General features: G+C 45.3%; 1 protein-coding gene and 3 long non-coding RNA genes across 4 annotated transcripts; 2 read left to right on the forward strand and 2 right to left on the reverse strand.

The window, feature by feature from the left end:
* Window positions 1-4,060: 4,060 nt before the first annotated feature.
* LOC143696638 (uncharacterized) lies at window positions 4,061-8,344 on the reverse strand. Its single transcript, XR_013186030.1, has 3 exons — window positions 8,067-8,344; window positions 6,901-7,098; window positions 4,061-4,157 (listed from the first exon to the last, which is right to left on the reverse strand). It is a non-coding gene; the product is annotated as an uncharacterized LOC143696638 (long non-coding RNA).
* A 39,874-nt stretch (window positions 8,345-48,218) lies between these two features.
* Window positions 48,219-58,763, forward strand: LOC129122244 (SWI/SNF-related matrix-associated actin-dependent regulator of chromatin subfamily A member 5-like). The gene is made up of 12 exons (XM_077193131.1): window positions 48,219-48,346; window positions 49,177-49,403; window positions 50,648-50,967; window positions 51,056-51,208; window positions 52,456-52,592; window positions 53,051-53,195; window positions 53,581-53,700; window positions 53,934-54,044; window positions 54,583-54,696; window positions 55,315-55,437; window positions 56,711-56,843; window positions 57,803-58,763. Exons 1-12 carry the CDS (start codon window positions 48,219-48,221, stop codon window positions 57,976-57,978), a joined length of 1,887 nt encoding a protein of 628 aa, XP_077049246.1. The 3' UTR covers window positions 57,979-58,763.
* Window positions 58,764-59,388: 625 nt separating this feature from the next.
* On the forward strand, window positions 59,389-68,270 carry LOC143696586 (uncharacterized). The gene is made up of 2 exons (XR_013185985.1): window positions 59,389-59,792; window positions 63,029-68,270. It is a non-coding gene; the product is annotated as an uncharacterized LOC143696586 (long non-coding RNA).
* Window positions 68,271-87,134: 18,864 nt separating this feature from the next.
* Window positions 87,135-90,171, reverse strand: LOC129121642 (uncharacterized). The gene is made up of 3 exons (XR_013185988.1): window positions 90,050-90,171; window positions 88,956-89,153; window positions 87,135-87,388 (listed from the first exon to the last, which is right to left on the reverse strand). It is a non-coding gene; the product is annotated as an uncharacterized LOC129121642 (long non-coding RNA).
* Between the last annotated feature and the right edge of the window lie 54,008 nt (window positions 90,172-144,179).

The following is a 144,179-nucleotide window of genomic DNA, read 5'->3' on the forward strand; positions in this document are numbered from 1 at the left end:
CACTTAACTAAGAAGCAATGAAAAAAGCAATGAAAAATCACGATCCCAGAAGCATGTTGTGGGGAGGAGGTTAAAGAAAAGACAAGATAGGTAAGACCCAAAGACCCAGCCCAAAACTAACAAACAAATATTAACTTCTGGAATTCCAAAACAATAGATCAGAGAGAGCCATGACAGACTTCACATCTGCTTGCTTTGCCACAGAGGGACCCTCATGTATGGAAAATACCCCAAAGAACCCTGGGACTATTTTTTGCTCAAGTAACTAATTTCTCCACCTCTATTCATTAACTGCATTCCTCCAGTTCTCCACCATCAGAAACAGCACGAGATTCACAAAAGGTCTGCAGACAAACCACCCGACTAGCAAGAAATGAAGCAATTAATTTCACTACAGAAATATACTACACAAAAGTAGTGCGCCACACTCAGTCTAACTATAAATGCAATTTTCCTCCTGGGTCACCTGATGTAAAGTCCTGATATAGCATTTAGTTGGAACAAGACCCAATCCCTTAAAGAGCTTTTACCTTCTAATAAATTTTCCTCTTACCCACTTAAGAGGGCCATTATATCCTAGTGAACACAAATTCATCTGCAAGCACAAAGTCTTTGTGACACACAGAATTACTCTAAGTCAAAGCCTGGGCTTGCATTCCCAGGACTCTGATGATGACTTAGTCTGGGACCTGAGGCAAATCACGGAGTATTTGTTAGGGCATCCCTAAAAGTGGCACAAATAACTTCTTGTAACAGATATTCCAGAGCTTTATCAAGCATGTAGGCTGCTTTAAAAGACAAAAGAATTGCTACAGGGTTGCTTTTGATAGAAAATCTTCTTCTGACTTCAGTAGGAATTGGAAGAGGCCTTTAAGAAGCCTACTGCAAACCAGACATGAACCATGCAAAGCAGAACCTGGCTGAATGAATGCAACTGATGGCAGAGGATTTGTAGGGTCTTCCATGGCCACAAGAACTGCTTGTGCAGGCCCAAGCCAGAAGCTGAGCCCAAATGACACTGAGAAACACCAGCCTTACACTCACATTCTTTTAAGGCAGTTACCAACACAGTTCCTGCTTGGGCACATGGATGAAAATGTGATTCCAATCTGCCCTCCAAATGCAACCTGGTAATTTAAAAGCACACTTAAGTCCATTCAATTGGGAATGATTGAACAAAAAAGAAGCACCACTCATTCTAACTTGAGTTTATAAATATGATGCTTCTTGACAGTAAATGAATCTTTCTAAACCCCAGTTAAAATGATTGAACTGCTCAAAGAGGATTCTATTAAGTCTTGCATCAACCAGCCTGCCTTTTTTTGTCTTATGAGGCAAATAAACAGATTTACAAGAAAACATTTGGTTGAAGAGTAAAGAGTTTCTTCTAAGAATCAAATCCATTCATGTTTTGAACTCATCTGCCAGCTTCTAGCTCAAGGCAAAAGATTTCTATTAATATTTATTTAATAATACATGTTTAGAATTTTACAAATGCTGTTGCAAATCCATAGACAAGGGTAAAAATCTTAGAAGTTAAAACAGTATTCCAAATCAGAGACCAACAGAGCTGAGTAGCAGCTCTGAAGCAAATTCAGAATCAAGAGAACAATCCTCCAAAGTCCTGCTCTCTGTGGCTTGTAATGGTTTGCCAGCAATGGATCCTTCAAATACAGTTTCCAATAGTTGGTGATTTTCTTGCACTCCTATAACATAAATAACTAGATATTTGTGCAGATGATGAGGTGACAAACATAACTCCTGGGTGAGGATAGTGGGAAAAGTCTCCATTTGTCAGGGTCTAATTCCTCACAGAAGTTTTACATCCTCTGGAACAAAATCAGTGATAGATGGACATGGGACCATGTTCTACCCACTGTGTTTCAGATAAACAGGTAGCTCAAATGATTCTAACATGTGCTATTTCTGCAGTCAAAAATAAACTCTCCAGTTCTTCCTCTAGATGTTTGCTCTTACAAGCTTTTGCATAAAATTTCCCTAGCAGGCCATTTTGGACAGACAGTGTCTGCTTGTCCATTATCCTGAATGAGAATGCTTTTCACACAGCAGAATACTAAAAAAATCTAGATACTTCTTTAAAAAAAGGAAAACGACAATGAAAGAGGAGGTGCAGTGAGCCTACATAGTCACAGATTGGAGAGCAGCATTTTAAAAGGGAAACATTATTTATTGCACTAATACTGTAATTACAATGTCGTTTTTGTAGAACAATGACTATTTTGATTAAGGCACTCATCAGCAGCCCCACAGCTGAAAGCACCACAAGTAATGTAGAGATGTTCCAGTGCCCAACCACCCCTGTGAGTGAAAAACCTTTTCCTGATATCCAACCTAAACCTTCTGTGACACAGCTGGAGGCCATTCCCTTGGGTCCTGCCCCTGGCCACGCGAGTGAAGAGATCAGTGCCTGCACCTCCACCTCCCCTGGTGAGGATATTGAAGACCACACTGAGGTCTCCCCTCACTGAGTCTCACCCTTGGATGATCTCAGACACACTGAGGATTGTCAGAAGAGCATTAATAAACTGTTAAACAATCTGTAATTTATTACAGCTCTGGAATTTGTTTTCATACAGGCAGATCCAAGCCAGCATAAATTCAGATAAGGAAGCACGTATTATGTTACCTTGCACACTACACTCTGTTACAGATGAGAGTATTTTATGTAGGTCAGGCACTGCTTCCCTGGAGCCAGAGAAAAAGCCATAAGGAAATCAGAGCAGTGTCAGGCCTTATTTCAGTGATCCAGCATACTCCAAAATTTCAATTATGCAGAGATTGTGTCTCTCTGGCCTTGTCTACCAACATACCAACATCAACTCCTCCAAGGCTAAGTGCTGCAGCCCAGACAGGAGACATCTCATGATGCAAACCCAGAGACAACTCCTTGCACTCATGAGGAAACAATAATGTTTTGTCAGTTGGAAAAAGAACAGAAAAATCAAAGTGATGGTAATTTTCAACTCATTGCAACACTGAGCTGCAAAATAAGTTTTTGGGAGCAGAAGGCAGCTCTCTGGCCCTTACAGTGAGAAGAACAATGTTATTAAAAGAAGCAGCCTTGCATTTCTCTCTCCCTTTCCTTGAAAAAGTGAAAGAGGGAGAGAGAAAGCTGAAAGAGGGTCTGTGCTTCACTCTGGCTGAAAAACCTCTTTATCTCTAACAGGCAGAAGAAAAAGAATTTCAAGAAGCCAGAAATAAAAATGAGTATTTTGTGTTCTATCTTGCTGTCTCAGGAGATAATTATATATTCTTACAGTAAGTTCCCCTTTTTTTGCTATTGTACAACGGTATGCTGATATTCTGGCAGCTAAAAGGCTCAAAACACAATGTTACCTCTCCCTTACCTTTCCTAGCAGGGCTCACAATTTATTTTTATAACACACCACCCCATTTTTCACTACCATTATCTACCTAGGAATTCCACCCTTATCAAAAACCTGAGAGATTCTCAAAGAGAACAGAAAGGTGTTAAACTGTGAAGAGATACAGAAAGAAGTACACAAATCACACACAATACTGCATTATAGTAAACAGGTGAAGAGTGTACAATGGAAAAAGAAAATATATGCACTCACAATATATTCACATTATGAATACCTTAATTCCCTTCTGTCTGGAAGGCAGCATAAATGCCCCTATATTCTACTTTGCTCCACAGTGATTTTCCTAATTTAAATAAACCAAGTAATCTAGAAAGGTTTTTCTCATCACACCTGTGAGAAACTGTTCTTACTGAGTCTGGGACCACAGGTAAGCAGGGAAATTTAGCTATCAACTCTGCAAAACTCTGTTGAAAGAACAATCCCAAATTCTACACATCTACCCTTGTCCCAGATTAAGTTCTGTGAAGAGAGCTATTGCTCTTTTTTCCCTCCTCTCTCCTCAAATAAATGTACATGTCTGCAGAGCTGTGGATCTCCTCATCCATGGTTTGGACTGCTTTCCCCCTCTGCAATAAGAAGTAAGCTATATTTTAAATGTAAGCCACCAGTATGGGCTAATTGTTTGCCTTCCTTACCCTGATTCCAAGCTCCACATTCTCTCCTCCATATACTTCCATGCCTTCATCCAGCAATCCAATCTCTTGGAAGTATTCTCTGTCCACTATGAAGCATCCAAGCAGTGCAGGACTTCTGGAAGAATAAATCATCAGCAACCAAAATTAGCAGATAAATTATGAAGAATTTTATTTTTCAGGCACAGATTGTATTTATCATTGCTAGGTAAAATGATGCAGCAAAACAGATTCTTAAGAAAGTATTTCTCAAAGAGCTTTATTGAGCCTTGCCTTCTGACATTCCTAATTCTAAAGTGAAATGAGCACCATTGAAGGAAATTAGAGTCAAATTATTGGACATAAATATTCACCAGAGCAGTAAGGATTTCAGTGCTAGTAGTGTGAGATCCAGGTGCCCCAGTTTTGTTTCTGGGGCACCAGCCAGTGTAGCCTCTGTCCTTGCTAAGTCCTCAAGGCTCTTGCCTGTGACAATTGCAAATGATGTGCAGTTCTGTGTGTTTAGCCAGAAGCCAGGTTCAGCTAGAGCTAAAAACTTGTGTCTGTAAGCTTACCTAAAGAAAGAGATTATTTCTTGAATAGGACCATCCAGATACATTTTTTTAATACAGAATCAAGCAAAGCCTGCCTTTACCAGCATAACATTAGTCCATTATCCTGAGCCAAACCTAAACAAATCACATAGCTTTACTGGATCAGTAAACTCTACCTATGTCATGGTGGGAACCAACCAATTTTTACTATACAGAGCAAATTTTAGTCAGGTAAGAGTTCAGCCACAGAGGGTACAATTTCACCTTATGAGTAGAGAAGGATACAGAGTCATTTAGCCTTTTCATTTTTCTCCTACCTTATAATCCACATTTGCAAGAAATAAATATGTCTTTTCAGATTATTATGCTGGCACTCTGGTAATGACAAGATATTAATTAGCAGTACAGGAGAAATCACCCTGCTTTTATGGAGAACACTCAAGCTACAGCTAGTGGACACATCTGCTTTCAAACAGATCATAGGCTGTCTTAATCACAAATTGTACAGTTCTACAGAAATCTATGTATTAATGCCTCCAAGTGCTATAGTACCCGTTTTATAACAATGAAAGACCATCTTTGATGTATTTATTAATGAAGAAAATAGCAGTTAACATCAATACAAAACTTATGCTTCATTTATGATAAGGTCCTTTTGCCTTTGTTGTTGTTTTTAAGTGTTTCTCAGTGCACCTGCTTCCCTTTGCTATAATTCTAAAAGAATAATGGAGGCAGATAGAAACCATCCATCAAGACACATGGCTTTGTTTGTTGGTGTGCTTGTTTTAATTATCCAACACACACATGCAGCATATTGCACTGAATTAAAAAATGTGCCAGGGAAAGAGTTAGGGGACAAACCTGAAATTCATAAAGTACATGCACTGCCCAGTCCTCATGTGGAACAGAGTTTGGGGGTAAAATGGAAAAGTCATTACTTTGTGTTTCACTACTTTTAATTTTAAAAATCATAATGGTTACTCTGTATAATTAATCACAGGATCATAGAATGGCTTGGGCTGGAAAGGACTTGAAAGATCATCTCATTCCAAACCCCAGCCATGAGCAGGTACATCTTCAAACAGATGAGGTTGCTCAGAGCCCCACATTCAGCCTGGCTTTGAACACCTCCATGAATGGACATCCATAACCTCCCTGGCAACCTGTTCCAGTGCCTCACCACACTCACAGAGAGAATTTCATCTCAATACCTAACATAACCCTGCCTTCTGTCAGTTTAGAGCTGTTCCCTCTTGCCCTATCACTACCTACTTCTGTCCCTTACCAGTTTTCTTGGAATCACCATTTAGGTACTGGAAGGTGCTGTAAACCTCCCTGGAGCCTTTTCTTCTCCAGGCTGGACAACCCAAACTCTCTCAACCTGTCTTCACAGGAACATTTTTATAGTGTCAACAGAGTTCATTAACAGCAATAACTATTTCTAATGCTGTGGAAATTAACCCCTTTTCACGTTTGTCTTTGGCAAACCTGTTAATTTTTATCTCCTGCTTTCCAATTCTAGGTTCTGTTCATAGGTCAGTGCAGTTCAGAGGGTGTTAAACTGACAGAACCTGAGAAAAGTGCCTGCCTGCCAAGATAGCTGCTGGATGAAAAACAGCTGCCAGTGCTGTTTGAGGTTCTGCTTTCAGGAGGTAAGAACAGCATTCACACTTCCTTTCTGCAGGGAGCTGGAGCACAGGTACCAGTGCCCTCCTTGGAATGAATGTGTGTCTACAAGCAAGGCCTGTACTCTCAGCAGAGCTGCTCAGTGGGTTCAGAGGGTACTACTCCCCTCCCTGAGACAAAGGGATTGTTCTGTACCAGTCTGACAACACTCTGGACATGGGAACAAAGTGCAGACCCAGACTGTCCCAAAGCAAGGACCCAATGCAGCCTTTGCTCACAGTGTCACTGACCAGACATTAACTCCTGGGACACAGCACAGCTGTGCACCTATGTGACAACACTATAAAGAACACAGCTGTCAGGTCAGCTCTGCTTATGCAACGTAACTGCAAAGAAAATTCCATTTCTGGCCCGTAAGCACTAAATTAGCAGGCAAGACATTTGGAGAACAGAGTGCTGCTGAGCAGCCCTGCCTACCACTCCACTTGGGCAGGAAACCTGTTTAAAAAGATCTACTGAAAACAAAAGTTTCCTTTAAAAACATCTACTGAAAACAGGAGTTTTCTTGATGACTGTGTAGGCATCAAGGACATTTAAGTATTTGAAGTTTACAGTCAGTAAAACCTATCACACAGCTGAGCCCACTTGCCCCCTGTCACACCCAGGAGAGCTTTTAGACACTGTAATTTAGTTATTTATTACCTTATTGGAGCAGTTGTGTTCTCCAGTTTCCACCAGGACTTAGGAGGGTTCAGATACCTGCACCACAGCTCCCAGTCAAAGCCTTGTGCTGAGAGGGGATACTCCTCTATTTCAAAATTATCATACTTAATGTTATCGAATGATGGAGAAATTACTCTTTTCCTGTTTTCTTTTATCCTGGTGAGCACTGGTTCAGCCCTAAAAAAAAAAGAAATACACTGTTAAGATTACACCACTGCAAGCATAGCACTGATGGAAATCATGGAGTAGTTTGGTTTGGAAGGAGCCCTTAAAGAGTATTTAGTCCACCACCAAATAAACAATACAGCAGCTAATGCTGTATTTTTCAGAAGGAGCAAAGTCTAAAGCTGTTACCCATTCAGAGCCCTTTCTGCCCCAAAATAATACACTGCAACATATTCTCTAGTAGGCTCTGTTGTTAACCTTGATTTGAGCTGGTGGATGGAAGAAATGAGTATCTGCATATCATAGAGCATTTATACCCTTGCTACCCAGTAATGACAACTTCAGGCTCGCAACACTATCAAGGACATCAGGAGCAGAGTTAATAATAGATCTATCCTAGAGACAGAAGCTCTTGCCATTTTACCTCACTTTTACTTAAGGAGCAAGGGAGATATTAAATCCAGACTGAACACGGTAAAACACATTATTTTAGTTATGTTTACTTTTGCAGAGTGGCCAAAATAACCAAAATAACGCTTCTTGGTTTACACTGTAAAATGTAAAAGAAACATAATATTTTTTAATGAAGATACATTCACCCTCATGGGCAAAGGGCTACATTACTGGAGGAGATTTTTAATGTGCAGTTCTCTAATATGATTTAACTACCTTGTAATTAGATCAGCAGATTACTCAAACCATAAAAATGTATCTAGATCATCTTACACAGCACAAACACATTTTTCCTGCTTGTTATTAAGTATATGAGATAAGTGAAACAATTATCCCTCACACATCAGGTTCACAAGCAGGGTTAACCCTCACCTCCCTGAAAGTGCTCAGCAGAGTATTTTTGCCAGCCTCGGAGACTGACAAGCATAAATGTATGTACACATGTACAGCATATACAGATATATATACAAGTACTTGAAAAATAATAGGCATATATATAAAACCACAAGCAGAAAGGAAAGTATTACCTCACACCTCACCCCGCGCCACAGCCAAAAGCAAAGGAGCCGCAAGGGGAAGCAGCACGGGCGGGCCGTAAACACCCCCTCAGAGACGTTCTCCTCTTAAAACACGAAACATAACTTTCCTGAGAAACAGGACGGAAGAAGCACCTGCCAGCCGCACGCGTTCCCAGCGAACAAAGACCCACCAAGCTGCCGGAGCCCGCCAGCACCTTCCGGCAGGCGTGAGGAACGGGGCCCCAGCCACACCCTCACAGTCGAGCAGCACTGAGCAAAGGAGCTAAAAAGCCTCTAAAAGGGACGGAACACCGCCCGCTCACAGCTGCCGCCCACCCCCGCAGAAGTCCTCAAAAGACCGAGGAACAGCTGCGCCGCACAGCTCCCCACCCTGCTGAGGATTTCTGAGGGCGGGCACCCGTGAGGGGAGGGCTCTTCCCGCCCTCAGAGGCCTGAAATCGGGCGGGAAGCCGTGAGGGGGCAGCGTTTCCGCCCTCAGCCTCGCCTCCGGGTCGGCGAACAGATGGACACGGACCGGCGGAGACTTCCGGGTGTCTGCGCATGGCAAGTTAATTTTTTTTGCTATCTTTTTGTGCGGTTTTTTTTTTTCTGTGTGTTTGGATTTTTGTTTTGGTTTGTTTTTGAGTTTGGCCCCCAAAGCCTCCTCAGAGCCCTGCGGGGGGAGCCGGGTCCGTCCTGACGGAGGTGAGGGTGAACCAACCCTTCCGTGGGGTGCCTCCCTCAGACCCCAAACCAAAATAAAACACCCTCAGAAAGCCTTGTTAAACACAACGAACAGAACGGCCTTTCAGGTGTTCTTAGAATATTTCAGGAGAATCTTTTCCAATATTTCTCAAATATAAGAACTGTTCCTCAAATGGTAGAAGGCCAATCAGCACAAAAAAGTGGTTTAAAACCAAGTTGGCATCACTAGATTCTCAGTCTAAGTAAGCTCTGAGAAAATATAAAGAGAGTGATAACAATGATTTGCATTGCTTGTGCAAAGTCTGCTAGAACAAGTGTGAATGGGTTTCTTTGTTGTAGAAAACTGTTGAAATGGAACAGAGAAATACCATGGCAGCATTGGTGTGGAACTTAAGAAAGAAATGGGTTGATTTATAGAATGTGTGCAGGTGTTTATTCTGTGGGGTGTTTCGTAAAGCAAGTTATATTTATAAAGCATGAATTTTATTTTAAAAACTTGAAGAACTGGGGAAAAGCAGAAACTGACAATCCGCTTTAAATCTAACTTAGCATCTCCAACACCAAATGCTATCTTATGCAATGTTTGCTTTCCTAAGTAATTTAACCAATACATTTTGACACGTGCTGTCTATTATCCATCTCCTGCACGTTTAATGACTGCTCTATAGTTAGAAGTCTGGAGGATTCTAGGAAATTTCTTCTACATGGTTTACGAATCATCTTACTTAAACCCCAATTGTCCCCATTTTCAGTCTGAACCTGCAGCAGTCTGTGGCAGTTTCATGGCAGAGTTGCTTTGTTGCAGTCTCACAGGCTCTCATCTTTAGTAAAAGACAAGGAATTGGTTTGCATGTCCCATTTTTCTCTGATGGTGTTGCAAGCAAATCCTTTTTACTTCAGTCTGGCTGCTTTTCACATATTTAAAAATGTGCTCTTGCTTTTGATTGCTTCTCAAACATCTCTGTTAGTGTTTTACCCATTATATTCTGCATTTGTGATTTTTCTCCATTCAGACCCAGCTAACTTTACTTTTTAAAGGGGTAGTTTTATTCATGATGATTCCCAGCCAGATGTCATTTCCTGACCTAAGCATTCCCCAGCACCTCTTAGATTTCCCAGATATTAATGAAAGTACTATCTTGGTATATAAAACTGGCACTTGTTTCTAGCAGCTGAGGTATTAATGATAGATGGAGTAGGTTGTTTTACCCCAAGGCGTTGCTCTAATTCCAAATAAATGTGTGCTTTTCTTTTTTGTGCTGTCTCTTCACTTTTGCCCTGAGCTCCTGGTCCAGGTTCAGGAGAATGAGCTGCAGTGCTACACTGATAGATCGTTGTGTCTAACAGCAGATACAAGGAAGCTTTTAGTAACTCTAAAGCTTCCCTGTCGTTCAAGGCATCGTTTTCCTTGTATGTGTCCCAAACATGGGAAACACAGCTGGAAATACCAGTGTAGGAACATGGGAAGCTTCTGCCCAGCCGTTTAACCAGTTCAGTTTAGCTCTGTGCTGATGGAACTGTGAGATGTGTTTTCTTTGCATTCCTAATGAGCACAGAACAGAGGGGAAGGCTGCTAGTTTAAAGCAAAAAGCTTATTTTTAAAAGTCTGTGGTAATTCCTCACTCTTAAAGAAGTTTACTGTGGTCTATGAGTGTGTGTGGAAAGAAGGTTTGGGTTGTTTGGGTTGTTTGTTTGTTTGTTTTTCTTTGCTTGCATGTTGCTGACCTAACATTCTACATAATTCCAGTGTGTTTTCAAAAGTTCTTGCTAGATTTGAAAAGTTTCCAGAGAAGAAATTGTCTGGTCTAGAGTATGAGTTTCATCTAACTGTAGAGGAAAGATCTTATGAAATTTGTAATACTCTCTCAGGTTCTGAAAAACCTTTAGATCAATTTTATACTGATAACTGGGTTTAATACTCTGCTTTTCATTCACAAAAAACAAAAACTTGGGTTAAAATTCATGTGTTGCAAAGTAGGTCTACCTCGGTTTATTGGTTCTGTCAAAAACCTTACTGTGTACTAACAGATATGTAATGTCCTTTTGAAACCCTGTCCATGAATTCCATGTTGGAATCCCCTAGTTCAGGAAAGCCTTTTTGGAGAGTCTTGGTGAGACAATTTTGTGTGAAAGCTTAACGTGTAACCATTTCATCCCTCCAGTGTTACCTGTGCAGATTGGCAGTGGCATTGCACTCTAGGTCTGCTGAATCCATTTCCTGTGCACAGAAACCACAACAGTCACTTGTAGGTGGAGTAGGTCAGGAGTGTGGACATGGGAAGTGCAGGGGGTGGTGCCAAAAGGAGGAGAAGAAGAGAAATGAGGAATGTAAGGAACAGCTCTCTGGCTTTAGCTGTGGGTGTCCCTGAAGGCTGCTCGAGCAGTGCAGCCACACGTGAGGGAAAGGCTTTCCCTGCAGCCACAGCACCCAGGCCATCGTCACACAGGAAACTTCGAAGCACTGCTGAACTTGGTTGTGTCAATGCCAAACTGCTGGATCGATTGATGGGCCAGAAGTGGCAGCTTGGGGAAATATTTGGCCATCCTCTAAAGGAGAAAAGTGAGGGCATAAAACTGGCGGTGAGAGGGTGATTGTTCATTAGAGACTGTGTGATGTAAGAGGTTTAAAAATGGCTTGTTCCTGAGTCAGTGGAGCTTCTCTGAGGCAATCTTCTCACGCATGTTCTCTGGTGCTTTTTGGTATAAATGCCATTATTCTCCAATGCAGCATTCAGTTGGGCTGCAGGTTTTAGTATTGCTTAGGTAATCAGAGCTTTGAGAATGTATTTCTGGACTGGAGTAGATCTGCTGGTGTTGACATCTTTGAAAAGGTTGGCTGCTTGAAATTCAGTTTTGCCTGGGTGATCCTGCCATTTTCTAGGGAAAAGGAAAGTGTGATATTAGCCATTTTTAACATTTTGTTACAGAGTATTTATTATGAAATTGTGACCGTGTTCACAGGGGTTCTTGGATGAGGGAAAAGACGAGGATGTGACTCCATGTTTCAGAAGGCTTGATTTATTGTTTTATGATATATATTACATTAAAACTGTACTTAAAGAATAGAAGATAAGGTTTCATCAGAAGGCTGGCTAAGAATAGAAAGGAATGATAACAAAGGCTTCTGTCTTGGACAGAGAGTCTGAGCCAGCTGACTGTGATTGGCCATTAATTAGAAACAACCACATGAGACCACCCACAGATTTACCTGTTGCATTCCACAGCAGCAGAGAATCATTGTTTACATTTTGCTCCTGAGGCCTCTCAGCTTCTCAGGAGGAAAAATCCTAAAGAAAGGGCTTTGCATAAAAGATGACACCTTGAGTATTCTGTATTTCAACCAATTATTACTTGGGATGCATTTTGCTTTTGAATTCACGGGATGATGTTTAATTTAATATTCAGTCAGAAGTACTCGGTGCTGTTTACCATGACAACCAAAAACAATGAATAATATATTTATGTCATCCATTAATAACCATCCAGCCATTTAAAAGTTTCATCCTAATGCATTCTGGAAATGTGCAAATTAATTATGGAAAACCCTGAATGAATATAAAATTGAAATGCTGAAGAATTTAAATGATGCAATTAAATGCTATTGCATGTAACTCAAAGTTATTTTCTTCTAATACTTACTCATCAGTCTTAATTTCAATACCAGCGTTTAGCAACAGAATCAGCTCTTATATCATCTCGAAACACTGGAATTTCAAGTCAAGATTGTGTTCTTTTTCCTTTGGTTGCATTATTTCCAGGCACAAATTGAAAGCCTTTATTTAAACAAAAGTGGTCTTTTTAAAGACAGATTACAATGCTCATCAAATTAAGGAGGTTGAGGTCAGAGGTGTCAATTCTTGTTGTTTAAAAAACCCCAATGAACCCAGTCATGGGAACTGGTCTCCAATCACAGCTACCTAAAAATCCTGATTAAACTCTGTGGTGCTGGCAAATCCATACATAGCTAGTACTAATAAGTAAGATTTGCTGACCAGGCTGCCTGAGAAGTTCATATGTACATAAATATCTTTATCCTTATCACAGTTAATGACCTGACAATAGCCATTGAAGAATAGTTTGTGCCAAAACTAACTTAGACTGTAAAATCCTGAATGAACAAGAGGTCATGCAAACTGTATCCCAGTTAAAAACCAGCACAGTGGTGCAGAAAATCAAAGCTGTTGGGTGTGTACATCGGGTGTGCAGTGAAATCTTCAGGCAGGTCAATTGCTTTGAAAATGAAAAAAAATTGTGATTTGAGGGAAGGGCCAATTTTAACAGCAAGAGAGAGAGGGTATAGGATCCCAAGGAAAAATAGCTTGAAGCATCAGGAAATCTTTTATTTGCTTATTTCTGTTTGTTTCACTGATATCAATGCTTTTGTATAAGCTCAATCATTTTGACCAAGGCCAAATGACTGTGCTTAGGTAGTTCTGTTTTAGGTACTATAAAATCTGAGAAATAAAAGACTTTGCAGGAATGTATTTTTTATCAGAAGTTCCACTTTGTGTATCCCTTTAAATCAGCAATTAAGGGGAGTGAGACAGTTTAAAATCTCTTCATAGTCTGGACTGGAAGGCAGCCCAGGAAACTGAACAATGTCACCTCACTGAGTCACCCTCACTGCTGACAAATCAGCCTGGAAATCCAGGTTCTGAGCCAAAACAAGGAGAACAGAAAATAAAAGCCCAGGTGAAGACAAACAGTAGAGTAGGCAGGGCTGAAATGTTTTTTACTAGGCAATCTTGAAAATAATTTTGTTTAAATAATCTGATTTAAACTCTAGAGAGAATGTTTTCTTGAGGGTAAATTCATTGAAACAAACATTTTGAAAAACAAGTCATGAAGGGTATCCATCTTATAGAAAACAGATTTTTTTTTCTGTATTGTTTTCCTTCTCTTTTCATGAACAACAGTACAATACATGTATTACATGTAAATGATCAGATTTGGCCGTTTCAAGCCAAATTTAATCCAACTAAATATGTGGGGGAAAAAGTAATAACAAAGTGAAGCAGGTTTTTTAAATTATGTGGTTTTCATCAAATAATGCTTATTTTGACATTCCATTATCTGGTCGCGTATTTTGGGACAAAAACCATTAATTATTTCTCATATATCCTTAAATAAAACCAGCCCAAGTCTCTCAGTACAAACACTCCTGCTTTAAATTCTGAGACCCTGAGTGTTTCATGCAGTTTTGCAGTAATACAGGTTTTTTGGAATATCTGATTATGTCCTTACATTGTTTTATATGTATCAGAGGAAATCTAACATTTGATCAAGGTGCTGACTGTGATTTTTTCATTTGATAGCTGTCATAAAATTTCTGTATGACATTATTTGGCCTGGGGTTTTCATTGATTAGTTTTGATTAGATTTTGGGGGTTCCTTTTGTTTTTTAAATTTAGTAAAAAAAATCTGCTTTTATTCTAATTCTCCTATCATTTTGAGAGCAGAGCAGTGAGTCGGGCAGTACTCCAAGCTTACAGAGCTGTGTTGTTGCTGATAACAAGGGGAGGTTTTCTCTTTCTCTTTCAGTGCACGAGAGGGGAGTGCTGGAACCCTTGGCAGGAGGAAGCCCTTCCCTGACACACGGACGTTGGCCGAGCGCTGTGGAACAGCCCCGGGCTCTGCTGGAAAGGTAATCCACGTCTGGGCTCAGTCCCAGCAGAGCTGTGCAACCCCATCAGGAGCACGGGGATCAATATTCACCTTCCTTCCCTGATCCCCCACCACCGAGGCTTTCTGCATGCAGGGCCTTAGCCTTTGCACCAGTGTATGATCTGTCCATGTAGGATCTAGCTTGCCTCAGGGGCACTACGAATACAACATTGCACAAGTCCTGCCGTATCAATATTCATTTGTTTTTATTGATTAGTTGGCACTTGTAAATTCTGGGTACTGAATTAATGGGTGCTGAATAACTACTTCGATTAATGAAGCTAAAATTGGCTTTAGCATCCTACACTAACTACAGACATTTTTTTCTATTACAAAGCTAATTATTTCTTTTTTTATGATCTGCAGCTAATTTACTTATTTGCTGATCCTTGGCACCTCACTGGAAGCCACAGAGTAATGAAAGAGAAGCTATTTATAAAGGTTCCTAATTTACAGTATTACACAAGAGCATCCTTACTCTAACTCCATATTTAAACATTAGAATTAATAAGTGAATTTCACCAAATGACTGCATTTCAGAGGGTAAAATTTTAGAAGATTAATTTGAGGTGCTGCCTCTTTTACCACTGTTTTGGCACATTTTGTATGTGTCTTATTCATGCACGTAGTTATTAGTGGAGACACAGCATAAGGTAGGTGAACACATTCTTGAATGTGTGCTCTGACACACAGTCCACGTGTCATGGTGGTGTTGTCTTTGCTATTTCCTTTTTGCACAGAAGTTCTTTGTCTGATTTTTATTGAACCATATCTTTTGGAAAAGATATATTTTCCTTTCTTCCTTGGTAAGTATAATGGGGCCCATTTTTTCTTTTTTTGGAGCCTTCTCTACACAATAAAAACCCCAGTGGAGGCGGACAGTGCTCATCCTCCATAGCTGGTCTGGGGCCTAAGCAGCAGCATTATGAGAGTCACTAGCAATGTGTGTAAGAAACAACTCACCACAAGGGAAAATGAGACACAGGCACAGAAATCCCAGATCTGTTTAGCAAGCTACTTTTTTAGAGCTGCTTGGAGAATGTGACACGCAGTGGTGACGTCCTTGTGTCAGGTAATGCAGGTGACCAGCGCAGACACAGCAGGAGATGAGGACTCCAGACTGTCAAGCACTCGCACTGTGGGGGTATAAAAACCCAGGGGTTCCTTTGTTTGGGGCTCCTCATTGCAGGCACCAGACTGGAGCTGCTCTTTTTCTTATTGCACCATGAATAAAGTATTTTAAGGGTCGTGATGTCTGAGGCTCTCCTGTGGGGATCCCGGGATGGAGCCGGTGAAGAGACCTGGTCTGGCTGTGAGTGTGGAGGGCACAGGTGAGAAGGGGCCTCAGTCCCAGTGCAGGAGTGACTCCAGGATGTCCAGACAGGCATGGTGCCTTAGCAACTGCAGTTCACACCTCTCAAGGTTTTCATTAACTTTCATGGGAGAAGTAGCCCAGGTAAGGGCTAACAATCTATGGATGAGGGCTCTGTTAGTTAAGTGAAAAGGGAGATGTGCTGTGCAAAACTTCTTTGTTTATTGCTTTTGCTGACTGGCTGGAAGTGGGGTCACAGTAAGCTCGGAGGGCTTGATATAAATGAAATAATTTAACCAGAAAATACATTGTAGGGAGATAGAATATAAGAAAATAAAGGTAGTATAGAAAGTAATCTTAGCCCTTAAGGAGTTGCAGCTGAGCCAATTATTAGAGATTGGCAACAGGCCTGACTTTACCAGGCCAGAGCTGTAGCCAATAATAAGAAGAGTGTTATAAAAGAGTGGATTGGTTGGTTGAGGGGAACTGTAGTCAGTTGGCTGCTGTGAGAAGAAGGAAGAGTCAGTGCTTAGAGGAGCTGCCTACGAGAAACATCAAGGAGGTACAAAACTTTAGCAATACGGAACTTTTGTAATATAATGACAACAAAGCATCTTAAGGAAGGTGACTCTGCAAAATGCCATCCTTAACCAATCTCACATTTGTGCCTTTAATAGTTGTTATTAAAGTGTGATTTTACGTAAATGAAGATGTATATGGTTTCCGGATTGATGGAACTCAAGCATGGGATTACTGTAATTTTGCACAAAAATGCACCAAGGTATTCTCAGCCAGCATCAGAATTAATGAATGAAAGCAAATAATTTCAGTTCTTGGGGCCATCACAACTTCAGTGATATTGGGAAATCTCCCAGTGGCACAGGGCCATGAGATGGTGGCAGCATTCCCTTAGTGCTGCTGGCACCACGAGGGGTGGCTGCACAGCCGTGTGTCCTTTGTGCTGGCTCACTGATTGCTGTGGCTGGGGGTGCCTTGACATGAGCAAGAGCAACAGTCTCTTTTAGGAAGTTCAGGAGCCGTAGGTTATCAAATATGGTTTATATTGGCTAATTTAACTGTTGAATAAAATGTAGGTGATATCTGCAATTCCTGTGCCAGGAAGCGGGTGTAGAAGTGCAAAAACGCTTGGATTTTAGCGTATGGCGTTATACATCCCAGTACAGTGTGTGTAGGAAGGTGGATGCCAGTTCACACACATTTTCAAAAGCAGGGATGACTAACTGTCAGGCTGGAGAGCAGAAGTCAAAGTTTGCTTCTGTAATGGGCTGTGCAGAGTAGCAATATTTTTGTTCAGGTCTCTAGTAACCTGTGCATTAGGAATAAAAATTACAACTTAGCTGTTTAGGAGTCAACAAAGAACACCTGCTGTCCTGTTTCTCTGTGAGCAAGGGCTGAGCTGGTGAGTAATGACTTCTGGATCAATGCTGATTTTTATTTGCTATTTCCTGATGCTAAGCATGAGTCTCCTTCACTTTCACTGCTTGAAGTACGTATGCCTTCACTGCTCTGTTTTTCATGATTTCTGCCTTCCCACTGAAGCTTGATCCTTTTAACAAGACCTGTATGGGGTAGTTTGCAGTAAAAAGTATGGATTGTTTTTGGGAATCTACTTGTTTCTGACTTGCACCTATTGCACTGAGCCATGTTTGTAAATGTGAAGCTGAAACGTTAGCAATATTGCAATACTGTACATTTTTACTTGTTATTCAGAAGTACTATTAATAGTGTCCTGTTTATGGATGACTAAGCAAAAAAATTGAAATGCAAGTGAAAAAAAATTTGGCTAAGAAAGAGCAAAGTCTTGCCCACATATGCTTTAAAATAACAGTGTTCTGAGTGGTGGCCCCAGGCAAATAGTTCGACGTGGAGTGATGGGAGCAGACTACTGGAAGTAATTATAAAAAATTGATGAGTTGATAACATAATGCTATAAAGCACCAGCTTCATCTGTAGCTTTTTAGAGTACAGGAAACTTTGACCCAAAAAGGTTTAGAATGGCTGGAAGGCATTTGATTGAAAAAAGGGGAGCTATAAAGCTTAAAATAAGAGGCAGATTCAAGTGCTGGTAAAGTTATCATTTTAACTGAGCTGACTTTTAGTAGACTGAATTCCTGTAAACCATCTAGTGCATAAAAATAAAGCAAAATGGTAACTGAAACTATATTTTGTAGCACAACATCTTTTATTTCAGTATAAGTAAAGGACAGTTTGAACAGTAGAAGTGGAATTTTTAGAGGAAGGGTTTTGCTTTAATGCAAGTTTGGAGACTAGAATGTCAGTGGTGAACATTTTGAGAAAAGCGAACATCTTTGATTTGAAGCTATCAGGATTTTTTGTTCCTCCTTGTAGAGAAGAAAATAACCAGAATCAGTCACTAAGGTTCCTTTGAAGTGCTCTAGCAAGTTATGAACTGCACATGTTGGTAACTGTCTGCGTAGCAAAAGTGCTTTCCTTTTAGGAAGTGGGTGAGAGAAATAATTTGAAATTTTCATTTGCAAGATGATGTTCATGGTAGAAATGGCTATAAGTTGTCCTGATCTTTCTAAAAAATATTTCATTGACAGACCTTGTCCAGATCAGGAAAAAGAGTCACTAACAATCTCAATTCACAAAAATATGTTTAAAAGACCATTAGTACTTTAAACCAAGTTTAGAGGTATTCACTTTCAACCTACCGTTGCTCTTGTTCCTTTTTGCAATAATAATAACTTCAATAATAATAATTTCTGTTCCATATTCCTGTTTATTGCTGTATATATGGTATATATATATATATACCATAGCTATGCTTCTTTATTTATTGCTGTAACAAACACCCGGGAAAATTGTGCAGTACCTTATTCTAAATGATATAGTAACCTGGCCAAAAAAAGAAATTAATTCACACTGTGCATACAGTCTGAGTGAAAAGAGCACAGCTCTCATTTTGGTAGGTAATGCAGATTGGTACAAGGTTAAGAAACAGGTTACCTTTACAACCTTACAATTTTTGTGAAAGTGTTAGCACTTAAAAAAATTTTTTCTGCTTGGTTTTTTAAGATGTAGTGAGACTGCAGGAGTTGGAGGCATGCCAACTTGTCTTGTGCAGGAACAGGTGAAAATGATTTTAAAAGCAATATTTGTGTTTTACTTCATTAGCTTTCTCTTACTTACTGGTATTCAGACTTGGTTCCTACTCATGCTTACCTGCACACCACCACCAAAAATCCCCCACACATTCCCTAGCCCTGTGAGCTCCCAGGAAAGCGCTGCAGGAATTCATCAATGGAATGAACAGCTGTCTGAAGGCTGCCCACACCTGCACAGGGAACTGGGGTTTAGCTCTTATCCCACCATGCTTACTGTCTCCTGCTTGGCACAGATCCTTGCCTTTGTTCTGGCTGTCAGAGCTGCAGGAGGAAGGTTGGTTCCAGAGGGAAGTTTGTGCTTCCTGGGTTCTTTGCACCAGGCAGAGAATTCTGTCATTGCTGGGAGCTTGGCCATCAGCAGAGCAGAGGGACTGATCTCCTGGGGCTGGGGTCAGCGTGATCCAGGGACAGGGATACCAGCAGTCAAAATAGAATCCCAGATGTGTTGTTTGGTAATGTGGGAATCCCAGCAATGAACATCTGAAAGGTGCTTTTCAGAGAAGGATTCTCTTTTACCAGAGTTTCCATTCAGAGGTTTATAAGGCCTGGTGCTTGTTTTGGAGTTTGCTAATCTTCGATTTTCTCTGGCAATTAAAATGTGCACAGTCAGTGATGGAAATAGAACAATTAAGGTTGTGTAAAGACCTGGCCTACTGAGATTTTTCTTGGAGAGAAAAGAGGTGTGGGAGGGGAATTAGCTAAAGAAGGCAGTACTTCTGTCACCTACAGCCTACATGAAAACTCTTGCTTATTTAAAGAAATAAGCTGTCACTGTAACTTTGGTGGATGGGGCCCAAAAGGAGGATGAAATTCAGGCACTTTTTCATACACTTGTGGCATAATGAGTGGCTGTACTTCTGGCAGGGTATCACAGTACATGAAGTAAGTTCAGGTTACCTGTAATCTTGATATCACAAATGATCTAGTATGGGTCATAAATCCTGTAAATTTGAGGTTGCCTAAAATAGAGAGCAAAATGATCAGTCATTCTCATGAGCTGACCTAGCCTGGGTAATCACAAGGAAGAGTTGTGACAGGAACTAAAGGAAAATGCGGTTCATTGAATCTTTTATAAATTGATAAACTCTTGCAGCTTTAAAGGAATGACCCTTTCAAAGCAAAATAATGAAATCCATCTCTTGTCAGTTTGGGGAGATTTATAATTGTAAGCTGATGAATTTTAGCAATGCTGTCAGTCTGCTTTTCAGATCAATGCCAATGAAATATTTTGTTTACAATTTAGCCTCCAGCTCCCCTGAAATTTGTGAGTTTTAATACCAGAAGTAGTTATGTCTAACTCTATCGATCCACTGGTAAATTAAATGGTAAACAAAAGCAACCTTATTATTTTGTCAAAATGCTCTCAATAGGAAGCAAAACTCTTTATTAAAACAGGATATGTTACACTGAAATGAAAAGGAAGTTTCATTTCAAGAACCATCTTCTAAAAAACAGAGCAAGACCTTCACACAGCTAGATTTATTTGATGGGAATAGTACAAAGGTAATAAAACTGAAATTGTATATTGAATTTCTTTTCCCTGGAATAAAGACAAAGGACCTAAAAAAAGATCTAAGACCTACCTAAAATGCACATATGATAAATTTGCTCCAGCAATGTATTTTCTTTTTTTTCCTTCAAGTAGCTAATGAATAACTTTTCTTTTTGAAATTTTAGGGCTTATGTATTTCTATTTCATGTCGAATCCCCTACTGATCTCTGAAATATGTTGTGCAAACATACATTGTATGTAGGTTATATATTCACAGTGACATTACTGTGGTACAGGAGCACAATGAACGCAATCTTTAGGGGGGCATTTCCAGTGCTGAGTAAGTTAATATTTCAGCCACGTTCCAGCCCATGGAATCATTTACTTTTGAAAAGAGCTTTAAGATTATCAGTTTAAAGTTATCAAGTGTGCTGACCCTGCACTGCCAGGCCCACCACTAAACCATGTCCCCAAGTGCCACATCTAGGTGGCTTTTGAGTAATTCAGTAGGAGAGTAACTCCTAGCTAAGGACAGCCACATAAATGTTTTTTCTTATGTGGCATGATAATTCCATAAAAGAACCAAGTTAACAAAATAACAATATATTTTTAAAAAATCCAAACCTGCACGTAATGCTAAACCATGATTTTAAGTTTTTTTCTTGATCACACCAATCTGAAGTGCTTGCATCACTACCGGCCTCTTAACAAATTTCTAGAGATTGAGATTTGTGCAGCTTACAAATGCCAGTGGTTCTATAGTTTATCCATCTCTAAATACCTCCTTGAGATGGTATTGGCTATTTAGGCTTGAGGCAACATGAAAAAATTGCTATTTTTATGATTAAAATCTACCTGCTACAAATAGGACATGAGAATTCCTTTGCAAGGCATTCATCTGCCTTTGGGATGCTCCCATCTGTCTCTGGGAGCACTATTATTCTCCAATAAGTAAAAGAACCCTAACAAAATTAACTTGTTTATAAATCCTACATTTTAGACTCTTTTAACCTTTGACATGATGGTTTTCAAAGCAGTTTTTTTTAATGTTTCCTCAAGTGCTTTGCTGTGCTGAAGCCCTGGCTGGAAGTGAGGCTACATGTCCATGCGGGATTAGATGGGCTCTGACTGAGGAGCTTTTCCCCGCTGCTCCAGGTGATAGTGCAGGTTTTGTGCTGCCCCAGTGGCAAAGCCTTGTCTCCCCAGCCTGGGAGAAGTGTCAGTGCTCTAGGAATTTTCAACCATTCCATCACCTGGAAATAGAGGATGAGAATGCTATGGTAATATTATTTAAATTGAAGCTATTCAGCATTTCAGCATTCTGGGAGCAGAATTTGAAATGTCTCTTTGAGGAGACATTTCTGAAGTAAGCCATACACCTTGTGGTGATCTGGTGGAAAATCTGTGTACGTTGGGTAAGTTGCAAAGGCTCTCAGGCGAAATAGTGTCTGCATGGTAGCACTTACTGGTAATATTCTCCTTATGCCAATACTCATTCAGAGAGCAGGGTTCCATTGATCCAGAGGAATGGCAAATTAAGTTTCCCAATCTACTGTACAGGCGTGTGTGGGATGTAATCTGTAATAGCAGTGTGTAATAATTGCAGGAGTCTCTCCTGCAATCTTTCCCTTAGAGGCTTTGTGAATGTTATCTTTATATTTATCAACTACTTGTACTAATTAATAGCAAAAGCTAAGCATAATATGATTCAAAACAAGCAAACAATTTGTTTGCCCTGTAAATATGACCTATTACAGAAACATTTATGCAAAGACCTCAAATTTCAGGAGTAGGTATAGCTTAGTGTGTTCTTTGCTTTTGCTTTTCAATGTGATTTCCTGTTGACACTGGTAAACTCTGTTCTGTTCAGCATGGGGACAAGAACATGACATGGCAACTTGCAACTCTACCCAGCCCTATGACAGGATGATATGGAAATTTTTTCTTGCTGTTTCCACCGATCTTATTGATCTGAAAAATAAAGCCAATGGAAGGAACAGGATTACTGTTTCACAGCAAACTTAGATTTCTACTCCTTTCAATTTTGGTCTAGATCTGCTCAAAGTTGCCATTTCAATTTTCCCTATTGACTGAGAGCAGGTAGAGTTCTGTTTCCAAACCACAAAAACACAAAAACACATAATGAAGCAGCCCCTGCTGTTTCGTTGCCATTCTTGTCAGAGCTACCGCTGCTATTAGCAGAGAAGCTGACAAGAGCACCAGTGCCACTGAGCAGGTGGGTTGTCCCCAGAATGTATAATTCTGGGCAGTTTATTCCAAAATGACCGCAGTCTAATCCACACTCTTTTATTTGAAGCCACCATCTCGAAGGTCTATGAACTTTTCACTTCCTTTTTGGAGGAAGGGAACTGTGCTTTGAGAAACACCAGCATTCAGATGGATTGGCTGGATAGAATATATTATACTGTCCCCTTGTCACAGAGCTCAAATTTCTGCCATTACCAAGTGTTAATGCCCCTCAGCGTTTCAGCAAGGTCTTTTACAGCTCTTCCTGACACGGGCAGATGTTATTAGTGTCACTGATGGAATGAATTGCCTCTGCCTAGGGCTGCCATGGCCTCTGAAGTCTGAGATAGAAATTTTCTGTCATCATAATGTAAAATATACAAGCACTGCTGAGAGAATCTGGAGATTTCTGTATCAGAACATGCAAATTTTCATTTATTTTCACCCTCTGCAGTGAACCCTTTGTCTCCAGCGAGAGAAAGGGCAAAGGTGTTACAGAGTGGCACCTGCAAATAGCCAGCAGCCTGTTGCTGTCATTTGCTCTTAGCCGTGCTCCAGCTCTGCCTGAGCCTACAGAGGACACCTCACCTGGCTGTGTTTTTCTCCTGGGCTGCCTGTGCCTGATGAGCCATTCCCTGTAGGACAGATCATGGACACTCCTTAGTAACTCTGATAAACTGTGGAGAGCAGCTGAAAGGAGCCTTTGCAAGGGGATGCTGGGATAGCAATAATGGCACAAACACAGCTGCACTGGGGGAACACCCAGAGTAAATATTCTGGAAGTTACTGGGGTGAGACAGTCCCATTTCACCGGTGACCCTGTGAGGCTGAGCTAAGGTTTACTTGGCTTTCTTCATTCACTGTAAATGTTCGTCCTCTCTAGGTTGTGATTGCTCATGGTCATTACGGGCATGTATCTGTCTGCTGAATTAGATTTCAGAGGTAAGCTCAAGACCTGTAACAAAATCTCATTTAGTCTTTTTGTGATTAAAATAATCTCCCTACCTCTTTCTTTCCCTTCAGAAACAAATTGATTGCTGTAGAAGTGTAGGTAGAATCTTTTTTAAGAAGATGCCTGCTACTGGAATAAGATTGAAGTTGACATTTTGACTGTAGGTCCTTCTAGCTGAGGAACAGATTATTAAAATACTTCTAATTATAGAAATTGCTTAGGTGTCTTACACTATGAAAAAGAGTATTTTACAGGGGGTTGGGCAGTGTCTCCTCAACAGGAGAGTTCACACAGATTGTTCCGCCCGTTGGGATGCCAGTGAGCCAAATTGATTCTCAGCAAGTTCTGATGTGCTTAGCACTGAATCTGACTCAACTTGACAGTTCTCTAAGTCAAGTGGGATTGATAGCCTTACAGCAGCTCCACTTGTTTTTCTTTCTCCTTTATTTAATTGAATAAGAGTTAGTGAAATTCTATTGTCTGTCTCTGCTGTGCAGACCCACAGTGTAAGTATAAAGCTGTCTTTGATGTGCTATGACCTCATGATTTTAATCTAGCCAGATGAATTATATATTTCATGACAGTCACAGTAGCTGGGCTACAGGAGTTGCTTGAGAGGCATAAATTAGCCATATGCCCAGGTATTTAATTAACAAACATCCTATTCTGGATCTTGCTGAATCTGGCATCTCAACTGTAAAAACAATGAGTTGTTCTGTTATGCTTAGATGTGCACTTTGATTTTCAGCAGATAGAGTTATTGAGTCTTTGACAAATAAATTAGGTAAATAAGCAGCTAAGTATGTTAAGAAGCAGCTCCTGTCTGCTGTAAATTAGTCTGGATTTGCTGACTTTGAGAGAGGAGGCTCCTGCCATCCCTGCCCATGCACGTTGGCGTGCAAACAGCCCTATCAACTTAGCTCACACGGTGGAACCCAGTGCTCTGCCCTGTATGGTAGCAGCCAGTTGAAAATATTTGTATACAGACAGGGCTTAAAGGAGCTGTAGAGCAGTCTGATGGTGCTCAGGTAAGGTTCTGTGATTTGGGAACACAATCAGAGACAATTCAGAGCAGCAGTACACTTGTGTTTTCCAGACTTCTGCAGTGGCAGGACTATAGAAATTATCCCTGTGTTAGCTAAGAGCTGACCTGCTGTTCTTATGCCACTAATACTGACATAGACACAGATAGACGTATTTGATCCTTAAATGCAAGACTGAAATTTTCAAAAATAAAGCTACAACATCTAAAAATAAATAGGATGCTGCGTAACTCAACATCTGTCTGTTGAAATCAGAGCTGCAGAAGTTTATAGTATGAAATAGTTATGTGTAATATTTAAAAAGGGCAATTTTATAACTGATAATCAACACTTGAGGTTATGTAAACTGAAGTAAGGAGCATGCTCTCATTTTCAAGAGTAAAAGCTACTTGCTTATGAAAGGCATGGGAGCAAGAAGAAATTTCTTCACTACTCACATCACAGTTTGCTTGGAGGTAGATGATGAGCTTCCATCAGGGAAACCATCATCCTTCTTCCTTTTTGCCCTATGTAGGCCCTAACCGTGGATCACAGGATTTAGCAGGGCCATTTACAGCACCGCAAGATAGATAGAAGGAAAGGTGTAGCAGTTATTGTAGACAGCACTGGATGATCCATCACTTGGATAAGTGAGCAGCCTGTTCTTCCTTTCTGTTCTCTCCAATAAGGACTTGACAGACAAGAAATTGTCCTCTGTGGTACCTAAACTATAAAAAGTGTGCTGGAACTATTGCTGGAGTGATTGAGCCTTGCTTTGTGCTGTTTCCTGCTGTGTGTCATGGTCTGCATGTTCCAGTTCTCTTCCCCTGATATTAGCCCTTGCCAAGAGGACCATCAGTTGTGAGAAGGTTCAGCTGTCTGTCACACATTAATGAATTCACCTTTTCTTCTAAAACTCAAAAGACAATAAGGCATAGATTAGTGTTTAAAAAGTTAGATAGTGTACTAACATGGTAACTTTCAGGTAGACAGATATTCTCAAGCTATGTTATAATGATCCCTGAATCAATTCTTTAGTGAATTTATTGAAGTTAACCCTCACCTTAATTAAGGTCATGGAAAACTAAGTTTGATATCAAAATTTATTTATCTCTTAAGTCTTTCTCAAGATGTCACATCTGAGATAGGAATCAATAAATTAATTCACAATGCTGATATATTGCAACCACTTGGCTTTAAGAAAAGAACATTTAAATATTTCCTTATCTAAGTATGCACACACTCACCTGAGTTTATTTTCAATGTTACTCATTAAAAAAAAATCTCTTGCCAGTGTTCAGTGCTCATGAACAGTTATGGTTTTCTGAGGAATCAGTACTTATTCCAGCACAAGTGTCTGGGTTTGGAATGGGATCATTTCATTTCTTGAAATCAGAATATGAAATCAGGGAGTTGCAAAACAGTATTTGCCACTTAATGGAATCTGTTTCTGCTTTCCAGTGTGTTAAGGTTTTAGATCTGAATTTTCATCTTGATAACTTTTCTTTGATTCCTTACTGAGGTTTATTGTCCAGAGAATGTGTTGTGTCATCAATCTAAGCACGTGCATTATTCTTTTCATTATTTTGCAATAATAGAAAAAAGTCTAAGTAATAGTCAGTCTAAAAATCTTTCTAATCTCATCTTGCTTATTCTGTTTTAATTTTATCTTGCTTATTCTGATAGAATTCCAAAAATCAAAACTCACTTGTGTATTAAGGTATTCTCAAAATTGCAGAAGAAGCTACTAAAGGTTTGGAGAAATTTTCCAATCCTTTTAATTCCATTAAATTCTTTTAATTCCATTTACAGAGAATGATTTTGTAAGGCTATACATATTTCCATTATTTCTGAAGTTGATAGAATGAATTATATTCTAGAGTTGTTAATCTGTTTTTGTGGATGAGTAGAAATTATCAAAATATTTTTAGATATCTTTCACATCCAGTGATGGTCCACGTTCATCGCGTTACCTGGGTAGTTAGCTGGAAGCAAATAGGCAATTTTGCATTAATTTGTGAACAAGCAGTGTTAGCATTGCAAATGATGCAGATGATGCAAATACAGAAAATGGTCTCTATAAAATTAAAATCACTGACAGTATACCAATATTGCATTTTGAAATATTCCTAATGCAGCTCTACTGGTGTCTTGAAAATCATCTAATAAAGATTATTGCTCTTTGAACTGTAATAACAGACTAACCATTTGAAACATCTGCTATTTCCCCGAATCATTTCTTACAAGCTGTGGAAGACCTATGGGTGAATTTGAAAGGAAAAACCCAAACCTGTTGGGTTTTATGTCACTCTCATCTAATTAACATAAGCAGGTGTCTATTTTTTTCTGTAGATGTTATTGTGTCACTTTACAGAAGTGCATGCATTTTATACATACAAAAATGTTTTAAGAAATCTGTTTTTCATGTTATGCTGGAATTGGTTCTATATTCTCCATTTGTCTTGTGTTTTACACCTGGAAGGCCAGGATGAGCAGTTGAGAAACTCATTTTGCGTGGACTTGACTTTTAATGGCAGGTAAATCACTTTGTTGAGATTCTATTTAAATAATTAATATTGTGTGAAACTGAGGCCACTACAAGATGTTGTAGCCAAAAAGTGACTTTGAAGAAAGATTCCTAAAATGTAGTCATGCAGAAATGTCACAGAGGCTTGAAAAATCAGAATATTATTGGCAGATGGTTTTAGGTCTTCATTTCCTTCTGGACAGTTTTTCAGTCTTGAGATGGTATTCTCAGTAGAAAAAGGACTTTCAAGGATTCAGGTCTCTGAAGCTCTTGATCTTCCTTCCAGTTCCATTGAGCAGTTCTGATATTCTGTAGCTCAGTATCAGAGTATCAGTAGCTCAGTCTGAGTAGAACTCCCTCCAGATCATAAGTTACTTAGGTGGGCAAAAGTATTCCGAGAACTTGAATGATACCTTTTCTTGGATGTTTCCAGGTTTTGAGCAGGGAAACCATTTTCCCAATGCCTGTGATACTTTATCCTCCCCAGAGCAGCCAGTGAGACATTGGAGAATGGTAACATGCATAGGTGGTAAGCAGTTGTAGTTGATGAAATCCAATTAAACTGGGTAGCAATTTTCTTCCATACCTTTGCTTCTCCTCCCCAGCTCTGGAAGTACAAAACCGGAGGCTGGGCTGGTATCCAAGGAGGAACAAATTCAGCCGGGCTTCATCCTCCTGGAGTCAAGATTCAAGTAATGGGTTTGTGTTTCATTAGTAGTTTGTCTTTATAAACCGAGTTTCTTCAGGCTGAATTTCATCCTGAAAACAAGGGTTAAGTCAACACTATCTTGGTTGGTGTTGCTTTGAGAAAGATTGATTCTTTCATTTATTCCTTTGCTCCTATACCGGCTGAAATGCATTATTTGCCCTAAAATGATGGGTGTGTGATAACTCTAATGGGCAAAGCCAGGTAGGTCCATTTTTGCTCCTCACTGAAAGAGTAGGAAAAAAAGGAAGGAACAAAAGAAATAAACTTCAATGTGTGCTTCATGTTGGTTTTGGAGCACTGGGAAAAACCCATTTAATTTTTTTTCCTCTTCATTTTAGGTTCTGAAGGAAATGCTCACCTTTTTAGCCAGCAGATGGTCAATAAATATTCTTTTAGAGTAGAGGAAGCAGTGTAGATCTATAACAGCAGTTGTCTCCATCTGTTGCCTTTCCCTCACTTTGCATTGTAATTTTCCTTTAGTATGGAGTTGCTGTCCTTCTTCCCCTTCTGACCACCCTCCTTTATTCTGGATAGCATCCTGGACAGGAAGACAAATATGGCTTGTGATGGGGAGAAAATGCTGTCTGTGCTTCTTTTTTGAGCCCTGAGAGCAATTTCTGGAAATTTATTAATTTTTTTAATGCCAGTTTTTAAATAGCCTAAGTTGGAAACGAACTAGGGGAAAAAAATAAAATTCAGTGTTGTAGTATGGAATGTTAAGAAAACCAAATTGAGGCTATGGAGCCTTACCAAACTAATAAAGTGATTCTCATTTACCACAGTAGGGATTTTTAATAACCTTTTCTATACACATGATTAGATCCTTAGCAGAAATAAGAAGGTGCTATGGCCTCCCAGAAATACCCAGGGTTGTTTCAATGGTGGTCTGAGGCTCACTGAGTACACCAAAGACAGAAAAAGCTCATGGGGTATTGCTGAGATGGTTAAACTGCAAGTTTTCCCTTTATTCCTGAGGTTACCAAGTGAATACTTGTTACAGATTTCTGTGTCATGTGAACAGTGCTGACAGACTTGATGTATCAAATCTGACATGTCAGTGAGTGATTTACCGGGGAATGTGTGGTAAGCAAAAGTAAAATCAAGGGAAAGTAGTAAGTAATATTTTCTAGGAGACCCATGATTTCTGGGATTCTCAGGAGAAGTGTGATTTTAAATTCTTGTCTGTGGGAAATCCCTCCTTTGTGTGTTGTGATTGACCTTGATATTTTCTCAGATGGGTTCTTGTTACTGGCAAATGCTGATCAGGATGAACTTAGGTCCTAAAAACCCAAAAATGCTAGTACTTTTAAGTGATTTTACTTGTAGAAATATGAAAGTAGAAACCTTCCTGCATCACACATCAGATTAGGGATAACGGCACCAAATAACTCCACAGCCCTTCAAAGTTCAATTCCTGAGTGTTCCTTTCAATCAAAAGGTACTTTTCTGTATTCTCAGTAAAGCTGCCCAGAAATTATATCAATGCAGATGTAAATAAATATTATCAATGCTTTAATCCTCTAATAGAACTCAACTTCCATAATCTGCTGAGGGAGAGCACCGCAGGGAAAAAAGCAAGTTTGAGTTATGACTGGAAGTGTAAGCTTTGGAATAAGAGATTGTTAGAAGGTACACTGAGCTTCATAGGTAATGTACTCAGTGCCAGGAAGCTGCCAGCTGAGATTTCAGTGAAATATGAGGAGAAAATAATATCAAACAGTATGATCTCTATATACTTTTACAGGCCAAGCACAAATAAAAATATCACTCTCTGTTATGACAGTGTGAAATAGAAAATGTAAAGCTGAACACAATATTCTGGCAAGTAAACAGAGGAGACAATCTTAGCTGAAGTGAGTGTATCAGGAGGTTCATGCGGTGTTTCAAGCCTGTAGTATTCGAGGGGATCAAAGTTCTCCAGACCTTTGTTCTCTTGTTCTTTCCTACATTGCCAAAAGCTAACAGAGAAACGACAGCAACTAACATTTAAAAGTATTTAAACAGCTCTGTATTCAAGTAGGTCTGTGTTAATGATTGAGAATGACAGAAACACTTGAAGGAGAAATATTCAGGGTGCCAAAGATACATCCTGTTCAACTCTTCAACTTTTCTCACTACCTAAAAAGTGGAGTTTGGGAGCCAACAGTTTTAATTTAAAGAATGCTGCAGATGTGCTCTGTACTTGTCCAGTAACTCCAGGAGAGGTAAGCAAAACTCTTATTCCCCAACCTGCAGACAGGGCTGGGGAGTGACAGATGAGCTCTGCTTGCTGACAGTGTCATTACCAGAGGCCAGAGCAGGGACTCTCTGGGACTCTAATTATCAGCATAAACTGATAATTATTCATGTACAGCGTTGCATGGGTGATTGGATGGGTTACGCTCTCTGTCAAGGCAAATGTTCAAACTGCTTGAAGGTGGGGAATATCGTCATGGATACACTTTTTCTCCTTAAGGGACTCATTCAAAACTGGTTCAAGTGAGTGACTGATGAATTTCAGTGTTTTTGAGTTTAGTATTAAGATCTGGAAAGTGCAGGGTGCCTGAGTTTATCTTTGTTTTGTTGCAAGGAGTGCAGAGTACACTCTAAGTGGTTTATCTCAGCTAAAGCCTTCACCTTAGGGGGCTGTGTGTTTGCTCTACCATTCCCTTGTTTGTTTAAATTACTCCTACACATTTCCACGTGTTCTACATGTGTTAATGGGCTTATTATTTCACAGATGAAACACTGTCTTCCCTCTGAGGATTGCCATTTGCAGAGAATCATTCTTTTCAGTGTATTTCTCTTCTATTTCCTCAAGTACCACCCTGACGTGCCATGTTGGACCAAGACCACAGCCTCACATCAGAAAGGTAAATTAATGGATTGAAAAGGCTCCTGGAAGGACTCCTGGCTTAGCTCCTGTAAGTACCGTTTTCAATGAGAGTGGAGGGAGAGGGGAAACTGGAAGGATGACAAGACAAACTATTTATAGGCATTGAAGTTATAAATTGTAGTCTCTGTGCGCAGCACATCAGAGAACAGCGTTTTCTTGTAGTTGGAACACCAAAATCCAATTGCAAGTGTAGAAAAGGAAAGTATTTGAATTCTTTTTGCTTGCCTCAACTGAAAGGTCTTAGTTCTTGATGGTCTGAGCATTTTTACAGTTCAGATTTGGTCACTAATATTAGGAGATGGAGTTCTGCCATCTGACATGTTCTGAAAAATTGGCCTGTATAGCAGCATAGTGCAGATCCTCAAACCTTCTCAGCATAAAGAAGTGACAGACACCACCTCTTCCCTCTGTCTAAAGCTAAACATCTTATGTGAGAAACAGAGAACTTGGCCTGTGTTAGTCTCTAACAGCAGCTGCTTAAGTGCCTTGGCTGCATAAACACTTGGTGTAAGTAAAAATGGATTCAGATCTGACCCCCTGTTCCTTTGGATCTACTTTCCATGTGTCTGCTGTTTTAATGGTTCAGTTCTTGAACAGAATTTTTGTAAGAAACCGAACTTATACAAAGCAGTTCAATTTTTTTCCTTTTTCTTCCTCCTGGCAAGAAGTATTCTTAAATTAGAGCCATTAACATCTATTGTATTGCAGAGAGTGCACATGCCAGACATTTTTTCCCTCACTAATGTGGAGTGGGAGAAACAGAAGTTTGACTCCATTAATGGATTGTGGGGAGTACACTCGGCTACCCACCAGCTTACAAGGCAAAATGTAGCAGCATACAGAACTATAACAAAAGGAACTGAGCTGCAGGAGGCTGTAATAAAAGGATGGTAAATGAAATCTAGCTGCATATCACCATGACAAGTAATTCCTAATGGAATTCACTGATCAAAATTCTGCTGGCCTGTCTAAGGCAAAGGAGCGGTTGAAGCCTGCCCTGAAGGCTTTGTGCTGATAATGCATAGGTGAGATAATCACACTCAGTAGTAGGGACCTTCCTAAGTGTTAGAGTTACACATATCAGAATTATGCTTGTGTTGGGAACGCTGGGATCTGCAAGCATTTCCCTCCAAATTTCACATATTCAATCCTTCTGTTAAAGATAAAAGCTTTTTTGGCAAGCCAGTACCCTTTTAATTTCCATTATTCTTTTAAAAAATAATCGAAACGGTCAGATGACTTTGACATACTTACCTGTTTCATAGGGTACAATTAGTTGCATGCATTGAAAGATGCAAGATTGCCATCAGAACCATAACTCATGGTGTGAAAATAGATTCCAAGTGAAAGAAATTAATAAATCCATGCTGGATTATGCTACTGACATTTCTCTATCTTCAAATGTTTCTGTGAGAAAACAATGATGTAAAACAAGGAAAACTTAGCTGAATGAAAGGAATAATTTCAGGATGACTCCCCTTATGAAAGATGTCCTAATTAATTGTTGTACAATATTTAAGTGATGAGAGGAAGAATTGTATGGAATGTAAACAAAAAGTATTTTAAAGCATTTCAGAAGTTTTAAAGTTATTTAACAAAGGTTTAGGTATTGCCTACTTCGTTTTCTTTTTGCAAAGACAAAGGGGAAATTGGCATGCTGAATCACAGTAATTCGTGTCATTAAGCTAATTGTTACCCAGGCAGTGTGGCAGTAGTCACTGTTGGAGCCATTCCTGGCCAATTTATCAATATTAGAGTCTAATACATTGATTAAAATCAGTTACATATGTCAAGTGAAACCTTGGTTTTCCTGCTTCACGACGCTAACTATTTGCCAAAATGGATCTATAGAGGAGTTTTCTTTTTGGCAAGTTGAAAATGTGTCATATCGAGGCACTAAGCCAGAGACTTTGAATCAGCTGGCAGAATGACAAAAAGCAGAATTACGTTGAAGGGAAAGAAGTAAAGTTTCTCTTGGATGAAGGATCAAAATGATTTCTGGCAAGAGAAATAGCTATTGCCAAGGAGATGTGAAGGCCCATCTCTGCTCTCAGCTACCAGCACGTCTGGTGCGGCTGTAACAGCTTCTTCTGCTGTGGAGTCATACGTGCCGCTGTGGCCTCTGTCCTTCTCATCAAAACAGCCTTAGTTCTCTAATCATTTCCATGAGAATGACCATTCCTGGTTCTTTTCTGAAATATTCTATTTGTGCATAAACATTTCTAAACTCTTAATAACCATTCTGTAGTCCATGTGCCTGATCTGTTTTCACTTCTATTCAATTTCCACTCCCCAAGGGAGAAAATTGAGTCCTTTCTCAAAGCATATGACACTAAAAGGATGTAATATTTTGGCAAGCCTCATTACTGTCAGGTGACCTGCTGATCCTCATTTATCAGGAGAGCACGAAATAATAGAAATAAAATATTTTCAGCACTTGTAAGTGGTTATACAAAGACGTACTGTCACCAAGGATGTAGGTCACTTCAGAAATCAGAGCCTCAGTAAGGGAGTACCTGACCTGAAAATGAGCAAAACTTGGAGAAGTTAGACTCAAATGATTTATTGTAGTGGTCCAAGCTGACTTAGGTGGCACACAACATGCATTGCTTTGGAGTAATCACCTGCAATGTCATGTAGGAAGTAGCACAGGAGAAGGGTTAGGAAAATAATAATGGAAATGAAAAAATGACTGTTCCAAGGCCAGCAGTATGTAAAACTCGGCAGAGGATTGGTTTATCACTGCAGGTAATACAATAATGCAGACAGACACACACACCAGGTCTTGCCAAACCATCTTGGGGTTCTCCATTCTCCTTATTGCCAGCTTCCAGCTCCCAGTTCACACTGCTTTTAGCTGGCACTTGAGTTTACATTTTGAAAGGTAATGGAGATGCAATTTTGTGGTTGGCCAATCATTCCTTGACCTTGGTACAAACCTGGGAGAGAAGGGAGGGTGGTGGGAATGCAGTGATCATCCACCTGCTTGTAGCTGCTACCTTGTAATGTCAAATCAGGCAGGACTTGTGCCCATCCAAGAAGGATTTCATCAGGCCTAGCACAGACAAGCTGAACGTGTCCTGCCCTCTAATCACAGATCTGGGCCTTTGTGTTATTTCAAATTATTATTATTAGTGAAAACAACACTAATATCAACATAACAGAAAGCAAAGTAATATTGCTGAAAAATAACACACCAAATGTTGAAATTGAAGGAGAAAAATAAAAGGATTTGCACACTGGTCAAGATGTTGATTGTGATTTCAACCAGAAAGTGCAATAAACATCCCTGAGGAAAAAGGTTTTGTACTGATATGTGCAGTTAATCCACGTCCTCACCTCTCTTTCCTGGTCACAGTGTTTCCCAATTAGATTTCTATTTCAGTACAGTTTCTATAGCAAAGAACTTGCATAAAAGAGAAGGAGGGGGAGATTTTCAAAGTACCCTTGCTAATTAGGTGTCCAGCACTCATGGATTTGGAAGAGGAGCTGGGTCCCTGAGAACTCTTCATGCCTTTGAAAAATTGTGCTGTAATCTCTGCCAGTTCCCTGTACAGCCTCCAGCCTTCAAAGACTTCAAGCCCACAGAAGAGACAGTGCGAGATGCCTGGGCTGCATTCCCCTTCCTGTCAGACCTGCTATTTACAACTGGAAGGTTTCAAAAGGACAGCCTATATGTTGTTGACAGAAAGGAATTTTAGGGCTCTTAATGTTTTGCACATGAACTCCTTACCTGCTGCAATGCCTGCTTTAGTGTAACTTTAAACATAGGATTTCAGTAGGTCTGTGTGGAATCAATACATGTGACAATGCATTGAGCACCACTGCTCAATGCTCAGGGTTTAATCAGTTTAAGAAACATTAAGTCAGAATCACAGCTTTAAATGACTCTGCTGTTTTCTAAAACTGTGACTCATTTGTTAGGCCAGACAAGCTGGGAATTAGTTATTCCATGTACCATGCTCAAATTCATTGAATCAGCAGTAAGAATAGCAAGTTATTTTAAATCATTCATCTCCTGGCTCATCGGCAGTCAGAATGTCTTTTCTTTGATCTTAAAACTAGCAGTGAGGATTTAAAGAAATTTCTGTTAATAGAAATGAAAGAATACTGTCTGATTTTTACTCGACAGAAGTTCTTGAAATGTTAAGTGCATATTTCTCTTTTTCACCAGGGCTGTTATGTGGGTATTGCTGTGTTTTCTGAGCTTTCAAAGGCATAAAAAATGAAAGCCTTACCTATGTCCCTGGACTTTGTTAGATAAATAATTTTAAAGGATTTTTTTATGTTTTTAAATCACCTGGGTTTGTTTGGAAAGAAAGAAAAGATATGGTACTGCCGCCTTTGTGACTGGGACAATCATTTTTACTGCAATTTTCCAGCTAACCTGCAATGTCTGCTCTGAAATAATGAAATAGACACGATTGCCTGAGGCCTATGCAAGGAGTCTGAATATGTCTTTTGTTCTAAACTTTCCAAAATAAATTGAATGGAAGCCCAGTGTTTGCTGACATTACAGCTGTAAATAGAACATGGTGTCTTAAGGCAGAGTTCAGGAAAGGGGAGAAAAACAGGGAGCCTTTTTCAAAGTTTTTTTTTTCATACATTTTCAGGTTTGCTTACATCAAAGATTGCCCCCAAGCCTGCAGGAAGGAATTTCATTACTTGCTTGTAACATTTTTTGGTTTCTAAAAAATATTGCCTTTATGTTTGATCCAGCATTAGGGAAAGAATAATTTCCATTTCTGGTTCTGCATCATTTGATCTTCCTGAGGTAAGGAAATTGAAAGCACTCTTGCAGTCATTGTAGGCACACTACGCAGGTTTCTTCCAGGAATGCTACTGATGAATTCATTTGGTTAAAAAGAAGCTGAAGTTTAATCTCCCCTAACTATAACTAATACAAAGATCACAAATACAGATGATTTTCTAGATTTGCACTTAGAGTTTCTCTCTTTTGATCACAGGGGACCTTGGACAGCTCCTTCCTTAATTTCTGCTCTAAGTGTTCAACAAAGTGAATCTTCACTAGTTCTGTGTCTTGATAGTGACTTTTGATAATAAATAAACATTCTTTTTTTTCTAAAATACTGTAGCCTAAGAAAAAAAGGATGATCAAAAAATTACCTCTAGGTTTGTGGATACAAAGGTAAGTTGTTAATTTTCAGGTTCTTTTGTTTACTTGAAGCAATTATTGACGCCTCTGAAAACCAGCACATTCTGTTGACTAAATTCACTGGAAGGGAAAAATTTACGTGTTTTATACAGACCTAAGTCACTGGCATAGAACAAACAAGGTACCACAAGTGAATATATATTTCACTTAATTGCAGGAGATGTGTGATTCTTTGAGGGGAAAAATTCAAATAGGTAACACTTCAAATGCAGGGAACTTTTGCTTCTTTTAACTATTAAATAATTAATAAGCTAAATATAACCCCCCCAAACTTTTATTATTTTCATGACTAGAGGGTGCTGATTTGTCTAATTTATTTAGAACAAGAAACATTTTAAAATGTTATAGCTTTGGTTTGCTCAGTCTGATTTCTTAAGAATTCTTGATAACCCAGAGTGAGGGTCGAGGATAAGAAAGGTAGGAGGTGAAGATGGTAGGGCAGTATCACCAATTCAATTTAATCTTGAATTCTAAAAGCCTGTTCAAAATCAAATCAAACATAGAAGGAAAAATTAGCATAAGAATCACCAGCAATAAAAGTAAAGAGAAAGAATAAAGTAATTGCTTTTCACTAAAGTTTAAAGCAAAGCAATAACAGAGAAAATACTGCAGCTTAAAAAATGATTTTCCATTGTGATGATTCATGTCTAGCCTCTAATAGGTGTTATTTCCCTGCTTTGCAGTAATGCATTCATTACATGCCCAATTTAGAGCAAAGTTAGCCACAGAATTCTTTATAAATATCCAACAGTCACTCTTCAGCTCATCTTCAATGCTACATCAGCACCACAACCCAGATGGTAACAGTGCAGCACGACAAGAAAATGTGCACAATCCTTCTCTAGCACTGTCTTATTAGCTGAAAGAATAGGCAAAAATGACAGCAGTTCATTGTATAATTCCTTAGTCCAGTTTCCAGTCCCTTTGGAATCAGCATTAAAATGCTTGTTGTTTGGAAAGAGCATTTGCTTTTCACAGGCACACCCTGGATAATGGTTAGCGCTGTACTGGGAGCACTGGTCTGGTGGAGGTCTTTGTGTTTTGGCACGCGTCACACGCTGTGAGTCCAAACATGTCCTGTCAGGCAGGAACCATGGGTAAGACCATTCTGATCTAGAAATACTTCCACACAGTCTTTGTGTCATATACAAGGTGAGGGAAAGGTGCGTCCATTCAGGCCAATGAAATTACACTGAGGAAAGGTGGGCTTGGCTGAAATCAAACCCAACAGCAATTTACCACTAGAAATTGGTAGCCATTTAGCGGTTACTGTCGCTACATGAATTCAAAGAAGAGGAAAGATGTACTGGTTTACTCAAGGTACTGAAGAAAGAACCTTTTTAACTAATGTAGTAGCTAACTTTCTTCAAGCCCAGGAATTTCCAGAGTACTCTACAGTGAACAGACAGCAAGGAGTTTTCAAAGACATTTCTATCTTACTCTGCTGAGTGCCTATGAAACTCTCAAATTTATTTTCATTGCCCCAGTCTTTAGGGAACTTAAAATTTAGGTGAAATCTGGGTACATTTGTAAACACCTCCAAAACACTACATTTTTTTCAGATGAGTTGATTATGATGCTCATTTGCAAGAAATTGTGAAGAGAAACATTTGAAATCCAACTTTTGTTTCAGGAAGCTTTTAAAGCACCTGTTTTTTTACAGGTTATCAATTGTATATTGCATAGGTACTGACCTGTAAATATGAGCAATGCAGTTTGTATGTTTACAGTTTAACAAAGAAAGCATTATAAAATATGTCACTCAAAATAATAGTCCAAAAAAGATTGATGTTGCCACTTTGGACATGCCTTTGCCAACTGTCATAAAATGATTTTTAGAGCACTCTCAGTTCCTAAGGATTGTCTGTTGAAGCAATAATATGAGGAAACAATCTATCTGTCTGGAAATGCCATTGTCAAAATAAACCAGACATATTTTCAACTCTGGGATGTAGCAGTGATGAAAATGTAACAGTGCTGAATCAATGGCAGAATTGTCCATGAGTTCAGCAGGACGGAGGTTTCATCTCAGAGCTTCTAATTTTCATGAGTTTATATATTCATTTTCACCCCTAAAAGGACACATCAAGAAATACAAGCATTTAGTTATTCTGATGCACAGACTAGGAGAGCAGGCCAGGCCATCTGGCATCCAAAAAAATATTATGATTACTGGGGACTTGTTTCCAAAATATCAATTGCTGAATTGGTTTTTTCATTCCAGCAAAAGCAAACAGGTTAAGAGCTTTCTCTCTGAAGGTGATGTTATTTCTGCACAATACAACAGATGGAAGTGCTTTTCACCCCACTCATCACTAAGCAGGAGCATTGAGCCTTATTTTGAGAAGTCTACCAGCTGAAGTTTACAGCTTCATCAGGAACATATTCTAACTTCTGCTATCATTTCTTGAACAAGTTACAGCTTTGTGCATTGTGTTTTGTCTGGGAAATGTTCCAAGTTTCAGAGACCTGCTCTCCACTAATTCAAAGTGGATGTTGTGTGAAAAGTAAAATGTCTTTGTAATACGGGGCTGTAAAGTCACAGCAAATTAACACAGCCAGCAGTGCACAGAATGACACATCTGTGCCAAGTACACCTTTGTGGCAAGGCACTGGCTCTCAGTTTGCTGCCTGGGAATCTCTGCTGCTCCTGGACAAGGTCTTCTTCTGCAGGTTGGCTACAAAATAGAAATGCTTTAGCCTCGTTTTTTGAAATAAAAAAAAAAATACACATGCTGTTAACCCACTCAGCTGAAAAAAAAGCCATTGGCTCAGCTGCCACCATTGGGCTCCTGACTCTTAGACATCCAGTGTAAAATCAAACCAAATCATTGAACACAAAGGGCAGTGGCCTCAGGTCCAAGTCAGATTCCTCCCTTAATTCCAATTGTATTGTCCTTAATAATTGTATTAAGGACAATAATTCATTTTTTTTCAGCAGTCAACAAGTGCGTATATGTCGCAGACATCTTTCATGAAAAATCCTTTCTTAGGATTTTTCCTTGTGAGAAGCTGCAGTTTCAGCAACCAAAAGTAACCAATGGTTATCTGCTGCTGTGCAATGCAACAGGTAGACCCGTGATTGGTCTCCTGTGGATGTTTGGATTTACTGACCACTCATGGCAGAGCTGGCTCTTGCTCTCTGTCTGAGACACAGATCTTTGTTAGTCCTTCTTTTCTATTCTTAGCTTAGCTAGCTTCTGAAGAAACCTTTTCCTTTCTATTTCTTTTTAGTATAGCCTTAATGTAACGTATATCATAAAATAATAAATCAAGCCTTCTGATCATGGAGTCAACATTCTCATCTCTTCTTCATCCTGAAAACCCTTGTGACCATACATATAAGTCACACATAGAAGTCATATCTGTACCGTCCATATTTCTAGGCTGTTAAAGAGGGCTGGACAAATTATTAACTCTTAACGTTCTTACCAGCATTGCACAGCAAATTACATTCTAATGGGCAGGTCATGAAAGGAGCAACCTGATGTGGTATTGGACTGAATGCCTAGATTCACAACATTGGGAGGGGTGGTAATAATAATATTTTGTGTAGCTGTAGAATACGTAAATGTACAAAGAAAGAGCAAAATGGAACAGAACCAAACAGAAATAATAAGACCACCTTCTGATAGGTGACAGTATTGAGTATCCAGTTATGAGAGCCATTTTTCTAAGGTGTGTAGAAATGCTGGAGATACTTATTTAAGAGTTTCTGCTAGAAAAGTTTAATAACAGAGTAATATTATGAAACTGAGAAAACAGGCTAGCTATTGAAATTACCATCATAGCTATATAAAGTTGGCTGTAGATTGCTATTGCCAGTAAAGGTAACAACTCTGCACTCAAGTCAATGAAAACTTTTTAAATATCAAGTCCCACAGCAACCAAAGCAGAAAAAGTTGAGCAGCTCCAGGCGAGCCAATAAATACCACTGAATTTTATTACTCTGAGAACTGAGGAATGAAGAAAGTTGCACCCTGAGCTTTGTGAGCTTTGAAGAGAATATTTAAAAATTAGGTTGAATTTTTTTGGGACCTGAGCTTTGATACGTGGAGTACAATGGAACTGAATTCATATGAATTTTCTTTGTTACAAGCCTTGCTTTGCTGGCTGAAACTGTAACCCAGGCGGAGAAGAAGAAAGGCATTGGAAAATCTCTGCCTCCTTCTGCCCCTCAAGTCATTACTTGTGTAAATACTTAGGAGAGAAGAGGGTACTGTAAGACACACTGAGCCAGAAGACAAGTATTTTATGACAAATTAGCTTCAGATATTATAGGAGTCTCTATTAGGAAAATAAAGGAATGCACAAAGATCTTACCAGGGCAGCCATTTAAACCATGCTGCAGCCTGGCTGAGTGCTCAGGACTGTCCTTGGTGCATTCCAGTAGTACAAGGACTTCTGTGGTTTGTCATTATTGATTGGTGGGGCACAAAAGATCAGTTTATTGTGATTTCATTTCTCCAGCCCTAGACTGTGGAAATGAGCAATCCTCAAACACATTTACAAAGGGCTGTAAATGCAATTAATAAGAAAAGCCACCCTGCAGTATAGGTGGAAAAGCCCACACCTTAGGTCAAAGATGCTCAATATACTTTCAATCTCATCTAACCCATTGGAACTTGCAGATTTGTGTTTCCTGAAGGCAAAATCTGAGAAACGGAAGAAGTATTTTCACTTACTTCAGTTTAAATAAGAAGGTGGTCTCTGTTCTCAGCTTCTGCAGCCATCTGTGTATGTGGTCATATCAAATCCTACTGATACTAATTTCGATGGCAAAGAGTAATATAATGAAGAGTTAAGTTTATCAGTCAAATGGATAAAAATAATCCCACTTCAAAAGAAATGATTTTCTAATTCTCTAATGAGTACCTGATTTACATGTAAACAATGGTTATGGTTAATTAATTAAATGCCACATGATTGTTCAAAGTGCACTTACTGCTACTTGTGATGCAGTTTAGTCATAAACAACACAGCCAAGGAAGAATAATTTGAGACACATTTGCTTGGGCTTGCTGCTATTGGAATATCCCTGCAATTGCATTTTGCTTCCTGAAAATGGGACCTACATGGGTAGGTCCTTTTGTGGCTGTAGTACCAGCATAGCAGCAGGGCTGCTCTCCTTTCCTGAGAAGGGAATCTGCAGTGTGTGTTTGAAGTTATTATTGCATTTCCTGATTTAGAGTGGAGATCTGTAGCACAGAGTGGCAATCTTCTCACTTTGGTGTTTTGGTAAACCAGAACTAACTGTTGCCAAAAGGCTTTCCTGTGTTCTCACTGGTACAGTTGGTGTCTCCTCCTTAGGCTCGCTTTGTGGCTAGAAAATTTTATACTGACAGCTGTATGTCTTATTTTTGTTTGCTTTGTTTTCTCATGTTGATCTTTGCTGATTCTTCCCTGCAGTGTATCCTTGAATTAGAATCAATAGACAGTTTATTGTGGAGGAAGAGGAAGAATGTATGCAGACGACAGAGAGGGGAATCTGAAGGCTTTGTGGCCGTTGGATTCTGTCGTAGCAATTTCATTTCTAATCAGAGACTTTATTTATTACCCTGGCATCACCTGTCATCCTGATGAGGATAATGATTCAAGTGTGGTACATTTGTACTTCCTTTAAACTAAAAATAGGCTCCTTTTAGTTCTGTGTCTTTTCAGGATGTCTTTCATTTTTCTTTGACAGCTTAACTCTGGTTTTCATTTTAACTTAGGAAATAGTTCATAAAATACAAGTAGACAAATTCTTCCAGGGACCATGATTTTTAAAAACATTTAATGATGCAATTTTTGTAGAGGGACGGCACTGAATGTTTTGTGTGTAAAGTAGCTATTAATCAAAACCTACAATATGTAACAAACAAAGCAAAACAAAATTGGATTCACCTCTTTTCTTAAAAAAGAGCTGTTCCTAATGATGGAAATTAGAGATACTTTAGCAAAATTGAATGCTCTCTATCACAGAGCTGAAACCCTGGAAAATGCACTAAATGCCGTGAAACCCAACTGGAAATTCTTGTTTTCATAATCTATTACAAACTTGATGGATAACAAAGTCATGGTTGACCTTTCGGGGAAAGCAAATCAGATGTTTTTTTCCAGAGCATTTATTATGTCCCTACTGGATTCCTTATTTATCTGGTGTGAAGAAATCATACACATGACTTCTGATGAAGACCGTGTGTAACTGTATCTATTTCTGCTTGGGCTGAGGTTTTCCCTTTATTGGTACTATTGCATAGATCACCTTGTTGGGATGTATTTTTCCATGCAGAAAAAGAAAAAATATAATATTATGTTTTTTAATGTAAGGAATGCAAGTTTTCCATATCTTGAGGCTATCTGGAGCATTATTTGGTTTAAAGGAAGCATTATTAGTATTAGGATTCCCACTTTGAGGCAATTGGCCTGTGTTGATCTAAAGGATTAGGGACTGTAGCATTTTCAAAACCTTTGTCAGAGGTTTCTCCCCCTTGTTTACTTTGTGTCACTGATAGAAATGTATCATTTTTGGAGTTGATATTTGTCATACCAGACTATGTGCATTTAGAAGGGAACACCCGCATTCAGCATCACAACAAAACCTAAACACCAGCAAAGTGGTGACAATCCTTGAAAGGAAATTGTAATTAAGTTTTTAATTATTTATTGTTACTTCTATAATCATTTCATGTCTGAACAGTAGCTTATGATAAAAAAAATCTCCATCACCTGGAGCCGTGAGGCAAAGGCTTTCCATTAGTCATCATACTCTGCATAATGAGCAGCATTGCTAATGAGACACAAAACACTTCAAAGTTATTCAATCAGCAGTCTGAATAATGAGATTTTACACAAAAATGTAAATAGTGAGCATGCAACAAAAGCAGTAAGGTGGATTATAGCTTTTTCTTTTAAGCCACCATGAATGGATAGATTGAACGAAAATTAATTACATTTTATAAATAATATAGTGTTCCACAGATTCCTAAGAAAACAGAATAGGCCAGGGCACTTGGTGCTTTAGAAGAATATGAAATTAAATATGAGACATAGCTGCTTTGAATAAGCTTTATTGGAATCTCTAACATTGCCTTTAAATTTTTGTGGGAAACATCTGCAAAATGTTTCTTATAATAAGTCAGAAGATTATTAATACCATATTTGACAATTAGGTCAGACTTAGAGATCGGCCTGTAGTATACATTGATGCAAATTACATTAAAATATATATTCTATAATATAATAGGCATCAAGCCTGTCAGAATTCAAGGGGCATCCAGACAATGCTCCAGTCATGCTGCTTAACTTTAGGTGGTCCTGTGAGGAGCACAGAACTGGACTTGATCCTTCTGTGTCCCTTCCAGTTTGAGATATTCCATGGTAGCAAAATACCACGTCACATAACAGCAACCTGAGAAAGGACAATGGGTGACTGAGAGTTGAACATAATTTTTTCACATGTACAATCATATGGTTTTTAATCCTACTACTTGAGAGAAGCAAAATTAGAGGACAATGTTTCAGTTTTATTTAAAATGCCATGAAAATCAGTATCAGGACTGGTAAAACTAATGGCAGCTTCGTGATAGATATTACTGAAAAATAAAAATTTTTACTGATGGAAACCAGGAACATTTGAGATTTGACTTTGGATGCTTTGGAAGGTCTATGTTGCAGGATCATGCTTTTTTCAGAATAATTCCTGTATTTTTATATGAAAGAAAAAATGTCTTTGATGTAAAATTCTGCAAATGTTCAGGTGGAGCTTTATAAATCAATCAGTAGATTATGATTATGAGCAGTAGCAAACTCAGTTTCAAAGCAGTGTGCTCCCTTTATAATCATGTCAGCAGGGAAAAGCTTTGCTGCTGGCCATCTGCTGTTCAGGCAGGCTGCACTAACCTTCCACCTGCCTGAAAGAATAAAGGTGTTCTTTAGAAAGAGACACCAGAATTGTATTTAAAATTATTATTCAGAGCTGCAAAAAATTGTCAAAGTCGGAACCAGCAATGGATAGAATATAACTTAGAATTACTGAGTTATGTTGCATTGAAGAGAAATATATGATATGGGTCTCAATTTCTTACAAAATCTATTATCCCTTATGGAACAAACAAACAAATGAACAAGCAGACCCAAAATAAAACAAAAAAATTGTCTGAAAAATAGATCAATTTCTAGTGAATGTTTTTTACATTGCTGATTTCACTAATTCTGTTTTAAATATGTAAGCTACTAATTATCTCTGGTTATCAAACCAGATTCAGTGGCTAGGAGATGAAGTCCAATGTATTCAGACTTTAAATGCAAACCATGAAATTTTTACAATTCCCAGTTTGGTGAGAAACAACAAAAATCAATAAATAAATTTCAGTTGTAAGAGACTTATACAGAAGAGACTGGGATTAGGATTTTCAAGTTTATCTGTTAGAAAGGGCAGAAAACTACAAAGGGCAGAAAACTTATTGAGCTTCACTTTTTGCTGCACATAAATATCTGATGGTTTAAATACCACTCCTCCCAAGATTCATTGCTCCCAATGATGAAATGTATTTTTAGCTCAGCAGCACATCTCCTGGTGTGGGATAGGTAGCTGTAAACTGGACCAAGACTTAAAATAATGGCCCTGTCATTTTTAATTGTTCAGGAATAATATGAATCATTGTGAACTCATTTAGTATTAATTTGGTTGTTATAAAATGCTTCTATAGATCCTCTCAACTAATTAGCTTGACCTTCCTTTTGAAGGGTAACCGGTGGCTGTCTGGTGTTCAAGCTTGACTTGGAGCAGAAGGCAGGCTGGGAGCAGATTCCTGAGCCCCAAGTTCAGCCTTTCCAAGTTTCCTTCCCACCCTTTGACAAGAACTTGGTTGGATAAATGCAACAATGACCTGGTTTGCTGGTTGCATATGAATAATGAGACTTGATGTTCAAAATGAAAAGCTTTTCTGGATCTCCTCTAGCTGTGGATCTCCTTAATTGCTGTGATGTTTGAGGTAGTTCAAACTTCTCCACTCTTCTAGGAGTAATGATGCTTGTGCATCAGCACAGGAATGTTTAATGAAGAGTGTCTGGGGTGCAAGCATATGCCTTAACAGCAAGTTTAAAGAGAAAGAAAATAAACAGTATTTAAGATACATTTCTTCAAAAGGGGCAACACCACGCCAAGAGGGAGAGACAAATAATTCCCTGAAAAAACAGTGATTTCATTTGTCCTACATGACTTCAATGAGATCATAACTTTTTTTTTTGAGAAATAGTGATGATTTTGCTAAACTGAGCTTTTAATGCAGAAGCCAGTGACCCATCCTATTGACAGAGATGGATACTGCAAGTGCAATAATTTGATTGCCAGAATATGACACAAAGTAGATAAGGTATTTTATCTTTTTCATCCACTAGATTATGCATTCTCCTTACTTTGGTATTTCTGATATATTTTCTGAGAATCAGTTTTGTCTCATGTAAATGGTTCTCTGGAGAATTTCATAACTAGAGGCAGCAGAAATAAAAAATAAAACCTGTCATTAAGGAAAAAATATTTTGCATTGTTGGCACAAAAATAATCCAAATATGCACATGGCCAGGCAAAGCAGTGGAGCAGTGGTTGAGTTTGTTCAGAAAAATGTCCCGCTGTTCTGTCAAAAGCAGCACATGTATCTCATGTCATTGGGCAAGATGAGCAGGCCAAGCTGTAGACTTGTAGTAAAATACCCAAAGAAGAGGTGCAAGTCTAGGATGTCCTTCCAGGAAATTTTAAATCTATGTGCAAGAAAGAGGAAAATACTGTCTATTTTTTTATTTTTCTAAGGTGATGAGTTAATATTAACTGTTTTCCTGTTTCTGCTGCTGTGCTTCCCCCTTCTGTGCAAATGTGTGCAGAGTTGCTGCTGTTACATAAAGAATGCAAAGCAGTAGTTTATTTTCTTCTTGCAAATTAAATATTCTGTACATTTTTTTTCTGGTGTTTTTTTTCCCCTTTCCTGAACATCCTTGTTGCTGTTATTGTAGGCAACATAACCCTGGTTGAAAAGAAATCATCTGTACAGAAACAAGAAGAGTGGATTTGGGAAGAAATTGCTGCAAAGAAGAAATGCTAGACTGATGTTTTCAAAAGAATAAATGCTATTTTCAACATTTTTGGCATTTTTGGTAAGTGCACAAGTAATATTCTGCTGTAACCTATTTCCAGAAATCTTTTGCATTGTGTAAGTCACTCCTTTGAATGTCTGTGGCTGGGCAGATCACAATATTGTCAAAAGGTGTTCAAATATGATTATTATTTCAAATGTAATGGATATTTTCTGAGCAAATGAATTCTTGAAAATCAGAGATGTTAAAGATATATGAAGACTGAACCCAGTAACCTGCATTCAGATTTTGATGTTTAGTCAGAAACATGTCATAAGTCAAGAGACATTGTAATTACCAATGGATATTCTTTACCAAGGTGCGATTATTAGTTTAATTTTTAATTTTTTCAACTTTGCTCATTCTTACTTAAAGGAGTTTAAGTCTTTTCATTTTCTTTTTGTAACTAACATTTAATATTCCACATCTGGTTGCCAAAATGGAAAATGTGTATTATTTGCTTACAGTAGAGGTGGGAATTATTCCTTGCCATAGCACTGGTATGAAGTTTGTTTTAAAACATGAAAGATCCATTTTAGATTCCTGAAAAGAGGTATTAAAATTTCTTGTTAGATATTGCTGATTGTGATTGAAAACCACTCCATTGAATTACAGTAGAGGGAGATGAAGGACATCTTGCAGCAATGAAAATGGTTGCAAATTTAATTAAAACATTAAATTATTGTTGGAATAAAGGTCATAATCATAAAACCTAATTGAAGGAAGTACATTAGCATGTACCCTAAGGTATCCTTTCCATTTCCAAATATCTATTACATATTTGACATTTGAAGAGGAAAGAGGTTCCATTTTATCTGGATGGATGAACGGCGATGGGGAGAAGTGTTATACATAATACAGTGTAAGAGCCCCATTTTTCAAAACATCATTTGCTCCTTGCATAGGTGCAACACTCTGATTTTATGTCTCTGACTGAGGAAATTCCCCTTATTTATTGAGCATCATGGACCTGCATAGGGCAGAGGACATCATATCATGTACTTAGACTTTTCCCTGTGGAAAAAGTGGAACTTAACTCCCTTTAAATTTGACAAAGCCTCAGTTACCAGCTGTCACCTTGTTACCTAGGCTGCCTTTGTGAGAGATGTGTTGCTGCCTGGAGAATGGGATGTCTGTGTAACATCATATGAAATGCTTATCAAAGAGAAGTCAGTATTCAAAAAGTTCAACTGGAGATACCTTGTTATAGATGAGGCCCACAGGATTAAAAATGAAAAATCAAAGGTAATTTATTTTACACTAAGCAAGAGATCTGTGTGGGTTATTTAGTTGATGGTGTAGGGACTAGTAATGTTTAAATATATATGTTTGATATTTGGACATGTCTCACTGTCCTTCAGTTATCAGAAATTGTAAGGGAATTCAAGACTACCAACCGACTGCTATTAACTGGAACTCCACTTCAGAACAATTTTATTTACATGATTTTACATACAACATTTTACATACAAAATTACATGAACTCTGGGCACTTCTCAACTTCCTTTTGCCAGATGTCTTTAACTCAGCTGAAGTAAGTCTTTTGTTTCTGAATCAAATTAATTTTGCTGGTTTTCCCAATTTGAAAGTAGACCTGGATATGTATAGTTAGTGGTGTCAGTTACTGATAAGTGATAGATTGAGTTGGAAATGTTTGTTATAAAGCTTTTCATAAAATAGGCCAAATAAGGTCATTTGTTCTTTTACTTCCTGGCCATATGAGAGTTGTATTTGTTCACCATTGTGATGCTATTGTACCTTGAAAGGAAGCCTCTTATAAACCAATGATTTTGTTGATACAGGATTTTGATTCGTGATTTGATACCAACAACTGTCTAGGGGATCAAAAACTGGTGGAGCGCCTTCCTATGGTGAGTCCTTTTGCCTTTTATACAAGGGTTACATTTACCTAAGTTAAATCCCAAACAGTTCTTCTAATACTTCTTATGATAGACTATTAGGATGAGAGAGATTATTCCACAACTTTTCAGTCAAGCAAAATTAAGTCCAAGGACACAGAACCATGTCAAAGATCATTTTGACCTAATCTTTGAGTCTTTCAAATAAAGCACATGTATATCCTATGTATAGCAAATAATTTCTCCATAGAGGTTGCTTTTTTTTTTTCAGATTGTCTAACACTAGATCATGTATCTGTGATAGAGAATATCTGCTCTTTGCTTCATCCATTGACCTGATCAGTGTTTCAGTTTCCAAAATGCATTTAATGGTGAACCTCTTTCAGGTGCTACGACCATTCCTTCTCCGTCGCATCAAGGCTGATGTGGAGAAAAGCTTGCCTCCAAAGAAGGAAGTTAAAATTTATGTGGGCCTCAGCAAAATGCAGTGAGAATGGTAATTAATGCATGTGCTTGACTGGGCTGTGGTTCAGGCTCAGAAGGAATGTGCTGTCTGTGACTTGGAGGTTGTGTAGAACTCAATTTATTCTCTCTGGTATACTCCCAGTTTATTCCTGTTTCTTTCTGACACTGCTATGACAGAACCATGCATGTCAGGGAGATTTACCTGATTAAATGAAGAGAAGGGTGAGCTTTAGACAGTATTTGTAGCCTAAAGACTTATGAAAACTTGCTTAACTTCTTGCTTAAAGGAGAGGAGGTTCAGGAGGAACCTTTTTGCTCTGCACGACTCCTGGATGGGAGGGTGCAGCCGAGGGGGTCATCAGCCTCTTCTCCCAGGCAACAGAACAAGAAGAAATGGCCTCAAACTACACCAAGGGAGGTTCAGGTCAAGCATCAGGAGGAATCTCTTAATGGAAAGGGTTGTCAAGCATTGGAATAGACTGCTCAGACAGGTGGTGGATTCACCATCTCTGGAGGTATTGAGGAAACAGCTGGATGTGGCACCCAGTGGATGGTGGTGTTTAGCCTAAGGTTGGAACTGATGATCTCAGAGTTCTCTTGCAACCCAATCGATTCTGTGAGTCTGTGCTACATTTCTGACTTGCCCAGAGGCAAAAGAATGACACCCAAACCATGTCCCATGGCTGCCATGATGCTGAAGGCAGGTTCTGTCTCCCACAGGCTTTTCCTGGCTTACATGTATTCAAACCTTTCCTCCTCCTCCCTCTGCACCAGCAAAAGATGCAGCTTGTAAGTCATCCCCCAGCTTCATTTTAGAGTGAACAGAAGGGTTTTTTTCTTTCCGTGCTGTAGGTATACCCGAATCCTGATGAAGGATATAGATATCCTGAACTCAGCTGGGAAGCTGGACAAGATGAGACTGCTGAACATCCTGATGCAGCTGCGGAAATGCTGCAATCACCCGTACCTCTTTGATGGAGCAGAGCCTGGCCCACCTTACACAACAGACATGCATTTGGTCACTAACAGTGGCAAAATGGTACTTCTAGACAAATTGCTGCCTAAGTTGAAAGAACAAGGTATACATCTCCTTTCTGGGGTTTTGAGAGTTTTTTGGTTCAGTAATATTTTTGTGTATTCTGAGCAAAACCCAGCGGACTTTAGCCAGGATTACTGTTGGTTTCTAGTATGATACCAGCTTGGATCAATAGTCCATTATGGCTTTTTGTGTTGAAGTGTTTTGATTTCTTTTTTTTCCCCACTTTTTCATCGCAGCTAAGTTCACACCATAAAAACATCATTTGATTGGGGCTTTAGATTTTCTTTCATAGTTTTCTTAGCTATCTGAAATATAATTATGTAGTATTTTAGCCACGCCTTTGATTTGCCATGAAGGACCATTTCAGATTCAGAGTCCTCATACATAGCTCAAGTCAAATCCTGTGTGAAATGTTGGTCTTTCTTGCTGGATGTGATTTTGAACAGTACCTGAGGTTTTTCTGTGTATTCTATAAACACTCAGACATGGGGGAACTCTTGAGTTGTTTTAAAGTTATTTGAGCTTTGAAATGGATTACTGTAAAAGTCACTTGCAACAGAGTTTTTGACACTGGAATAAATTTTTAGCTCACTATTTTTTGAGTATGCTTACAGTAGTAACTTTGCTAAAGAAGTTGGATGTAGGTTTGTGAGTGGGGACACTTTGCAGGAAAACAAAACCACGTCCAAACCTCAACCTTCTGTAGTATAGAAGTAAACTGTACTTTGTATCTAGGTATCATCCAAGCAGCTGTGACTGTATAACTCAAGACTGAAAACCAAGCAATTCAGTGGTTACTGTGCTTTTTTGATCTTGGTTTCTTCCTGATATCAGGTTTATTGATGAGGTGTTGTAATTAATACTGGACTGGTCTCAAATCAAATTAGCATCTTAAACAAGAGAGTTCAGTATTAACCCTTGAGTCCAAAGGACAAAAGGAAGTAGAAACTTTGTTATATCCTGTGTTTTACTTAAATTTCTCCAGTAGACTGGAAATGGCTGAGTGTATATGCATAAAGTACTGAACCTTTTCTTTTTTTTTTTTATTTAAGTTGTTCTTGGCAGTAAACTGACAAGTACTTAAGAAGAATTCACTTTATTTCTAGAGATCTTAAATCCAAAACAATCAAATACTTCAAAATTTTATTATTTATACTTGATAATGTTTTTATATTTGTGTTACCATCTTACTCTGCCATGTCTGGGAACTTTTTCTTGAGGAGTACAACACAAAATGAAAAGGAGAAGCCAGCCATTAATTAGACAGTGACATATCAGGGTAAGACAAACGTGTCCTATGGCATGGATGTGCTGTGGCAGCAGCAGCTGCAGCCCTGCATTGTAGTTTGGGTCTGAAATTCAAACGACTTTTCTTCTTAGTACATGGAATTGCCCTCCTTCCTTTTCTGGTAGTGCAGACTTGGAGAGTTTGTTTAATCTTACATTTTGGTGAAAGCATAAGAAACCTTTTTACCCAAACAGGCTCAAGGGTTCTAATCTTCAGGCAGATGACAAGAGTTCTAGATATTTTGGAAGATTACTGTATGTGGAGAAATTACGAATATTGCAGACTGGATGGACAAACTCCTCACAATGAGCGACAGGTATTTACAACTTCAGGGATTGTATTTATGTAAAAATACTACTTGTAAAACATTTTGTTTAACTGATACATTCTTTTCATTGATTTAGGCTTCCATTAATGCATTCAATGATCCTGACAGCTCAAAATTTGTGTTCATGTTGAGTACACGAGCAGGAGGTCTTGGAATCAATCTGGCTACTGCTGATGTTGTAATTCTCTTTGATTCAGACTGGAATCCACAAGTAGATCTCCAGGCTATGGTAAGATTCCAGATGGAAATTATGGGGTTTTGTTTTTCTTTTTCTCACAGTACTTTGCTAGAAATGTGTACTTCCAAAATAAATTGGTATTTTCCCATTTTAGCACAGGAGCAGGATTTGTAAGACTAATTTTCAGTTCAAGTGCAGCTTCCACTGTGTGGAACCATTAGTCCTCAGTCACATTTGGGTTATACAGTGTTTTATGTAGTGGGAAATGCTGGGTGTGTGCTACACCTCATAGTATTGTTTAATGCAAATAGCCTACTTGAGTAAGTAAAAATGAATTAAATCTAGGTTGTTAATCCCAAAACTATAAAGCTGTTGTGGGGAGTGGAGGTGAATGTGTTTTCACTGTTTTTCCTGCGATCTTGAAAATGAGATAAAGAAGAGTTGAATTAAAGTTTTCAAAAACTGCTTTTATGGTGATGGTAATGAAAGGATCTCATTTTAGTAACTATCCTTAGGGGTTTTTTTAAGTAGATGTGGATGCATCTCCATCCTGGATACATGTCAAGGACATTAGTGACCACCTAAGAAAGCAAAGCTATCTAAAAACTGCCAGTGGATTTTTGGATTTTTGGTTGGGGTTTTTTTTGGTTTTTTTTTTTTTGACAAATGAGGCCTTTCAGAGAGAAGTCTTGGAAATGTCTTAAATTATTTCAGTTAACCTGTGGGTCTCAAGTACTCTAGCAAAAATCACTTCAAAAGAATGAAGGAACTGGTGTCTAATAGCTCAAATGAGGCAGTACCAGCTACCACTACAGGTGTGTGTTGAGAATACTGATTCTCACAGTGGTTCATGTTTCACTAGTCAGGAGAGGCAGGGTTATTGTATTTTTCTTGAACTATTCATGGCACTACTGAAGGATTTTGAGAAAGGCAGCTTTTGGTCAGCAGAGAGATGATTTCTTCATGCTTTGATTCTACAGAAGGTTGCTTAAGGTCAGAAGCATCCAAATCTTCTCCTCTGTGTGTGATTTAATGAAAAACCCCAAATCCTGCTGTTTTTTAGCTATGACACATAGAGACACACTCACTGTCAGTGTTATTGAAAAAAAAAAACCCCAAACCTGCAATGTAGATAAAAATGTAATATCTTGGGTAGCCATGGATAGCTGTAAACATTTTAGTAACCTGTGCTGTTCTGTTTTGTAAATTTGTGTGCTGTAAATAATGAAAATCTTAAACCTCATTATGTAGTCATGCTGGAAGGCAAGTGCTGACTTTTTTGTTACTGTTTTGGGCAGGATCGAGCGCACAGAATTGGGCAGACCAAGACTGTCCGTGTGTTCAGGTTTATTACAGACAATACCGTGGAGGAAAGGATAGTGGAGCGTGCAGAAATGAAACTGCGCCTGGATTCCATAGTCATCCAGCAAGGCAAGTATTATATGAAGGCACTTCGGATCTAGGATGAAATTCCCTTCTTCTCCCATTGTAAATCATGGTGCAATCAGCCAGTAAGAACCAGTGGGAGTGTTGCTTTTGCCTCATCTGAACTCTGAAGGGAGTTCATGTGCAAAGGCCTCATCCACTTGGAAATTTGTTTTACTGTAGGAGTAGGCATTTCCTCACTAACTTTTTGCTTACCTGCCCGGTGGGATATAGTCAGATTTGACTTTTTAAAGCACTCAGTTTCTTCTTTCACTTTAAATTTAAATGAATGCCTTTCCTTTTTCTAATAGACAGAGAAAAGTAAGGTAACCTTAGTTGACTTGCTTGGAATCAGTAATATGTAGTTTGTATGTGGAAATATAAGGGGGAGAAAATCCTGTATTGCTCCTTCCATAACATAAACTCTTTAGTGAGTTGCTATCCTCAAGCATTTTTATCTTTAGGAAGATTGGTGGATCAAAACCTGAATAAACTTGGAAAGAATGAAATGCTGCAAATGATCAGACATGGAGCAACACACGTGTTTGCTTCAAAGGATAGTGAGATTACAGATGAAGATATTGATCACATTTTGGAAAGAGGGGCAAAGAAGGTGAGAAGGTTTGAAAAGGGGAAGCTCACCTGTAGATTTGAATGTGATGGCAAGATAGTAAGTCTCTGGATGATAACTTGGTTCCAAGCTGGAGAGAAAAGGGGTTTTTGCTGTAGAGGGTTTTTGTGTTACTCAATCGTGTCTGTTTTTTCTGATGTTGTCAATAAGATGTTTTATAGTCAAGTACCTTCTAGAATGGCTCCTCTTCTTTCTGGCAATGGGATGTTTTAACATGAAGTACCTTTCAGAGTGGCTCCTTTCTGGAATGAGGTGTTTAATAATGACGTGCCTTCCAAAATGGCTCCCGTTCTATCTGGGAATGAGATGTTAAATAATGAAGTACCATCCAAATGGCTACTATTCTTTTCTGTATCCCCTGTCCAAGACTGCGGAAATGAATGAAAAACTTTCAAAGATGGGTGAAAGCTCCCTTAGGAATTTTACTATGGATACTGAATCTAGCGTGTATAATTTTGAAGGGGAAGACTACAGAGAAAAACAGAAGGTAATGTTTTAAGTTTCTTTTGGAGGAATGCCCTGAATTGCATGTTTTAGTCATACTTATTTAAGAGGTATTGGGTAAAATACAGTGTCATCTATGAAAATAGTTTAAATAACACTTATAACACTTATAATGAAGTAGATGTAGATCTAATTTTACATAAAACTTGTAGCTGGTCTCATGATCTTGCAAGACTTAATTTTTGGTTTTGGGGGTGATGGGTTTTGTTTTTATAGTTGGCATTTACAGAGTGGATTGAACCCCCTAAAAGAGAAAGAAAAGCCAATTATGCTGTGGATGCTTACTTCAGAGAGGCTCTTCGAGTCAGTGAACCAAAAGCACCTAAGGTGAGTTGACTAATCAAAAGAAATAAATTTTTTCAATATGTATGGTAAATGGCTGAAGCTCTAAGCAACAAATAGGTCTTGAGTCATAAAAACTGCTCTGTTCACTTTTATAAAGTGGAGGGACTATCTAAATTTAGAAAAAATTTCCAAAAGACTTGAGACAAACTTCTGTGAGAAAAAATAAGAACAGTATGAAACTTGTAAGACGTTAGGGAGGCTAAGATCAAGTTTTTTCTAGTTCTTATTTAAGCAGCTGTAAATTTTCCTGTGGAAGATTAATGCTTTAAACACGTGTGACTTTTTCACCAGCCACCTCCTCCCAAAAGACCTCTCTTCCCCTTCTCTCACTGCTCTTTTACTTTTAGAATTCTTTGTGGTGGTTGGTGTGTCTTGCATGGTGTGACTTTTTTCCCCCCAAGTTAAGACAGTGCATTTTTGTAACAATAATGCTTTTTGTTTGCTCATAAACTTAAATTACTTCTTACAAGCAAGCAGATTCTGGATGTGAAAGGGAGCAAATGCAAGCTTTGTGTTTCAGGCTCCACGGCCTCCAAAACAGCCAAATGTACAGGACTTCCAGTTCTTTCCTCCTCGCCTGTTTGAACTGTTGGAAAAAGAGATTCTCTACGACAGGAAAACAATTGGTTACAAGGTAACTGAAGAATTTCCTTGACCAGAGGGCTGGAGCACCTCTCTTAGGAGGAAAGGCTGAGAGTTGGGATTGTTCAGTCTGGAGAAGCAAAGGCTCTGGAGCAACCAAATTGCAGCCTTTCAGTACCTAGAGGGGGCTTGCAGGAAAGCTGAAAAGGGACTTTTTACAAGGGAGCAGCTTTAAACTGACAGAGGGCAGGTTTGGGTTGGATATTGGAAGGAAATTCTTCACTGTGAGTGTGGTGAGGCACTGGCACAATTTGCCCAGAGAAGCTGTGGATGACCCACATTCCACTTGCTTGGAAGTGTTCAAGGCCACGTTGGACGAGCCTTTGAGCATCCTTGTCTAAGCAGAAGGTGGCCCTGCCCATAGCAGGGGCTTGGAAAAGAGGTGATCTTTAAGGTCCAGTCCCTTCTGTGTTATTCTCTAAATTCTTGCAATGGAACAGTTTAATGCAACAGTAGGAGAATAAGTACTTTTCCAGCCTTTCACAGTAATTTAAATGAAATAAAATCATGTTCAGCTGTCGAAGCTATTAGGTTATATTAACAAAAAGGTGACAATTAGTAATTATCTGTGAAAAATTAATTCAGTTTTATAAAGTGCAAAACCTTTCAGGTACCTCGTAATCCTGATCTCCCAAATGCAGCCCAAGCACAAAAGGAAGAGCAGCTTAAGATTGATGAGGCTGAACCTCTTAATGATGAAGAACTGGAAGAAAAAGAGAAACTTCTAACCCAGGTATTGTCGGTTCTTCAGTGAGACTGAAATCAGCCAAAGCTTGTTTTGTGTTTCACAGCATTATGGGAGCATTTCTTGGTCACTGATCGGCATGTGCCGTAGTTAACACATCTGCACAGTTTGGTTCAGACTGAAAAGAGTTTCCAGCATTAGGTTTGTCATAGGCCTATGTCATAGGATATCTTTGAGGAATGTGCACCAAGGATTCTCCTGAATCCTAGTCTGGCATTCACTATAGACTGTGATGTCTTTCCATGAAACCTTGCAGAATGGCTGCAGAGCTGGGTGTGCTGCATTCCACATGATTTAATGCACATATTCTGCCTCAGTTTCACACCCTTATGGAAGTGAATCTTGGGGTCTGAACAGTCAGTTTTCCTAAACCACATCTGGTAGTGGATAGTTCCCCTCACTAAAAGAGGGTGTGAGCTGAATAAGTATATAATTAGGAAGCCTGTATATTTAAATAATTTAAAACCAGGTGAATGCTTGATATGCCTTATTTGGATATTTTATTTACACGTTGTATTTTGGCAGGGGATCGGAATTACAGGACAGGATTTCTTGCTTGCGTAGTAATGAGCTGGAACAGCTCACTGTGGAGACACCAGAATCACAGAGGTCAGGAATCAGTACAGTCCAGTAAGCTGTGGCTAAATCACAACATGGCTGGCAGAACTTGCTACTTCCCACTACTTGTAAAAGCTACTGGTAATATGAAATGAACCTACTTTAGCTCATGACTTCAGCAGTGCTACTTGTGTCTCTGCTGAAAATCACCATCACAAGGTGGCTTTAGTCCTTCTGAGGGAGAGTGACCGTGCAGCGGTCACTGCAATGATGCAATGGCTGAGGGTGTCTGTGAGGCACTTGGGGGGCCTTTTTGACAAAACAAAAGCCATTACACTACTTTCACTTGAGCAATTTTTTTTTCTTAGAAAGTAATCCCACAGAGAGACTCTTAGGAGGAGGGATTAATTTTTCAGCTGAAAACTTACCAGAAATTACTAGGTAAATAAAGAACTAGTGCTAGTCATTTTGCAGTATTGAAATAGAGAGACTACAGTGACTGCAGTATAAAAAGAGTTCTACTAAATTACAGTGACTGCAGTATAAAAAGAGTTCTACTAAATTAAACTGCAGAGAAAGAAAAGGTTTAACACTGTGGAATGATGGAAGTGTTACAGGCAATTTCAAGAAACCAGTTGAATCAAATTTGGAGATGGACAAATCCTGAACCTCTGTGCAATGTTTCCTCTTGATTGCTGTATAGGGCTTCACTAACTGGAATAAGAGAGATTTCAACCAGTTCCTCAAAGCCAATGAGAAGTGGGGCCGTGATGACATTGAAAATATAGCACGAGAAGTCGAAGGAAAAACCCCAGAGGAAGTCATTGAGTATTCAGGTAACTTAATTCTGTACTCAGCTCTGAGAGTATCTAACTCTGCTTGGCTCATTTGAACTGCCTGAGAACATGGTAACATCCTACTGCTGAGAATTTCTTACACTGCTGTTCTAAGATTTTTGGGGTAGAATTATATTGATGTATTTTGGATCTGCTGCTCTGTCTTTTACCATCATTACTGCCTGCACAACTAAGGCTGTACTAAAATGCACACCTAAACTCCTGCTGAGCCACTTCACTGTATCCTGAATCTAACTGGGTAGCACTGTCTTCAGTTCTTGTTAATTTTTGCAAAGGGAAATGCTGAGAAACACTGCTTAGCTGAAGAGATTTCCCTTTTCCTTGTATTCATTAATGAGAAGTTAACCTTTACCTCCTCCTCGAGAGCAGAACTCAGTAAATACATCACGATTGAACCTACAGCCACCACTGGTAACCTGAGTCTTAACCTCGCATTAGAAGAGATTTTTTTCCACTGTAGTGTAGCTGCAAAGTCCTGGCACTACATTTCTAAAGGTACAGAGCAAGTTGAAAATGTGCAAAAATCTTGTACAAAAACCCCTTATTTAAACACCTAATGGTCTTTCAGGCACTTGCTTGTCTTCGGGCACTCAGTTGCCCTCTTGCTTCTATTGATAAAACTGTATTCTGTTACATCCGTTTTCATTTGAAGAAGCTTTGTTTCCTTTGAGGAGACTGACACACAAAAGTCTTACTGGCCTGTATTGTACCTCACTTAAACTGAAGATTCCTATATCTACCCTCTTCAAAACAGCATTTGTACTACTGCAGCACATGGTAGCTGGAAGGGAAGGTTTCTTACCAGCTCAAGGCATGTCTGTTGTTACACAGCAGTAAGCTCTGGTAAAAGGAAGGAACAGCTAACATCCTTTTTTTAAGGTTAAACCCCTGACTTTTACAATGCATGATAAGATACTAAGAAGTTGTTCTTTTCTTAGCTGTGTTCTGGGAAAGATGCAATGAACTCCAAGACATAGAGAAGATCATGGCTCAGATTGAAAGAGGAGAAGCTAGAATTCAGAGACGAATCAGCATAAAAAAGGCTCTCGATACAAAGGTGGGTTTGCTCAGTTTCTTTTTTTTTTTCCTGGTGCCAGTGAGGGGAGATGCATGACCCCTGTCTGACCAGTGCTGCTGATGTATGAAGACATCTTGGGCATGACATTGGTCTCTTTGCATAACACTCAGCAATTTCTTCCTATGGCTTTTCCATCCCATGGAAGTGCTGTGATGACACCCTTAGCTATGGTCTACCCTGGTGTTTGTAACAGTCTTCTGTATTACAGCACACAGTTCAGAGCGCTGTGTAACTCCACATAGTACAGGCCTTGGGGAGGAGCACAGTTCCTTCTGGACACGTGGAACTGAAATTAAGAGAGAGAGAGAGAAATGGAGAGAGGGGGATGGAGAGAGGGAGAAATGGGGGAGATAAAGGGATGGAGAGGGATAGAGAGAGGGAGAGAGAGAAATGGAGGAAGAGAAGGGAGAGAGGTAGGTGGGTAGAGCAATAGGGGGGAGAGAAACATAGGAAAACAGGTGGAGAGAATTGGAGTAAAGTAGAAACAGGTAGAGATGGCAGAAGACAGAGGGAGTTAGAAACATCAGATTAGAGAGCACTTAAAAAAGACTGATCCAACAGTCTTGGGGAAGGATGGGAGATAGACCTTTTAACATTTCTGCTTTTGTCTCTTTCTGTGGTGCATCATATCCATCCCTTCCATAGCTGAACCAGTGGGTCTGGACTTTCTGACAGGAATTCAACAGAAAGCTTTTTCAATCTTTTGTCCCCCTAGAAGCAGCCCAAGTTTTTGGGGCAATCCATCTCAAAACATTTCTGTAAAATTTCCTTTTGGTTCTTGATGCTGCTCAGGGCCATCAGACTGACACAAAACCCCCTCAGTCATGTCCCCAGCCCCGGTGGAACGGCCGAGCTCTCTGAACTCCAGCCTGGCACTGTCCCACCGTAATTACATTGCAATTGTAGATAGAATTGTGGCAGGTTCTGGGCCACTGGCTCGGAATCCTCCTGAATCCTCAGGGCTGACCACGGCATTTGTCTGTACTTTCCTGTCCCTGGGGCTGATCACTCCGTGCTTCCCAAGGGACGGAGCACTCGCTCTGCACGGCTCCTTAGAGCTGAGGGTGCCTGCCCACACTGAGAGATGGGTGAGTGAGCGACGCCGTAATGTTCAGGTGGGTTCGGCTTATCTAGTTCGGTCGGGCTTATCTAGTTCGGTCGGGCTTATCTAGTTCGGTTGGGCTGAACGCGGTTCCGTCGCGTTCCGTTCAGTTCACCTCAGCTAAGCTCGGATGGATTCGGCAAATCGCGGCCAGAGTCGGCCGTTCGGGTAGGCTCGGCTGTTGTCGGCTGCTGTCGGCCACACTCGGCTGTCGTCGGCCACACTCGGCTGTTGTCGGCTCCACTCGGCCACACTCGGCTGTTGTCGGCTCCACTCGGCCACACTCGGCTGTTGTCGGCTCCACTCGGCCACACTCGGCTGTCGCCGACTCCACTCGGCCACACTCGGCTGTCGCCGGCTCCACTCGGCCACACTCGGCTGTTGTCGGCTCCACTCGGCCACACTCGGCTGTTGTCGGCTCCACTCGGCCACACTCGGCTGTTGTCGGCTCCACTCGGCCACACTCGGCTGTTGTCGGCTCCACTCGGCCACACTCGGCTCTTCGGCCCTACCTGACTCTGCTCCGCGCTGCAATGGCGGCCGCTGGCAGGGCCCCGCTCCCCGGCCTGAGCCCCGGGAGGGGACAGAGCGCTGGGACAGCCGCCGCAGCCCGGCTCACCCTGTCCCTGCCCGGCCCCGCGTCCCCCGGAGCGCGCCCTGCAGCGCAGAACGCGGCCTTTGGGCCAGGAGCGGGGACAATGCCCTCGGCTCGGCAGCAGCGCCGGGAGGCAGCGGGCGGTGCCCTCAGGTGAGCGGCCGGAGGGGAGGGAGCTGGGCCGAGGGCACCGGGGCCGGGGGCACCCACAGGGGGCCGGGGCTGCTTTGGGCGCTGCTGCGTGGGACCCGCTGCGGGTGGCACGGCTCTGTCCCGGGCCTTGCGGCTCTCTGGGATCGTGTGCCGTGGAATGAAGGTGGGGCTCGTCCCAGCTGCGGGAACAGCGTTTTATTGGGTGAGAAACAGAGTTCACTCTCTAGAATTTTTACACGTTTGTTAAGGGATAAAAGGCAGCGCTGGGGTGCTTGGCTGTTTGCCAGGAGCACCCGGTTCCCTTAAACCGTGTTCTCTAGATTCTGTTCCATTGCAGTGGGGTGTGCATATTCATTAGAGTTTATACATATTCCAAGAGTCCTTTTCAGTTTAGATGTTCTTTTGCTTGGTTGGAACCTTCGCGCCATCTTGTGGATTAAACCAATATACTTTATTTCTTCCTGTGGTGCCATCCTGTTTTATTTTCAGTCCCTCGTTATTTGATAACGAGGGTCAGTAAATTTTTCCTTTTTTTTTTCAGTGCTCTGGTTTCTGTTTCTGTTATCTTGTGTTTCAGATAAGATTGTCCCCAGCTGTGGGAAATCACCTCATTATCTGAGACCATTTTCTGAGTTCCTTACGTGTAAAAGCATTTGAACATTTCACAGTCTCTATTATAGTCTATTATAGTATTATAGTCTAAACTAGTGTCTGTTACAGTGCTGTTTATGAAAGCTGTGCAGTGCATACACGAACTGACAGATGATCCTTGATCCAGAGCAGTAGTTACAGACTGTCCCCTCTCGGGAGTTTTGTGCTCAATAACAGCGTGCCAGAGCTCAGACATAAATGGCAAGGGCAAGAACTGCATTTGTTCTGTTCCATTCTGGGCTGGGCTGAGCTCTGTTTGCCGGGAAGCAGCGGGATGGGTGTCCCTGTGCCCACCCCCCTGGGTCCCAGAGAGAAGCTGCTCCTGTGGCTGCAGCTGAGGGGCACTGGGAAACCTGAACGGTCCTGATGGAAACCGATGCCAAACCGGGTTTGGTTGGGTTTGGGACTTGCCATTTTCCCCTGATGCGTGGGTTTTGCCTTAGGAAACAGGAACTGGGCACCAGGACATTTTGTTAGCCTAGAAGGGAGGAGTTGGTTTGTATTTATTTCCTGAGGCACCTGGATCGATTTGGGTCTCAGTTGGCACCCGAGAGCCTCCTCTGTGTCCTGGGTGGGGTGGTGGCTACCAAAGGGGTAAAAGGTGGAGCAGGAGGGTGGGTGGAGAGGAGAGCAGTGGCTCTGTGGGGATTTGCATCTGGAAAGGGCCCTCAGTTTCCTGGCGGGAGTCCTGGAATCAGAGCTGAGAGTCGCTGAGCAGTGAGGATCGTGCAGCTGCAGCGCCGAGAGTGCAGAGGCTGCAGTGGGCGTTGTCTGCTCGCTCTCCTGATGTCCCATCTCTAATGCTGGGCTGGCACCCAGGCACCTCCCAGGGCTGCACAGCCTCAGGGCAGGGGTGGTTTGTAAATGTTTTAAATGCTGCAGCAGCTCCCTCAGGCTGGATGAGTGTGAGGATATCCAGCTCTGCCTTCGGGCTTGGAGCACGGCAAGGGTGCAGGGCTCACGGTCAGTCTTGTTTAAACACTTGTAATAGCAAAACATTTTAAAGCAGAGACTGTGAGGCAATAACAAAGGCGAGTGTGTGGCAAGGATAGGTCCGAGCTGTCTTTATTAAAGATCCACACTGCTGGATGTTGTGCTGGATGTCCCCAGAGCCCTCTGGGGACAGAAGGTGTCCCCAGAGCTTCATGAAGCCCTTGTTTCCTGCTGGCAGGGCAGGGGGTGAGCCCAGCCTCGGGGGCTGTGTGGCTCCTCCTGCCTGGAGCAGGGACAGCCCGTGGGGCTGAGCCCCAGAGGTTCAGTTGCTGGAGCAGGTGGGGATCTCTTTGTGCCTGGGAATTGTCGCTGCTGCGTTCCTGTCCCAGCTGCAGGGTTCCCTCAGAGCCCGTGCCCTGCAGCAGCACTGGGAGCTCCTGGGCTGGGCAGGGAGCAGCTCTGGCCTGGGGCTCTCAGTCCCATCAGTGCCCATGGAAAGCCAGCTGGGTTTGTTCTGCTGCCATCGGCCTCTCTGCTGTGCCAGCCTCGGTGCCAGGGCACAGAGCTGTGGGAAGGCTCCATCCCATCTGTGCCAAGCGCTGCCAGCGCTTCCAGCAGCGCTGCTGGGGCACCAAGGGCTGCCTTTGGAGCCTGGCTGGCACAGAGGGTGACACACTCTGCCCTGCAGCACCCAGCTGCATCCCACAGCTGCACAGTTCAGCCAGCAGGGAGCAGAGTCAGCTCTGGGCCCAAACCAGGCTTTGTCCCCCAGGGAGCCCCTGAGCTTCCTGAGGCAGCACACAGATGTGCCCTGGCCTTTGGGGCTCGTGGTGAGGGCTGCCAGGGGATTGTGATAAGGCTGAGCTGGAGCTTTCTTAGAAAAGCCATCAGCTGTAAGGAGAATCTCTGGCAAACAGGTGGCTGGGGCACTGGCTGGGAGCAGGTCCTGGCCTTTTCTCTTCTTTTCTTTAAGCTGTTCTTAAGAGGAGCCCAAAACTGCAAAATGGAAAGGAAGGGGGCTGTGGGGGTGAAAGTTGCTTTGCATTTTTTGAAGTGTTGCTGTGGATTTTGGTGTGTCAAGTGGCACTACCAAAACAGCACTGGAATAACCAAACTTCAGGACTCTGTGCTTAATTCCTTGAATGTGTTTGTGTGGGTGCAGGAAATGCCAAATCCCAAAGCAATTCCATGTCTGTAACTTCAAGTGCAACATCTTTAAAAGCAAGTGCTCAGTGTGGGCTTTCCATGTGGGTGCAAATGGCCCAAGGCCTTTCTTGTGTCCCAAAAGCAAAAACCCTTTCCCTGGGAGGTTTTGGAGGGGATTCTCTTTGGGATTTCTTGTGGTGCAGCATCCCGGGTGTCCCTTCCTTTGCGCCAAGTCCAATGGGAAAGGATGGAATGGCTGCCACGTGGGCTCTGGGATAAAAATGGTTCTGTTCAAATGAGGCAGAGAATGCAAGATGAAAAATGAGCATCCTTTCATTGTCTGAAATAGTCAGGAATAAAAGTGCTGGCAAAGGACACGTTTGTGTTTGAATTGGTGTCACCTCTCCTGGGTAAAACCCCATAGTGAGCCAGCAGAGCAGAGCTAGGAGAGCTGGGATCCTTGGACTTCCACAGTGGACTTAATTTTCTTTTCTCCTCTCTTTCAGGGCAGGAAAAATCATCCAACTCCTCCCATGTTTGCCCGAAGCTTTGGTGTTGGAGCAGCCAAAGGCAAGAGGCTTCAGCAGCAGGGCTCTGCGCTGGAGGGCTCTGGTCCTGCCCACGCTGTGGGGTGAGTCAGAGGGACACAGGGCTCCCCTTTTCCTCTCTGCTGGCATGAGCTGCCATGGCAATGCCATTGCTGCCAGCCCAGCCCCAGCTGTGCCTGCTGGAGAAGGGCAGAGGTGCAGAGGCAGTGCCAGAGTTCCCTGGGGCTGCTGGAGCTGTGGTGCTGGCTGTGCCCTGAGGGCAGCTTGGGCATTGTCTGTGCAGCCCAGGGCTGCTCTGGGCCTTCCTTGGGGAGCTCTCAGTGCATGCCCAGCTCTGCCAGGGCTGGCAGCCGCTGCAGGGCTGGGTGACAGCCTCTGCTGGGGCTGGGGGCAGGCACGGCCCTGGCACAGGGGCAGGGGCAGGGCTGGCAGCATTTGGGAGCCGTGGGAGCAGAGTGAGGGGTGGTGCTGGGCACAGGGGTCAGCCTGTGCTGGTGTCAGCACAGCCCTGCAGGGCCCTGGCATCTGGGAGCAGCTCCAGCTCTCCTGGGGCCCAGGGATGGGCTCTGAGGGACTGGCTTTGCCTGTGCCTTTCCAGGGCAGCAGGAACAAGGGCAATGTGGTGCCAGAGCTGGGGCCCATCAGGCTGTATTTCCCTCTGGGAAAGCAGAACAGACTCTGGGCTGAGCTGAGTTTCCTGCAAGGGCTCAGAATCCAGGGAAAAGGGAGTTCAGGAATTGCATCTGCTGCTGGGAACATTGCCTTAGGCTTGCTCAGTTTGTGTCTGTGAGCAGTGGGCTCTGGGCTGGAGAGGTGCTGTTGGCAGCAAAAGATGGAGTCCATGCTCTGCAGGGATGTGCAGGGAAGGACTGAGTGGGAGGGAAGGGCAGTATTTAGAAATGAGATCAGCATTTCTCCCAGAACTGGGCTGCAGCAGTGATGGGGGTGGTTGGCTTTGCTCTGGGCCTTGTTATTCCTTGTGCAATTTGCAAATTCTGCTGCATGATTTCCTGTCCAGTATCTTTCTAACAAAAACTGACAGAAATTGAGGTTTAGGAGTAGAGCTGAGGTCCACTCACTGCACAATCTTGCCAAGGCTGGAGGACTGGGATGATGGCTGCTCTCAGCAAAGGTCACTTCTCAATGCTGTGTCAGATTTGCCTCAGTGCCGGGCAGGAAAGGTGAGGGTTTGGATCAGGAATTGTGCAAACAAGGCCTGGGTGTGGTTGATTTGTTTTGTTTTTCAGTGAGCCAGGGCTGGCACAGGGAATGGTGCAGGTGCTGCTCTGGCACCAGAGCTGCTGCCCTTTGGAGCCATGTTCAAGGTGTGACCATAGAACACTTTGGGGGCTGTTTTCAGCACTCTGGGTTTCAGAACTGCTGTCCCCAGCCCGTTGCCAGCCCTGGGACATCTGCTCTGCTTCCAGGCTGTCCTTGCTGGAGCAGCCTGGTCCCTGCCGTGCCCAAGCCCTGAGACACAGAGGGAGCCCTGTGCCCAGGGGCCTTTGGCACCTTGTCAGGAAGGTGGCAGCAGCCCCGGGAGCAGGCTGGAGGTGAGAACTGGGTGTTGGGAGCTGAGGAGTGCTCATCTGGGCTGGGGGGAAGGGGCAGGAGTTTCCATGCCCCTGGAGCTTTCCTGCTGGCATGGGGCAGCACAGGGAGCAGCATTCATTGTGCCCCTCCCACGGGCAGTGCTGGCCTGGGTGTCTGTGCTGTGCCACCAGAGCGTGGCACTTGGCTGCTGTCACTGCTGTCACTGCCAGCCCAGCTGGGGGCTGTGCCCTCCTGCCAGCCCCAGCCAGGAGCTCCAGGGCTGCCTCTGGGCCCTGCTGGGAGCGTTTGCTGGGAATGTGCCCCATCCCTGGGAGCGTCCCTTTGTCCCTGGGCTGCCAGCCAGAGCTTTGGGCTGCTCAGGCTCAGGCTGGGATTGCCAAAGGCACCGAGAGGGAGCAGCACAGGGAGGGTGCTCAGAGAGGGGCTGGCAGAGCCCAGCTGGCAGGCTGGGCTGGCTGCTGCAAGTGGGGCTGTGTGCACTGCAGGCAGGGAATGTCCCCTTCCCTCAGCAGCCCTGCAGATCCCAAGGGCTCCCAGAGCAGGATTTTATTCCTTACCTCCCTTTGTGGAGATTGATTCTCCACATTGCCATGAGCAATTCTTGGATTTCTCTAGGAGCAAACCTCCCAGCAGAGCCAGATTGCAGCGGAGGCCAGAGCTGTGTTTGGAGCAGGGAGTGCTGAGAGCTGCGTCTGCCTGTGCTGCCCCAGCCTGAGCACAGGCACAGGGAACAGCCTGGGCAAAGGGATTGGGGCAGTGGCTGATGCCCAGGGAGAAGAACACAAACCCACAGCCCTTCAGCCTGACAGTCCCCTCCACCCAGAGCTCAGCACACATCCTCACAGGGAAGCCCAGCAGCTGAAGGGAAAAAAAACCCACAGAAGAAAAAGGTGATTTATTGTGCTGTAAAGTTCTTTCAAGTTGTTATTAAAGCCCAACCAACATTTGCTCTTGATTTTGGTTGGGTGAATAACGAGCAGTGGGCACAGGTGATGCCCTTCATGTGGCTGAAAACCTGGTGTGATCTAGAGGGGATCCAAGAACTGTTTGTGTAGGGCAGTGGAATGTGAGGGGATGTCAGGGGCAGTGAGGTGGCATTTTGGAGGGAATTGCTGAGGTCATTGAAGGGAGACGAGCAGACAATTTCCCTGGGAAATCCCAGGCCCCTCGGGCCCACAGCCAGGACTCTCCAGGGCTGAGGGGGCAGCACTGGAGACTCCCTGTGGCCTCCTTCCTTGGCAGCAGCCAGCAGGGAAGGGAGAAGAGGATCCCTGTGGGATGAGACTGCAGAGAGCGAGCAGAGGAGCAGCCTCGGGCTGGAGAAAGGCCAAGGGACCAACACGGTGGCACCAGGGCACCTGTGAGGAACAGAATGGACACTTGGAGGCCACATGGAGGTGAGGAGTGCATGGTTTGGGCAAAATGTCAGTGAATCTCCAGAGAGATAAGGAGGGGATATTTAGGAGGGAAACGCTGAGGTGATGAGTTCACCCAGCCTGGCACAAGGTGTGTTTGCACAGGCTGGGGCCAGAGGTGGGGGTCAACCCAAAGCCAGCCCTGCTCAGCCTCTAAATCCCAGGATAAGATGTACAGGCTGCCCACTGAGGGATTAAAAATACATAAAACTGAAACCAAGAGCATTAATGAGATTCTTGGGAATCCCATTAACTTGTTGGCAGAGCTCTTGACACAGTTTGGAGCTTTGATGACAAGAATGCATTTCTTTATTTGGATTATTCACTGTGTGGGATAGGGGGTTTGTTTGGATTTTAAGGCCCTCATGGTGGCCCTGACACTGCTCAGGAGCTGGTAGAGAAGCAGAGTCAGAGCTCCTGGCAGGCACAGGGTGTTTTCCCCCATAGTGGATTGTGGAGCAATTGTCTGGGACCCGGATTGTCCCTCTGGGTGATGCCACTTGCTGTGGTTTGTATCATTCCATCCATTTAATTCCCAAAACTTCTCAGCCCAGGGGTTGGAGCTGACAGGGCAGGACAAAGATTGTTCTCTGTGTGGTGCCCAGATTTGGGGTTCCCTGTCAGCTGTGCCAGTTCTGATGAATTCTACCCATAGCCCCAAATTCCCTGCTCCATTCCCGCTGCAGTAACCTCCCAGTGCCCCATGGAGTGTGGGCATTCCCATGCAGAGCTGCTGCCTTGGACAGCAGCTGTGTCAGGAGCCAGCAGAGCTTCCAAGGAAGCTCAGCAGCACAGGGCCAAGGCCAGGGTTCTATTCCATAGAAGTGGCTGTTGAGAACCCTCAGCCCAGTGGTGTCCCTGGGCTCACTGGCCAGAGCTGCCTGGAATGGAGCCCATTTCACCCCCCTGAGCTCCAGGATGGAGAAGATCCAGTGGATGGTTTAGAGCAGGAGAAGGCAGTGGCCAGATGTGCTCCCAGCCTGAGCTGAGGCAGCCCCTGTGCCCAGGGGGGGACATCTCTCCCTGCAGAAGCTCAGCTCCTTTCAGAGCCTCAGCAGGGGCCTCTACAAATTCTTTTCTCTCAGGAAAGGGATGCACAGCTTTGTCTTCAGCACACCTCCAGTGGCACCTACCTGGGAAAGCTTTCCATCACTTCTGCACTTCCAGCTGGATCCCTGGAAAACTCCGAACTCCATCCCACTGATTTTCAGGTACCTCTGAGGGCTGCTGCCTGGGATTGAACACCTGTGGGGGAAGATGGCCTTGGCTTTGATGCTGCTGATGGCCGATGGCCTCAGGCTGGGGAGGAGGGAAGGGATTTGGGGTGGCTGGGCCACAGCTGGCAGCTGTGTGGGAGCTCTGAGCCAGGAGTTGCTGCTGAGCCCCTCTGCAAAGGGCCCGTGCCTCCATTCCCAGCAATGCCAGCTGCTCCTTGGGGTCCTGCTGGGCTGCTGGTGGTCTCTGTCCGGGCTGAAGCATTTCCAGGGGCCTGCTCAGAGCAGCCCCTGGCCCAGGAGCCACGGTGCAGGCACAGCTCCTCCCCTGCAGATGCCAAAGACACGAGGTGCTGCTGCCTTTCAGGAGCTCCTGGCCTCCTCCTGCCCTGCGCTCCCAGCCAGCTGGGACACAGCCAGGGAACACCAAGGAGCATGGCTGGCAGCCAGCAGGAGACACCGAGGCCCCTGGGCCAGAAAAACAGCCCTGGCCTCAGCAGCCAGCATGGTTTGGAGCTGGCAACACTCACCTGCAGGCAACGCCCCCCGGCACTCTCCAGAAGAGCTTTGGCCACGGAGCAAGGTAACCCTCAGGGCTTGTCTTGTTGGCTTCTTCCTGGGGAAACAAAGGGACATTGTGGGAGCACATTTACAGCTGCTGGGGAAATCCTGGCAAGGGCAGAACAATCAGGGCTATGGGGAAGAGTTTGGTGCTGCCATGTTGAGTGCCAGCCAGTTCTGCCCCACAGCCATTGCAGGGGCTGCTGTGCAAAGCAGCAGTAGCAGAAGGGAAGGAGCTGCATTTGCAGAGGAGTTCTCTTAGTGGCAGCAGTCATTGCCATCCCACACAGGGCCTTTGGAACAGCCCTGGGATTGGCTCAGGTGTTTGGAGCAGGGTGCTGAGAAGGCCAAAATTCTGGGTTTGATGCACAGCTGGGCCAGTCACTTCTCACATTGGACTTGATGATTCTCACGGCTCTGGAAATAAAGAACAAATCGTTTGCACTGGTTTTTTAACCCATGGGGTTTTTCCTAGCGTTTCCCTGGGGCTCCAGTCCCACCCCAGGCACAATGGGAGCGGGAGCAGCAACGCCTCGGCCCCAGCGGCCGTCCCAGAGCGGCTGCTCGTGGCTGGGAAGCTGCAGCCCCCAGCAGGGGCTGCGGGCACGGAGCAGGGGCTGCGGGCGCTGGGGCTCGTAGGGGAGCGCGGCGCTCGTGGCGTTACCGGGCCGGGGGGGCTGCGGGGCGGCGCCGTGTCCGCCAGGGGGCGCCCCGCGGGGCGGGCGGCGGCGCTGAGCGAGCGGCGATGCCCATGGGGTCCCGGGGCCGGTACGGGCGGTCTCGGTGTCCTTCCCGCTGCCAGCCGCGATCCAGAGGCTGCTCCGGGGAAGCGTCGTCCTCCTGGCGGCCATGGCAGCGGCACGGCACCGGCTCCCTGCCGCCGCAGCCGGAGCGTGCCTGGAGCCCCGGCGAGACCCAGCCCCACGCTGGCCGCAACCGGAGCGGCAGCGCCTGTCCCGGAGCGGCTTTTCCCGACCGCAGCGATAGTGGTCCCGATCCCAGCCCCAATGCTACCTCGATTCTCTGGCCTTGGCACCCATACCCTGCCCGCCGAGAAAGAAGCAGCTCGGCCCAGCTTCCACAAGAAATACCAGCAGGACCAGGATACGAATTCCCAGGCCTAAATCCCCATCCCCGTCCCGGTCCCAGCCGAGCACCGTGGACCCCGCGCAGCACCAGCAGCAGCCCCCGATCCGGATCTCCGCATAGCGCTCCGACCGACGCTCCCGCCGCCTCCCGGGATGAGCATCCCGCGCAGAAAACGGGACAGGCGCCGATCCGCCGGGATTTATGGGCGGGCGGGGGGCGGGGGGGAGGCGGGGCCCTGGGGGCGGGGCCGGCACAGGTGCGAGGGGCGGGGTCTGCACAGGTGTGAGGGACCCCAGTGCGGCTGCGCGGGGCGGGGCCTTGGGGGATTTAAGGCGCGGGGAGGCCCCGGCGGAGCCATTTGCTCCTCGGCGTTGGGTGAGGGAGGTTGCTGCCGGCCGGGGCCCTATATTTCTTTTTCTCTGCGTTTCTTTTCTCCTGCGTTTCTGTTGTGTTGTATTTCTGTGAATTTCTCCTCTCTACCCTCCCTTCCACCCCTCCCCCACCCCCTACACCCTCCCCCCCCCAAACCCCCCCCCTCCCTCTCCCCCCTAGCCCTCCCCTCCCTCCCCCCCTACGGCCGCCCCTCTCTCGTTCTCTACCCCACCTACCCTACCCTACTTTCCCATCCTCTGCCTTCCCTCCCCAGCCGGACTCCCCCCTGACCCCGCTCCCAGCTCCCCCTTCCCCCCCACCAGTCGCTCCCCACCCGCCCTCAATCCCGCTCCTTCCTCCAGCCTGCCTTCCCCCCAGCCCCGTCCTCTGCTGTCCTGCACACCCCGATCTCTCCCCACCTTCTTCTCCGTTCCCCTGTTCTTGTTTTCCATTCCCCACTGTCCTCCTTTTCTCGCAGCCGCGGGGCTCGGGGTGCCGGGCAAGAATAAAGCCCTGAGGGCCGGAGCCCGGCGCCCCCGGCCTCGCTGGGGTCCCCACACGGGGCCGGAGCCGCTCTGCGGGTCCCCCCATTGCAGTCCAACACACCGCCCGACACCGCCGGGGCTCCGGCTTTCCCAACATCACACTGGGGGGGTCCTGGGGCGGGGGGCCCGAGTTACAGGGGCCCCCTCATTAGGAGGGGGTCCCAGGGGGGAGGGGGGTTTAGGAGGGGCCCCCTCGTTAGGAGGGGGTCCCAGGGGGGAGGGGGGGGGGATAGGAGGGGCCCCCTCCGGAGGAGGGGGTCCCTGGGGGGGGGTGGGGGAGGGCCCCCTCCGGAGGAGGGGGTCCAGGGGAGGGGGCGGGGCCTGGGGGGGTATTACCCCCAGGCCCCGCCCCCTCCCCTGGACCCCCTCCTCCGGACGGGGTCCCGCCCCGGCCCCCTCCAGGGACCCCCTCCTCCGGACCGGGGCCCGGGGGGAGGGTGGGGCGGGCGGGGACAGCACGGCAGGGGACGGTCGTGTGTCGGGCAATTTTTTTTTTTTTACGTGTGTTGACGCTGCAGAGCGACGTGCCCCCCTCTACGTCCCCCCCACCCCACCCGCCCTCCCCCCCTCCCGGGCCCCGGTCCAGAGGAGGGGGTCCCTGGAGGGGGCCGGGGTGGGACCCCGTCCGGAGGAGGGGGTCCGGGAAGGGGGCGGAGCCTGGAGGGGGATTACGCCCCCCAGGCCCCGCCCCCTCCCCTGGACCCCCTCCTCCGGAGGGGGCCCTCCCCCACCCCCCCCCAGGGACCCCCTCCTCCGGAGGGGGCCCCTCCTAACCCCCCTCCCCCCTGGGACCCCCTCCTAACGAGGGGGCCCCTCCTAAACCCCCCTCCCCCCTGGGACCCCCTCCTAATGAGGGGGCCCCTGTAACTCAGGCCCCCCACCCCAGGACCCCCCCAGTGTGATGTTGGGAAAGCCGGAGCCCCGGCGGTGTCGGGCGGTGTGTTGGACTGCAATGGGGGGACCCGCAGAGCGGCTCCGGCCCCGTGTGGGGACCCCAGCGAGGCCGGGGGCGCCGGGCTCCGGCCCTCAGGGCTTTATTCTTGCCCGGCACCCCGAGCCCCGCGGCTGCGAGAAAAGAAGGAAACGGGAGGACGGGGAGACAGGAGAGATGGGGGTGGTGAGGACGGGGAGGGAGAGGGGTCGGAGTGACGACGGAAGCGGGACAGGAAGGGAAAGGCCGAGGGGGGACAAGAGGGACGGTGGAAAGAGGAGGAATAGAAGGGAGTAGTGGGGAAGGGACACGACAGGAACGAGTGGGGGGAGTCGGGTTTGGGAGGAGAGGAAAGGAGCGTTTTAGGGCGAGAGGGAAGGGGGAGAAAGAAAGGGAATACGCGGGGAAGGAAGGAGGGCTAGAGAGAGGGACAGAAAGGGAGGCCGAAGCCTCCGCGCCTTACCTGCGGAGCCCGCACACGGAGCTCCCGTCCGCACCGTGCTCTGAGTGAGCAAATGGCGGCCGAGGCGATTTCCGGGGTCTAAAACACCTCGGCCCCGCCCCGCGCAGCCGCTCTGGGGCCCCGCACACCTGAGCCGCGCCCGCCGTGCACACCTGAGCCGGCCCCGCCCCTGGTCCCGCCCTTTGTGCCGCCTGGCCCCGCCCCCGTTCTCTCAGGCCCCGTCCCTTGTGCCGCCCGGTTCCGCCCCTGTCCCCGCCACCTGTTTTCAGGCTCCGCCCCCCGCACCGCGTTCCCCCGCCAGGCGGGGGCGCCGCGCTCGCACCGCGCTCCGTGTCCGCCAGAGGGCGCCCTGCGTGGTGCCGGCCCCACACGGCGGCTCCGCACCGGGGAACGGCCGCGATCCCGCACCCGGCAGCGCCCCGTGCCCGCGGCCATCCCGGGCCCCAAACCGGTCCCGGGCCCGCTGCCGCTTCCATCCGCCCGACGGGGGAGAGGCGGCACCGCCCGGCACACCCCAGCGGCGCTCTGCCCGCCACCCCCGGCCTCGGTGGCGGTGGCACCGTCGCATCGCCCCGTGCCCGCGCTCCGTGGCCCCGCCCCTCGCACCTGTGCCGGCCCCGCCCCCCTGTCCCCCCCGGTCCCGGGGCTATCGCTCGGGAGCCTCGCTCGGCGCTGTGCGAGCCCCGCCCGACGGCTGCTCCCGCCGGGGACCGCTCGGAGCCTGGGCCGCTGCGGCGGGGCCGTGACCGCGGCCCGGGCTGCGGGGGCCGAGCGCTGCCTGGCTCTGCCGGGGGGCCCCGGGCGGTGCCGCCTCTCCCCCGTCGCCATCGGGACTGGCATCGCTATGGGGCGGGAGGGGCCTGGCTCTCCTGAGCCCGCAGAGCCCCGTCCCGGTGTCACCTTCCGTGTCCCGGCGCCGCGGGCGGGAGTGGCGGGCAGGGAGCGGCAACCGTCGGCCCCGCCTTCCCGTCCCGCTCCGTCGGGCCCGAGCTCGCCGAGCCCCGGCCGGGACCCGCCCAGGCCCGGGGACACCGCGGCTCCCGCCCCGCCTCCTGCCCCCGGCACCTCCCCGCCCGCCCGGCAACGGCCCCGGGGCCTCCGGCACCCGAGACCGCGGCGGGGGCTGGGCCCGAGCCCCCGAACGCCGGCCCCACGGGCTCCGCAACGCCGCGCTCCCGGCTCCTCACCCCCCGCCCATCGGCACCGGGGAGAGGCCCCACGAGTGTCCCGGCTCCGGGAAGAGCCTCGGCCGGAGCTCGGCCTCCGCTGCCGAGCGCCACGAGGGAGCGCCTGAGCGCTTCTCTCAGCCCCGAAGCCGCCCCCGTCAGGCCGGGGCCGGGCCCGGACAGCGCCGGGCCGGGGCTCCGCCTTCCGAGCACTCGCGCGCAGCATTGGGGCTCTGGCCCCGGGCCCCAAAATGCAGGACTCGGCCTCTGTGCTCCAGGCCTGGGCGAGCCTCGTTCTGCACCCCCGAAACACAGGGCTCAAGTCCCGGCTTCACAGCCCTCGGCCTGGCCAGCTGCGACTGGGTCCAAGTGCCAGCAGCGGAGCACTTTGTCCCTGAGCCCTCCTCACCTTCACCACCACAAAAAAAAAAAAAACAACAAAAAAAAACAAAACCAAAAAAAAAAAAAAAAAAAAAACAACAAGCAAACAACCCACAGGACTCCCGATTCTGAGACCAGAAAAATGCCCAATTTATTAGTCTCAGTTCACAGGGTCGTGGAATTGACTGCGGCCATCCCCACAGATGGTCACAGGGAATGGACCTCTCACACATTTGATTCTCCTGGGAGAACTGCTGCAGGCTAGCAAAAAACCCACCCGTGGCATTAGAAGGTAGGAAGCCTGCCCTGAAAGGATGCCATCAAATGCAGCCTGTCTGCAATACCGCGTTATCCCAGCACTGCGATATCCCATTATCCCCAGCCGGGTTTGTTGCGCCGCCTCCGGCTCACGGAGCGATGCCGCTCGTGGCTCCGGGCGCTGCCGCGGCGCGGGGAACAGCCCCGGATCCGCTCGGCCCGGGGGAAGCGAAGGGGTGCCCGGTGCCCGGGCCGGAGCGGGCAGCAGCGGGTGACGATCCGGGCGCTCCTGCCCGGCTCCTGAGCTCAGGCTGAGGCAGCTCCCAGCTGCCGCCGCCGGGAAGGAGCAGCTCGCCAAGGATGGCCGCGCTCCCGGGCCATGGCAGCTGCCCCGCCTCGCTCAGGGACAGCGGCAGCTTTGGCAGAGGAAGCGGAGCCCCAGCGGCCGGGGCTCGGCAGCAGCCGGCACCGAGCCCCTTGCACTGAGCGGGAGCAGAGGGACGGGCCCGAGCCCGGGACTCGCATCCCGCCCGGGGACTCGGGGACGCGGGCTCTCTGCTCGGGCTCCGCCAGGAGGAGGAGGCGCATGGCAGTGCCCGGGAGGAGCCGGCACTGCCGGCCGACAGGGCTGCTCCTGAGGGGAGAACTCGCTCTGTGCTCCTTGCGCGGGATCAAGGCATGGCCAGAAGCTTTCATATTCATTTGACAGACTCTCGCACACCGACCGCTACCAACGTGCACTGTGCAAAGCAGCCACCATGGCTGCAGGCTCCAAAACAAAGAGAAACAGCGCTGTTCTCCTTTCCTTCTTTACGCAATCACACCTAGCTAAGATTCATAACACCTGATGCCATTTTCTGTTTAAAACTCTGGCCAATACCGTGCCACTGACTAGGTCTCAAAAGCGGAAAGATGACAGCCATCAATTAAAGCTGATGCCAGATCTTTGCCTATTTAGCTTTCCATGACAGAAATCCCTGGATGGATCCACGTGCTCCTCTGCTCCTAGCAGCTGAGCTTTTGTCTCACTCCAATCTCCTTAGGATGCCCTAAATCCAACCTGTTCTGCTTCTCAGAGCAAAGCCTGCTGCCATCTCTGCTCGTGACCTTTGCATGGCACACATTGTTAGCACACTGCTAATGGCAAAACAAATTGCCTCTCCTTCTTTCTGCAGTGAACAGTTCAGCTTCTGGGGAGCTGCAGCTGTGACACTCATGAGCAGCTCTCAACATGATCTCAACGTGGAGCTGCTCTTTTCCAAGTCTGCCCCTGTAGAAAATCCACGTTGTTGGAAAATGTCACCAAAGCGGGAATTGCTGCTGAAGCTCTCTTAGCGCACAAGGGAAGAGCCATTCCTGGGGCTAAAAGTGCCTCATTCCCACTTTTCACTGCTCTTGGATCAACCTATGTGTTCATTTCCATCTTCCTGAGAAGCCTTGATCTTTTGTAGTGGAATCAAAGCAAAGCAGAGCTGAGCAAAACCCCACCTGTTGCTATGATCCTTCCCACTGCTTTTATTTCTGTTGTTCCAGCTGGATTTATTTCATTATGAAAAGGCAAATTCAAGAGTCTTTTTATCTCCACGGTTTACGTTGTCTTTTGCTGGCTTGGACTTTTGCTTTCTGCCCTCTGCCGGTCTGGGCGCGTTCACCTTTCAGGATTCCCATCCTCTGCCCTGCCCGGGCTGCCTCTGGCTCAGCTCCCTTGGCAGCCGCTGCTTTCCCCGGAGCTCTCGGCCTTTAGCTCGCGTCCCTTTCCATGGGCCACGCCTCCCAGCTGCTCCAGCCCGGGCATTCCCGCCTGGGAACGAGCAGGGATTCCCTGCCCTGGCCCAGGGAAGCCTCCAGCCCTGCAGGCATTGCCGAGGCTCAGGGGCCGCTCCAAACCCTTGGTGTCCCAGAGCTCCCGGATCAGTGCCAGGGCAGAGCTGGGAGCCTGTCCTAAGGAGCGGGACTGAGGCACGCGGTGCCTGCAAAGTCCCCCATGGATATTGGATCCAGCTGGCAGGAGCAGGTGCGGCCAAGGCAGCCCATTCCATTTCCTGCCCACCCAGAGATCTCCAACACTTCAGCCTGCTAAGGCTGGCACACAAATCCCTGCCCTGGGGCACGGCAGCGACTGCAGCGCACCCAGGAGAAGGCAAACGCAACGATCGGGGCTCAGTTCTGAGGCTGGGATCGAGGTTCATTCTCAGCCATTTCAAACAAGGATTGCACCCCACTGCTCAGTTCTTTCTGCAGCTGGGACTCCAGGAAGAGGAGAAAGGAGGCACTTTACTGGAGCCCCTTTCCTGCCAACCACTGAGGGTCATTCAGGTGCTGAGAGAAAGCACAGCCAGGGAGAGCTGCCCCTGCTCTGCTGGGATTGCACCCTGCACTCACGAGGGACAGGTGGCTCTGTGAAATCGGTCTCAGCATTTTTGTGCCTCATAGCTCCCACTGAAATGATTTTGAGCAGAACTGAGGCTGCTGAGCGTCACTGAGCAGCACAGGAGACATTCAGCAATGCCCATGAGCTGGCAGAGATGATTGCTGGCGCTGATGGCCTGAGCCCTGGGCTGAGAGTTCCAGTGGCAGCAGCAGTGACAGCCACCCCGGCATTGCCCAGAAACAGGAGAAACCGGCCCTGCCCTGTGTGGGGAGAATGTCTGCTGTGCATCTCCCAGTTACAGCCCCAGCGCTCCCTGGGCTCCTGCAGACATTAATTCCTTCTGCCTTCCTCACAAGGCATCTCCACTCGTTCCATCGTCTGCCTGCTGGGCACTGCTCCCCTCCTTATTGCACAGGGGAGAGCGAGGAACTCTGCAATTGCCCCGCACTGAGCTCCTCTCACATCATCTCCCACTCCTTTCATGGCCTCACCAGCCAGGAGAAACATTCAAGGGGGAACAAAGTGTGCTGTGCTCTAGGCAAGGCCAGAAAGGGGCCCAAAGAGACAGATTTTGGATTAACTCTGGCTGGAGAAAACCAAAGGCAATCAGGATTGCCTCAAAAAGAAAACAAGAAAGGAGGGGATTATTAAAGCCATTTATAGAGTCACATTAAGGTCTGTTCCTCAAGGTTTTGGCTCTTGGCACTTCTGTAAGCAGCACGACAGACTGTGGGCAACTGTGACAGACTGCACAGAGGAGGGGGTTTTCTATAAATAATATAAATAATATGAAAATAGATATATAATTTTTATATTGTATATTTCTTATATTTATTTATAATAAATATTTATAGATATCAGTATATATAATATATATTTGTATATTTGTATTTCTATTTTTATGTTATTTATATTATTTATAAAAAACCCCAGCCTATAACCAAATCAAATCAAAAAAACCCCAATTTATTTTAACTGTATTTAAATATTTTTATATTTACAATCTATATTTATATATCTTTAGATATATATATATATAAAATAGACCATCATTTATATATATTATGGTGTGTTACAATAATATACTATATATTATAGTTTTTTATATTTATCTGTTTTCTATATTTATGTTTACCACTATCATTTTATATTTATTTTTATATTTGTATTTATTTCTACGTTAATCTATATATTAGACCATATCAATTCATTAACCCAACACATCAGAACCACAAAAATACCGCACCTTCGTCAGCACCGGTACGCAGCCCACGCTCATCCCATCGCAGCATATCCAAACAAAACCTATTTCTAGGACTAACAGAACAAAGACCCCACGACATTTAACCCTAAGGAAAACTCAAACCAACCTAACTGTAAAGAAACTTTAAATCCCACTATAACTAGCCCAAAAGCTCTGTACATTCTCATCATAAACTTCCTCCTAAACCAATGGCTCAAAACCCCAAAAGACTCAGATACACATGGAAAATGACAGAACTGCTAGTAAAAACAAACACCAATTAAAAAAATCAAACCAACTCACTAAACTCAAAACCCTACAACTGACCCTAAACATTACTAAAAAAAGCCCCCAAAGCTCTACATTTATGCTAACCCACAAATAATAACCAATAATCTTTAAAAATTATTTTAAAATTTTAAAAAAGCATGAAAATAAAAAATCTATACTATTAAAATACTAAAAAATATCACTACCCAAATTTAAAAACATATTGCCTATAAAACCCCACCATATAAATGCCCCTGTCTCAAAAAATAAAACTAAAAAAAAAAAATCAAACCAGAAAGAAATCGGAACTTAGGAACACTAATACCAGAACGTTCAAGAAGGTCCACCATATCCCTGATCATACACCAACTACAAACAACGTGAAACGATACAAACAATTCTTAAAAACCGCCTTAAAACCACTACATTAAAAACCCTTTCAACAATTCAACAATTCAAAACTGCATTGAACAAAAGCCATCTAATAAATTAACACCCAAAACTCCAGCAGCCCAGCTGGCCCTACCAAATCTCTCTGTTGATACATGCAGTAAACAACAAAACCAAAATCCCAGGAATACCTATCAGAAGTCTAGGAAAGAAACCTCTTGAAATTAATCCTACCTCAAATACAAACCAACCCGTCCAGAAAGTTAGCTTCACTCAAAAAACTATTTACACAGAGTTAATAAGACCAAGAAATAAAACAACACACCATATAACGAACCACCAACGAATACAACAGTGAAGGAAAAAAAACCACTTTTTAAATTTTATTTTTTATTTTTTAAACTAACTTCTTTTATTAGCCAGAACAAAAGGTTTTGCCAGGACTGTAACATCTTCTCCTTCTTCTCCTTCTGAAATGTCCCTTCTCCCTCCCAAATTCCTTACAACTTCTGAGTTTAAATCCAAGCGGCGCTCTGCAAAATTCGTGCACTTGTGAGTCCGATGCTCCTGTCAGATTCTCTGTCTCACTCCACATCTTCTTACACTTTCAGTCTGAACGCTGTCCTGCCCTGATGAGTTTGACAGAAGCATTGGCACCTGTTAAGAGAGCATTTCCCTCCCTGCCTCCCTCCCTCCCCAGAGCTGGTTTCCTTAGCGCATTTCAATCGATCCCAGGCCGGAATGATGCGCGCTCACCTCAAGGCTCACAGCAAGCACGCAGCAGCTCAGGCTGCCTTGGCTCCAGGGCTCCGTGCCTTGGATAGCTGAGAAAACTCCCGATGAGCCTCTGTTCCAAGACATTGGAATGCAATTTCCCTGTGCATTTGGTGGCAGCTTTGGGTCCCTCTGGGGGACGGCACCCAGCGTGACCCCCGCCCCTCGCCCGCCCCCCACCTGCTCCTGCACCGCCGTGGGGCTCCCTCTCCTGGGCACCTTGGGCTGCCCCCAACGGCATCAGAGCCCCGAGCCTTCACCCCGCCTTTCCCTGACCCCCAAAGAAGGCTCAGAACGAGTCCGACTGCCCTGGACAGCAGCGCAGCGCTTCCCCCAAGCCCTTCCCACACGTGCATGGCCCCAGCAAGGGATTCTGCTGCAACAAGAAAGGGGGGGCAGCCCCCAGAAGGCTTGAGGTTCCTGCCCAGCCTCGCTGTCACGGGCCAGGGGCAGCGAGAGAGGGAGCGGCACAGACGGCGGCGACGGCCCGGCACGGAGCGGGGTCCGCTCTCAGCGCGATGCCGGCAAAGCCGCAGCTCCGGCGCTGTCGGCCGCGCTGCTTGAGCGGCACGGGGGGATCCGCCGAGAGCCTCCGGCCCCGCGCGGGGACTCCCGCAAGGGCCCAGGGGCGCCGGGCTCCGGCCCTCGGGGCTTTATTCTCCGGCAGCCCGAGCCCCGCGGCTGCGGGGCAAAGAAGGAAAGGGGGCACGGGAAGAGAGGAGCGAGAGCAGGGCACGACAAAGGGCGGCGAGGGAGCTCGGGCTGTGCAGGAAAGCGGCACGGGAAGGGAAAGCCCGGGACGAGGGTACACGGAGGCTGGGCACAGGAAGGAGACAGGGGGAACAGAAGGGAGTAGCGGGCTAGGGACAGGACAGGAAGGAGCCGGCTTTGCGGGGGGAGAGGGAATGGGGGAAAGGGAGCGAGAGAAGGCGAAGACGGGGAGAAGGAAGGAGGGCTAGAGAGAGGGACAGGCGGGGAAGCCTCCCAGAGCCCCGGCTGCACCCCGAGCCCGGCCCGGCGCCTCGCCCTGCCCGGGATGCTGCGGCGCTCGGCGGAGCTCGGCTCGCTCCGGAGACGCTCGGCTCCAGTCGGCTCTTGGCGCCTCAACTCGGCTCTTGGCGCCTGCATTCGCCTCTTCGGCCGAGCTCGCCTCGCTTCGGCCCAACTCCCAGCCGCTCTGTGCCTTCGGCGCGCCTCGGCTCCGCTCGCCTCGCCTCGGCTCCCCGACGGCGGGCGGGCAAGCGCCGCCGCCTCCCGTTCAGCTCGCCCGGCTCGGGGCTCTCCCGCTGCCGCGTCCCGCGGGCGGCCCGGCCACGGCGCGGACACGACCGGGAGCGCGGGCTCGGGCAGGAGCTCATTAGGCTGGGAGCGCACTGGCGCTAAGCAGCGCGCACGAGAGCAGCAGGCTCGCTTCGCCTGAGCTCGGCTCGCTTCGCTTCAGGCAGCCTCGGAAGCCTCGCCTCGGTTCGCTCGAGGCCGTCAGGGTCGGCCGCTCTCGCCTTGCTTCGGCCGAGCTCGTGCGATTCCCCCGAAGGCGGCGGCGTTCGGTTGTGGTTTTAGAAATATCCTCCTCTATCGATTGGATCTCTCTACAGTTAGATTTATATTTCTAGAATACTTCTATTAATCCAAAGAAAAACCCCATCTCTAACCAAATAAATACAAGAAAACTCCTTCTTTTAAACGATATCGAAATATTTTCATACTTTGTATAATTATATTCACATTTATATTTATAGTTTCTTTTGATGCAATCTATTAATAATTATCTATAATATCTATAAAATTCTAGACATCTATTTAATATTATGTATTGCATCTACTGCTGCAACTGATTTTTTCTTCTAGTTTTAAACTTTCTGTATGTATTTATATTTCTAGACTTAGATTTCTACCTTTATATTGTTTGTATTTATAATTTTTATCATCAAAACCTTGCCTATTGACAAGTAAAAAAACCCGCTTTTTTTAACGACTTAAAAATATTTTTATATTTATAATTTTCATATTTCTATTTATAATTTGCTCTCTAGTACGTGATAACATACCTGCTCCTGCACCGCAGTGGGGCTCCCTCTCCTGGGCACCTCGGGGTGCCCCCAGTGGCATCAGAGCCCCGAGTCTGCACCCCCCCCTTTTCCTCTAGTTAGAAACTACACTGGAACTTTTTTCTGGAAACAAAGACATGACCTAAATCCTCTCCCCATGTCCCAGACAGAGAGATGTTCAGTTCTTAGTTGACTGGGCAGCAGTTTCTTCAATAGAATGATAAACAATATGGAAACGTTTTAGCTACAAGCAAATAGGCAAATCGGAACAAGGTCCTGGTGGCCAGCCACTGCAGTTCTTCTGAAGCAATTTTTTAAACAATCAAATACTGATACCACAAAAATAAAGCAAAAAGCTGACTACTGGCTAAGGAAGAAGGAAAAATTAACTTTTGACAACAACAACAACATTCCAAGGACACAGGCTTTTTTCCAATCTCATACCTTATTATTACCTCTCTTGGGAATTCTCATCGTGGATCCCAAAAGGAATAAATCCCTCAGAGTGTCCTAAAGCACAAAGTAGCACGCTGGAGCTCCTCACACTCCCAGGAGGGCAGCACAGCGTGCACCGAGTCTGCAACAAATTCTGCTCAGTGAGGGTCTGCAAACAAAGTTTCCAGTGATGAACTGAACTCATTTTCAAGGGACGCTTTCTAAGCACAGAAGCACAACAAAGAACAAGCAGAAACAATCCTTACAAACACCTGCGAGTTTTATTTAGCATGGATGCGACTGATTGCCACCCTATGGCTTCTCCCTTGGGTTTGTCTTAGGTTCAGGAGGATGATGATGCACACTCTGCCTTCCCTGAACCCCCACAGCAGCCGAGCGCTGCCCAGCGCGTTCAGACCATCGGGAACTGGGTCACGCACACCCGGATGGGCCGGAGCTGCTCTGCTGGAGATTGGGGAGACGAGAGCAGAGAGGCGCTGGCCCAGGCGTCGTCCCAGTTCTATTGCTGTGTGCCGAGAAGGAGTTTGCTCCCAACAGCTGCAGCCACCCTCAGCTCGCTCCCGTGGTGAGTATCAATGGCACACAGAGGCAGCCTGAGGAAATAATGGGCTGGGCTCTAAGGGCTGGGACAGGCTCTGATTTTTTGTTTTGTATTTGCACGATGATCGGTACAACAGGGCTCTGATGGATGACTCGGCAGCACGCAATTAAAAACTCCTCCGTAGGATTACATGGACTTGTAGGAAAAGACAAAAGCCCATCACCCTTCTGAAATCTCCTTTGAATCCCAAGCACGTGGATTGTCACCGTACTGCAGCTTCCAGGTTTTCAAAGCAGCTTACTTCTGAAGGCCAGGAAACATTTATTCCTACAGAAACAATGGGCAGCACCCGGGCTAATCTAAGCACTCCTGTTGGATAGGGGATCTGCCAGTGTGCCAGTCCAGCTTAAAGCAGGCTTTACGCCAGTCTAACGTCCCCACTAAATTCTTCCCCTATCTCCTGACACCAAAATCTTATTTTTCCCTAAAGCTTCGCATCATTAGCAAATTCAAAGTAACATGTTTTTTTTTTACAACATTCAAAAATGTCATGCTGGACTGAACTAGAGAGTAATTTTCAAATATAAGCTTAGCAAAGTCTGAATTGACTTGTCCAGAGAGAAAACCTACAAGTGAACACCTACACCTGCCTAAAGAGACCTAACGAGCCCCTGGCAGCCACCGGCATCAAAGCGCAGTGGATGTTTCTAATCCAGGCTAAGGAGAACAATATCACCTTTTGTTCTCTCCAGTTTGTTTCCTCTGCAGTCCTAGTTGCTCCTTATGATTTTTACAGTCTCTGTATCTTCTCGGGCAGCGCTGAGTCTGACGACCGGGATACGAGAGTCCTTCCCTGCCCTACGGAGAGAACCAGGAAAAAAAGTTAAAAAAAGAACAGGGCAGTTTGAAGTTAATACTTCCGACGAGAAGCAGCACCCGACAAACAGAGCAACGGTGAACAAAGCGTGACACCTCCCTGGGGACAGAAGACTTACAAACTCTCCGGGATTTACAATTCCAGTAACCAAGCCCTTCAGCACAGCAGCCAAGTGTCCCATTAGGTGGTGCTGCACCAAAGCACGATCCGAGAGGTTCCAAAGAGTGAAATGCACGTTATTGTCCAAAGACGTAAAATCTTGCAAAATAACAAAACTACAATAGATCTAAACTACAGGGCAAGAGTACAAGTGTTAGCTTGAGGAGCTGGAACCATCCAGGTGAGCAACTGCTAACCGGATCCTCAACAGAGTTTGAGGAACCCTTCAGGATACAGAAGGGTTTTCCCCAGCAATGTCACAGGCCGAGTTTTGATAGAAGTACACTTGCCAGATGCTCAGAAACGTCACCCATCCTCCTCCGGGTGTCCTGAGAGAGCTGCGAATGGCTCTCACGTGGTTTGAGCTGGTTCTGTAAGGGCTCAGGGTGAATTTCACCAGATGCAACCAAACTGGGCAACACCCAGTGGGACAGAAGGAACCCAAAGCTTGTTTTACCCAAAGCTTGGGTAAGCAGAGCTCCAGCAAATACTGAGGAAACGATCAGAACAGGGTAACAAATAATAAACATACCTTTTTTAACTTGCCTTTTTTTTTTTTTTTTCAGATGAGCAAAACAATTAAGGAGAAGGTGGAAAACTCACCGTGACTGAACATTTCATCACCTGTAAGCTGACCATCCTTAGCATAGAGGACTCCAAATTTAAAATTCACCGATCCCTGGAAAATAAAACCAAATATTATTTGGTAAACAGTCAAACAGAAGACATAAAAATTTGTTTCCTCTAATCTTTGCATACATCCTACACATTAGAACATACATTTTATACCATCTCCTAATACATAATGATTTACCTTTAAACTTTGATAGTATAGCATAAAATCATTAACTTAAATTGGTGATCTATTATTATTAAGTTGGTGCTTCAAGTTATTTTTGCTGTCAGGTTCAAAAAAACAGGACTTCTTTTTACTGTAACGAGCAATTGATTTAGAAGTCATCAAAAGCCCATCAAAATACAAAGCCGTATTCACCGGACGGGTCTGTGAGCAAGAAGTAGTCAGGCTTGTACTCACCTCTTGCCCTTCAAGAACCAATAAATCCTGTCAACAAAAACAGCATCTTTAGCCCCCTCCTATTAAAGATTCTACAAGGATGATGGTTTTATTGGTGTTTAGAAGTTTGGATTTGAAATGGCCAGCTCAATGGATAAAGAGACAGTTTAAGTAGTATTAGATTCTTCTTATTATTATTCTTATTATTAGCTACTGGAAGAAACAAACCATTGGTATCTATACTTAATTACTTCTATTTCCAGGAAATCATAAAGAAAAAGAACCAAACCAAAAAAAGTCACTTCCTACCTTTTGTATCTCAGGATGAAAAATGTCTCTTGGGCTCTTCTCCAGTTTCTCCAGACTCCTGGCACTGAAATGCAAATGAACGAGTGCTTTATAGGAGGGCAAGTGCACATTCCAACCCCGAACCCCCAACCGATGGCAGTTACAGCGCTTACAAAATGAATCCTTCCCAGAGCCTCTGGGAAATGGAACGGTTTGTGCAACTGCCATTTCTTCCCCAAAATACTAACTCCCAACACTTCCTAAACTGAGTTTGCATTTTAAAAACAGAAATTAGGGAGGCTCAGGGTGGAGATCAGGTTGAAATTGATTTCCTTCTAAAGCACAGGGGCTCTGTTCCATCACCCTTCACTTGGGCTCCACACGGAATCACGGGGAGCATTTTAGGAGGGCTCAAGAACCAATTCTATTTCTCTCTTTTTTCTAGTTCTCTCTCTTCCTAAATAATTCAAGGCAAGTCAAATGAAAAAGGACAAGTTCAGCAGCAAATTCACACTTTTTCCCTTTGTCTGCTCAAGAACAGGCTTTAAAACCACTTCTTGCTGCCTTCAACGGTTAAGACTTGCAAAACGGTTTCGCAAGTTTGATAGGTTTATCATAAAAACCACAGAACGCAAGCTCTGAATGACAGGAAAAGGTACACAGGCAAATATCTCAGCTGATGGTGGCTTATTTGCAAACACAGACCTTAACGGAGATTGCACGGAGAATGTTTCAGTGGGACTCGAAGGGAAAAATATTTTCTGAGTACCCTGTAAACAAGAAAAGCTAGGATATATTACAGGACATACCCACGTGTTCTGCATATTCAAATAGGATTATCAATAAAAACATTTAAGAAGGAAGAAAACCAAGGTAATTTTACTCAGCTATATTTACTGCCGATTTAGAGGGAAAAAAAAAAAAAAAAAAAAAGTGAACCAGAAACGCCTACAGTAGAACTTTAAAACAATTGCTTGGATAAAAGCAGCTCATGGAACGTGAAGTAGAAAAAAAGCGAAACCAGTATCAGACCTGCCTATTTTCTTACCATTGCACAAGAAAATCCGACAAGCGGTAGAAAGTCACTGCCTAAAACCGATCCTAGGATGCAACCAAGAACAATTGAGGCATTTGCTAATCTAAACGGAAACCTTTTCCGGACCCTAGTGTCAAATCACACGTTTTGTCTCTCAGCAGCTCGAGGCTGGAGAGCATTTCCCCTGGGGGTCGGGAGGGCAGGGGCACAAGGGGCTGAGTTTGCCGATCGCACCTGTGCCATCAGAAGGATCCTGCCCGGCGCTCCTTGCGCTCGCCATTCTCCGGGCCATCGCTGTGTTTTACTGCTCAGCGATGCCGCTCCATCCGTTTGCGTGGAAGGAAGAGCCACGAGCACTGAGGCACTCAGCAGCCGTGTCATGCCAGCGATGTCGAGCGCTCTCTGCTCGCAAGGCTGAGCCCGCCGCGGAGCCGCCTCCGCAGCCGCTCGTCCGCCCCCGCCCGCAGCAGCGGCAGCGGCCCGAGGGAGACGGCTGCAGCTCGGCGGCTCCCGCGCCTCCGCCAGCCCGAGGGCAGCCGCCGCACAGTGACCGCGGCAGCGCCCGGCGCCGCTCGCCCGGGGCGGCTCCTGCAGCTCCCGGCCCGCGGCAGCAAAGCACCGCCTGGCGCTCCGCCATCGGCGGGCGGCAGCGCGCCCCGCCCGAGCTCAGCCCCCGCCACCGGGACCGCTGAGCGAGGCCGAGGCACCGGGCGGACGCCCCTTCCGCGCCGCTCGGCTCCGTGCGGGCGGCCGGACGGAGGCTTCGCCCCTCCAGCGTCGCTGCCGCGGCTCCGTCCCGCGCGGCACAGGCGCCGGGAGCTCCCCGCGCCCAGCCCGCTCCCCCGGCACGCGGCCGCCTCGGGCCGCCAGCCATTCATATGGCGCGTCGGCCGTTGCGTCAGACGCCGCGCTTTACGGCCGCAGGGCCTGCCGGGAGTTGGAGTCTCGGACTGACAGCCACCGCTCCGTTCTCCGCCACCGGGAGCTGCGCTCCCGCCAGGGGATCAAACGGCTCCTTCGCTCCTGGGCGCGGAAGCACCTTAGGCAGCACCGCCCCTCCCGAATGTCCTTTCTTTTCCATTCCAACTCTTTTTTCTTTTCTTCACTCTGTTTTTCACCCCCTTTTCCACTTTCGCTCTTTCTTTTTCACTCTCACCCTTTTCCTTTTTCATTTTTTTTCTTCCTTTCTCTTCCTCCTTTTTTTTTTTTCTTCCTTTCCTGTTTCCTTTTCTTTCTTTCGCTCTTTCTTTCTGTCTTTCTCTATTTCTTTCTTTCTCTCGCTCTCTTCCTGTCTCTCTCTTTCTTTCTTTCTGTCTGTCTTTCTCTATTTCTCTCTCTCTTTCTTTCTTTCTCTCTGTCTCTCTTTCTTTCTTTCTCTCTGTCTCTCTTTCTTTCTCTCTATCTCTCTCTGTCTCTCTCTCTTTCTCTCTGTCTCTCTTTCTGTCTCTCTGTCTCTCTTTCTGTCTGTCTCTCTCTCTGTCTCTCTTTCTCTCACTCTCTTTCTTTCTGTCTCTCTCTCTGTCTCTCTTTCTTTCTTTCTCTCTGTCTCTCTTTCTTTCTCTCTGTCTCTCTCTCTCTGTCTCTCTTTCTTTCTCTCTGTCTCTCTTTCTTTCTTTCTCTCTGTCTCTTTCTCTCTGTCTCTCTTTCTGTCTCTGTCTTTCTTTCTCTCTTTCTTTCTTTCTTTCTTTCTCTCTCTCTCTTCCTTTCTTTCTCTCTCTCTCTTTCTGTCTCTCTCTCTCTCTCTTTCTGTCTCTCTCTCTGTCTCCCTTTCTTTCTCTCTCTCTCTTTCTTTCTTTCTCTCTGTCTCTCTTTCTGTCTCTCTCTCTGTCTCCCTTTCTTTCTCTCTCTCTCTTTCTTTCTTTCTCTCTGTCTCTCTTTCTGTCTCCCTTTCTTTCTCTCTCTCTCTTTCTTTCTTTCTCTCTGTCTCTCTTTCTGTCTCTCTCTCTGTCTCCCTTTCTTTCTCTCTCTCTCTTTCTCTCTGTCTCTCTTTCTGTCTCTCTCTCTGTCTCTCTTTCTTTCTTTCTTTCTCTCTTTCTTTCCCTGTATTTCTACTCTGGGATTTCCATTCTGGCTTTAGGATAAAAAAGCAGCAGTCGAAACGTTCAGGCTACCGGGGAGTGCAAAAAACCCCAAAACGGTAATGATTTTAGGAAAACTATTTCCTCCATGGGAGCCTGAAATTTTCTACAGCTGCAGGTGACATAGAGCTTTTATTTCTTCTTTTAGATAGTTTATACTTAATACTCTATTTATACAGCGCCCCCTGCCGTCTTCATGGGCGCACTGCGGGCACAGCGCCCCCTGCCGTCTGCATGGGCGAACTGCAGGCAGAGTGCCGCCGAATGACGTCAACTCGTCGACACGGCGCCCCGCCCCGGCCACGCCAGCCCAGCTGGCCCTACCAAATCTCTCTGTTGATACACACAGTAAACAAAACCAAAATCCCAGGAATACCTATCAGAAGTCTAGGAAAGAAACCTCTTGAAATTTATCCTACCTCAAATACAAACCAACCCGTCCAGAAAGTTAGCTTCACTCAAAAAAACTATTTACACAGAGGTAATAAGACCAAGAAATAAAACAACACACCATATAACGAACCACCAACGAATACAACAGCGAAGGAAAAAAAAAAACCACGTTTTTTTCTTTTTTTTTATTTCAACTAGCTTCCTTTATTAGCTAGAACCAAAGATTTTGCCAGGGCTGTAACAACAACAACAACTTCTTTTTCTTCTTCTCCTTCTGAAATGTCCCTTCTCCTTCCCAAACTCCTTACAACTTCTGCGTTTGAATCCAAGCCAAAAGCAAAATTCGTGCACTTGTGAGTCCGGTGCTCCTGTCAGATTCTCTGTCTCCCTCCACATCTTCTTACACTTTCAGTCTGAACGCTGTCCTGCCCTGATGAGTTTGACAGAAGAATTGGCACATGTTAAGAGAGCATTTCCCTCCCTCCCTCCCCAGAGCTGGTTTCCTTAGCGCATTTCAATCGATCCCAAGCCCGCAATGATGCGCGCTCTGCCGGAAAGGGGAAACACGTGCTAGTGAACAGCAGCTCAGAAACAATTCTTTTCTAATGTTACCTGCTCTACTTGACTGCTCGCTAACACAAGTCTCATTTTACCATTGCAGGGAGAAGGCTGTAGGAAAATGTCTGATGAGCAGCCACAAAAGGCCTCACTCCCTGCTACACAGCCTGCAACAACCTCGGCAGAGCGGAGCAGCCAAATCACCGCACTCTCCTTGCCGTGGGCAAGGGTAGAAGATGACTGGGGGAGGCACATAAAAAGAAGGGAAACGCTCCTATAAATGCACAGCCATTTGCTTTCAGAAGCCCAGAGTTCAGGATCTTCTCTAGGAAGCCAGACGTGACATGATATTTCTAAGATTTTCTTCTTCATCAAAGGAAATGTCCGTACATACACACTCTTACAAACGTACCTAGGGTTTTGGGGTTTTTTTTCTTCTGAAGCTCCAAGAATGATTTCCCACCTTGATTCATTCAGAAGAAACGGCCCCTGTGACTCAGGTCAGAAGGGCGGCCTGCGTTTTTGATCACGACAGCTTTTGGCTTTACCCTGTGAGCAGGAGCAGCAAGAGCTGAGGCTCAGCAGAGGCTGACCCCGGCCAGCCCCTTCCTCCCTTCCCTGTGTGTCACAATGACTTCCAGGCAGAAGGATGCAAAGCAGGTTTGTGTCTTTTCTCTTCAGTGCCAAGAGGTAAAAGATGTAGGCTTTGAAATAACTAATGACCCTCTCTTGGAACTCTCCCAAGGACAGTTTGAAAGCAAAGACAGAAGATTGCTGCTAAATCCATATGGGATAAGGATGAGAGCAGCAAGGATCCGAGGCCAGCAGCGTTGCCAGGCAGTGTCACGTCCCTGCCACCTTGTGACAAGGCACACAGCTGCAAAGCCCCAAAGCCTGCAAGCCCTGGAGCTGCCGCATGGATGGACCTGGTTCCCTTCCCAGGTGCCCAGAGGGACACCCGAGGGCAGGTGTCGTCCCCCGCCCCCCGAGGGCGCACCCAGAGCCCCGGGCAGGGACGCAGTCACTGACGGCTCTCTGGGGACGAGACCCTCCCTGCAGGTGACACCGGCTTGTCCTCTCCCTGTGGCACAGGGACCTCCAGGCTCTAGGACCAGCCTCATTTTGTCAGCATCCAGGTGCTGTGCTAGAGCCAGAGGGGTCAAGGCTTTCCAGAACCATAGGATCCTTGCGGTTGGAAAAGCCTTCTAAGGACATCCAGCCCAGCTGCTGCCCCCCAAATCAGGTCCCTAAACACCACATCTTGACATCCTTGACATGTCTCCAGGCATGGGGACTTCCCTGGGCTCCTATGCCTGAGCACCCTTTCAGTGAAAAAATTTTCCCTCCAATCCAATCTAAGCTTTCCCTGCTGCAAGTTGAGGCCATTTCCTTTTGCCGTGTCACTTCTTACCTGGGAGACCTCGGTACTTCAACCTTACCTGCTCCTTCCCTAGGCGGTCTCTGGCTTGGCTGGAGGAGAGGAGAAACACTCCCACCACAGGAATGGCAGCTCAGGAGGTCCCACACCAAGGCCAGGGGGAGCAGCCGTCCTCGCCAGAGCTCGCACGTCCCTTCTTCTCAGAGATTGGCTCTGCTTTTCCTCCCGGGCAGATCTCTGCTGAGTGCTTCACAATTGCCTTTTTGGAGGAGGGGGGGAAAAGAGGTTAGCCAAGTTTTTTATCCAGACTTAGCTGCTGGCTTTGCCTCCTCCTGACTTCCTTCTGCTAAGAAAACAGCTGCCTTTGGACTTCTAGGGGCAACTTGCACGTCATGCCTGAAAAGGAACTACAGAAAAGCGCCTCATTTATAAAGCCTCAGCCAAGAAGACAGATGCAGCTGCAGCTTCTCCATGCCCACTGCCTGCAGAGCCGGCAGGCACCAGGCCAGCTCTGCTCCTCCTTCAAGTTGTTCCCAAAGCTGCTGGAAGAACTGAAGGCTCCTTTGGCCTTCCATTGCTCGGCTTGTCCCGAGAAAGAGCTTTGAGTGTTGTTACCCCTCCAGAAAGGAAGGGCCTTTCTGTCTCACACACTCGGTGACACAAGGCTACGCAGCCTCTGCTCCAGGTGGGAAGGGCTTCCTTCCTCCTCTGGCACCTGGCTGGCACAGGTTGCTCAGAGGTCCTGGGGCTGCCCCATCGCTGCAAGTGCTCAAGGCCCGTCGGTGCTCTGCGATGAGGCTCTGAGCAAGCTGCTCGATGGAAGCACGTCCCTGCCCACGGCGGCAGCAGCCTTGGAATGAGGTGATCTTTAGAGCCCCTTGCAACCTGAATTCTTCCATGATTCTGTGAACTGAAAAAAGCGGGGAAAGAAATCTGTAAAGGTCACTAAATGCATCCAAGCACATCCCCATGGATCCAATCCTCAGCAGCCCATGCAAGGCAAGGTCAGAGCTCTCTGCCCACCGAGGACACGGCAAGCAGCACGGACCTTTCTCCCACTCTCCAGCACGGAGAAGTGGGAGGCCAGAGGGAGTCTGTCTGTTTACAGACACCGGAGGGCGGCGGGACGGGGCGGGACGGGGCAGGCGGTCTTACCTTGCAAAGCTGGCGGCAGAAAGGGCGGGCAGCGCCGCCGCCCCGCCGGGATTTTCCGGCCCGCCGTCGCTTCCGCCGCCTGGAGAGGCGCGTGCGCGGGCTCGGGGGGGTGCAGCCCCGTTCCGATGGCGTTCGCCCGCCCCCGCTCGCTGCCCCCGGCCCGCGGAGCGCTGCGACCGCGCCTCCGCCGCCCGCCGAAAGCGGCCCCGCCGGGCCGCCCCCCCCCCGGCCATTCTTCTCAGCCATCGTGTCCCTTTTGCACTCCTGAACGTCTTTCACCCCTCCCGGCCATTTACCGAGCCCGCCCCGCCCGCCCCTCGCTCCCGCCCCGCCCGCCCCTCGCTCCCGCCCCTCGCCCTTGCCTCGCTCGGCAGCCGCGTCCTTGCCCCGCCCCCGGCAGCCAGCGGCGAGGGGCAGGGCGCTGGCTCGGGGGGCTGCAGTACCGCGCTCTGGCCACAGGGCGGCAGACTCCCGGGTCCCCGATATCCCCGCCCTTTTGGCCGCCATTTTGAGAAGGTCAAAAAAAAAAAAACCCGCGACATTGGCGACGCGCCACTCCCAACATGGCGGCCGAGAGAGGACCTCCTCGGCCGAGAGAGGCGGTTACTCACATGCCAGTCAGAAACACGCCAAAATACACCCACCCGCGGCGCCGCTGACCCCACAGCCCGTGTCGGGCACACCTGAAACACAAGAGAAAATCCCGCCGGGGCCGCGCCGGCGTCGGTGTCCTGTGCAGGCAGTCCGCATAGACACACCGGGGTCCTACGCTTTCCCGCCCTTTTGGCCGCCATTTTCAGAAGGTCAAACAAACTCCCGCGACATTGGTGACGCGCCACTCCCAACATGGCGGCCGAGAGAGGGGCCCCCCCCCCCCCCCCCCCCCACCTCGGCCGAGAGAGGCGGTTACTCACATGCCGGTCCGAAACCCGCAAAATACGCCCGCCCGCGGCGCCGCTGACCCCACAGCCCGTGTCGGGTACACCTAAAACGCCACAAAAATCCCGCCGGGGCCGCGCTGGCGTCGGTGTTCCGTGCAGGCAGTCCGGATAGACACACCGCCGGGGGCCCTCCGCTTTCCCGCCCTTTTCGCCGCCATTTTCAGAAGGTCAACCAAACTCCGCCACGCGCCACGCCCAAGAGGGCTGCCTGGCGGCGGCGGGCTGCAGTACCGCGCTCTGCCCACAAGGCGGCAGCACTGCCGCCCACCCCAGCCGGGGGCGCCGCGCGCCGAGGGGCTGCGGGCGGCCAAGGCGGCAAAAAAGAACAGGGGCCATCCCCCCCAAAAACTCCTCTAAAAATAAATGCCAAAAACCTGCCTCTTACCCAACAAGAACCAAATAAGCCCCCTTTCTTTCATGCCTTCTTGAAATAAATTTGATAGTTCTAGTTTTCCTAGTTCTATTCACACCCATATTTATACCGGACAGTGATGTGTTACGTCGTTTATACCATCTATTATGCCTATTCCTATTATCTGTATTTATTCATACTTTGTGGTTTTAGCAATATCATTATCTATTGATTGTATATTTCTCGACTTCCATTTAGATTTCTATCATACTTTTATTCTTCCAAAAAAAATCCCATCTCTAACCAAACAAATACCAAAAAACCCTTCTTTTCAACTCTATTGAAATAGTTTTATATTTAGAGCTTGCATAATTATATTCACTTTTATAGTCACCGTTTATACTGATGCATTCCATTCATCATTACATATCACATATCTATTATTCACATCATAGAGACAAATCATTATTTTTATCATGTACCAAATCTACTGCTACAACTTCTTTTTTCTAATAGTTTCAATTTTTATATCCATCTTGATGTATTCATAAGATCTTTTTACAAGTAGATTTCTACCTTTCTATCATTTGTATTTGTAGTTTTTATAATAAAACCCCTGCTTTTGCCAAGTAAAAAACAAAACCATCCTTTCTTTTAAACTACTTTTAATAATGTTGTTGTATTTACAGTTACCATATCTATAATGTTTTAGATATTATATCATAGCGACGTACTAGATTTATAGCTGTTTCCTATAATATACCATCATAAGATGTATACGGTATCACTTGTATTACGTGTTGTATGGATTTATGTCACTTTACATTTACAATCCTTTAATAATTTGATCTATATATCTGCATAGATTCGCAACACATTTCTAGATTTAAAATTTCCTTTGAGCTGTGTTTATATTTAGCCTCTCTATTGATATATCTATCAACATACACAATGCTCTTTGAAAAATACAATATCTTATTGGAATATATCATGACTTAAGTTACCTGTTAAATTTTAGATCAAAATAAAAGTTTATTCCCATTTCTACACATCTACTCGTTTTGTTTAAAGATAGCTATCCTTAGAATTTTACATTTAAAATCCAATTCCTAAATGCAATGACAAAACAAACAGCATCGAATTCCCACCAATGTCTTCCAAAACCATCAAGATACCTCCACCAGCCAAACAACTGCCAGCGAAAAAAACACACAACACTCTTTTCACTAACAGTTCTCATCACATCAGAAAAATGGAACCAAACGAAAAGAAAACCCTGGAGAAACACACGCAGCAAATCACAAAAACCTCTAAAAAAACCCAAACCAACTCGCTCAACTCCAATCAGTGCCACTGACCCTGAACGTTATTTTAAAAACTAACCAAAATTCTACATCTACACTAACTCAAAGAATAAGCAATACTCTGTCAAAAGAACTTTAGAAAGCGAACTAATGAACGAAATAGAAAAAAACCCAAAAATCTCAACCACTAAAAAATAAGAAAATAACTACCCAAAAAAAAAACAAAAAACCCCTACTTAAAAAGACCCACCATATAAATACCCACGTTCCCAAAAATAAAACTGATCAATAACCACCAAATACGTCAAAGGACAACAAGAAACGAAAAAAAAAGAAAAAAGAAAAAAAAAAAAAGAAAATACATTTGTAAAACAAAAGTCCCCCAAACCAAAGCAACTTCAATTTACGTCAAAAAAATTATTCCCAACTGAGGAATAAACGCATAGAACCTCATTCGATCAAAATAAAAATACCACCCAGAAATAAACACAAAGCCGAAAGAGAAACGTAACCATTCACAAGATCTCCCAAATGATCCGTAACAATAAAACATACACTACAATCAAACAAACCAAAGAAATAAAAGCCCTGGAAGACGAGAAACACAAACGCAATTAGAGAGATTTTAAAAACCCCGCTGCTATTAACGACACGACGCCACCTCGAACCCACCGAAACAAACGCTACACGCCCACGCTAATAAAAGCCACGGCGACAGAATTAAAATCCGAGCCGCTGCTTCACGCAACGACCCGTAGAAACCATTGCACGCCTTTAAAAACAGAATAGCCCGGCAAAAAAAAATATCCGACTACAGAACTCAGTTCAAACCAAACCTTTATCGTCACCACCCGAAGAACCGAGAACCGTACCGGTCAGGAAGAACGCCATAGCCCTTAGCGCACACCCACTGCGACCAGAACAAACCCGTGCGATGGATCCCTCCAAAGCCACCTCCGAACCGCGACACCCAAGAACTTGCGGCAGCCCAACCCCGCGCTGCCGGCCCCGGACGGAGCGCGGCTCCCGGCGGCAAAGCGGCTCCTCCGGCGGCTGCTCCGGCGCGCAGGGGCGGCGCCGCCCCGGAGACCCCCCCGCCCCCGCCCGCTCCCCCTGCCCGGGGGGCCCCGGCGGCGCCCGAGCCCCGCGCCCGGAGCGGACAGAGCGGCCGGCACCGGCCGGGCCGGCGCAGCAGCGCCCGCGCCGCCTCTGCCGCCCTTGGCCGGCCCGGCGCCAGCTGCCCTCGGCTCCGCACGGCGGCTCGCACCGGCAAAGCGGCTCCGCCGCTGCCGCGCCAAATTCCCCCGTGCGCCTCGGCACCCGCCCGGCCCGGGCCGGCAGCGCTCCCGAGCGGCAACGCTCCGGCCCGGGCCGCGGCCACAAGAAGCGCCCTCAAATGCAGCGGCACAGCCCGACTGCAGCCCTGCAAACGCCGCCAGAGCTGCGGCTTCCCGCAACTCAACCCCGAAACTGACGCCGCGGGCGGCGCTCACCTCGCTTCAACAAGGGCAAAGAAATGGCTTCTCCCCTTCAAATTCATCCCCTAGGAGCGCAGAAAAGAAGGGGCTTTCCTCCAATGAAATCCTGCAAGCCATGTGCAAAGGGGGATTTTGACCTCCATTCAAACCCTTGCAAAGGAGGGACACCAGCGCTGTCCCCTCCATTTAAACCTTAGGATGATGAAAATGGGCTGGTTACCTTCAAATCAAAGCCATCCGATGACAACAATACTTTGCCCATTCCCGTTCAAATGGAACGCAGGGATTCCCTGTCACCCCTGGGATACCCCTAACAGCCGGGAAAAGGCAGCTTTTCCTTCAACCGACATCCTTGGAACCGCAAGCGAAAGCGGATCCCCCCCAGTTCAAACACAGACAATATTAGGAGAGTATTGCCTCTCCTTCATTTCTTTTGTCTTCACAAGCTCCCTTTTTGTTCCTGGGGAAGCGGGGAGGGGGGACTGCCAAGATCCAATTGAAAAGGGAAAGGACCAAAGTCCCCGCTCCAAATCCACACGCGCTCACCCGTTCGGCTGCTGCTTCCCGGCACAAAGATTCGTCCCTCGGCACCTCCTTGAAGCGATGCTCCGCGGATCCAAGCGCGTATCCAGGTGTTCGCCCAGACGCTGCCAGAAGCTCTCGCAGTCCTTCCATGAGACAGCCCCGGGAGCCCCCCCATGAACCCCTCTACTCAGCAGCTCCATGCAAAAGGCAGCTGAGGCGAAGCCTCCCCCTAAAACAGCCTCGCCCCCCCGGCAGGAGCCGGCCCCTCATCATCCTCACAGCTCACACCTGGCGCTGCTCCGAGCCCCCCATCATCCTCACAGCTCACACCTGGCGCTGATGCCACTCTCCAACAGCGCCTCTCCCCGTCCAGCACACAGCCCGCTTCTCACAGACACAGAGCCAACAGAAATCTGCTCCGGGTGCTGGCTTTTCTTAGTCCGTCTGCTTCCACAATTCAGACACGGACGTGCGCTGATGGCACTGAGGGAAAGCTTTCCAGTGCACAAAACTGTCATTCTGGTAGCACGCTTTGAGACGCCTTCAGAAAAAGCAGAATCAGCGCCGCCTCCTAAGAGCCCTGCTGAGGAACCCCGCCCTCCTTGGGACACCCAATGCAGCAGAGCTCGAAAAACGAGGGCAAAAGTCAAGCTTGGAGTGGAAAAGGACAATATAAATACAGCAGCCTTTCAAGAAAGCCTTCACACAGTAATAGTGGGAGCCGGTCACATTTCTTCTTTCCTTGCTCTCTGGAATGACATCAATACGAAGTAAAAAACCCACACGAAACACAAGGCAGAGCTGGGATTTGACACGTCTTCCTTTTGGCTCTCGGGATGACAAGCGCCTCTTCCGGGACTGCGACACGCTTTGGGCGCTGGCAGAGAACGGAGGCAAAAGGTGCCAGAGAGCCCTTTCTATCGCCTTCAGCCCCTGCAGCTGTTCTGAGGGTTCCAGGGCACAGCTCGGTCCGTTCCTAGATCAAAACCTCACGGCAATATCTTCAGAACTACTACGCATCTCCAGTCGGAACCTTCTACATTCCTGTAAACAAATGAGTGCATAGAGAGGGTTTCTCCCCAGCTGAGTTTAGAGACCAATTCCTATTCTTTAGCAATACCTAGAAAACCGAATGCCTTGCCAGGTTTTAGCATCCTACACCCACTCACCCCTCCCTGTGCATTTGGTGGCAGCTTTGGGTCCCTCTGGGGGACGGCACCCAGCGTGACCCCCGCCCCTCGCCCGCCCCCCACCTGCTCCTGCACCGCCGTGGGGCTCCCTCTCCTGGGCACCTTGGGCTGCCCCCAACGGCATCAGAGCCCCGAGCCTTCACCCCCCCTTTCCCTGACCCCCAAAGAAGGCTCAGAACGAATCCGACTGCCCCGGACAGCAGCGCAGCGCTTCCCCCAAGCCCTTCCCACACGTGCATGGCCCCAGCAAGGGATTCTGCTGCAACAGGAAAGGGGGGGCAGCCCCCAGAAGGCTTGAGGTTCCTGCCCAGCCTCGCTGTCACGGGCCAGGGGCAGCGAGAGAGGGAGCGGCACAGACGGCGGGGACGGCCCGGCACGGAGCGGGGGCCGCTCTCAGCGCGATGCCGGCAAAGCCGCAGCTCCGGCGCTGTCGGCCGCGCTGCTTGAGCGGCACGGGGGGATCCGCCGAGAGCCTCCGGCCCCGCGCGGGGACTCCCGCAAGGGCCCAGGGGCGCCGGGCTCCGGCCCTCGGGGCTTTATTCTCCGGCAGCCCGAGCCCCGCGGCTGCGGGGCAAAGAAGGAAAGGGGGCACGGGAAGAGAGGAGCGAGAGCAGGGCACGACAAAGGGCGGCGAGGGAGCTCGGGCTGTGCAGGAAAGCGGCACGGGAAGGGAAAGCCCGGGACGAGGGTACACGGAGGCTGGGCACAGGAAGGAGACAGGGGGAACAGAAGGGAGTAGCGGGCTAGGGACAGGACAGGAAGGAGCCGGCTTTGCGGGGGGAGAGGGAATGGGGGAAAGGGAGCGAGAGAAGGCGAATACGGGGAGAAGGAAGGAGGGCTAGAGAGAGGGACAGGCGGGGAAGCCTCCCAGAGCCCCGGCTGCACCCCGAGCCCGGCCCGGCGCCTCGCCCTGCCCGGGATGCTGCGGCGCTCGGCGGAGCTCGGCTCGCTCCGGAGACGCTCGGCTCCAGTCGGCTCTTGGCGCCTCAACTCGGCTCTTGGCGCCTGCATTCGCCTCTTCGGCCGAGCTCGCCTCGCTTCGGCCCAACTCCCAGCCGCTCTGTGCCTTCGGCGCGCCTCGGCTCCGCTCGCCTCGCCTCGGCTCCCCGACGGCGGGCGGGCAAGCGCCGCCGCCTCCCGTTCAGCTCGCCCGGCTCGGGGCTCTCCCGCTGCCGCGTCCCGCGGGCGGCCCGGCCACGGCGCGGACACGACCGGGAGCGCGGGCTCGGGCAGGAGCTCATTAGGCTGGGAGCGCACTGGCGCTAAGCAGCGCGCACGAGAGCAGCAGGCTCGCTTCGCCTGAGCTCGGCTCGCTTCGCTTCAGGCAGCCTCGGAAGCCTCGCCTCGGTTCGCTCGAGGCCGTCAGGGTCGGCCGCTCTCGCCTTGCTTCGGCCGAGCTCGTGCGATTCCCCCGAAGGCGGCGGCGTTCGGTTGTGGTTTTAGAAATATCCTCCTCTATCGATTGGATCTCTCTACAGTTAGATTTATATTTCTAGAATACTTCTATTAATCCAAAGAAAAACCCCATCTGTAACCAAATAAATACAAGAAAACACCTTCTTTTAAACGGTATTGAAATATTTTTATACTTTGTATAGTTATACTCACATTTATATTTATCGTTTCTTTTGATGCAATCTATTAATAATTATCTATAATATCTATAAAATTCTAGACATGTATTTAAAGTATTATCTATATTATGTATCGTATCTACTGCTGCAACTGATTTTTTCTTCTAGTTTTAAACTTTATCTGTATGTACTTATGATATCTTTCTAGACTTAGATTTCTACCTTCATATTCTTTGTATTTATCATTTTTATCATCAAAACCCTGCCTATTGACAAGTTAAAAAAACCGCTTTCTTTAACGATCTAAAAAATATTTTTATATTTATAATTTTCATATTTCTATTTATAATTTGCTCTCTAGTACGTGATAACATACCTGCTCCTGCACCGCAGTGGGGCTCCCTCTCCTGGGCACCTCGGGGTGCCCCCAGTGGCATCAGAGCCCCGAGTCTGCACCCCCCCCCTTTTCCTCTAGTTAGAAACTACACTGGAACTTTTTTCTGGAAACAAAGACATGACCTAAATCCTCTCCCCATGTCCTAGAGAGATGTTCAGTTCTTAGTTGACTGGGCAGCAGTTTCTTCAATAGAATGATAAACAATATGGAAACGTTTTAGCTACAAGCAAATAGGCAAATCGGAACAAGGTCCTGGTGGCCAGCCACTGCAGTTCTTCTGAAGCAATTTTTTAAACAATCAAATACTGATACCACAAAAAATAAAGCAAAAAGCTGACTACCGGCTAAGAAAGAAGGAAAAATTAACTTTTGACGACAACAACAACATTCCAAGGACACAGGCTTTTTTCCAATCTCAGACCTTATTACTACTACCTCTCTTGGGAATTCTCATCGTGGATCCCAAAAGGAATAAATCCCTCAGCGTGTCCTAAAGCACCAAGGAGCTACCTACAAGTGAAGGTGGCTACTTTCAGTGCAGACACAGCTGATGACACAGCAGTGGCACAGTTCTGTGCTGCACAGGGATAGTACTGTCTCCTCTTCTCCAGCAGCTGACTCTCTCCTGCCATGGCTTCTGTAAATGCATCAGAGCACGACCTTAAACACAAACAGGCAAGAAAACACCATCAGAAGTCTTTCATTAAGCAGTACAAGAAGGGTTCCAAGCAGAGACCAACAGAATTTCAAGGAAGCAGTATGCAATTAAACCCCCTCAGATTTGTTCAAGTAGCCGGCAAAATGGAACCATTCAGAAATGACAAAGAAAACCCCCCCAAGTATTTATACAGGAGTCCTTAATGTCAGAAAGGGGATGACAGGTTATGTTCAGATAAGATGAATGTTTATTTGGATCTATAAATAAACTTCTCTCGTGGTCCTTTGCCAAAAAATAGAACCTACAAGTGAACACCTACACCTGCCTAAAGAGACCTAACGAGCCCCTGGCAGCCACCGGCATCAAAGCGCAGTGGATGTTTCTAATCCAGGCTAAGGAGAACAATATCACCTTTTGTTCTCTCCAGTTTGTTTCCTCTGCAGTCCTAGTTGCTCCTTATGATTTTTACAGTCTCTGTATCTTCTCGGGCAGCGCTGAGTCTGACGACCGGGATACGAGAGTCCTTCCCTGCCCTACGGAGAGAACCAGGAAAAAAAGTTCAAAAAAGAACAGGGCAGTTTGAAGTTAATACTTCCGACGAGAAGCAGCACCTGACAAACAGAGCAACGGTGAACAAAGCGTGACACCTCCCTGGGGACAGAAGACTGACAAACTCTCCGGGATTTACAATTCCAGTAACCAAGCCCTTCAGCACAGCAGCCAAGTGTCCCATTAGGTGGTGCTGCACCAAGGAATGATCCCAGAGGTTCCAAAGAGTGAAATGCACGTTATTGTCCAAAGACGTAAAATCTTGCAAAATAACAAAACTACAATAGATCTAAACTACAGGGCAAGAGTACCAGTGTTAGCTTGAGGAGCTGGAACCATCCAGGTGAGCAACTGCTAACCGGATCCTCAACAGAGTTTGAGGAACCCTTCAGGATACAGAAGGGTTTTCCCCAGCAATGTCACAGGCCGAGTTTTGATAGAAGTACACTTGCCAGATGCTCAGAAACGTCACCCATCCTCCTCCGGGTGTCCTGAGAGAGCTGCGAATGGCTCTCACGTGGTTTGAGCTGGTTCTGTAAGGGCTCAGGGTGAATTTCACCAGATGCAACCAAACTGGGCAACACCCAGTGGGACAGAAGGAACCCAAAGCTTGTTTTACCCAAAGCTTGGGTAAGCAGAGCTCCAGCAAATACTGAGGAAACGATCAGAACAGGGTAACAAATAATAAACATACCTTTTTTTTTTTTAACTTGCCTTTTTTTTTTTTTTTTCAGATGAGCAAAACAATTAAGGAGAAGGTGAAAACCTCACCATGACTGAACATTTCATCACCTGTAAGCTGACCATCCTTAGCATAGAGGACTCCAAATTTAAAATTCACCGATCCCTGGAAAATAAAACCAAATATTATTTGGTAAACAGTCAAACAGAAGACATAAAAATTTGTTTCCTCTAATCTTTGCCTACATCCTACACGTTAGAACATACATTTTATACCATCTCCTACTACACAATAATTTACCTTTAAACTTTGATAGTATAGCATAAAATCATTAACTTAGATGGGTGATCAATTATTATTAAGTTGGTGCTTCAAGTTATTTTTGCTGTCAGGTTCAAAAAAACATGACTTCTTTTTACTGTAACGAGCAATTGATTTAGAAGTCATCAAAAGCCCATCCAAATACAAAGCCGTATTCACCGGACGGGTCTGTGAGCAAGAAGTAGTCAGGCTTGTACTCACCTCTTGCCCTTCAAGAACCAATAAATCCTGTCAACAAAAACAGCATCTTTAGCCCCCTCCTATTAAAGATTCTACAAGGATGATGGTTTTATTGGTGTTTAGAAGTTTGGATTTGAAATGGCCAGTTCAATGGATAAAGAGACAGTTTAAGTAGTATTAGATTCTTATTATTATTATTCTTATTAGCTACTGGAAGAAACAAACCAGTAGGATCTATACTTAATTACTTCTATTTCCAGGAAATCATAAAGAAAAAGAACCAAACCAAAAAAAGTCACTTCCTACCTTTTGTATCTCAGGATGAAAAATGTCTCTTGGGCTCTTCTCCAGTTTCTCCAGACTCCTGGCACTGAAATGCAAATGAACGAGTGCTTTATAGGAGGGCAAGTGCACATTCCAACCCCGAACCCCCAACCGATGGCAGTTACAGCGCTTACAAAATGAATCCTTCCCAGAGCCTCTGGGAAATGGAACGGTTTGTGCAACTGCCATTTCTTCCCCAAAATACTAACTCCCAACACTTCCTAAACTGAGTTTGCATTTTAAAAACAGAAATTAGGGAGACTCAGGGTGGAGATCAGGTTGAAATTGATTTCCTTCTAAAGCACAGGGGCTCTGTTCCATCACCCTTCACTTGGGCTCCACACGGAATCACGGGGAGCATTTTAGGAGGGCTCAAGAACCAATTCTATTTCTCTCTTTTTTCTAGTTCTCTCTCTTCCTAAATAATTCAAGGCAAGTCAAATGAAAAAGGACAAGTTCAGCATCAAATTCACACTTTTTCCCTTTGTCTGCTCAAGAACAGGCTTTAAAACCACTTCTTGCTGCCTTCAACGGTTAAGACTTGCAAAACGGTTTCGCAAGTTTGATAGGTTTATCTTAAAAACCACAGAACGCAAGCTCTGAATGACAGGAAAAGGTACACAGGCAAATATCTCAGCTGATGGTGGCTTATTTGCAAACACAGACCTTAACGGAGATTGCACGGAGAATGTTTCAGTGGGACTCGAAGGGAAAAATATTTTCTGAGTACCCTGTAAACAAGAAAAGCTAGGATATATTACAGGACATACCCACGTGTTCTGCATATTCAAATAGGATTATCAATAAAAACATTTAAGAAGGAAGAAAACCAAGGTAATTTTACTCAGCTATATTTACTGCCGATTTAGAGGGAAAAAAAAAAAAAAAAAAAAGTGAACCATAAACGCCTACAGTAGAACTTTAAACCAATTGCTTGGATAAAAGCAGCTCATGGAACATGAAGTAGAAAAAAAGCGAAACCAGTATCAGACCTGCCTATTTTCTTACCATTGCACAAGAAAATCCGACAAGCGGTAGAAAGTCACTGCCTAAAACCGATCCTAGGATGTAACCAAGAACAATTGAGGCATTTGCTAATCTAAACGGAAACCTTTTCCGGACCCTAGTGTCAAATCACACGTTTTGTCTCTCAGCAGCTCGAGGCTGGAGAGCATTTCCCCTGGGGGTCGGGAGGGCAGGGGCACAAGGGGCTGAGTTTGCCGATCGCACCTGTGCCATCAGAAGGATCCTGCCCGGCGCTCCTTGCGCTCGCCATTCTCCGGGCCATCGCTGTGTTTTACTGCTCAGCGATGCCGCTCCATCCGTTTGCGTGGAAGGAAGAGCCACGAGCACTGAGGCACTCAGCAGCCGTGTCATGCCAGCGATGTCGAGCGCTCTCTGCTCGCAAGGCTGAGCCCGCCGCGGAGCCGCCTCCGCAGCCGCTCGTCCGCCCCCGCCCGCAGCAGCGGCAGCGGCCCGAGGGAGACGGCTGCAGCTCGGCGGCTCCCGCGCCTCCGCCAGCCCGAGGGCAGCCGCCGCACAGTGACCGCGGCAGCGCCCGGCGCCGCTCGCCCGGGGCGGCTCCTGCAGCTCCCGGCCCGCGGCAGCAAAGCACCGCCTGGCGCTCCGCCATCGGCGGGCGGCAGCGCGCCCCGCCCGAGCTGAGCCCCCGCCACCGGGACCGCTGAGCGAGGCCGAGGCGCCGGGCGGACGCCCCTTCCGCGCCGCTCGGCTCCGTGCGGGCGGCCGGACGGAGGCTTCGCCCCTCCAGCGTCGCTGCCGCGGCTCCGTCCCGCGCGGCACAGGCGCCGGGAGCTCCCCGCGCCCAGCCCGCTCCCCCGGCGCGCGGCCGCCTCGGCCCGCCAGCCACTCCTACGGCGCGTCGGCCGTTGCGTCAGACGCCGCGCTTTACGGCCGCAGGGCCTGCCGGGAGTTGTAGTCTCGGACTGACAGCCACCGCTCCGTTCTCCGCCACCGGGAGCTGCGCTCCCGCCAGGGGATCAAACGGCTCCTTCGCTCCTGGGCGCGGAAGCACCTTAGGCAGCACCGCCCCTCCCGAATGTCCTTTCTTTTCCACTCCAACTCTTTTTTTCACTCTGTTTTTCACCCCCTTTTCCACTTTCGCTCTTTCTTTTTCACTCTCACCCTTTTCCTTTTTCATTTTTTTTCTTCCTTTCTCTTCCTCCTTTTTTTTTTCTTCCTTTCCTGTTTCCTTTTCTTTCTTTCGCTCTTTCTTTCTGTCTTTCTCTATTTCTTTCTTTCTCTCGCTCTCTTCCTGTCTCTCTCTTTCTTTCTTTCTGTCTGTCTTTCTCTATTTCTTTCTCTCTCTCTTTCTTTCTTTCTCTCTGTCTCTCTTTCTCTCTGTCTCTCTTTCTTTCTCTCTATCTCTCTCTGTCTCTCTCTCTGTCTCTCTCTCTGTCTCTCTCTTTGTCTCTCTTTCTTTCTCTCTCTCTTTCTTTCTCTCTGTCTCTCTTTCTGTCTCTCTTTGTCTCTCTGTCTCTCTTTCTGTCTCTCTTTCCGTCTGTCTCTCTTTCTTTCTGTCTCTCTTTCTTTCTTTCTTTCTCTCTGTCTCTCTTTCTGTCTCTCTCTCTCTGTCTCTCTTTCTTTCTTTCTCTCTTTCTTTCTTTCTCTCTGTCTCTCTCTCTGTCTCTCTTTCTTTCTGTCTTTCTTTCTTTCTTTCTTTCTTTCTTTCTTTCTTTCTTTCTTTCTTTCTTTCTTTTCTTTCTCTCTTTCTCTCTTTCTCTCTCTCTTTCTTTCTTTCTCTCTGTCTCTCTTTCTGTCTCTCTCTCTGTCTCTCTCTCTGTCTCTCTCTCTCTTTCTTTCTTTCTCTCTGTCTCTCTTTCTGTCTCTCTCTCTGTCTCTCTCTCTCTTTCTTTCTTTCTCTCTGTCTCTCTTTCTGTCTCTCTCTCTGTCTCTTTCTTTCTTTCTCTTGCTCTCTTCCTGTCTCTCTCTTTCTTTCTTTCTTTCTGTCTTTCTCTATTTCTTTCTCTCTCTCTTTCTTTCTTTCTTTCTTTCTTTCTCTCTCTCTCTTTCTTTCTTTCTTTCTTTCTTTCTTTCTCTCTCTCTCTTTCTTTCTCTCTATCTCTCTCTGTCTCTCTCTCTGTCTCTCTCTCTGTCTCTCTCTTTGTCTCTCTCTCTTTCTCTTCCTGTCTCTCTCTTTCTTTCTTTCTTTCTCTATTTCTTTCTCTATTTCTTTCTCTCTCTCTTTCTCTTCCTGTCTCTCTCTCTCTTTCTTTCTTTCTCTCTCTATTTCTTTCTCTATTTCTTTCTCTTGCTCTCTTTCTGTCTCTCTTTATTTCTTTCTCTCTCTCTTTCTTTCTTTCTTCCTTTCCTTTTTCCTTTTCTTTCTGTCTCTCTTTCTTTCTCTCTTTCTTTCTCTCTCTCTCTCTCTTTCTTTCGCTCTCTTTCTGTCTCTCTCTTTCTTTCTGTCTCTGTCTCTCTGTCTCTCTCTCTTTCTTTAATTCTTTCTCTCTTTCTTTCGCTGTATTTCTAATCTTGGCTTTCCATTCTAGCTTTAGAATAAAAAAAAGCAGCAGTAGAAACGTTCAGGCGACTGGGGAGTGCAAAAAACCCCAAAACGGCAATGATTTTAGGAAAACTATTTCCTCCATGGGAGCCTGAAATTTTCTACAGCTGCAGGTAACATAGAGCTTTTATTTCTTCTTCTATATAGATTATACTTTATACTCTATTTATACATCGCCCCCTGCCGTCTGCTTTGGCGCACTGCAGGCACAGCGCCCCCTGCCGTCTGCTTTGTCGCACTGCAGGCAGAGCGCCCCCTGCCGTCTGCTTTGTCGCACTGCAGGCAGAGCGCCCCCTGCCGTTTGCTTTGGCGCACTACAGGCACAGCGCCCCCTGCCGTCTGCATGGGCGCACTGCAGGCAGAGTGCCGCCTAATGACGTCAGCCCGTCGACACGGCGCCCCGACCAGGACACGCCCACTCGGGCGGCCGTTGCCATCTTGTACGGCACCCCGTGTCGGCCAGGGCGCCGCCAGCCTGTACGGCACAATTTTACGGCAGTCGCGCTTTACGGCACCTTTTACGATAGTCGCGCTTTACGGCACCTTTTGCGACAGTCGCGCTTTACGGCTGTTTTACGACATTCGCGCTTTACGGCACCTTTTGCGACAGCCGCGCTTTACGGCACTTTTTGCGACAGTCGCGCTTTGCGGCAGTTTTACGACAGTCGCGCTTTACGGCACCTTTTGCGACAGTCGCGCTTTACGGCAGTTTTACGACAGTCGCGCTTTACGGCACCTTTTGCGACAGCCGCGCTTTACGGCATCTTTTGCGACAGTCGCGGTTTGCGGCAGTTTTACGACAGTCGCGCTTTACGGCACCTTTTGCGACAGCCGCGCTTTACGGCTGTTTTACGACAGTCGCTCTTTACGGCACCTTTTGCGACAGTCGCGCTTTACGTCACCTTTTGCGACAGTCGCGCTTTACGGCTGTTTTACGACAGTCGCGCTTTACGGTACCTTTTGCGACAGTCGCGCTTTACGGCTGTTTTACGACAGCCGCGCTTTACGGCACCTTTTGCGACAGTCGCGCTTTACGGCATCTTTTGCGACAGTCGCGCTTTACGGCTGTTTTACGACAGTCGCTCTTTACGGCACCTTTTGCGACAGTCGCGCTTTACGTCACCTTTTGCGACAGTCGCGCTTTATGGCATTACCCTTTATGGAACTTTTATGGTACTTTACAGCACTTTACGGTTTTTATTTTGTTTTTAATCTATTTTTATTTTTTTTTATTTTTTTTTTTACCTAATGTTTATTTTTAATTTTTCAAGCTTTTATTTTTCTAATTCTATTTTTTATTTACTTATTATTTTTCATTTTTCTATTTCTAAAGCTTTTTTTTTTTAATTTTATTTTTTATTTAATTTTAATTTTTTCTATTTCTAAAGCTTTTTTTTTTAATTTAATTCTTTAAAAGTTTTTCTATTTTTAGGGCTTTAATTTTATTTTTTAATTTTATTTTTCAATTTTTAAAACACTTATTTTATTTTTCTAGTTATATTTTTTATTTAATTTTTATTTTTAATTTTTATATTTATAAGGAATTTATTTTATTTTTTTATTTTATTTTTGATTAAATTTATATTTTTTTCTATTTTTAAAGTTTTTATTTTTTTTTTTATGTAGTGCTGCCCAGACCAACTCAAGCTGGTGATTGTGGTGGTGTTTGAGGGTCTTGCATTACGGCACTACCTTTTATGGAACTCTTACAGCACTTCACAGTTTTTATTTTGTTTTCCATTTATTTTAAATTAATTTTGTTTTTTTACTTTTATTTAATTTTTATTTTTAATTTTTCTATTTTTAAAGCATTTTTATTTTAGTTTTTAATTTTATTTTTATTTACTTATTATTTTTAATTTTTCTATATTTAACGTTTTTATTTTTTATTTTTTAAATTTACTTACTGTTTTTAATTTTTCTATTTCTAAAGATTTTTATTTTTTTAAGTTTAAACTTTTTTATTTTTAAAGCATTTATTTTTTTATTTTTTATTTAATTTTTATTTTTAATTTTTTTATTTTTAGAGCTTTAATTTTATTTTTTAATTTTATTTTTTATTTTTCTATTTTTAAAGCTTTTATTTTATTTTTCTAATTTTATTTTTTATTTATTTTTTATTTTTAATTTTTCTATTTTTAAAGGTTTTTATTTTTTTTTTATTCAGTGCTGCCCAGACCAACTCAAGCTGGTGATTGTGGTGGTGTTTGAGGGTCTTGCATTACGGCACTACCTTTTATGGAACTCTTACAGCACTTTACAGCACTTTACAGTTTTTGTTTTGTTTTTCATTTATTTTAAATTAATTTTGTTTTTTTACTTTTATTTAATTTTTATTTTTAATTTTTCTATTTTTAAAGCATTTTATTACATTTCATTTGGTGCTGCCCAAACCTGCTGTAGTGCATTTTTATACTTTATAATACTTTGAAGTCATTTTGTTTTGTATCCCCATATTTTTCCCAAATGGTTTATCCCAAACTGTACCCCCCTCCTTCTCCCTGTGTTATCCCTCTCCCGGGATGAGATCATCCCCAAACCCCGACCCTGGCTCTCTGTCAATCACTCAGCCTCCCATCCCCTCCATCCAGAAGTTTCGGTCCAAGTCGTCCAGTGATCAGCCAGAGGCCAGGGGTCAGCCCCCCGAGCCTTGCCCCATACGCTGTCCTGTATGTCTATGCCCCAGCATCCATCCCTTAGGGTCACTTAATGGTTGGTAAAATGTTATCTACTTTGGGTTTCCACCTCCCTTTAAATGTAACCTTGGCACATCTCCCTGGGGCTTGGCAGGAGGCCCCTGAGGTGCAGGAGCTCCTTTGGGACTCCTAATAAAACCTTGGATTAACCCCTGCTAAGAGTCGGCCCTTTATCATCTACCGCTGTCTCTGGTGTCTCTTGTGCTGCACAGGGGCCCAGCCCAGGTGCCCTCAGCACCCTCGGGGCACAGACAGAGAGTGTCTCCCCCCAGCCCAGGTGCCCTCAGTTCCCTCGGGGCACACACAGAGACTGTCTCCCCCCAGCCCAGGTGCCCTCAGTACCCTCGGAGCACAGACAGTGTCTCCCCCCAGCCCAGGTGCCCTCAGCACCCTCGGGGCACAGACAGTGTCTCCCCGCTCTCGGCCGTGTCAGGGCTGCCCCCCGGTGTCTGCCGACTCGGGACCGGCCGAGGGTTACTGGGAGGCTCGCACAAACCCGCTCGGCCGCTGATTGTGGCGGTGTTTGAGGGTCCCCAGGACGAGGGAAGAGACGAGAATCTTGACTCCACCTCTCAGAAGGCTGAAATATTATTTTATGATCTCTATTATATTAAAAGAAAATGAGATAGTAGAACTATACTAAAAGAGCAAGGAGACATCAGAAAGCTGGAAAGGAATGAATAATAAAAACCTGGGACTGCTCACAGCCCCGACGCAGCTGGACCATGATTGGTCATCAAGTAGGCACTGCACAGGAGACCAATCCAAGATGCCCCTGTTGCTAAACCATCTCCAGCCCACACTCCACAGCCAGCAGATCGTTATTGGTTCCATTTCTGTTCTGAGGCTTCTCAGGAGAAAAATCCCAGCAAAAGGATTTTCATCAAACACGTCAGTGCCAGGTGATGGCACAGGCAGCATCGGCCGGCCGAGGTCACTGTGTCATCCCTGCCAGCCCAGGTGTCACAGCAAGGAGGAGAGAGTTCACCCTGTGCTCACCCTGCAATACAGAGCAATACAACACAACACACATATTAACACAAGATGATAACCTTTTTCTATTTTCTTTACATGTGGATTTATTGTTACAGGAAACCCAAAACAACAAAAGCACGCAAAAAACAACACTCATCTACAATTAACACCCCCTTCAGATGACACACGAAGTCACCATCCCTCTCATCACAACTGCTAAATTACACCCCAGCAATCATTGGTCCTCGGGAACGTGGTTCCCGGGAGCCTCAAAAAAATCTTCCTGCCTGACAAAAACCCCGGTCCCTGGACAGTCCGCGCCCAAACTCTGGTGATGAACGTCACCTCACAGACCGACCGGGACCGAGAAAAAAAAAACAGCCGGGGGGGGGGAAACCCAGCTGGGGATTTTTTATTCTAAATTTGAAAATGAGTTGAAAAACTTGAAAAGCAAAAGTCACACACACAAGGTTAAATCCAGTAATCCAGTCGGCATGCGCTGACACACGCAGAGACGAGCAGACGCAGACAGACACATGCTCTCACACATGCTCACACGCTCTTCCCACTTACACACTCGCTGTGGCCCTTACTCGAGACGCTGAAGAACGTGCTGCCACACATCTTCTGGCTGCGCTCCTTGACGTCAGTTGGTAGGTTCTGGGGAAATCGGTAGCCTCGGGGACCTGTGAGACGACAGAGAGCGGTCAACGAGTGGCTATCTGACAGCTAGGACTTGTCTCCACTCTGGACCAATAAGTTTTCTACCCAAAATCCCATAAAAGACAGATGAACAGTAAAGTTTTTATAACTCTTCTACCTGACTGTGACTACGTGCCCGGGCAGGGCAGCTCCAACCATAAGTGGTACAATATAAGTACACACAACAATCTAAGTCGATGCATACAGTGCAAGTGTACATAGAGGGTAGGTACATACAGTATAAGCCAGCACAGGTACACACAATATAAGCCAGGACTTGAGATAACTCGCTGGAAGATGAATTCTTGAGTCCTATACCCTTCAGAAGATGGAACCTATAGAAGTACTGCAGTCACATGAGGAGGGTGCAAGACACTCCCTCTAGCAGTCCAAGAAAATGGCATGGAAAAAAAGGCACTACCAAAGCTGGTAGTGAGAAGGAAGATGGATGAGAACATCTTGTCCGTTTGAGACATTCCTGTCTCAAAGAGTAAAAATGTAAAGATGCCAGAATAAGGGATATCCAGAAAGGAACGTGAGTAGAACACAGCCTAGATGGCACAGAATAGTGCCGATAAAGCATTGAGACATAATAAAGGCCTATGACGTGGAAGACAACGGACACAGACACGGACAACACAGACACGGACAACATAGACACAGAGACAAGTGGCAACTGCCTGGCACTGTCCCCTTAGGCACCCGAGATGCCTAGCGCAAGATGTGCCAGAGGCTGATGATGCCAAAGGAGAGGAAGCCCTATGACGATAGCATGTGATGATGAAATGTAACTCGTTAAAAGAAGTTAGTGCCAAAGCAGTTAAGAGGATGCTCGAGAGGCTCAGCGAGCCTAGAGAAGGAAGCCGACGGCCGGGTGACCGTGGCTGTAGCTCCGGACGTGAAGGCGAGCTCCTCGGGGGAATGATCCGTGACGACGTTGGGCCGAGGAAGGCGGACAACGCAAAGTTCACGAGAATGCTGAGATGGGTCGGAACTGCCCTGCCCAGCAAAGGCTCTGGTCAGGCTGAGGAGAAACCCTCTCCCTTTTCTTCCAGAGAGCTGGTCCCACTACAGACCTCTCCGCTAAGCTGACATCAAATTGCCCTCTGTGATAGTAAAGGTTTTTCCCCTTCTCCCAACTGCTGGCCCCGACACTTATCTTTTGGAAAAGGAGCAGACAAAATCCATCCTCGGTCGGACGTGGATGGTGAAATGTGCTCCGTGTGTGCCTCGGTGCTGTTGTTTCCAACCTTTGGCTATGAGGCTCCTCAGGGTACCTAAGACAAAACAGAAAAGGTGACTATTGCCGTCAAAAACAGTAATCCCCAGGGCTCCTCCGCACCCCTGCCCCGGCCCACCTCAAATCTTGATTTGACTCCAGAGGGTGCCCAGAAGATACCTGCAAAAAGAATAGGTACACACTTAGCATGCTGCTGTGTAACACTCACCTGTGAGTCAGCCTGCCTAAACACCGACTCACCTGCCCTCCTCTGTTCCTTGGCATGCCTAGGGCAGCGACAGCACCTGCAAAGAAACAAAGCAGAAAAGCATGCTGAGACACTGTGAAAACACAACCTCCCAAATCTGACAAGGATGCCACACTGATACCTTAAGCTGCACACAGCTGGAATGGGCATGCCCGGCCAGGATAGATGGCAAGTGGACCACCTAAAATAAAAAGTGGAGATGCTAAGAGCTGCACCAGAAACTGAGACATCAGCAAAAACAACTGCTTCTGTACACTACTCAATGCTCACCTCGCCCACTCGGCCTTGACTTCCTAAAAAGAGAGCCATCATTTATGCTCTCTCTACAGAGACAAACAGTGACTGACCTGCTCGGGGGAATCCCCTCACCCGGGATGGGGGGCTCTGCCCTGGATTTCATCCTTCTGCACCTGAAAGAAAGGACAAAAATCAAAGAGCTGCAGGATAACTTAAGAGCTCCAGACATCTTGTGCCCATCTGCAAATCCCACCTAGAGTCCAACGACACCCCACATTACAAACATCAAGTCCCCGGGACTTCTCCTATTGCACCAGGCTATGCAGCAAGGCAGAGCAGCTCCAGCACAAATGTGTGCAGACACCCGTGACACAGGACAGGACAAACAACGGGGACACAACAGGAACAGAAATCTCTGGGTAAGGAAAATGACAGCGAGCACCAAGAGGATGCAAAATTAGAGGACCGAGGTGAAACTGATGGCAGGCTGATGAAGTTCAGAGAACCCTGGAGGAACAAGATGCTAACTGAATGATTTATTCCAAGAACTGCAAAGATGGATGCCCGAGAATCCTACGGTCAGAAGCCTCTACCTGTCCCCACATTCTTACAAGTCCTAATCCATCATAACAGAACCTTGCAGGGTGCAGCTGTCCATACAGCTCAGAACAAGACCTGAAAAGACATCTGACCGGATGCTTCGAAAAAGAGTTGCCATTCTGATACCTGTCTGAGCTGCCGAGTTAAAAGTTCCATGGCATCGGTGCCAGGGCAAGGAACGCTGAGAGTACAGATACTAAGACTGGTGCCAAGGTTTCTGACAGGCCCCTCAAAGGGCTATGATAAAAGACATGAGATATCCAACAACACATAATACACAAAAGACAAGTGACACAATACACACTGGGACTGCTCTGCCCCGCTCACCTCAGCACTGGGATCAAAAGTGAGATTTTGCTTTTATGGGGCCTAAGGGGCCACTTCATGGACACCCCCCCACCTCCAAAGCTACTCACCTCCAAAGCGGACTCAAATCCCCCCCTCCCAGTAATTCCCAACCCAGCACCCTGCTTTCATCCCCCCTGGGGGTCGTGGCCCTCTACTTCTCTCTCAGACATCTGGGGATGCCGGTCTCAGGTGCAAAGAAAGGCCACCTCGTCAGCTGGGAAGGTCCTGCTGGCACCGGGCTGGTGTCTCTTAGACAGCTGTATTAAAGAAAACCAAACATCAATGCCTGATCGTGGCACCACATCGGCCAAAACCCCACAAGTCTGCTCCTCACCCTTCTCTTAAGAACGCTCAGCTGCTTGGGCCGCACGCTTCGGGCACACTCAGAGACCGAGGCCGTTGCCACAGGGGACGCCTGGGTTAAGAGGAGATGAGGTGATTTGGCACGGCTGAAACCTGAGTGGACCCTCGCTCCTCCCCCCTACATCCCTGACTCACCACAACTCCTGGGCAGCTGCCGGAGGCCACCTGGATGGCACCTTTAAATAGAAAAGTTCAGGGTTTCATCACCAAGTCCTGTAATACATCCACAGGCTTCACATTTGCAGGAAACCCGGAGCACCGGCTGGCTGGTGACAGGGGCTTGGCATACTCCGAGTGGATTGCCTAAAGTGCACAAACGAGAACGGAAGCTTAGAGCTGCACCAGAAATTGAGACCTGAGCAATAACAACTACTTCTCTCCATCCACTGCTCACCTTGACTGCTGGTATCCACATTTACTTCCTAAAAAGAAAGACAAAGAACAGTGCTGTAACAGAGTCACCATATACACTTCTGCTGCAGAGACAAACGGTGCCTCACCTGCACGGGGGAAACCCCTCACTCGGGATGGGGCCCTCTGGCACACATTTAATCCATCTGAATCTGAAAAAAAAGTTAGGACAAAACTCAAACTGTTGCAGGATAACTTAGGAGCTCCAGACGTCTGGTGTCCATCTACAAATCCCATCTAGAGTCCCACTACACCCCACATTACAAACTCCCAGGGACTTCTCCTACTGCACCAGGCTATGTGGCAGGGCAGAGCAGCTCCGGCACAAATGTGTGTGCTGACACCCGTGACACGGGACAGGACGTGACAGACAGGGGGGACACAACAGGAACAGAAAGCTCCTGGCAAGGAAAGTGGCTGCAAGGACTCAGAGAATGCAAAAGGAGATGACCAAGATGAGACAGATGGCAAACTGATGAGGCTCAGAGAACCCTAGAGGAAGATGCTGGCTGAATGATTTATTCCAAGAACTGCAAAGATGGATACCCAGGAATCCTACGGTCAGAATCCTCTCCCTAACCTCGCATTCTTACAAAGCCTAATCCGTCATAACGGAGCACTGAGGAGCACGGCTGTCCGTGCAGCTCAGAACAAGACCTGACAAGCCACCTGACTGGATGCTTCCAAAGAGAGATGCAATTCTGATGCCTGTCGGAGCTCCTGAGTCAAAGGTTCCATGGCCTGGGCACCAGGCTGAGGAACACTGAGATCACAGATTCTAAGAATGGCGCCAAGGTTTCTGACAGGCCCTTCACAGGGCTAAGATAAGAGACATGAGATACCCAAACATCACATAATACACAAAAGACAAGGGACACGATACACACCGGGACTGCTCTGCCCTGCGCACCTCAGCACTGTGATCAAAAGTGAGACTTTGCTTTTACGTGGCCTAAGGGGCCACATCTTGGCTACCCTCATCTCCAGAGACAACTCAACCCCCTCCCCCCCAGGAGCCCCAACCCAGCACCCTGCTTTCATCCCCTCTGTGGGTCGTAGCCCTTGACTTATCTCTTGGACATATGGAAATCCCAGTCCATGTCAGGTGCGAAGGAAGGCCGCCTTGTCAGCTGGGAAGGTCCTGCTGGCACCGGGCCGTTGTCTCTTAGACAGCTATATCAAAGGAAACCAAACATCAATGCCTGATCCTGGCACCACATTGGCCAAAACCCCACAAGTCTGCTACTCACCCTTCTCCTAAGAAGGCCCGGCTCTTCGGGTCGCACGCTCCGGCCGCGCTCGGAGGCCGACGCCATCGTCGTGGGGTGCGCCTGGGTTAAGTGGACAGGAGGTGACGTGGCATTGCTGAAACCTGAGTGGACACTCGCTCCTCCCCCCTACATCCCTGACTCACCACAACTCCTCGGCGGTTCCTGACGGCTGCCCGGAACGCGGGGCTCGCGAGAGCGGCAAACCCGGTCTGGCGGCCCGTTGGGGATGGGAGCTTGGCATGCTCCGAGCAGATGGCCTAAGGCACAAAAATGAGAATGGAGACTTAGACTTGCCCCAGGAATTGAGACCTCAGCAACAAGAAAGGCTACTGCTCACCTTACCCTCTTGAACTTGACTGCTGAGATCCTGTTATACTTGCTAAAAATAAAGACAAAGAACAGCGCTGTAACAGGGTCACACTTGACACATCCCCTGCACAGACAAATGGTGACTGACCCGCTATGGGGAACCCCCTCACCCGGGATGGGGTGCTCTGCCATGGATGCAATGCATCTGCACCTGCAAGAGAGTTAGAACATATGTCAAACACCTGCAGGATGACTCAAAAGCTGCAAACACCTTATATCAATCTAGGAACAGCATCTAGAATCCAAGTACACCCCACATGAAAAATTTCAACTCCCCAGGGCTTGTCCTATTACAAAAGGCTATGCAGCAGGGCAGAGCAGCTCCGGCACAAATATGTGCAGACACCCGTGACACAGGACAGACAGGACACAACAAACAATGGGCACACAACACAGACAGAAATCTCTTGGCAAAAAGGATTACTGCGAGCAACGAGAGCATGCCAAATGAGATGACTGAGGTGAGACTGATGGCAAGCTGATGTGGCTCAGAAAACACTGATGGAAGAAGATGCTAACTGAATGATTTATTCCAAGAACCTGCAAAGATGGATGCCCGAGAATCAGACCGGTCAGAAGCCTCCACCGGTCCTCACATTCTTTCAAGTCCTAATCTGCCATAATGGATCCTGGCAGGGCATAGCTGTCCATACAGCTCAGAACAAGACCTGAAAAGACATCTGACTGGATGCTTCCAAAGAGAGATGCAATTCTGATACATGTCTGAGCTCCCCAGGCAAAGGTTGTAAGGCATGGGTGCCAGGCCAAGAAATGCAGAGATCACAGACGATAAGAACAATGCCAAGGTTTCTGACAGGACCCTGAAAAGGCTAAGGTAAGAGACATGAGATACCCAAACAACACATAATGCACAATAGACAAGGGACACAATACACACCGGGACCGCTCTGCCCAGCGCACCTCAGCACTGGGATCAAAAGTGAGATTTTGCTTTTATGGGGCCTAAGGGGCCACTTCATGGACACCCCCCCACCTCCAAAGGGGACTCAAAAACCCGTCGCAGTATTTCCCAAACCAGCACCCTGCTTACATCCCCCCTGGGGGTCGTAGCCCTCTACTTCTCTCTCAGACATCTGGGGATGCCGGTCTCAGGTGCAAAGAAAGGCCACCTCGTCAGCCGGGAAGGTCCTGCTGGCACCGGGCTGGTGTCTCTTCGACAGCTGTATTAAAGAAAACCAAACATCAATGCCTGATCGTGGCACCACATCGGCCAAAACCCCACAAGTCTGCTCCTCACCCTTCTCTTAAGAACGCTCAGCTGCTTGGGCCGCACGCTTCGGGCACACTCAGAGACCGAGGCCGTTGCCACAGGGGACGCCTGGGTTAAGAGGAGATGAGGTGATCTGGCACGGCTGAAACCTGAGTGGACCCTCGCTCCTCCCCCCTACATCCCTGACTCACCACAACTCCTGGGCAGCTGCCGGAGGCCACCTGGATGGCACCTTTAAATAGAAAAGTTCAGGGTTTCATCACCAAGTCCTATAATACATCCACAGGCTTCACATTTGCAGGAAACCCGGAGCATCGGCCGGCTGGTGACAGGGGCTTGGCATACTCCGAGTGGATTGCCTAAAGTGCACAAACGAGAACGGAAGCTTAGAGCTGCACCAGAAATTGAGACCTGAGCAATAACAACTACTTCTCTCCACTGCTCACCTTGACTGCTGGTATCCACATTTACTTCCTAAAAAGAAAGACAAAGAACAGTGCTGTAACAGAGTCACCATATACACTTCTGCTGCAGAGACAAACGGTGCCTCACCTGCACGGGGGAAACCCCTCACTCGGGATGGGGCCCTCTGGCACACATTTAATCCATCTGAATCTGAAAAAAAAGTTAGGACAAAACTCAAACTGTTGCAGGATAACTTAGGAGCTCCAGACGTCTGGTGTCCATCTACAAATCCCATCTAGAGTCCCACTACACCCCACATTACAAACTCCCAGGGACTTCTCCTACTGCACCAGGCTATGCGGCAGGGCGGAGCAGCTCCGGCACAAATGTGTGTGCTGACACCCGTGACACGGGACGGGACGTGACAGACAGGGGGGACACAACAGGAACAGAAAGCTCCTGGCAAGCAAAGTGGCTGCAAGGACTCAGAGAATGCAAAAGGAGATGACCGAGGTGAGACTGATGGCAAACTGATGAGGCTCAGAGAACCCTGGAGGAAGATGCTGGCTGAAAGATTTATTCCAAGAACTGCAAAGATGGACACCCAGGAATCCTACGGTCAGAATCCTCTCCCTAACCTCGCATTCTTACAAAGCCTAATCCGTCATAACGGAGCACTGAGGAGCACGGCTGTCCGTGCAGCTCAGAACAAGACCTGACAAGCCACCTGACTGGATGCTTCCAAAGAGAGATGCAATTCTGATGCCTGTCTGAGCTCCCGAGTCAAAAGGTCAATGGCCTGGGTACCAGGCCAAGGAATGCAGAGATTACAGATGCTAACAATGATGCCAGGGTTTCTGCTAGGCTCCTCAAAGGCCTAAGGTAAAGGACATGACACATCCAACCACACAGAACACACAATAGACAAATGACACAGTACACACCGGCACTGCTCTGCCCTGCGCACCTCAGCACTGTGATCAAAAGTGAGACTTTGCTTTTATTTCCCCCCCAGGCCTAAGGGGCCGCTTCGTGCACACCCCCGTCTCCAAAGTGGACTCAAAAACCCCTCCCGGTGGGTCCCTGCCCTGCGCCCTGGTTTCATCCCCTCTGTGGGTCGTGGCCCTCTACTTATCTCTCAGACATCTGGGGATGCCGGTCTGTGTCAGGTGCAAAGGAAGGCTGCCTCGACAGCTGGGAAGGTCCTGCTGGCACTCTTGTTCAACAACTTCCTGTTGTTTCTTCATCTGCTCCAATAAAGTAAACAAAATATCAATGCATAACCTCAGCAGCACATTGGCCAAAACCCAACAATTCTGCCACTCACTCTTTTCCCAAGAATGCCCGGCTCCTGGGGCCGCACGCTTCAGCCGCACTCGGAGGCTGACGCCATCGTCGTGGGGCACGCCTGGGCTAAGAGGAGACGAGGGGATGTGGCGCTGCTGAAACCTGAGCGGAGCCTCGCTCCTCCTCCCTACTTCCCTGACTCACCGCAACTCCTCGGCCATTGCTGAAGGCTACCCTGGTGACACCTTTAAACAGAAAAGGCAGAGGCTTCATCGCCGAGTCCCGGGATTCTTCCCCAGGGCTCGGGAGAGCGGCAAACCCAGCGCGTCGGCCGGTTGGTGACTGGGGCTTGGCGTACTCCGAGTGGATTGCCTGAAGCGCAGAAACAGGAACGGATGCTTAGAGCTGCACCGCAAAGTGAGACTGGAGCAATAACAACTAACTGCTTCTGTACGCTACTCAATGCTCACCTTGCCCATCTCACCTTGCCTGCTGATGTCCAGCTTCCTAAAAAGAAAAAGAACAGAGCTGTAACAGAGTCACACTTGACACTCCCCCTGCAGAGACAAACGGTGACTGACCTGCTCAGGGGAACCTCCTCACTCGGGATGGGTGGATGGATTTTGCCCTGGATTTTATCCTTCTGCATCTGAAAGAAAGCGAGGACAAACGTCAAAGGGCTGCAAGATATCTTCACAGCTCCAAACATCTTCTGTCTATCTAGGAATATCATCTAGAGTCCGGCCACACCCCACAAACTGCGTGTCCCTGAGCCTTGTCCTGTTGCAGCAGCCTCTGCGGCAGGGCAGAGCAGCTCCGGCACAAATATGTGCAGACACCCGTGACACAGAACGTGACCAACGGGGGGACGTTAAACACGACACATTATGCTTGTGGTGAGGGCCTCGAGGGGAAAAGGCAAAAGGGACCCCAAAGACACAGTAGGTAACACGGTACACCCGACAACACGATGTGGACCGGAACTGCTCTGCCCTGCCCGCCTGCACGCTGCCATCAAATGTGGAGTCTCTCCCCTTAGCTGTCCTAAGAGGCCCCTTGGAGAAGATTGCTTTTCCCTCTGCTAATTTTTCAATCTGTCCCAGGAACTCCCAACCCGCTGCTCTCCCTTCTCCAGGCCGTGACCCAGACTTATCTTTTGGATGATCAGTGATGTGAATCCACGTTGCACCTGAAATGAGTCTGCCTCGGAGGGCCCTGTGATCGCCTGTTAGCCTCTCGGTCAGCTACAATAAAGAAAACCAAAACCAAAGTATGAGTTCAGAGTTATGTGGGCCAAATCCCAGCAAGTCAGCTACTTGCCCTCTCCTGAGTGTGCCTGGCTCCTTCAGGCTCCACCTTCATCCTGATTCCAAGGCTGTGGGCATTATTATGAGTGACACCTGGGTTAGAGAAAAGCAAAGTTCAATGGCATTCCTGTGAGTGCAGTGGACCTTGTGTGAGGAAGACATGGGAATGCCTCTGCTGTGCTTCTGAAAAGCCCTGTGTGGGGGGCCCTCAAATAAACACCCTTTCTCACCCTGCTGCCTGCAAACCCCCCTGCCCCCCAATAACTCCTAACTGGACACCTGCTCACCCTCCCTCTCCCAGTCACAACCCTCAACTCACCTGAAGCCTCCATCTCAAACATCATTTTTGACACTGGGCAGATGCCTCCTGTGACATGATCAAGCTGCTGAAAGAAGTGCTGTGCTGGACACAACCTGGGATCTCTGGAAGCTGTGCACCTCCTAAAAACAATAAAAACACAAAACAAGAACAAAACCAGAAATTGCAAATGCACTTTATCACCCCTAAACACAAAATCTGACATTGTCACCTTAAATACTCCCTGTATTCCATGCCATTTTCTTCACAGGATCTTCCAAGCCTCTATTGCTTTAGATGCCCAGAAACACCTGCTGAAAGCAAGCTGAGATAAGCTGAAAGAGCCTCGTCACTGAAATGACAGGAGAGCCCTCACCCCAGCACACCCCAGAGAGGGAATGAAACCCCTCAGCAAAGGCTGGGGTTAATATACCCCTGATGGTGCCCGCCTCCCATTCCCATGATGCCTGGGAAAAGGGAGGGGGCTAATCCCACTGAATAGAAAAGCCCTCAGAGCAGCTGCAGCTGTTTGGCTCCTCTGATTCAAATCCAAAGGGAGTAAAGGTCTTGTTATAGAAGAAAGCTCTTCAGAAAAATAACAGCGCTTTCTTTTTTGACACAACTACTTGGAGCAGAACAACAGAAAAATGGTAAGACATAAAGCATTGTGTTTAGGTAGCATACCTAGATAAATTGGGTAATTTGCTGTTAACTTACTTAATTAATCTGTGTTTAACAAAAGCCATCTAATAAATTAACACCCAGAACTTCAGCAGCCCAGCTGGCCCTACCAAATCTCTCTGTTGATACATGCAGTAAATAAAACCAAAATCCCAGGAATACCTATCAGAAGTCTAGGAAAGAAACCTCTTGAAATTAATCCTACCTCAAATACAAACCAACCTGTCCAGAAAGTTAGCTTCACTCAAAAAACTATTTACACAGAGTTAATAAGACCAAGAAATAAAACAACACACCATCTACCACCAACAAATACAACAATGAAGGAGAAAAACCCATGTTTTTTTCTTTTTTTTATTTCAACTAACTTCCTTTATTAGCTAGAACCAAAGATTTTGCCAGGGCTGTAAAAAAAACCAACAACTTCTTTTTCTTCTTCTCCTTCTGAAACGTCCCTTCTCCTTTCCAAATTCCTTACAACTTCTGAGTTTCAATCCAAGCCAAAAGCAAAATTCGTGCACTTGTGAGTCCGGTGCTCCTGTCAGGTTCTCTGTCTCACTCCACATCTTCTTACACTTTCAGTCTGAACGCTGTCCTGCCCTGATGAGTTTGACAGAAGCATTGGCACATGTTAAGAGAGCATTTCCCTGCCTCCCTGCCTCCCTCCCTCCCCAGAGCTGGTTTCCTTAGCGCATTTCAATCGATCCCGAGCCCGCAATGATGCGTGCTCACCTCAAGGCTCACAGCAAGCACGCAGCAGCTCAGGCTGACTTGGCTCCAGGGCTCCGTGCCTTGGATAGCTGAGAGAACTTCCGATGAGCCTCTGTTCCAAGACATTGGAATGCAATTTCCCTGTGCATTTGGTGGCAGCTTTGGGTCCCTCTGGGGGACGGCACCCAGCGTGACCCCCGCCCCTCGCCCGCCCCCCACCTGCTCCTGCACCGCCGTGGGGCTCCCTCTCCTGGGCACCTTGGGGTGCCCCCAACGGCATCAGAGCCCCGAGTCTTCACCCCGCCTTTCCCTGACCCCCAAAGAAGGCTCAGAACGAGTCCGACTGCCCTGGACAGCAGCGCAGCGCTTCCCCCAAGCCCTTCCCCAGATGATGAAATCTCCAAGTGATTCAATCTCTCCTAGGAAAATTCAGTCAAGGGTTTAATATCTGAAAGCTTTACTCTCAAGAAGAATCATTTAAATTTGCCATCCTTGACAGGAGTTGTGATTGTGAGACCAAGTAGAGGAAGTCATGCTGCGGAACAATAAAATGATTTAAATATGAACTGGTTCAAGCCTGAACTGACACTTTGAATGTTCCTGTCTCTCTGCTAAAAAAATTGGGTGTAAGAGAGGGGTTTAACTTTGTTCATTGCTAAATACACAGAAATCTAACATTGAAGTGCCTAGGCACAATACACACAGGTTAGAAAAATGGAGGTGGTACACATTGCATTCAGCTGCAGGCAGAAGGATTAGCTACCTCACACATACCCAATGTGCCTTCCAAGATATTCAATTGAACTTTGGACTCTGATTTCTAAGAACAGGAAAGTGAGGCAGATTAGGAAAGTGATGCCTGCCAGAAATGTAAAGCTAGCTTTGATACAGGTTTGGTGGTTTTGTGGTATTTTTTTCCCTCCTGCAATGCATGCCCAGGTAAAAGGTGTTCAATAGCAAAGCACGTTAGGCACACTAAAAGTCAAGGCAATTCACTTCTTTAGTGTGATGATCTTTCTTCATCTCTTAATAAAAGAAGCTCTCTCTGAATGGCTGCCAGATCTGATGAGATATGGTCAGCAAAAATGCCTAAAGCACGAGACCTGTTCTGGAAAGTGCTGCCCATGCACAGCTTTTGATTCTTGTCTTTGCACTGCTTGTGTTGTACTTTTTCTACTGTTTAGAAAGGTCTCGGCATCCAATATTGGTGGCAAGGTCCTTTTTGTGCAACAGGATGCTTTTTGTGGTTGTCAGTGCTTATTCAAGGTGATCTGTCCACAAGTTTGGGACATATTTTTAGAATCTCCTCTTTAATTGTGAGCATTTCCAGAGCATTTAACTCAAGTGATACTTCTTGTGTTAACAGCTGAACAATGTCTAGGAGAATACAGAAAACTATAAAATAATGGTAAATCACAAAAATATGATGCACAGAAAACCCTTATTAACAGATGCTGAAAATAAGAATGTAACCTTTGGTGGCTTGTTTTGAATTTGAATGAGTGCTCTTGTCATCTGCAGCAAAATATTCCTAACTGCTATGAGAATAACTGGCATTTATGGGCACTTAAATATGGTTCTTTACTATCTGTGTTTGCAGAAAATGGGCAGATCTTCCTGAGGTTAGCTGTTGGTATGCCACTTCTAGAGCAGATGGGGAAATAAAACACTGAAATCAAGTGATTTTAGCAATGAGAGAAGCTAAGGGACTATCAGTCCAAATGACAAGCTGGGGCTCACACCATTCTTTGTGTGTGCTTACAGGAGCTTTGGTTCTCTAGGAGTAAGAAAGAGTCTCTATGTTAAAATGTTTGCCTGCTATTGTTGATTAAAGAAACCCCAAAACTGCCACCCACACAGACTTCTGATCAAGAATGTCAGCAGAGTTTCAAGGCTGAACTCTTCATACTTTTAGGCCTGAGCAGTCACCACCTTCTAAACTGTGGTCTAGTTTATTTAGACTACTCAGTTTCTTTCCTTTTAAAATTGGAATTAAAATTTCATGCACCTTTGGCCTTTTGAACTAATATATATTTGTTGTTTTCATATCCTAAGATTATATTCTTCAATTGAAAAACTATCCTATCATATATGCACCTCAAATGAGACGACTTCACTGGAAACAATATATTATCATGAAAAGTATGTTTTTGTAGTGCTAAACAGTTTTCAGCTGGTTTATCACAAAAATCCCCTCAGACTGTTCAGAACAAGACTGAATTCAGGTAAAACTCTCATTTCATGTGACAATGCAAAGCTCATCTTAGCCAGTAAACAACAATACACTGCTTTGCTGTCAAAATGTAGCCATGAAGGACAGACCTGAGACTCAACTTTTGCACTTTTAAGTATTTTTAAAGCAAGGTGTGCAGCAGGGGGAAAGTTTAGAAAATCAGTAGAAAATGCACTGTTAGATAAAAGCCTTGCTAATTGCCTCCAGAGCCTCTGCGTGAACACAGCTATTTTGTATTCTGGTTGGAGAAGTTATTGTGGAAAACTTCCAACATGCACTTGAAAAAATGTTGAAAAAGGATCATGTGTTCTGTGTTTTTTGTCAGCATTAAAAATAGCTGCAGTGCTGAAGGTGATCTGTGTAGCAGTGATGTAATTGTGAACCAAAGCTGACATTTTGGTGTCTTATCTGCACGTCTCAAAAGGCTCTAGTTGGAGAAAGTGCACTTTAATGTAATTTTGCTTCTGTTGTGGTTGGCCAGTGAGCTGTCTGTGTACATGCATGCTGATGTTTTACATATAAATTTACATGTATTTGATGATGTAGAGATACACACACACAAATACACATAATTTAGGTCTGCAAACAAAATGATGCTTACAGACACATTTTTACATTGATTGTAAAATGTAAGTGTGACCTTCTAAAATCTGTTTCCCTTTATATCTCCAGCTAAATAAGTATTCAGTGCTACCCAGTATAAAATGACATATGACAGCTACTTGCTTAATTATAATTTTTGCAACTACCTCTTGATTACCATACACAAAAAGGCTCAGTGATTAGTTTTGACTGATTAACTTCTGTTTATAAAAGACAGAGAAAAAGACACATGGTGTTGGAGGATGAAATTCTGGTCCTTCAGAAAGATGAAGCCAAAGAACCTTCCCCAGCAAAAGAGGACAATCCTAAACCATGCCCTGCACAGTCACTCCCAGCAGATGTTGGCCAGCCTGGAAAGATCAGGCAGGCAAGGATAATCAGGAATTCTCCTGTCAGAGTTCCAGCTGGGAATGACTGGGTATGGTGTCAGTCATCTGTGCTCCTGAAACCGGTAGCTTTGTAAAAATAAGTATATAAACAGATCAATGAATAAATTCCTGGAAGCTGGATCCCTTCTGAACAGCCCATCTTCAAAAGTATTACCCAGGGTCTCTGATAGCAACCAAGCCCTAACAGCTTTTCCCTGAGGATGTGGAGATACTCTGCAGGCTCTCCTCACATCACCAGCACAACTTTTTCCTCCTTGGTGCTGGTGGCTTGCCCCAGGTGCAAATGTGGTGAGAGAACACACAGTGGGAGACCTTGGGAAAGCACCCTAGGTGATATCCTGGCACGAGGGATGATACCTGACAAGATATTTGCTGTCCATAAATATTTAAGCAAGTACTGTAGGAAGGCGGCTTGGGGTTTCTTGCAATGTTCTATTTCCTTTAATTGTCAGTATCTCCTTATCAGCTGGTAGATGTGGTAGGTGTACTGTTATTGTCAAGAAAAACTGATCAAAATACGGGGGAATTTACATACAAATAAAAGCTGCTGGAAATGAACTCTAGTAATCCCAGTGCTCTGGTTTACCTCATCAAATTTCCTCTCCTCGCCAGTCTGAGCAGAGATGAAGAGATGTGGAATTGCATTCACACCTCCTTCAAGGCAGGAAGAAAAGCAGAGTGAATTCATCCCTTTTTCTCTTGGATGGAGCCACTTTTACCCAAGTCTGCAGCACCCAGGGAACAACTGCATTAAAAAAAAAAGACTTGTAAGAACAATGAAGAATTGGAAGGAAGGTTCAGCCACTGAAATGGAGGCCAGCCCACTGTGAAATGTCAGGGTTTATATTTTACTTTTCTTCCAGTAGCTGCTGCTTTTCTCTTGGGATATTTTTTCCCTTCTTTTTAATAAATTCTCTTCCCTGCCTCACTTGAGCCCTGGAGCTTTCTCTGGGGTTTTATTAAGTGGTACTGGAGAGGAAAAATACTTGGGGACATAACACCTCCACACCCCAGACCTTTCCCCTGTATTTGCACACCGGTACCTACCGTGGCCTAGACAGAGCTCTGGAGGGAGACTGGAGAAAATCCTCCCTTGCTGTAGCTGCTGGTGTGCAGGTAGAACTCTTTATCCAAAGTCTGCAGAATTCTGATGCTCTGCAGCAACATGCCAGGATCAGGCTTGGGTTAATGAAGCAATGAAACCAGCACTTAGCTTCCAAATTGATTTCCATGGAGACACCTACCCAGTAATAGTGTTTGGGCTTTTTTATTCAATAAAAGTTTGAGATATAAATATTCTCCATTTGCTTAATAGTTACAGTTGTAAAATATTTTAGGATAGCCTACCCATCACCTGTCATTCAGCATCTCTATAAATGTCGTGAAAACATCATGGTGAAATAAAAACTTCTTATTTCCAGCCCACAAACCCTATTTCCACACACTCACAAAATCAAATCAGAGACAAAAAGGGGAGAGAAGGAGCTGGGGGGACGGGGAGCGGGAGGGATACAGTACAGCAGGCGACAATGCAGTACTTGCTACACAGTAGCAAAAGAAATGGGTACAAAATTTAGTCTGCTATAATGACAAGCTTCTCAGGACACTTGTTATGGACCAGCGTTGTCCAGTGCACTTCTGAAGGACCACTTGAAATCCAAATTCATTTTCATTGTTCTCCTGCAATTCCAGGCAGCGCTTGGATTTTCGGTTCTGGATAGGACCTCCCTGTAGAGATTGGGGCAAAAAGAAGAAGAAAAAGAAAAAGAGGAGTTTGTGTTAAACACTGACCTTGTTGCATTGCTCCTGCGGGGTAACAGAAGTTATAGAACATTCCAGTGTCCATCTACTGTGAAAACCTTTACAGTTAGAGACAAGGTGAGGATTTGCTGGATTTGGAATGAAGGTTCCTTTGTTGCAGGCTGGTTTAATCTCTGATGCAGTTTGCAATAGTCTCAATTGCCTGGTTTCCATTTCAGCAAATGGGATTTCTGGAATGGAGCTGTGTTTCTACCCATGCATTTTAACCATAAAAAAGCCAAAAGCTTTCCTGTTTGCTTGAGTTCCCTGATTTTGTGGTTCTGCTGCACTTCTGAACACCAAAATAAGGCAAAACACAGCCATGGTATGCTGCATAAATGATCAAATGCAAAAACTGTTTTTTCCTTGAATACTGAAATGTCTTTTATAATCTTTTCTTGCTAATTCTCAGTATTGATTCTGTTCAATTCCCAGCTTAATGCTGCCTTATTAAAGCCTTGCCTTCATTGTTGAGTTGCATCAAGCTTTAAATCTCTGCTATCGCACAAAAACCTATAGACCTCAATTACAATTAAATTGTCATGCAGGTGACATAAATTACATTTCCCCCTCTTGAAATCTATTTTCAGTTGGTTCTCTCCTCCTCTCTCCTGTCTAAGGAAGGCAACAGATAACGTGTACACATCAGGGTCTGGGAGGTTTCTGCCAAGATACATGGAGAGAGAGTAAATTGCACACAGGTCTGAAAGTGGCTTTCTCTAAAAAGGACCTTGGGCTTGTGTAGAGAATCACTGGCTGAATCTGTAAATCAAAGAAAGGATTTGGTGCAGATTGGTACACCTGAAGTATGGAAGGAGCAGAAGCATTCAAATCGCTTATAGGTACGATGGGAAAAAAGAGTTTCTGTAAAAAACCCAAACTGAATACCCAATTCCATGCAAAAGCCCACCACCTCATAGCTCTGTTCAAGTCTGTGTTGTCCCTTGTATTATAAAGTCATTACAAAGTGGAAGGACATTGGCACAAACCCCACAGAAAGGCTGTGTGCTGTTCCCCAGCCAGGGGCAGCTTGTGCCACTCAGGGCAGGTTCTGCTTCACGCACACAGGTGGCTCAGGGTCCCCTCCTATCCCACCAGTAATGCTTAGCGAGAACTTTCTCTGAGATGGGACTTCTAAAATACCATTTTGGACCTGGTTAATGAAATACAGAATTAGGTTTGAAAGCTCCACATTTTAAATATAGCTTTGGACAAGAGGGACATTTCTAGAATAATCCACAAAAATTTGAAACGTGTGGCTCCCATAAATCCTCCTGGTAGGCCTATGTGCAGCCTTGATAAAACTCCCACTGATTACTTTACCAGACAGACAGGCTTGCAGAGGCATTTAATACACCTCCATAATGAAATGCTGAATGAACTGTATTTTCCCACTGCTGTGTAACTGTTATTGACATTTGTATTAATAACAGTAGTTACATTTGGCTGCCTGGGGGGAAAATAAACTCCAAACTATCCAAAAGTAATAACACTGCATGACATACAAGAAATTTGAAGAAACTAAGATGAAAATTTTTTCAGTTCTGTATTATATGCCATTTCTTGTCTTATCCTAGACACTCACACTTTATCCCTGCCCCTCCACCAATCTCATTCCCCCATTCCCTTTGTTACTTTGGCCTTCTGGAGATCACTGCAGCGAGGTTGATTTTTTTTTCTCCAAGTTAATGAGCTCTGAACCAGATTATTCACATGTGAAACTCTGAGGTAATGGATATTTTCTCATTGTGAAAGGAGCAGTTATCCTGTTTTCTTCCAGAATAACATTTCTATCCTTGATGAAAGCTGTAGAGTGTGGTTTTCCACTGGGGAGACTCAGGGTTGCATGGCACCCAGGCTCAGCTCTCTTGGCTTAAACTGGCAATTGGGAATTACACCTTACAAGTGTTTCTGCCTAAAGCCAAAATCAAGATGAACTTCCCTGTGTTCTCAGCTGATGCTGGAGGTGCTTGTGTCGCTGTTAGCTATGTAAAGCAGTTTTGCATCTTCCATTTATTGGTTGTCTCTCATCCGACTTCTGGTGCTTGAGACATTCTCAGCTCGGAACCTGCACTGGAAGCTGAGGAAAGTTGTCCCACTTTGTCTTGTTAGAAAACTGCCTTAGTTGGGGTCCATTATTTGCCTGATTTCTGGACTTGGGATATGACTCTGTGCATGGCACTCTTAGGCTTCTCCTGTCATTTCTAATTTACTGGCGTAAGAACAGGAACAGAATTCCCTCTCTCCATGTTTTTGTGAAGTACAGCACTTGGAGCTCTGTTAGGTAGAGGAAGGCACAGGGTTAAAACTTAAAGACTGCCATGAGGAGTTGGAATTTTTCTGCTTAATTCCCATTTGTGTCAGTGGTTAAGGGTTTCTTTCACTTGAATGGGCTGAAATGCCATGTGGATTTGGGGGCGGAGGAAGGAGGATGTTCACTGTGGAGACAACGTTTTTCCTTTTTTCTAAATTTTGTAGCGCAGACCTAGGTGTTATAGTAAATGTGTTCATGAGAAACACTAATACAGGCAGCTACACAAACTAAGTGTAAACCATTCCTAAGGAAAAACAAAACAAACAAGCAACCAAAAAACCATATTTAAAGCCCCCTCACACTCCTTCACTCTCTCTGAAGTGCCCTCATGTAAAATCTGGCTTTTATTTAACAGAAACAAGGGAGTTGGGAGATAAAAAGCCAAGGAAGCTCTTTTTGATGTGGGGAAAGTGCTCTGCATTGGCTACTGAAAACCAGCCAGCTGAGTACATTGGAGCTGCTGTATGGAATACAAAGAGACACCAAAATTAAGTAGTGGTTCATGTGTGTGAATTGAGTATTGTAGGGAGCACAGATGCTTCTAGCAAGATGTGCTTTTTTTAACCACAAAAGGGAAATGTGAAGGCTCAAGCCCTGTGAGGAGCTAAGCTGTTCTGTTTCCAAGAGATGAGAGGCCTGTGCAGAGCCTCAGCCTTCAGCCTTCAGAGTGGGTGCAGTGCACACTTTACTCAGAGTCATTAAGAAAATTAAATCCTCCCCAAAGAGTTAGGCCCAAACATTCTGCAAGTGTTTTGAAAGCCAGTGGCTGCACTCTGCCCCGGGGGCTCTGGTGAAATCCAGCTGTGGTGAACGTGTGAGGACGGGGCTGCAGCACAGCTGGATGAGCACTCCCAGCTCACCTGCACAGCAGCTCTTCAGGGCACTGGGCAGATCATTTAAACCCCCACAGAGCCACTTGTTCTCCTCTGCACAGGGCCTTGAATGTGTCCTACAGCAATGGCCTGGGGTGCAGCAAGGAAGAAAGGCAGGATGAGCACGGCTGGCTCTCAGATCCACACAGACAGGGAGGAACAAGAGCAGTGCCTGGTTCAGCTCTGCCTCTGCTTTGGCTTTAGAACTGCTCTGAAGTACAGGGAGGAAGGTTTCTATACTCAATTCACACACATTACTTAAAATTTCCTGTTATTTTTCTACTTACTGTGTCTGTTTTCACCCCTTCATATGCCCAATCCAAGCCTGGGACAGTGGTACTGTCCTGTCAGCTCTGGACTGCTGACAGTGCACCTAATACAGGCTGCAAAGCCTGAACTAGTGAGCTGTGTAAGGATTAAAGCACACAAACTGAGTAACTCCAGGAAAAAAATGAGCAGGCAGGACTGAGGCATCAAAAGCTAACACTGTCTTGTGCTCCTCTAACTGGCCTGGCCTCCAAATTCCAGCATTCCTGAATGGTTTCTGCAGTCTGTTGCCATCATTAGGATTTGGAACCCTAAAGCCAAATGCAAGCAAAGGTGCCCTTTAAGTGAATTATTTTTTGCCTTTTTTTATAGTAAGCAGTTATCCAAACTTGTATAAAACTCTCATAATTGGATTTACTGCATGCTTGGCAAAAGGGTTTATTGTGTTACTACACTTCATGCTCACTGAAAGGAGAGATGCCCATCTGGGTTCCTTCCCCCATTCTAGGCAAGATCTCTACTTTCCAATTTAAAGGCAAAACTTGATAGCCTAGAGTAATGTCTTTAAGCATGAAACATTAAACATAATTCTGTAGACTGAAAGAAGTTTCAAGAGGCATTGTGGGCAATTGAACAGAATTAGGATTAAGAGCACTGATGATGAGAGACAGCTCAATGGCAGAAGGAGTCTCAAGAGGATAAATAAGCATCCAGGTCAACTCTTCTGTAAAAAATGGACTGAACGTGTCAGCACTAACAGGTTTGACTGGGAACTGCATGGTTTTTGCAAAGCAAATTGAAGCAATTCCTGTGAGAAACACAAATGTTCTCAGCTCCTGCTGGTACTCAGACACACAGAAGGCTGACTGGGTGATTTGTAAGTGTACTGTTAATGCTAACACTGTCCCAAGTCAACATCCTGTACACAGAGTGGAAAGCAACGCTTCTGACTTCCTTCAGAGTTACTGCACTTTCTGCATTTCTACTGGATGGAAGGGGGTTCCTTCCCAGTCCTTCACTAAAGCAGAATTTATCCAGTGCCATGGCATTTAAGGACACCATCTGCTGTGCCTGCAAACCCTTGCAGTACAAAGTTGTGCAAAGCAATTAGACAGTTTAGACAGGCTAGTTTTTGCTGAACTGTTCTATGGGATCTGTTTTGGTTTACTGGGGGTGGCAGATGCACAGGTACCAAACCTGATCACTCTGTAAGGCCCGGTCACTTGCAGAGAAGAAGGATGAGGGCTGGAGGTTGTCAGCATTACTGCAAATCAGACTGATGGCTGTTTTTAAGGACTTACTCTAAAGGGAACACTTTTCCTTTCAGAGTTTACACCTGCTTTTTGCTCATCATATTAAAGCTCCTGTTATTCTGCCTGAAAGAGAAAAAACATGCTCGCCTAAACCTGGATTTTTCAGAAAAAGGTCCTTAAAGGTTAATAAGTATATCCAGCCTCCTATCACATACACTGTATAGATCACTGCATTCTCCAGTCTATTAATTTTCTATGTGGACCTCAACCAGTGACCTCAAATATTTACATGTTCACTCTGCCTTTGAGGCAGAAACTCTAATCTTTGCTGTTGCTTTGATACATTTGAATCAAAGAATTATGGTGAGGTGTATGAGACAATCTCCACTTCAAACAGAACACTTGATCTCCTTGTGCATTTCCCAGGAATACTGGGCTACATTTTCAGTGACTCTTAGTACACCAAATTTAAACCTAAAGAAAATTACTCAAAAATTATACAAAAAATATATCTATTTTTTTCCTCCATGTGATTCACCTCTGTATGGATGTGGAAGCAATAAAAAAATGTTCACAGGAAGAAGGGAATAATTTATCCCATCCAGTAATTTATGCATTTTCAGTATTGCCCATTTCTTAGAAATATTGGATGATGTTATTCAGTTTAAATTTTCTGCTTTTTAGCTGTATAAAGGACACAGATATATATAACATAGAGGAAATGAATTAACTTCTTCTTGAATGCAAAGAAGTATGACAAATTTTCCAACTCTTTGTCTAACAGGTGTGCTGGAAGTAAAGCAGGCTCTTGAACATATCCTTTCCTGTTCAAATGTTTCATCAATTAACTTGAACTATTTTAATTCAAATATTTCTCACTCAAGTATATTGATAGCTGCCCTTACTCAAACACATGCTTCCTAATATATTTTAGATGAGTACTGTGAAAATGAGGTGCATTTAACTGCTTTTATGTATATGAAGTATCATATACAGCAGGTTTATATATTAAAAATATATTGTTATCTGTTCAGCTATTTGGATCTTTGTTTAAAGGGTAGCTAAGCACATGAGAATTTTTACAAGACTCACTTAAAATCTGAATTCATTTTTCCAGTACTAAACAAAACTAATTATGATGTACAATGTAAACTTAAGTAGTGCTATAGTAGGGATCAGCCAAACCATTTCTTAAGGGAAATGTAAACTCTTTCCCTCCTCCTGCACTCCAGTTCTGTTGTCAGGTAGCCACCCAAGCACTGGCATCCACTTGCTGGTACTCAGTGTGTAAACACTGTGAAACATCCTCTGACAGAGGGATTAGGCACACCATTCAACAGTTACACAGCTTCAATGTCTGCATCACAATTTTGTCTCATTCCTTTCCCAAGACATCTGAGTGTTCAGGTTTTACATGATCATAAATGCTACATTTTCCTAATGCTGCACTAAATTTTTAATACTGCAGCTGTGACAAATCAAATGAAGCAGCCTCATCTGCATGTCCAGAGCAGGATTTAATAACTAGACATCTGTGCAATCATTTTCTGTTTTCTTTACTCTAGACTGGATGGTCTGATTTGCTTACTCTCTCCAGGATGTAGAAATACACTATACTGTTAATTAAGGTTTTAAAATAAAAGCAATTAAACCTGGCACAAGGAAATGCAGCTTCATTCAGAGAATGTAATTGGAATAGAAAAGAAATTAGAGAGATGCAGCATAAAAATCAGAAATGGAACACGTGGATCTCTACCTATCACTAACATTTCTCCACATATAAAAAAAATTATCACAGATTTATAACAGGTTGCAGTCCTGGTAATAGCAAGATTAAGAAAAATAATAACCTGAAAATAATTAAATTCAAGCCTTTACTGAAATACCAAGAAGCTCTTCAGGATATCACAGCTGGAAATGTGTTTCACTACAGAAAATTGGGATAAGACTACAAAACCAGAAGTTTTGGAGAAGAATACATGAGCCAGACTAAGATATTTTACAGAAAGTAAACATGAATTATTACTCAATCAGCAGGGGCCAGGAAATCTTCCTGACATGCTAGAAAAACACGCAGAAACAGCTATTCTAGGTGTATGATGAGATTTTTGTAATTAATTACTGAACACTGTCTCAGGGCTGGGGGGTGGCTGTGGCAGAGTGGAAAGCAGATTAAAAAGGGAATCCTTTATCCCTACATGGCCCTGATAATGATGGGAAATGCAGAACTTAGAGCTGCATGCATTGTTGGTTTTTATGTGGCAGCAAACCCAGATGATGCTGGGTTGTGTTGATGCTCTGAGAGCCAGGGTTGCCTAGCAAGCCGTTTGTGAAAAGGAAGGACTGGCTCCATGCCCTGCAGCTGAGGATGCTGTGCTGGGCTTTTCCGACCACAGCTGTCCTGAGCAACCCCTACCAGCACTCAGCAAGAACTGCCTGTTTGGGAACTTGAAGGAGTAAGCTGCAGAGATGCATGCTGATGGGGGATGATTCACAGATGGGTATTTCTGATTTTATTTTCCTCATCACTAAAGGGGATGATGTTCACACTTGTCTTTTGTGTCCTCCCTTGCCCTAATCTGCCTGCTTATGCTACTGGGCAGCACTCAGAAACCTCCATATGCAGAACCCACCACATTCAGGGCTCACTGGCTACTCTGTGCTCCAGCTCTGATACTCAAGCACTAACCTAGAACTTAAGATGTGTTTCTAAACTATGTCAGTTCACAGCAACAACTGCTACATTTTATACTCCCTCTAGTAGAAGAGTTGGATATAGGCAAATCCTGCATTTTAAACACTTCTGGAGTCATATGTGAGACTCAACCTATGGAAAATATCCAAAGTTAATGCTTTGCCCAATGTTTTCTGCAGGGTAATTCTTCTCTAACTAAACCCAGAATTCTTTCCTATCTTTTCATTTATTGTGCCATGCAACAGCTGCTTTTGTAGTGAAACAATACCTTGATACAACCAAGAAAAAAACAGGAGTGCTGGAGACATTTGCTTTATTTGTTTTAGCACTGCATTTTGTGAAACTCTCAGAAAAGTTACCTTTTTCATTCTGAGATTACATAAATTATTTCTGCAAACAACTCAGGCTTGATTTATCTGCTGTGATCTAGGCCTGCTTCAAGATGTTCAAAGTGTAAGACAGAGGAAGGCAACAAAGCTGTTTTGAAGTGTGATGGACTGTTCAGATGGTGGGGAATTACAAAATACAGTAACATGAAATAAAACCAGGACTTTGCTTAGTAGGGGAATGGACATCAGTGGGACCTGCCTTTAGCATTCCAAAGGATGCATACCTGTGAATAGCAGTGAGGAACTGGTGAACAAAGCTTCTAAGGAAAATAAGTGTTAGGTTAAAAATTTGCTACAGCTATTGGTGATTTATCAGAGTACAGGAAACCTGTTGAATTCCCTGTCCCAGACATCAGTGTTCAGTGACTGACTAGATGTTTCTGATGGCTGAGTTAATTTTAAGAGTGCTGATAGCTCTTTTTAGGCATGCTGAGATGATCATTCAGACAAATCAAGCCTCAATCTTCTCCAAGAGAGCAAATCAGGGGTCAAGAAGGAAATCCTCCTCCTGGACTTACAGTGAATTGCTGGCTCACAACAGCTCATTTCTGTGAAACTGCAAGCACTGCCCATTGCCTGGGACAGTCTTCTGGATTAGGTAAATAATCCACTTCATTAATTTTGTGATCTGTGATGCAGCAAATTGTCTATTCCTAGGTTTTGCCTTCCTATTTGGTTTTAATAAAAGTAATATCACTGTGGTACACAGAATTACAGAAGTGTCCTTTTAGATCATTGAGTTCAACTATTAATTCAACACTATCAATTTCATAACCAAACCAAACCATGTCCCTAAGTGCCACTTTTAGGTGTCTTTTCAATATCCAGGAATGGGGACTGCACCACTTCCCTGGGCAGCCTATTCCCCTGCCTGACAACCCTTCCCTGATATCCAATCTAAACCTCCTCTGGCACAGCTCGAGGCCATTTCCTCTCCTCCTAGCTCTGAGAAAAGATACCAACACCCACCTGGCTACAGCCTCCCCTCACAAAGAGCAATGAGGGCCCCAGGAGCCTCCTTTTCTTCTGACTATACACCCCCTGCCACCATGGCATTTTTTGAAAAATCCTCTTTGCCCAGGATTTTCTCCTGGGAAGCTGAGAAGCCTCAGGGAGGAAGGAAAACAATAATTATCTGATGGCTGCTCCTGTGTTTGCTGATTTGGAATGTGGCTTGGGCATTGTTTACCAACAGGTGAATGTTTGATTGGTTCCATGTGAATTGTTTTAATTTAATGGCCAATCATGGTCCAGCTGTGTTGAGGCTCTGAGGAGTCTCAAGTTTTTATTATTATTCATTCTTGTGAAGCCTTCTGATGTATCCTTTCTCTTTCTTTAGTATAGTTTTAGTATAGCATTCTAGAATAGAATAGAATAGAATAACAGCATAGCATATCATAATAAATCAGCCCTCTGGGAACATGGAGTCAGATTTTCATCTCTCACCTCGTCCTGGGGACCCTCACAAACACCACATCCCCATCTCCCTCAGCCTCGTGCTCCAGACCTGTCACCAGCTCTGCTGCCCTGCTCTGGGCACCTCCCAGCATCTCCATGTCCTGCTGACAGTGAGGGGTCCAAACCTTTACACATTCACATCCTGCAACTGCAGCTCATGCCTAGGAGCACCTCACTGCCTTGTTCTTTCTCTTTTTCTCTCCATGGATGAAAATATTGTCCTAATATAGCACAAGTGATGTGAGGAACACAACTTCACATTGCTATTTACCAGCCTTAGCATAGGTTATACCTAGGTACTCTTCTTCAGCCAGATAAATGAGAAACTCCTTTCAGCACAACTAGGAAACCCAAGATTTTTATCTCTTTCCCAGACATGTTAACAGACTTCCAAAGGTTTATGGGGTTTAGATGAGATTATTTGTGAGAAATAACTCCCTTGGAAAAAAAAATACTGAATGATGATTTTATTTCGTTTGTGTGGGTGTTGTATTTAATTAATCTAAGTTCTCTAATCTGAATGCTTCATAAGAAGGAGGATTAATGCATTTTAACCCAGAAACTGAACTACTTGCATTATCATTATATGCTTATGATTAAACCAGTCTCTAGGGCCTAAGAAATAAATTGAGTGCAAAGTGAAGAAAATTAGGAAATGAATTTGCACCAGTATTTCAATTGATCTGCATATTCTAACATGGAATTTAGGCTGAGCTCCTTGGGACTCTGATCATAGTGTCTAGTTATTGAAAATGGCTTTTTCACCACTAACCACCACAAATCTGCATGCCAGCACCTGACATGGCAAAGTTCCACTGTGTTAAACTTACCTTGGGAAAAACTCATCTTTCTTTGAAAAACAGAATTTGACTGTCTTTGGCTTCCAACCATTGGAACCTGTTTTGTCCTCAGGGTATAGGTTAGCCTGAAGCCAAAACAGGTTCCAGTGGTTGGAAGTGTTCCACTGTGGAAGCACTGAGATGCCTTGAGTCACCCTGCTGTTTCCTCTTAGCTAAACCAGAGTGATCTCCCTAAGTGTTGGAGCACCTTTTCCAGCCCCAGAACTTGTGTGGATTCTTTACTCTCCCTCATGTTTCTAAATCAGTTAGGAATGCAGACACCAGGCCTGGCCTTAGTGTCCTATCAGCATTCTCATCCCTGTGAAAGCACCTCCCAGCCTTTCCTCGAGCCTCTTTCTGCCTCTCTCACACTCATGTGTAAAAGCCTGAGCCTTTTTACAAAAGAAACTGCAGAACTAGCTCATTATGAGGCTGTTAGCACCAATGAGCCACTACCACCATTTGTGACAGCTACTTCTAAAAGAAAACCAAACAGATTTCTGTTCCTCTTTCCTAAATAGGTTACTTTGCATTTGACTCCACTGAAATAACCTTTTTTTCCCACTCCCCATAACAGTGCTGTGCCTTAGGAGTTATTCATGGTGAACTCAGAAAATATAATACAAGTTTTGTACCCTACTGAGGTAGCTGACATTGGGATCAAAACGAAACCTGCACAGAGCTTCCTGGCTCTGTGCAAAGCAAGCGAGGATAAATCTGGTTCTGTTCTGCTAATAAACAGATTACTCACACTTCAACACAGAAACAGAGCTTTAAAACTTTCTGAAATGGCTGCTGGGCAAAAATTACCTGAGTAAATTGCCAGTAAAGCTTCATTCTCTTGGCTTTGGCATAATTGCATTCCATGAGCCTGGGCCTGCTGCTGACATCCACCAGGCATCTGTTGTCATCGTCGTCGATGGTGGGGCTCAGAACACCCACGTGGAGCTGCTGACTGCTCGTGTAATGAACATTCTGCAACAGGAAGCACAAACAGCATTTGTGGCCTCTACACAGAAGCAGCACTTTCACCCAAAAGCTAATGGCAAAGATAAATATGCTGAATAGGCTGACCCCATGGTGGCTTTGAAAGGATCTCCTTTCATGCAGGAAGCAAGACAACATTTTAAAAGTTGGTCTAAATTAACAATTAACTGCTTAAATATTGGTTAAGTATTTAAGAGGAAATATGCAAATACAACTGATTATTGTCTCATCATGGGACTTTTTCCTTCTGTTTCTGAGGGTCTTCAAAGAGGAAGATAGAGCCCCTGGGACTGGCTTGAATATGGCCATCAGCTCTGATTAGACTGTTTCATCTGAGGATAACACCTCACTGGAGAGGTAAAAAAAGAGAACAGCAGCACAGGAGTTCAGAGCATCTCCGTCTTTTATAGGACAGATACAAAGATACATTAAGGTTTTCTGCAAACAAATGCTAAAATCCACACTTGAAGCAGATACTATATAGAAAGAAAAAGTTGTTAGCAACTGGTGACAGATACAGGCATGAGAGAGAACAGAATGGCCACATTTCAAGGCATTTGTTCTCATTTTACATTTTCTAAGTCCATACACACAGATACAAGAGACAAGGAAAAGGGACAGACACTGGCTGCTCTGTATTTCTAGCAAAGAAGGGCCCTCAAAGGCCTCAGGGATTACACCTGGGACCAAAGACATGAGTTCATTATGTTATACAAATTCTTTCTACTCTGTTTGACTACAAAGATATGTGGAAGGTTTCTCTGGAAGAAAGGAAAGAAGGGGAAGGATGGAGGGGATATGTCCCCTTTCAGATTGGCAGGTTACGTGTAAGCCCAGGAAGGTAACACAGGATTATACCAGGACTGCCTGATTGCTAATCACAAATAGAATTTATTTTGCTACAATCAGACCTTTTTCTTGGAAGGACCATGAGAAAGATTAAAGGGAAACATCGTGCTCCAGGTTTTAAGTCTGTGGTAACTCAGTGGTGGCAGAGTCACAACAGACAAGAGTGGACAGAAGCACCAAATTAATGCCCCTGCCATTTACTGTAACTATTCTATTTGTCTGTAACAAAAGGGAAACTGGAAATTCTGCTGGGTCTATTTGGGAATCTTTTTGGTGCCCAGATTTTCCTGGTATTTGTTCATTGTTGGTGTTGTGAACTGTTTTATGTGTGAGTGTTCTCCTTTGTGAACACTCTGGTAAAATAAGAGAGAAAGCAGAAAAGCAGAACAAGCCAGGTCTGATGAAAGATTTCGGAGCTTCATGTAATAAATAAAATAAAATTTAAAAAAAATGGAATGCTGTAAGTAGTCAATTCAGGGATTGAATACAACCACAACAAATGGTGGTGTTCTGGGCAAGACTGTGTGCCCAGTTTACCCTCCTGTAGCACTGCCAGGGCAGATGTAACCTGCCAGAGCTGCACTCAAGTTAATTACGTTACCATTAATGGTTTAGACTAAGCCCAGGTTTTGCCCCCTTAATGAAGTTTCATTGTTTTCACCCCACAGAAACAGTAACAAGCTTGAGCTGGCTGAAGTGAGGTGAGTGGAAGTTTTAAGAGGTTGAACAGAGAAAAGCTCAATAGTTTAGTCATGCCCCACAGGAGGAGAGCAGGGTAATAAAGGAACTGGCAGAGCACATTTCCAGAATGGATGGTTATGACTGAAGTAAACTCTAAGAACTATAACAAGATCACTCTGCATCCACAACTCAGGTTATTAACATTCCTGCAAACAAAACTGATGCCTTAGAAAACTGTTAAACATGAAGAATGCACTTTCTAGACAGGCCCAGAGCAACTATTTTAGACATGTATATGATCTAGTTAGACTTTTTTTTTTTGGAGAAACTGAGGTAGTGACCGAGCAAGGCTAAAAGGTCAAGATGATCTTACAAAGGGATTGTTAGGACACCCTACAGATGAACCTTTTCTTGCAGCTCGTTTACCTCTTACCTGAAATTACGACTAGAAAACATAAAGGGAAATTGTTGGTTATTTAAATTTTTAACTAACAGGAAGGGATATTCCATTTCAGCATGTTGTCACTACAGAAAACATGATGTAAGAACATAAAGGGGGGTTGCATTGTTTTCTTAATTACACATATCAGTTGCTGGAAACAGATGAGCAGGCTTGGCTGTAACTCTGAGAAGTGCATTCTGTGGCCTGAGGTCTGCACAGAGAAGGCAGTGTGCCTGCAAACCCTCGTGGCTGAGCTGCTTTTATCAGATTACAAAATTAGAAGTACTCATTAAAGATGCCCCAGAGTTAAAAAAACAGTCAGTGTAAATTAATTACTACTGTGGATACAAACTAATTAGTTACCAGTATCTTTGAAATATATTTTTGGGAACAATTTATTGTAAAATCTTGTCATCCTTTGTCATTACCATTAATTGTTTACTGATAAAAGTAATGAGCCTGATGTTCTACAGACAAGTAGGAATAAGCTATTTGCATTTAATACCATAATCATTTTGAATCTGCATTTTTATTTTGGTATCTGGACAGGTGACTGCAGAAAGGACAGAGAGAGTGTCAGACACAAAGATCACTGAAATCAAGGCTCATATTTCTAGTTGCTATCAGTGGCTTTTCCATCACACCCTGGAAGTTTTTGGATTGTCGTGCACATTTGTTACTGGGTATCTGCCTCTGCAGAGCTAGAAACTATACCCACTGGATGGAATATGTTAATATTTATTTAGGTAATATCTCCGCTGAATTCAGTTAACCTTTACTAAATATGTCTGATCATCACACAATCCTGTCATACTTACTTTCAGGTAAACTTATTTATTTGTATGGAAGAACAGCCTTTTTTCATAACCAAGCTGACAGATTAATGTGAAACTCTAAGTAACCTACAAAAACACCCCCTCACAATCTAAAAGGCTTTTTAAAAGAAAAATAAAAGACTTTAACATAACTAGAGCTGCTCTTCAGTTTTAATATGTAAATTATCCCTTAAATCTAACTTTTGAAGTCATCATTAATTGCCTCACAGGCCTCATTTTACATTAATTGTGCCTTCATAGAACACTCTTATTGAAAACCTAATCCATGTAAGGATTCTTCACAAATTAAATGGTCATTACTTGTCTTCCTCTTTTAGCTAATTGCTTCATTATGTACTTTTTCAATTGTTTTGTTCTGCAGGGATTAATTTTGCATGTATCTTCATGAGCTGTGAAACTGTTAGAGTGTACTGTTAAACTATGCATGGTGTGCTGCTGCTTGGAACTGCAGGAACCACTCTCCACCTGTGTTACTTGGAGGTAACACATGGCAAGGGTCACTTAGGGCCCCATCCAGTTCTCTGCCAAGTGTGTCCATCTCATTGCCAGGCACAGTCAAGAACCCACACATCAATCACTGCGTTGCCAAGTTGATGTTAGCAACAGGAAGTAAAAGAAATCACTTTTTCTCTTAAAAAGCACAAAAGGAGACTGAAAAACAGGATTGCCACTGGTTTAGTATTCATGGAGCAATGTACTGTGCTGGCCATCTTTTATGGCTTTACCTTTCTCTCCTTACCACAGCTACACTTAGCCTGATCAGTCTTGTTCATCTTGCACTGTGCCTAAAGCCTGATCATAGAATACAACATGCTGGGGTGGGAGGGACCCACAAGGATCATCAAAGTTCAATCACTGGCCCTGCACAGGACACCACAAGAGTCACACCACGTGTCTGAGAGCATGGCCCAAACACTTCCTCAACTCTGTCAGACTCGCTGTGGTGGCCACTTCCCTGGGGAGCCTGTTCCAGTGCCAGCCACCTCTGTTGTCACGGTTATATTTTATGAAAAATCCCTTCACCAGGATTTTCTCCTGAGAAGCTGAGAAGCCTCAGAAAAGAAATGCAAACAATAATTATCTGATTGCTTGGAATGGGGTCTGGAGGTTGCTTACCAACAAGTGCATCTTTGATTGCTGCCATGTGAATTGTTTTTAATTAATGACCAATCACAGCCAGCTGTGTCAAGACTCTAGTCAGTCATGGGTTTTTATTATTCATTCTTTGCTAGCCTTCTAATGTCTTTCTCTTTCTTTAGTATAGTTTTAATATATCATTTTCATATCATATAACATAACATCATAATATAATAAATCAACCTTCTAAAATATATAGAGTCAGATGAATGTCTCACCTCATCCTGGAAACCCTCACACCTGATGTCCCCAGACAGGGCAGGCCCTCCTGGCTGTGCCTCAGGACAGGCCTGGCTCTCCTGGCTGTGCCTCAGGACAGGCCTGGCTCTCCTGGCTGTGCCTCAGGACAGGCCTGGCCCTCCTGGCTGTGCCTCAGGACAGGCCTGGCCCTCCTGGCTGTGCCTCAGGACAGGCCTGGCCCTCCTGGCTGTGCCTCAGGACAGGCCTGGCTCTCCTGGCTGTGCCTCAGGACAGGCCTGGCCCTCCTGGCTGGGCCTCAGGACAGGCCTGGCCCTCCTGGCTGGGCCTGATGCCCTCAGGACAGGCCTGGCCCTCCTGGCTGTGCCTCAGGACAGGCCTGGCCCTCCTGGCTGCAGGGCACTGCTGACCCACATTCAGTTTGCCATTGGCAGGAGCCCCAGGTCCCTTTCCACAGCACAGTAGCCCAAATTCTATCAGTACTATTAAAGACTGAGGCAAGAGCTCCTGAAGAATTCCCTGTTCAGCCAGGCTGGTCTTTTGCCTCACTGCCTTGCCTTACAACATAAGGTGCTGTCACACACATAAAGGTGTCTGGCCTTCACACCTGTGACCTGAACATGCTGCATCCATCCTGGTGAACCCATCTCAGTCATCTACTCACTTCTGCACTACCACAACAACCCCTTGCTCTCCCTCACTGGTCTTCCTCTAATCTTTGTTAGATTACTAAATCAGTCTTGCAATATTAAAATATCTCAAGGAAATTAAATTCTAGAGGAAAGCCACAAATATGGAATCTTCCCAGCTTAGGCCGTGAAGACTTGGAATATAAGAAGGTACAATGGCAATTACACTATGACTTGAAAGTGCAGGAGAGCATTAAACATGAGGCTAATAATGCACTAATTAACTTGCATCTCACCTGAGTCCATTGATGTGTAAGTGTATATTGAGTTAAACTGTTTTACTATTTCCCATACCGCTATAAATAACACTTTCCTCTCATAAAACATAAATATATCTGTATTACTTCCCAGTTGGTAATGTGCAACTACACATGCACAGTTGGTGAAAAAACACTTGTGAGAAATCTCCAAGTGCCTCCTCATCCTTCCTTGTAGGGTATAGTGATGTCCCATGTTAGCTGCTGCTGTAATACTTTTCTTTCCTGTGGGAGCAGCTAATAACATGTTCTCTCCCCAGAGACAGCAAAACCACAAAACTGATTCACTGGTAATGTATAATTACACATGCTGTAGCTGCAGATTACCTGCTGAGGCATTCATAAGAACAGAGGGAAAAACAATTATTCCAATGTAGGAGTGACTGAAACCAGAGCAAGCCAAAAAACTCAGTAGTGTCATGACTGGCAGAATTTGGAGGCATGGCAATTACTTGTTTTGTTCTCAATAGAGCCTTTCTTTTTTTAACCTGTTGGAATTACAATCCTGTAAAGAGAGAATTTTAGTCTGTGTCATCTTGGGATTCAAATTGTTGACACAGTGAGGTACTTTGCAAAACAAAATTAACCTCAGGAATAATCCTGTGCACACAGATAAGCCACTGCTGGTTACACAGGGTGCTAGGCAAGTGCTTATGCCACACTTGCACTGCTAAGGAATTCTTTTTGTCTTGGTGAAAGTGTGAGCTATGAAAAGCATTGGCTACATCTTGTAAGAAGCAACATTTGGTCAATCTTTACCATCTTTTTCTTTCAGGCTTCAATCTAGAAATAGTCTCCTCTTAATTCACAAAATGGATAAAAGCAAAATAAACTTCTCTCTATTTAAAGCTTTAACGAAAATTTAAAGAGAATCATTATATGAAAAAGCAGTATTTAAAAGTTATCTCAGAGTAACAACTAAGGATATTTCTATTTTTGGACTTCTCAGCCCTTTGCCTTTACACATCACCAACCTTGTACTGTTGGCAGCACTTGTGATCACGTACTGAGGATGTTTTCTGTAGAGCAAATCATTCCCTAGTGGCAAAGGATATTGGCCTTCTTACTGAAAACAAGCTAAAAACATGGCTTTAAGACTACAAGAAGTGATGATAGCTGCAAGTGCAAAAATGGGGAACATCTTGATTAATTTTCCTGAGGCATATTTGGGGAAGATCTCCATTGCTCAGTGGAGTGCAACGGAGGTAGGCCCAGCAGCAAGGACAGAAAGGGACACCAGGCACACATGGCACAGCCCACTACTCCCTCTCCATGCAAACAGTCCCACAACACAGCAGTTGGGTGAAAAATCCCTTCAATCTTCTTGGTTCCTTTCCTGACATTTCTACCTCTTGGTGTGAGAAATGAAACCCTGGAGATGAGAGCTCTTTTTTAGAGAAGTAATTGCTAGTTGATGTTAATGAAATGGATAGGGTCTTAATTTGAAGTGTTGGTCTGTTGTTAAACATTGAATGTCAGAGTTCTAGGACTTGCCTTGAGTTGCTGTTGTTCTATGTTACCATTTTACCCTGTATTTGTACCTCTCTCAGTCATACTCTGCATTTGTGCCCCTTTCCATCTCACCTTAGATTTGTATCCATTCCTGTCAGGAACCACTTCCCCTGCTCCTCTGCTCCCAGGCCTTGCACCCGGACTGAATTCAAATGAGAGGCTGTGGGAACTATATGAACCCTCTCAAAACAACAAACCAGCACATGAACTCTGACTTTAACCCCCCAGAACCACACTAAATCACCCACCCTTGACCAGAGCCGGATTCCGTCCTGCCACCATAACTTTAATAGTGCTCAGCTTGGATGATACCCCTGGACTACAAGCCAACATCATCTTCCTAAGGATTCTCTTGAGGGTGGAAGCCCCAGCTCTGCCGAGAGACAAAGCTGCACGCACCCTCCTGCTGCACTCCTCCTCCTCCTCCTCCTCAGCACCGTGCTGTGGGAGCAGCGGCGCTGTGCGCAACCCCTCGGGTAATAAAGGCCTTTTTAAAGGAGTCTCCTGGCCATATTTATCACACTGGCACGCCAGCCCGTCAATCTGCCTAACAAAACAGTTTGTGAGGCAGCAGGGCAAATCACGAGCTGATTAGCATTACAATTAACCCTGTATCTGAAAGAAAATAAAAGTTTACTGAAGCAGAGGTGTTCAGAGGCAGCAGTGTGGGGCAGACCACTGTGCTGGCAGGGCCAAAGCACTGGTGAGCTGCTGCAGGAGCTAGAACAAGAGCATGGCAAGGAGAAGGAGAAAATGTAACCCAGTGTAGCCTATGTGCTGTGAAACTTCACTTGAGCTTGAACACTGTTGGTGCAGTTTAACATTATCCTCATCCTAAACCCAAAACACAGCGCTGTACCAGCTTCTAGGAACAAAATTATCTCCACCCCAGCCATGGCCAGGACAGCTGTGCAAAGGCTTTCCTTAATAAAGTCAGACATCTATTTACATGCAATATAGTCACAGTTTCGTGTCATTTATGGCCTGTGTTAGGAACACTGACAGGTAAAATTGCTGGAAACTTCCAGGTAAAGAGGAAAAAGGGTGAAATGTTTCCCCATAAATATGGAGATTTGGGGCCAAGTGTAAGTACCTTCACTTGCCTGTGATTAACAAAAAGAACACTATCCCAAGGGCAATATTGTAAGAAAGATCTCAGGTGAGAAACAATCAGGATACACACACACTGTGGACTGGAAATGGCTGGAACATGTAAGCAGCCATCAGTTTCTAGGCACCAAATGGGAGAGACTCACTTAACTAAGAAGCAATGAAAAAAGCAATGAAAAATCACGATCCCAGAAGCATGTTGTGGGGAGGAGGTTAAAGAAAAGACAAGATAGGTAAGACCCAAAGACCCAGCCCGAAACTAACAAACAAATATTAACTTCTGGAATTCCAAAACAATAGATCAGAGAGAGCCATGACAGACTTCACATCTGCTTGCTTTGCCACAGAGGGACCCTCATGTATGGAAAATACCCCAAAGAACCCTAGGACTATTTTTTGCTCAAGTAACTAATTTCTCCATCTCTATTCATTAACTGCATTCCTCCAGTTCTCCACCATCAGAAACAGCACGAGATTCACAAAAGGTCTGCAGACAAACCACCCGACTAGCAAGAAATGAAGCAATTAATTTCACTACAGAAATATACTACACAAAAGTAGTGTGCCACACTCAGTCTAACTATAAATGCAATTTTCCTCCTGGGTCACCTGATGTAAAGTCCTGATATAGCATTTAGTTGGAACAAGACCCAATCCCTTAAAGAGCTTTTACCTTCTAATAAATTTTCCTCTTACCCACTTAAGAGGGCCATTATATCCTAGTGAACACGAATTCATCTGCAAGCACAAAGTCTTTGTGACACACAGAATTACTCTAAGTCAAAGCCTGGGCTTGCATTCCCAGGACTCTGATGATGACTTAGTCTGGGACCTGAGGTAGATCACTGAGTATTTGTTAGGGCATCCCTAAAAGTGGCACAAATAACTTCTTGTAACAGATATTCCAGAGCTTTATCAAGTATGTAGGCTGCTTTAAAAG

The sequence above is a fragment of the Agelaius phoeniceus genome, chromosome W, assembly GCF_051311805.1.
Source record: "Agelaius phoeniceus isolate bAgePho1 chromosome W, bAgePho1.hap1, whole genome shotgun sequence".
In the NCBI taxonomy this organism is placed as follows: Eukaryota; Metazoa; Chordata; class Aves; order Passeriformes; family Icteridae; genus Agelaius; species Agelaius phoeniceus.

Excerpts from the sequence above, each read along its gene's own strand:
- LOC129122244 (XM_077193131.1), top strand. The coding sequence starts at position 48,219 with ATGCATTTAATGGTGAACCTCTTTCAGGTGCTACGACCATTCCTTCTC. Across the intron at positions 51,209-52,455 it reads AAGTAGATCTCCAGGCTATG|GATCGAGCGCACAGAATTGG; the intron begins GTAAGATTCCAG and ends TGTTTTGGGCAG. Across the intron at positions 54,697-55,314 it reads GGAAAACAATTGGTTACAAG|GTACCTCGTAATCCTGATCT; the intron begins GTAACTGAAGAA and ends AAAACCTTTCAG.